The 144179-nt window shown below is 42.8% G+C and overlaps 3 protein-coding genes across 5 annotated transcripts; 1 reads left to right on the top strand and 2 right to left on the bottom strand.

Annotated features, from left to right (window-relative positions):
* Positions 1-6017: 6017 nt before the first annotated feature.
* znf622 (zinc finger protein 622) lies at positions 6018-17202 on the bottom strand. 2 transcript variants are annotated; one of them, XM_014139083.2, is made up of 8 exons: positions 17058-17202; positions 16395-16458; positions 15619-16200; positions 15146-15421; positions 13918-14080; positions 13552-13667; positions 7009-7152; positions 6018-6546 (listed from the first exon to the last, which is right to left on the bottom strand). In XM_014139083.2, exons 1-8 carry the CDS (start codon positions 17187-17189, stop codon positions 6413-6415), a joined length of 1611 nt encoding a protein of 536 aa, XP_013994558.1. In that variant the 5' UTR covers positions 17190-17202; the 3' UTR covers positions 6018-6412.
* A 15410-nt stretch (positions 17203-32612) lies between these two features.
* retreg1 (reticulophagy regulator 1) lies at positions 32613-109820 on the bottom strand. Of its 2 annotated transcripts, XM_014139110.2 has the most exons (9): positions 109601-109820; positions 108108-108226; positions 96839-96869; positions 45966-46092; positions 45146-45230; positions 39206-39328; positions 39039-39109; positions 36369-36492; positions 32613-36187 (listed from the first exon to the last, which is right to left on the bottom strand). In XM_014139110.2, the coding sequence occupies exons 1-9, from the start codon at positions 109723-109725 to the stop codon at positions 35661-35663; spliced, it is 1332 nt and encodes a 443-aa protein (XP_013994585.1). In that variant the 5' UTR covers positions 109726-109820; the 3' UTR covers positions 32613-35660. The 2 variants fall into 2 exon arrangements, with proteins under 2 accessions (XP_013994585.1, XP_013994587.1); XM_014139112.2 differs by lacking the exons at positions 96839-96869; positions 108108-108226; positions 109601-109820 and adding an exon at positions 64448-64708.
* Positions 109821-140774: 30954 nt separating this feature from the next.
* On the top strand, positions 140775-142931 carry rnf182 (ring finger protein 182). Its single transcript, XM_014139456.2, has one exon. It carries the CDS (start codon positions 141257-141259, stop codon positions 142115-142117), a length of 861 nt encoding a protein of 286 aa, XP_013994931.2. The 5' UTR covers positions 140775-141256; the 3' UTR covers positions 142118-142931.
* Positions 142932-144179: the final 1248 nt, after the last annotated feature.

The raw sequence follows: 144179 nt of genomic DNA on the forward strand, positions 1-144179 counted from the left end.
CTTTGTGAGACGTGGTGTGGGTGAACGGATGATCTCTGTATGTGTTTTTCCCACCGTAAAGCATAGATAAGGAGTTGTTATGGTGTGAGGGTGCTTTGCTGGTGACACTGTCTGTGATTTATTTAGAATTCAAGGCACACTTAACCAGCCTGGCTACCACAGGAGAGTGATGGAGTGTTGCATCAGATGACCAGGCCTCCACAATCCCCCGACCTCAACCAAATTGAGATGGTTTGGGGTGAGTCGGACCACAGAGTGAAGGAAAAGCAGCCAACAAGTGCTCAGCATATGTGGGAACTCCTTCAAGACTGTTGGAAAAGCATTCCAGGTGAAGCTGGTTGAGGGAATGCCAAGAGTGTGCAAAGCTGTCATCAAGGCAAAGGGTGACTATTTTGAAGAATCTCAAATTTAAAATATAACACTTTTTTGGTTACTACATAATTCCATATATGTTATTTCATAGTTTTGATGTCTTCACTATTATTCTACAATGTAGAAAATAGTAAAAATAAAGAAAAACCCTTGAGTGAATAGGGGGTTCTAAAACTTCTGACAGGTAGTGTATGTACACAATGGTTAAAAATTGAGAGATTAAGTCACCTCCGAGCCTACATATCCCTTGTGTATGTGCGTGTATTTTAGACTGTAAGACCCAGTGTCGGATGAAGTGTCTGGTTTTATGTGTTGATTTTGCTTACTTTAATATAAATATACTGCTCAAAAAAAATAAAGGGAACACTTAAACAACACATCCTAGATCTGAATGAAAGAAATAATCTTATTAAATACTTTTTTCTTTACATAGTTGAATGTGCTGACAACAAAATCAGACAAAAATAATCAATGGAAATCAAATTTATCAACCCTTGGAGGTCTGGATTTGGAGTCACACTCAAAATTAAAGTGGAAAACCACACTACAGGCTGATCCAACTTTGATGTAATGTCCTTAAAACAAGTCAAAATGAGGCTCAGTAGTGTGTGTGGCCTCCACGTGCCTGTATGACCTCCCTACAACGCCTGGGCATGCTCCTGATGAGGTGGCAGATGGTCTCCTGAGGGATCTCCTCCCAGACCTGGACTAAAGCATCTGCCAACTCCTGGACAGTCTGTGGTGCAATGTGGCGTTGGTGGATGGAGCGAGACATGACGTCCCAGATGTGCTCAATTGGATTCAGGTCTGGGGAACGGGCAGGCCAGTCCATAGCATCAATGCCTTCCTCTTGCAGGAACTGCTGACACACTCCAGCCACACGAGGTCTAGCATTGTCTTGCATTAGGAGGAACCCAGGGCCAACCGCACCAGCATATGGTCTCACAAGGGGTCTGAGGATCTCATCTCGGTACCTAATGGCAGTCAGGCTACCTCTGGCGAGCACATGGAGGGCTGTGCGGCCCCCCAAAGAAATGCCACCCCACACCATGACTGACCCACCGCCAAACCGGTCATGCTGGAGGATGTTGCAGGCAGCAAAACGTTCTCCACGGCGTCTCCAGACTCTGTCACGTCTGTCACGTGCTCAGTGTGAACCTGCTTTCATCGGTGAAGAGCACAGGGCGCCAGTGGCGAATTTGCCAATCTTGGTGTTCTCTGGCGAATGCCAAACGTCCTGCACGGTGTTGGGCTGTAAGCACAACCCCCACCTGTGGACGTCGGGCCCTCATACCACCCTCATGGAGTCTGTTTCTGACCGTTTGAGCAGACACATGCACATTTGTGGCCTGCTGGAGGTCATTTTGCAGGGCTCTGGCAGTGCTTCTCCTGCTCCTCCTTGCACAAAGGCGGAGGTAGCGGTCCTGCTGCTGGGTTGTTGCCCTCCTACGGCCTCCTCCACGTCTCCTGATGTACTGGCCTGTCTCCTGGTAGCACCTACATGCTCTGGACACTACGCTGACAGACACAGCAAACCTTCTTGCCACAGCTCGCATTGATGTGCCATCCTGGATGAGCTGCACTACCGGAGCCACTTGTGTGGGTTGTAGACTCCGTCTCATGCTACCACTAGAGTGAAAGCACCGCCAGCATTCAAAAGTGACCAAAACATCAGCCAGGAAGCATAGGAACTGAGAAGTGGTCTGTGGTCCCCACCTGTAGAACCACTCCTTTATTGGGGGTGTCTTGCTAATTGCCTATAATTTCCACCTGTTTTTATTCCATTTGCACAACAGCATGTGAAATTTATTGTCAATCAGTGTTGCTTCCTAAGTGGACAGTTTGATTTCACAGAAGTGTGATTGACTTGGAGTTACATTGTGTTGTTTAAGTGTTCCCTTTATTTTTTTGAGCAGTGTATTTTGATAGAACCTCTTTTGATAGAAGCTATAATCTAATGCTACCTTAACATTTTAGGATAATTATTACAGAGTGATAAAAGGGAATGTGAGAGAAATTGGTAAGTTTGTGTATCAAATCAATGCTACTTTTCTAATAACCAATTAGAAAGGTTCATGCAGGTGACTGACTGATCGTGTATGGAGGAATCCTTACTATCACTGATAAGGAACTTGGCAGTATGCCCAGAACATTGCTATGGGAACCGAGGTATCGTAGTTTCAATGTCTCAACTTGGAGAGAGGAGGCCTCATGAGGTATTGGTCAGTCACATACAGATGATGTATGTAAATCATGCAAATATGTCTGTGTAAGCAGTATATAAGAGAACTGAAGGGACCGCCCCAGCAGAGCTTCTGATTGACCTACACTTAGTGTGCAGAGTTTGTTGTAACCGCTCCAGCTTGCTGATAAAGAGTGATTCATTTAATATTCACTTCAGGTGTCCCTGGTGTTACATTTCCACAAGACAAATATGTCCCTGGTGTTACATTTCCACAAGACAAATACATTTTTCTCTAATTTTTCATATTAACATATTTTATAATTTTCTGGCCTCCTCATTTTAATTCAAGTACTTTTCAAGTACCAACTTGAGAAAATGTCAGATTTTCAAAGTATTCCAGTACTTGTCAGAGTGCCAAATTCAAGTACTTTAAGCACCATGTGTGAACCCTGTCTGTTGCAGGTTTTTTTACAAGGGCATTGCTGCGGCTAATGACTCTGGCTGTGTGTAGAAAGTAATCCACGTAGACTCTGTGCCACAAAATGAGTGACAAAACATAAAACCTGGCCAGATAATTTCAAGTCAAAGTCGAGTCCCGAGTCTTGAGGTTCCAAGTCCAAGTCATTTTATAAGTCGAGTCTCAAATAATTAAGTTGTGACTCGAGTTCACAACTCTGTTATGTGCAGAAGCATAGAAAAAGACAAGGTGGCGCAGAATATGGATGTGCAAATAGTTGGGCAGATGTGGACAATATGGATTTATATGGTACATAGGGAATTGGAGGTGAAAACTTGTATTGAAAAGGCAGCTGCATTCTTTCCACAACTCCACCAATCTGTCATAATTATGGCTAAACCAGTAAATAAAGGTTAAATATATATATATTTTTAAATAGTTAGCCCCACCTACTCTACAATTTATCTTCCTAAAATCTGATTTTAAACCTAACCACATTGCTAACCTTATGCCTAACCCTAACCCCCATAAAGTTTGTTTTTATACATTTTTACAATATAGCCAAAGTTTTGGCTGTGGTAACTAGTGACAACCTGCTTGTTGTTGCTTTCCACTTCACCATAATTGTTTTGGTCTCACATGCTGAGAGCTCATTGGCTATTGGCAGTAGTCCTTGACCAATCACGTCGTAGCACTGCTCATACTACAAAGACCGATCATTTTCTGACATAGGGTTCAATTCTCGGGCCGACTCTCTTCTCTGTATACATCAATGATGTCGCTCTTGCTGCTGGTGATTCTCTGATCCACCTCTACGCAGACGACACCATTCTGTATACTTCTGTCCCTTCTTTGGACACTGTGTTAACTAACCTCCAGACGAGCTTCAATGCCATACAACTCTCTTTCCGTGGCCTCCAACTGCTCTTAAATGCAAGTTAAACTAAATGCATGCTCTTCAACCAATCGCTGCCCGCACCTGCCCGCCCGTCCAGCATCAATACTCTGGACGGTTCTGACTTAGAATATGTGGACAACTACAAATACCTAGGTGTCTAGTTAGACTGTAAACTCTCCTTCCAGACTCACATTAAGCATCTCCAATCCAAAATTAAATCTAGAATCGACTTCCTATTTCGCAACAAAGCATCCTTCACTCATGCTGCCAAACATACCCTCGTAAAACTGACCATCCTACCGATCCTCGACGATGTCATTTACAAAATAGCCTCCAACACTCTACTCAACAAATTGGATGCAGTCTATCAGAATGCCATCCATTTTGTCACCAAAGCCCCATATACTACCCACCACTGCGACCTGTACGCTCTCGTTAGCTGGCCCTCGCTTCATATCGTCACCAAACCCACTGGCTCCAGGTCATCTACAAGTCTTTGCTAGGTAAAGCCCCACCTTATCTCAGCTCACTGGTCACCATAGCAGCACCCAGCCATAGCACACGCTCCAGCAGGTATATTTCACTGGTCACCCCCAAAGCCAATTCCTTTCCTTCCAGTTCTCTGCTGCCAATGACTGGAACAAACTGCAAAAATCACTGAAGCAGGAGACATATCTCCCTCACTAGCTTTAAGCACCAGCTGTCAGAGCAGCTCACAGATTACTGCACCTGTACATAGCCCATCTGTAAATAGCCCATTCAACTACCTCATCCCCATACTGTATTTATTTGTCTTGCTCCTTTGCACCCCCAGTATCTCTACTTGCATATTCATCTTCTGCACATCTACCGTTCCAGTGTTTAACTGTTAAATTGTAATTACTTCGCCACCATGGCCTACTTATTGCCTTACCTCATTTGCACACACTGTATATAGACTTTTTCTACTGTATGTTTGTTTATTCCATGTGTAACTGTGTTGTTTTATGTGTCAAACTGCTTTGCTTTACCTTGGCCAGGTCGCAGTTGTAAATGAGAACTTGTTCTCAACTAGCCTACCTGGTTAAATAAAGGTGAAATAAGAAATAAATAAATAAAAAATCTGCAGTCCTCATGCCTCCTTGCAGCATGCCTAAGGCACGTTCACGCAGATGAGCAGGGACCCTGGGAATCTTTCTTTTGGTGTTTTTCAGAGTCAGTAGAAAGGTCTCTTTAGTGTCCTAAATTTTCATAACTGTGACCTTAATTGCCTACTGTCTCTAAGCTGTTAGTGTCTTAACAAAAAAACTAAACAGGCTAATTTCGTTGTGAAAATACAATGTATTTGGTAATGTAACGTTGGATGATTCAAGAAAATTAGCCTATTTTGTTTATTTTCTAGGGCATCGGAATAACATTATACACTGAACAAAAATATAAAACGCAACAGGAAACAATTTCACGGAGTTACATTTTCAGCTTCCAAGAATTGTGTACAGATCCTTGCAACATTGTGCCATGCATTATGCTGAAACATGAGGTGATGGCAGAGGATGAATGGCACAGGATCGTGTCACGGTATCTTTGCATTCAAATTGCCATTGCTAAAATGTAACCGTGTTCGCTGTCTGTAGCTTATGCCTGCTCATACCATTATCTGACCACCAACATGGGGGGCTCTGTTCACAACATTGACATCAGCACGTCTGCGTTGTTGTACTGCCAAATTCTCTAAAATGACATTGGAGGCAGCTTATGGTAGAGAAATGAACATTAAATTCTCTCACAACTCATCACCAACAAGGATGTAAAGAAATTTGTGCACAAAATTTAAGAAATACATTTTTGTATATGGAACATAGCTGGGATCTTTTATTTCAGCACATGAAACCAACACTGTACATTGCATTTCTATTTTTGCTCTGTGTTCATTTCTCTACCATAAGCTGCCTCCAATGTCATTTTAGAGAATTTGGCAGTATAACAACGCAGACGTGCTGATGTCAATGTTTGCACAAATAAATACCCATAACCTCAATAACTCAATCCAAATGGGAATAAAATTGTCATATTTACCCATGGAATCAGTTAAATTTGGCAGATGTGAAACAAAAAGTAGAGAAAGATAACAATTCCTTAATGTTTATTACTCAACCTCAATTGTATTTTATAAACAATTACTTGCTGGAATTACAGCATGAATTAGACAGAAAATTATCCAAGTCAGAATTTCATGATGTGAAATATACAGCCATTTGTCAAAATACAAAACAGTAACTCAGTATTTTGTATATGACCTCGGATCATGAATAGAATATGACATATCCAGTAAATATTAACGGCTCTGAAAATAATTATGTCATGGTGAAGTCCTTTGCAATATGCAGCAGATATAACGAGCGCTGAATGTTTTCAACATCTTTGAACGGGGCAAAAGACGTTAGCCGTAAAAGGTTTAGGGACTATCCTGATATGAGAGTCAGGTATATGGGGATCTGACGCTGCATTCTCTCTCTAGGGACTAGAACATGACTTGGAGCCTGAAGTGGGTCTGTTTGTTAGAGTTGTTGCCCATGCCTATCTTCAGCATCCACCTTGACTTCATCTTCTGGACAAACTTCATGTCCTTCTGGTTCTGATGGAAAGAGTTTTTACCTAGACAGAAAGCAAGCAATGAATGAATGACCAAACCCGTTCACCAATTAATTGTATTAAGCTCTTTGCATGTTACTGCTGTGGTCACATGCTCCATACCGTCCTTGGTCAAACACCTTCAAAATAGTCACGTGGGAGATTAAAAATATCTTCCAGTTTTTTTTTCTTTTTCAAAATTGAGGTCTCAAAACCACATTGGTTTTCCATAAGGGTAGAACAAAAAGGTATACACTGAAGGTTTGAATGAGAGTTTAAATAAAGACTATTGGTTCATCTCTAAATCAAATTTAGTGAACTCAGGATTATCCCTAAATTAAACTCAATTAATGTATTGAGTGGCTTATTAATTTCTATATGCACGTGTTAAGTAACGTATGGGTTCACTCAAGTATAGAGCTCAGTAGTGAATGTGTAGGTGCAACCCTGCATGGATCATGGTTGATGTGTAGTGTTGACCCTTACCCATGTCTCCGCCCCAGCCCAGGGCCTTGTACTGCCTGAGTACCCGACCTACTGCGTTCCTGTTGTGGGCCAACGCCACAGTCCTGGGTGCGCCGAAACGCTGCTTGTAGTATCGCATCAGAGAGCGGTGGCCGATCTTAGCACCTGAGGAAAAACAGCGAGGTATGAAAATATGTATTAGTTGGAAGCGATGATTAGTTTAATATGGCGCGTTACTGCTTTGGCCTGCACATACACTGGCCCTTTGCGCATAAGATTGCAAACCTCTAGTCTAAAGGGAGTTGAGGACAGCCCATCATGGCTAATTCTAAAGAGATGTTAAGGTGTCCAAGACAAATGGCAGTTCATAATTGCGTACATTTGGTCAAATATCAGAAATCAAAATTTACAAGACATTCATTATACAGTGTTTCCTGAGTTTGAATAATTCATGACAATCTGTACACCGTACTATTTAGCAAGAGAATTGATCTATATTTTTCGTAGTTGTCCATTTACCACAAACCGATGCTGGCACTAAGACTGCACTCAACGAGTGGGTAGGGCCATAAGCAAAACAAGAAAATGCTCATCAAGGAGGTGGCACTCCTAGTTGCCGGTGATTTTAATGCAGGAAACTAATCACGGATTTCAAAGGGAAACCCAGCTGAGAGCTGCCCAGTGACGCGAGCCTACCAGACGAGCTAAAGGCAAGCAACACTGAACCATGCATAAGAGCACCAGTTGTTCCGGATGACTGTGTGAACACGGTCTCCGTAGCCGGTGAGTAAGAAATCTAAACAGGTTAACATTCACAAGGGAGCCGCAGGGCCAGACGGATTACCAGGCTGCGTACTGGAGCATGCTCTGACCAGCTGGCAAGTGTCTTCAGAGACATTTCCAACCTCTCCCCGACCCAGTCTGTAATACCTACGTTTCAAGCAGACCACCATAGGTTATCTGCACATCTGCAGTCCTCATGCCTCCTTGCAGCATGCCTAAGGCACGTTCACGCAGATGAGCAGGGACCCTGGGCATCTTTCTTTTGGTGTTTTTCAGAGTCAGTAGAAAGGCCTCTTTAGTGTCCTAAGTTATCATAACTGAGACCTTAATTGCCTACCGTCTGTAAGCTGTTAGTGTCTTAACGACCGTTCCACATGTGCATTAATTGTTCATTGAACAAGCATGGGAAACAGTGTTTAACCTCTAGGGTAGGGGGCAGTATTTTCACGGCCGGATAAAAAAAACGTACCCGATTTAATCTGGTTATTACTACTGCCCAGAAACTAGAATATGCATATAATTGTTTGATTTGGATAGAAAACACCCTAAAGTTTCTAAAAAACTGTTTGAATGGTGTCTGAGTATAACAGAACTCATATGGCAGGCCAAAACCTAAGAAGATTCTGTACAGGAAGTGCCCTCTCTGACCATTTCTTGGCCTTCTATACCCTCGAAAACAGAGGGTAACGTTGCTGTAACGTGACACTTTAAGGCTCCCATAGGCTCTCAGAAGGCACCAGAACCTTGAATGATGACTTTGCAGTCTCTGGCTGAAAAACAGTAGCGCATTTGGATAGTGGTCGATCTGAGAACAATGAGACGGGCGCACGCGTGCACGTGAAGAGTCCATTTTACATTTTCAGTCTTTGAACGAAAAAGACGTCTCCCGGTCGGAATATTATCGCTATTTTACGAGAAAAATCGCATAAAAATTTATTTTAAACAGCGTTTGACATGCTTCGAAGTACGGTAATGGAATATTTTGAATTTTTTGTCACGACATGCGTCCGCGCGTCACCCTTCGGATAGTGTCTTGAACGCAAGAACAAAACAGAGGATATTTGAACATAACTATGGATTATTTTGAACCAAAACAACATTGTGGATGAAGAAGTTCTGGGAGTGCATTCTGATGAAGAACAGCAAAGGTAATCCAATTTTTCTTATAGTAATTCTGAGTTTAGTGAACGCCAAACTTGGTGGGTGTCAAATTAGCTAGCCCGTGATGGCGAGCTATCTACTCAGAATATTGCAAAATGTGCTTTTGCCGAAAAGCTATTTTAAAATCTGACACCGCGATTGCATAAAGGAGTTCTGTATCTATAATTGTTAAAATAATTGTTTTTTGTGAACGTTTATCGTGAGTAATTTAGTAAATTCAGCGGAAGTTTTCGGTATGTTTGCTAGTTCTGAACGTCACATGCTAATGTAAAAAGCTGGTTTTTGATATAAATATGAACTTGATTGAACAAAACATGCATGTATTGTATAACAATGTCCTAGGAGTGTCATCTGATGAAGATCAAAAGGTTAGTGCTGCATTTAGCTGTGGTTTTGGTTTTTGTGACATTATATGCTAGCTTGAAAAATGGGTGTCTGATTATTTCTGGCTGGGTACTCTGCTGACATAATCTAATGTTTTGCTTTCGTTGTAAAGCCTTTTTGAAATCGGACAATGTGGTTAGATTAACGAGAGTCTTGTCTTTAAAATGCTGTAAAATAGTCATATGTTTGAGAAATTGAAGTAATAGCATTTCTAAGGTATTTGAATATCGCGCCACTCGATTCCACTGGCTGTTGACTAGGTGGGACGATTTCGTCCCACATACCCTAGAGAGGTTAAACCCTTCACAATTAAGATCTGTGAAGTTATTTGGATTTTTACGAATTATCTTTGAAAGACAGGGTCCTGAGTTTAGAAAGATTAACTTGGAGCAAAACATTAGGCAAATCTTGGAAAAGTACCGTAGAAAAGTAACTACACATAAGTCATCGCTGTCTGCTGATAGAATGCCCGTTCGTGAATTCTCATCCCAGCTTAGATGTGCAACTGAAGCACAAAATTAGCCTGATGCCGAGGAGAAATTACAATAAGCATTTTAGATCTGCATTTACAAACACAGCAAGATATTTGTTAATGCGTTAATTCTGTGTTAACGCGACTGCTAAATTTAACTTGCCGTCTAAGTTAAGTGGCTTAATTAATAAATTGACGGGGCATCAGTGTTACCTTTCTGCTGTGTTTGAGAAGTCAAAGTCCTTTGGTTGAGTTCTGTATAGCTGCAATCTTGGTGTTTTAAAAAAAATGTTATCTCCTCTGTTCTCAGCCCGTCTGCTCTTCCCCCATCTTTACCGAGAAGCACAGTTGCCCTAGCGACTCCAGACTCAACACATGCTGCTCCAGAGCCAGTACCATTTTTCCTTCAGACAAGCATGCATGAAAACTGTTCATTTGCAAGTCTCTCGTAAACATTCGGCGGTAAATTTCCAAACTCAACAAATGGCATTCAGCATCTCATACACACAATGCATTCAGACCCCTTGACTTTTTCCACATTGTTACAGCCTTATTCTAAAATGAATAAAATCCCCCTCAAGCTACACACAATAACCCATAATGAAGCAAAAACATGTTTAGAAATGTTTAAACATACATTTTTTTTTACTGAAATATCACATTTACATAAAGTATTCAGCCCCTTTACTCAGTACTTTGTTGAAGCACCTTTGGCAGCGCTTACAGCCTTGAGTGTTCTTGGGTATGATGCTACAAGCTTGGCACACTTGTAATCCCCTTCTCTGCAAATCCTCTCAAACTCTGTCGGGTTGGATTAGGAGCGTCATTGCACAGCTATTTTCAGGTTTTCAGAGATGTTCGATTGGGTTCAAGTCCGGGCTCTGGCTGGGCCACTCAAGGACATTGAGACTTGTCCTGAAGCCACTCCTGCGTTGTCTTGGCTGTGTGCTTAGGGTCGTTGTCCTGTTGACAGGTGAACCTACGTCCCAGTCTGGGGTCCTGAGCAGGTTATCAAAGATCTCTGTCCTTTGCTCCGTTAATCTTTCCCACAATTCTGACTAGTTTCCCAGTGAATAACGATGAAAAAAATACATTGCCACAGCATGATGCTGCCACCGCCATGCTCCACCGTAGAGATATGCCAGGTTTCATTCAGACGTGATGCTTGGCATTCAGGGCAAAGAGTTCAATCTTGGTTTCATCAGACCAGAGAATCTTGTTTTTTTATTGCCAGAGACTTTAGGTGTCTTGGCAAACTCCAAGCAAGCTGTCATGTGCCTTTTACTGAGGAGTGGCTTCTGTCTGGCCACATCACCATAAAGGCTTGATTGGTGGAGTGCTGCAGAGATGGGTGTCCTTCTGGAAGGTACTCCCACCTCCACAGAGAAACTCTGGAGCTCTTTCAGAGTGACCATCGGGTTCTTAGTCACCTCCCTGACCAATGCCCTTCTTCCCCAATTGCTCAGTTTGGCCAGGTGGCCAGCTCTAGGAAGGGTTTTGGTGGTTCCAAACATCTATATAAGAATGATGGATGCCACTATGTTCTTGGGGTCCTTCAATGCTGCAGACATTTTTTGGTACCCTTCCCCAGATCTGTGCCTCGACACAATCCTGTCTCAGAGCTCTATGGACCTGTCTGTGATTTTAGAAGTCAAGGCACACTTAACCAGCATGGCTACCACAGCATTTTGAGGCGATACGCCATCCCATCTGGTTTGCACTTAGTGGGACTATCATTTGTTTTTCAACAGGACAATGACCCAAAACACACCTCCAGGCTGTGTAAGGGCTTTTTGACCAAAAAGGAGAGCAATGGAGTGCTACATCAAATAACCCGACCTCAACCCAATTGAGATGGTTTGGGATGAGCTGGACCGCAGAGTGAAGGAAAAGCAGCCAACAAGTGCTCAGCATGTGGGAACTCCTTCAATACTGTTGGAAAAGTATTCCAGGTGAAGCTGGTTGAAAGAATGCCAAGAGCATACAAAGCTGTCATAAAGGCAAAGGGTGACTACTTAAAAAAAATACTCATCATAAACGTTGATAAAATATTAAACTGTCATTCAAAGAATTAGAGATGAACATCTTTATGCTAACGCTGTGAAAGATTTCAAAATAACTTTACTGGGAAAGAACACTGCAATATCTGAGTACTGCGCTCAGAAAAATACACTAGGCAATACAGATAGCTGCATTTGAGTCATCTAAAATATTAAATAGCATTATAAATATTCACTTACCTTTAATAATCATCAGAAGGCACTTCCAGGAATCCCAGGTCCACAATAAATGTTGTTTTGTTCGATAAACTCCATAATTAATGTCCAAATATCTCGTTGTTTGCGCGTTCAGTTCAGCTACTCCAAATGTAGGAAGTGCACCGAAAATAAAAGTTTAAAAAATAATCTATTTACGTTCGTTCAAACATGTCAAACGTTGTAAAGCATCAATCTTTAGGGCCTTTAGAACGTGAAACTTCAGTAATATTCCAACCGGACGGTTCCTGTGTCTTGAAAAACATTTTGGAACACAGGTCCCTTCTCACATGAACGCACGCCAATGAACTGATGGGTCTACAACTTCCCAGCCTTCTTGTTCGGTCTCTGTTCATCATAGACGCCTCAAACAACTTTCTAAAGACTGTTGACATCTAGTGGAAGCCTTAGGAACTGCAAAATGAACCCTAACTCACTGTGTGTTCTATTGGCAATGACTTGAAAGGACTACAAGCACCAGAATTCTCACTTCCTGGTTAGATTCTTCAGGTTTTTGCCTGCCATACGAGTTCTGTTATACTCACAGACATCATTCAAACAGTTTTAGACATCAGTGTTTTCTATCCAAATCTACTAATAATATGCATATTCCAGTTCCTGGGCCCGAGTAGTAGGCCGTTTAATTTGGGTACGTTTTTCATCCGGCCATGAAAATACTGCACCCTACCCTAGAGGTTAAATGAGTAGGTGTCCAAACCTTTGACTGAACTGTGTGTGTATAATATTATATACCCACACAGTGCATTCAGAAAGTATACAGACCCCTTAACTTTTTCCACATTTTGTTACATTACAGCCTTATTCTAAAATGGATTAAATGAAACATCTCATAATGGAAAAAATACATTTAGAAAATTTTAAATCTGAAATACCTTATTTAAATAAGCATTCAGACCTGTTGCTATAAGACTCAATTGAACTCCATTGATAGACCTTGAGATGTTTCTACAACTTGATTGGAGTCCACCTGTGGTATATTCAATTGATTGGACATGATTTGGAAAGGCACACACCTGTCTATATAAGGTCCTCTGGAGAGACCTCCCTATCCAGTCTGACCAAGCTTGAGAAGAAATGGGGGGGGGGCACACTCCACAAATACAGGTGTGCTTGTAGCGCGTTACCCAAGAAGACTCAAGGCTGTAATTGCTGCCAAAGGTGCTTCAACAAAGTACTGAGTAAAGGGTCTGAATACATGTGATATTTTATTAAAAAACTTTGTTTTGTCATGGGGTAGTTTTTGTAGATTGAAGGAAAAAGAGGATTTAAACCATTTTAGAATAAGGCCTTAATGTGACAAAATGTGGAGAAAGGAAAGTATTCAGACCCCTTGACCTAATGCACTGTATATAGCCAAGCTATCAATGCCCATTTAATCCTTGTGTTCATTTTTTTATTCTGCATTGATGGGAAGGGCCCGTCAGTAAGCATGTCACTGTTCGTCCACACCTGATGTTTACGAAGCATGTGAAAATAATTTGATTTCACCTGAGGGAAGGGTGAGCTCCAGCGTATCATCATCGTAGTCCATGTTCTTCCCGTCAGGCAACTCTTCATCCTCCATCTCAGCATCATCTCCCTCTTTCTGGTCAGGATAACTTGTCCTGCAAACAACATTTCACAAAATGACCGCTTGAGAAATTGCTAATATATAATTACAATCAAGATAAAATGTGATGGGCAGAAGACCCCCTTTCCTACTACGATGCATACTCGAATTGTGTGCTGGCTCTGATTTTTCTTCTTCATATTGTCCTTTCCAGCAACTACAGTGCTGTAACCAGGCAAGCACTTGGTTCTGCTCAGTAGTGTGAAAAAGGTTAGACTATAGGAGCCCTGGTATTTGACATCTACCTGAAGTCGTAGAAGTCGGCAAACTCCAGCGATGCGTCTCCGTCGGTGAAGAGCTTGCAGTGGCTTTTGTCAGTCATGTGGCCCTGTACTGCCTCAGTGGAGTAAAAGGAGCGGCCTTTCTCGTTACACCACAGACACACCTTACCAGCGCCCACTTTCTCTCCTGCAACACAAAGAAAGAACATGAGTATGTTTAAGATTTATGAGTGAGATTTCAATAGCAGAGAAATGATGCAAGACAGACTCCTCCGATTCAGGTTTAGATTGACCTAAATGTAAATGAAAAACATTTGGCAGACATTCTTATCCAGAGCAACTTACACTCAGTGCATTCAACTATGGTAGATAAAACAATCACGCCTGAAGCTTAACAATGAGGTAAGGTATGGCATAAACACCCGCCATACCTTACCTCATTGTTTACCTTCAGACGTATAAGTTACCAGACCCAGAGATGGCCAACTCTGGAGATCCCTTCAATCACCACAGAGTTAGGTATCTGCTTTTAGTTTTTTTGGACGTCATATGAAATGATCTCAAACGCCTTAGTTTGTGTAGTTGATGCCTCTAGGGCAATTCAGGGAGATGTTAGAGGGCCTTTTTACTGAAGAAAGCATTTGTTTCATACAATTGTGTTTGCTTTTCATGCATTGTGTAATTTATGTGTATATAGACATTTTTATTTTATTTAACTAGGCAAGTCAGTTAAGAATAAGATTTTATTTACAATGACAGCCTACCCTGGCCAAACCCGGGCGATGCTGGGCCAATTGTGCGCCGCCCTATGGGACTCCCAATCACAGCCGGACATGATACAGCATGTATAGTGTAATTGCTGTTTATTGATGTGTTCATGCAGGACTGATTCGCAAAAGAGTCAAGTGGTCTCAGCATGACTCCCTGGCTAAAAGAATAAATGAAAAAAATACAGTCAATAAAGACAACAGGTGTTCATTTTTTTGTTGCTAGGGGGTTCAACCAAGGTGCTCTTTGAAGACAAAGAATACGTGGTCAGAAAAACATTCAGTTTTACGTCTGAAAACCTGACGAGGTAAAACTCTAGACCCTAGCTACAGGTTATTTTCCCTAGGCAAGACATGATTATAGAAAAAGACATGCTTTCCAACCAAGGTGCATAAACCATCGAGCAAGCTAACGGTGTAAAGATATTCAGCCACTCTTGGTAGAACAATGGAGGACTTGATGACACTTATGGACTTCCACTCACCCAGGTAGCAAATTAGTCCCTTGAGGTTGATTAGAAATTCCAGGTCGGGCAGGAAGAAGCTGTGCACTTTTGTCATGTGAGCCAGGTTTTTGAGCAGTGAGTGAGAGTGGTGGGGGCAGAACAAACAGTCCGTGGGGGGGATGGCCCCTGGTAGAACGGCGGGGTGGGGGGAGGCCGAAGCAGCACCATCCCCTTCCTCGTGCTCCATGGTTTCATCAGCATCTTCCTCGAAGTCATCATCATCCATTTCATTGTCGCCATCCACGTCCTCCCACTCTTCTGAAATAAAGAAACTGACAATGGAGACAGACAGAGAAGACCCAAGACAACCACAGAAATGCTGACAAAAAGGAATGGCGTTTTGATATTACAATCATCTTCACAGAAGTCAACACATTCTTGGCCACCTCTTCAGGCAATCCAGACAGATCCTACACAAGTTAATTCAGGCCTACTTGAGTTAGACATCATACCTTCCTCTGCTGTGGCCAATTCCTCTCCCTCCATCTTCTTCGCTTGCCCCTCAAACCATTGCAGCCTGGGCGGTTTCTCCGGCTTGGCCTTATCCGCTGCTGGCACCTCCATTCCTGAGGCCTGGGCCTTTTCCGGATTGGGCCGTTGTGGCGGCTTTAGGGCCTGCTGCAGCGCTTCGTTCTTGGCATTGTGGTCCACCTTGCCGTCGTCCCCGAGGCCCTTCTCCAGGTTTTTTTCATTCATCATCTCCACTTTCTTCTGGGCTGCCAGCAAGGCCTGCTTCTCTGCCTGCTGGTGCTTGTGGGACTGCAGGTGGTTCTGGTAGGCATTGGAGCTGGAGAACTTCTTGTTGCACGTGGCACAGCCCTCGCTGACAGTGGCACCAGTCACCTGTTGTTCGGTGGCGGCCCGTTGCGCCAGCACACGCTCCTGGAAGTTCTCTGCAGTCACAGGGGGCATGTCGGCAACTTTGCGTTTCAGGTTGTAACGGTGCCAGTCGGTTTTGTAGTGGGCACGCTGGACCTCACCATCTGCGAAGGCCACACGACAGCTGATGCAGGTGTACGAGGACATGGTTGTGGCTAGAAAGATAAACAAGAAGATTAGCCGACAGTGGCTCCCCTATAGTTACTATTCTTCAAGAATCAATGGCTTTATATAATTTATTGAAATGACCATTGACCAACAGTAACTATTGCAGATGTGTACCATTGAAGGATATATATTCATCTTTTGGACTATACGAGGCTAACGTTACCTCTATATTTCCACTTACCATGAACTTTTGTGGGGGCAGGTTCGTCGTCGTAGTTAATGGGAATATTCATTCTAAAGTCAACCTGAGCACAAAAAAAGTATGTAGTTAGTCCCAAATGTAACCACTTTCACATTAAAGGTTTAACGTTAGCTACAGACCTGGCTACATGCAGTGGTAGCTTACTAGTTATGCTTCATGAGTACAAACGGCTATCACTGAATGAAAAAGTTGTTTTAATTATTATTGGTAGGATGAACAGGACTTTCTCAACCAGATATATCTCCCATGAAAAACAAAATCGCTGTAACGTTTAAATTACACCTTTCTAGCTGACTAGCTAGTTAACGTTACTGGTAGAGAAGGGCCCGTACGAATTTCACTGTTATTCCACACCTGTTTACGAAGCATGTGACAATTAAAATGTGATTTGCTACAGGTGACAATATTTTGATCCCGTCATGAAACATATTTTGACTAGGCAAGCGCAGCCAGCAAGGCACTGGCTTGGTAGAATTAGCGAAATATACGTGAGCAATGACGTGCTAATGCTAGGCTAATCGGTAGCTAGCTATTTGGCCACTAATTAACTAGATGTCTGAAACTTCAGTTAACTTCCAGCTAGAAAGGATATCACAAACAAACAATGTACACACTTGACAAATGAAATCACAGTTTTCTTACCAATTCAAAGCCCTCCTTGAAGAAAATGTGGAACGTAACTATGTGTTTATGCCAATGACTGCAAACTTGTCTTCCTCCACACGTGGGTTTCAGCGCCTCGTCACCGACACTAAAAAAGTATTTCCAGGTCATGGAATTTCGGACATTTTCAAAATAAAAGTAATCCACGAAACAGTAGAAAAGTTTCAATACCCTGTATTTATTCATGATAAATTAAACATAATGTCTAAACATTAACAATGATTCATATTTAAGTGACATTTGCATTACATTTGGGTTTTACAACATGTTCTCAGGTCAAATAAATGCCCCCAATGCAAATCCCTATATATGAAATATATTTTTATTTATTAACCTTTATTTAATTAGGCAAGTCAGTTAAGAACAAATTCTTCTTTATAATGACAGCCTACCCCAGCCAAACCCTAACCCGGATGACACTGGGCCAATTATGCACCGCCCTATGGGACTTCCAATCACAGCCGGTTGTGATACAGCCTGGAATTGGCGTCTGTAGTGAAGCCTCTAGGACTGAGATGCAGTGCCTTAGACTGCTGCGCCACTCGGGAGCCCCTGAATATAATGTATATTGGCTTATAGAGCAAAAACGATTGTAAGTGCACAGTAAAAGTATTGTAGGGAATACTCAGTAGGGTCTGTAGGATCCATATATGGTGTCATTTCATGGGGCACTGAATTAAACGGAGTGTTGCTGGTCTTTTACTGCGTACCTCCCATAGTCTGTTCTGGACTTGTAGACTGTGAAGAGACCGGCATGTCTTGTGGGGTGCATGGGTGTCCAAGCTGTGTGCCAGTAGTTTAGACAGACAGTGCATTCAACATGTCAATACCTCTCAAAAATACAAGTAGTGATGAAGTCAATCTCTCCTCCACTTTGAGCCAGGAGTGATGGAAATGCATATTATTAATGTTTGCTCTCTGTGTACATCCAAGGGCCAGTCGTGCTGCCCTGTTCTGAGACAATTTCAATTTTCCTAAGTCCCTCTTTGTGGCACCTGACCACAAGACTGAACAGTAGTCCAGGTGCGACAAAACTAGGGCCTGTAGGACCTGCCTTGTTGATAGTGCTGTTATGAAGGCATAGCAGTGCTTTATTATGGACAGACTTCTCCCCATCGTAACTACTGTTGTATCAATATGTTTTGACCATGACAGTAAAATCCAGGGTTACTCCAAGCCAGTGGCATATCATTATTAAAGATTGAAAAAAATGAAAGGGCCTAGACAGATGCCCTAGGGAATTCCTGATTCTACCTGAATTATGTTGGAGAGGCTTCCATTAAAGAACACCCTCTGTTTTCTCTTAGACATGTAACTCTTTATCCACAATATAGCAGGGGTATCAAGCCATTACACATATGTTTTTCCAGCAGCAGACTATGAGCAATAATGTCAAAAGCTGCACTGAAGTCTAACAAAACAGCTCCCACAATCTTTTTATCATCAATTTCTCTCAGCCATTTGTGTATGTGCTGTGCTTGTTGAATGTCTTTCCCTATAAGCGTGCTGCAAGTCTGTTGTCAGTTGGTGTGCCTGAACCCTCCAAAATTGGCCTCATCTGACAAAACACAATTTAGTGTATCCTAGCTTATTTTGACGTAAAACCTCTCCACTTACATTCTGCTCATCAGATTCAGTTTTCATAGAGCTTACGATTTCAAAGTCATGTATGGAATGGGGTTTTATTTCACACTAGGGTAAGCAAAAAAATGTGTTAAGGTGTTTTGTTTCTCCAGCTGAAATTCAATACAAAACTCGTCAATTCATTTATTTTTTGGGGATTAATATAACATGCAGGAATAAATGTAGGCATCACAATATAGACAGAGTAATAACCAGCAAGCTGTTCGACACAGCTCCCCTGAAAAACTGAACATATTTGGTTAGTAGAACCCCAACTGAGTATTTTCAACCCCAGTTTATTTGAGGCTGGTAGTAACGTTTTCTATTTATGAGTGTGGACTTGCAATGACTAAAATATGAAATTACATTAATATGCATTTGGGCCAACGCATTTTTGTTGTGCTGTGGAATTAGTGAATTTTGTCTCTTGTATAATAAATTCAATAAATGAGTTTATACTGAATGAAGTGTACATTTTTGCTAACTTAGTTATGTTTCAACATTCCCAATATCAGTTATTTTTTAAAGTCTTGGTTGCAATAGTTTATATTTTTTTCTAAGAGATTTTCAGTTGGATGTGCTATCTACAAGGTTTTCTATATCTTACTTATCATGTGAATATCCTTTTCTGACTCCAAATAGAATTCCCTCAAGATCGTCCAAGACATTTCGTGATATTAAACTTTTAAGTTGCATGTATTTGAAAATATCTACATTGGACAGTCCAAAATTTCTTTTTAATTCTGTCATGGAAATAAATATATTTCCTATTACATTGTCATTTACGGTTTCTATGCTTTTAGTTTTCCATGTAGACCAATTTATTGGTTCTTGTAGAATATATTATATTTTCTTCCATATTGTTATAGTGTTCTTAACTATGAAGTTGTCAATGTTCTTAGCTTTATCCTTTGAAAATAGACAGATGAAAATATTCTGGGGATGCGCATGCACATCTTCAAAATGTACCATTGTTCCTCTTTAGTGCATTTAATTAGATGTCGCAAGTAAAAGCAAGTTGATACAATTCCAAGTCTGGAAGATTAAAACCACCCTCAGACTTAGGAAGATGTAAAACGTTCCTTTTTATTCTATGAATTTTACTAGACCATATACATTTACATTTAAGTCATTTAGCAGACGCTCTTATCCAGAGCGACTTACAAATTGGTGCATTCACCTTATGATATCCAGTGGAACAACCACTTTACAATAGTGCATCTAAATCTTTTAAGGGGGGGGTAGAAGGATTACTTTATCCTATCCTAGGTATTCCTTAAAGAGGTGGGGTTTCAGGTGTCTCCGGAAGGTGGTGATTGACTCCGCTGTCCTGGCGTCGTGAGGGAGCTTGTTCCACCATTGGGGTGCCAGAGCAGCGAACAGTTTTGACTGGACTGAGCGGGAACTGTGCTTCCTCAGAGGTAGGGGGGCCAGCAGGCCAGAGGTGGATGAACGCAGTGCCCTTGTTTGGGTGTAGGGCCTGATCAGAGCCTGAAGGTATGGAGGTGCCGTTCCCTTCACAGCTCCGTAGGCAATCACCATGGTCTTGTAGCGGATGCGAGCTTCAACTGGAAGCCAGTGGAGAGAGCGGAGGAGCGGGGTGACGTGAGAGAACTTGGGAAGGTTGAACACCAGACGGGCTGCGGCGTTCTGGATGAGTTGTAGGGGTTTAATGGCACAGGCAGGGAGCCCAGCCAACAGCGAGTTGCAGTAATCCAGACGGGAGATGACAAGTGCCTGGATTAGGACCTGCGCCGCTTCCTGTGTGAGGCAGGGTCGTACTCTGCGAATGTTGTAGAGCATGAACCTACAGGATCGGGTCACCGCCTTGATGTTAGTGGAGAACGACAGGGTGTTGTCCAGGATCACGCCAAGGTTCTTAGCACTCTGGGAGGAGGACACAAGGGAGTTGTCAACCGTGATGGTGAGATCATGGAACGGGCAGTCCTTCCCTGGGAGGAAGAGCAGCTCCGTCTTGCCGAGGTTCAGCTTGAGCTGGTGATCCGTCATCCACACTGATATGTCTGACAGACATGCAGAGATGCGATTCGCCGCCTGGTTATCAGAAGGGGGAAAGGAGAAGATGAATTGTGTGTCGTCTGCATAGCAATGATAGGAGAGACCATGTGAGGATATGACAGAGCCAAGTGACTTGGTGTATAGCGAGAATAGGAGAGGGCCTAGAACAGAGCCCTGGGGGACACCAGTGGTGAGAGCGCATGGTGCGGAGACAGATTCTCGCCACGCCACCTGGTAGGAGCGACCTGTCAGGTAGGACGCAATCCAAGCGTGGGCCGCGCCGGAGATGCCCAACTCGGAGAGGGTGGAGAGGAGGATCTGATGGTTCACAGTATCAAAGGCAGCAGATAGGTCTAGAAGGATGAGAGCAGAGGAGAGAGAGTTAGCTTTAGCACTGCGGAGAGCCTCCGTGACACAGAGAAGAGCAGTCTCAGTTGAATGCCCAGTCTTGAAACCTGACTGATTAGGATCAAGAAGGTCATTCTGAGAGAGATAGCAGGAGAGCTGGCCAAGGACGGCACGTTCAAGAGTTTTGGAGAGAAAAGAAAGAAGGGATACTGGTCTGTAGTTGTTGACATCGGAGGAATCGAGTGTAGGTTTTTTTCAGAAGGGGTGCAACTCTCGCTCTCTTGAAGACGGAAGGGACGTAGCCAGCGGTCAAGGATGAGTTGATGAGCGAGGTGGGAGAAGGTCTCCGGAAATGGTCTGGAGAAGAGAGGAGGGGATAGGGTCAAGTGGGCAGGTTGTTGGGCGGCCGGCCGTCACAAGACGCGAGATTTCATCTGGAGAGAGAGGGGAGAAAGAGGTCAAAGCACAGGGTAGGGCAGTGTGAGCAGGACCAGCGGTGTCGTTTGACTTAGCAAACGAGGATCGGATATCGTCAACCTTCTTTTCAAAATGGTTGACGAAGTCATCCGCAGAGAGGGAGGAGGGGGGAGGGGGAGGAGGATTCAGGAGGGAGGAGAAGGTAGCAAAGAGCTTCCTAGGGTTAGAGGCAGATGCTTGGAATTTAGAGTGGTAGAAAGTGGCTTTAGCAGCAGAGACAGAAGAGGAGAATGTAGAGAGGAGGGAATGAAAGGATGCCAGGTCCGCAGGGAGGCGAGTTTTCCTCCATTTCCGCTCGGCTGCCCAGAGCCCTGTTCTGTGAGCTCGTAGTGAGTCGTCGAGCCACGGAGCAGGAGGAGAGGACCGAGCCGGCCTGGAGGATAGGGGACAGAGAAAATCAAAGGATGCAGAAAGGGAGGAGAGGAGGGTTGAGGAGGCAGAATCAGGAGATAGGTTGGAGAAGGTTTGAGCAGAGGGAAGAGATGATAGGATGGAAGAGGAGAGAGTAGCGGGAGAGAGAGAGCGAAGGTTGGGGCGGCGCAATACCATCCGAGTAGGGGCAGAGTGAGAAGTGTTGGATGAGAGCAAGAGGGAAAAGGATACAAGGTAGTGGTCGGAGATTTGGAGGGGAGTTGCAATGAGATTAGTGGAAGAACAGCATCTAGTAAAGATGAGGTCAAGCGTATTGCCTGCCTTGTGAGTAGGGGGGGAAGGTGAGAGGGTGAGGTCAAAAGAGGAGAGGAGTGGAAAGAAGGAGGCAGAGAGGAATGAGTCAAAGGTAGACGTGGGGAGGTTAAAGTCACCCAGAACTGTGAGAGGTGAGCCATCCTCAGGAAAGGAACTTATCAAGGCGTCAAGCTCATTGATGAACTCTCCAAGGGAACCTGGAGGGCGATAAATGATAAGGATGTTAAGCTTGAAAGGGCTGGTAACTGTGACAGCATGGAATTCAAATGAGGAGATAGACAGATGGGTCAGGGGAGAAAGAGAGAATGTCCACTTGGGAGAGATGAGGATTCCAGTGCCACCACCCCGCTGGCTCTATATAAAGTCTGTTATGACTGAGTACACTTTTTTAAAGATTGTCTTCGGTATTACCGAGAGTAAATATAAAAACTTTGGGAACCTTGCCATTCTGAAGTTTATTCTACCTATAAAATGTATGTGTCACGCCCTGACCTTAGAAAGTCTGTTTTATTCTCCTTTTGGTTAGGTCAGGGTGTGACTTGGGTGGGCAAATCTATGTTTATATTTCTTTGTTGGCCTAGTATGGTTCCCAATCAGAGGCAGCTGTTTATCGTTGTCTCTGACTGGGGATCATACTTAGACAACCCTTTTTCCCACCTGAGATTGTGGGATCTTGTTTTTGCATAGGTGCTGTGTAGCCTGCAGAACGTTAAGTTCGGTTTTGCATGTTCTTGTTATTAACGGAAATGATGTATGCCTACCACGCTGCACCTTGGTCTCATTCAAACGACGAGCGTAACAGTATGCTTTCATGTTGTTGCGTAATAGGATAGTTATCTTTATAAAGTTGTTTATTGTCACTTATTAAGCATCCTAAGTATTTTATATTTTTTGTGGTCGACTTAAAGGATTGCTGTAGACCATGAGTTATTATTTTTATTTTTCCTATTGGCATTATTTCGTTTTTTTCCACGTTAATTTCCACGAGTATTCTTAAAATATTTTTAGCAAGAGGGACATTGAGTTTTCAATATTGGTCAGGTATATCAGGAGATCATCTGCAAGTAAGTTTAGTTTATGTGCATGTTTACCTATACTAATACCTGTTACATTTGAGTCCTGTCTAATTCTTTCTGCAAGCGGTTCAATTGCCACTGAAAAAAGGAGGGGGGAGAGAGGACATCCCTGTCTTGTACACCTTTCTAAAGTAATCAGATGTATTATTTGTGTATATTTTTGCTTTAAATAATATGTTATTTCAATGTATTATTTCAGCTGGAAAGTTGAAAGCTTCCAAAGTTTTGAATAGAAAAGGCCATTCAAGACCTTTTAAAAGCCCTTTCGGCATCAACAGCCATTATTGATGAATCTATATCTTGTTTTTTAGCATATTAAACAAACATGTTCTTGTATTTGTAAGTGTCTATTTTTTATAAACCTTGTTTGATATGAATCAAGTCTGGTAAGCCTTTTGCCATTCTATTGCTTATGAACTTTGCTATCATTTTATTGTCACAATTTATTAAACTTATGGGTCTGTAATCAGCAGGGGACTGCTGATTATTGCTTCAGGGTTGTTGAGTCTCAGAAGGCTGTAGGATCAGTCCAACTGTTATTTAAAGGGGTATACACACATGGCATTATGGAAGTTTTATTTTCTGAGTTTTAATTAACTCTGATTCATATAGATTTTTATAGAACCTTTTAAAATTGGAAGTAATCACATTATTTCTAATTAAGGCATTTGTATCTTTATCTTTTAAAAATATAAGTGGTTTGACATGTATTAGTTTTGTGAGGTCTGTGAGATGTTTACCAGGTTTATTTGCCATTAAGTAGTATGCTTTATTTGAGTTTAACCTAGTTGTTGCCTCTCTTCAAAAGTAAAATATCATATTCCTACTTAAGTTCTGACATTTTATTATTTTCTGTACCTTGTAAAGATTTTTATGGACTTTTTCTAAGATTGTGATTTATTTTTCTTTAACTTACATTTCTGAGAGTTAACTTTTGCCGAGTATGAGATTATCATTCCCCTAATGTATGCCTTAAAAGCATTCCAAATTATATCTGGGGTCAGCTTTTCTCCTCAGTCTGTCTACATCTGTAATGGTTTTTATTTTTCTGTTTAAACAGTTGAGGTTGGAAGTTTACATACACCTTAGCCAACTACATTTAAATTAAGTTTTTCACAATTCCTGACATTTAATCCTAGTAAAAATTCCCTGTTTTAGGTCAGTTAGGATCACCACTTTATTTTAAGAATGTGAAATGTCAGAATAGTAGAGAAAATTATTTATTTCCCAGTGGGTCAGAAGATAACATACTCTCAATTAGTATTTGGTAGCATTGCCTTAAAATTGTTAAACTTGGGTCAGTTCTGCCCACAAATTTTCTATAGGTTTGAGGTCAGGGCTTTGTGATGGAGACTCCAATACCTTGACTTTTGTAACGGTCGTCGTACGTAGTGGACCAAGGCGCAGCGGGTCGAGTGCTCATAGTGACTTTTATTGAACACAAAATTAAACAAAACAAGAAAACGATCAAATGAACAGGATTGCAGGCTACACACACAGCTATGCAAACAACAACTTCCCACAAAGGGACAGGTGAAACAGCCTACCTAAGTATGACTCTCAATCAGCAACAACGATGTACGACAACGATGTTCCTGATTGAGAGCCATACCAGGCCAACACAAAGAAATACACAACATAGAAAACCATAGAAATACAAAACAAGAACATTACCCAAAAACCCCGAAACACATAAATCAAACACCCCTCTTACATAAATACATACCACATAAAACAAATACCCCTTGCCACGTCCTGACCAAACTACAATAACCAATAACCCCTTATACTGGTCAGGACGTGACAACTTTGTTGTCCTTAAGCCATTTTGCCACAACTTTGGAAGTATGCTTGGATTCATTGTCCATTTGGAAGACCCATTTGCGACCAAGCTTTAACTTCCTGACTGATGTCTTGAGATGTTGCTTCAATATAGCCACCTAATTTTCATGCCTCATGATGCCATCTATTTTGTGAAGTGCACCAGTCCCTCCTGAAGCGAAACACCCCACAACATGATGCTGCCACCCCCGTGCTTCACGGTTGGGATGGTGTTCTTTGGCTTGCATGCCTCCCCCTTTTTCCTCCAAACATAACGATGGTCATTATGGTCAAACAGTTCTATTTTTGTTTCATCAGACCAGAGGACTTTTCTCCAAAAAGTACGATCTTTGTCCCCATGTACAGTTGCAAACCATAGTCTGGCGTTTTTATGGCGGTTTCGGAGCAGTTGTCACAACCTCATCTGTTTCACCTGTCCTCGTTATTGTCTCCACCCCCGCCAGCTGTCGCTTGTTTTCCACAGTGTATTTACCCCTGTTTTTCCTGTCTCTCTGTGCCAGTTCATCTTGTATGTTTCCAAGTCAACCAGCAGTTTTCCCATTCTCCTGCTTTTTGCATTCTCCTTTTTCTAGTCCTTCGGTTTTGATCCTTACCTGTTTCTGGACTTTGTACCCACCTGCCTGACCATTCAGCCTGCCTTGACTACGAGCCTGTCTGCCACTCTGTACCTCCTGGACTCTGATCTGGTTTTGACCTTTTTGCCTGTCCACGACCATTCTCTTGCCTACTCCTTTGGATTAAGACTCCAGTCATCTGCCTCCTGTGTCTGCATCTGGGTCTCGCCTTGTGCCTTGATAGCAGTGGCTTCTTCCTTGCTGAGCGGCTTTTCAGGTTATGTCGATATAGGACTCGTTTTACTGTGGATATAGATACTTTTGTACCTGTTTCCTCCAGCATCTTCACAAGGTCCTTTGCTGTTGTTCTGGGATTGATTTGCACTTTTCACAGCAAAGTACGTTCATCTCTAGGGGACAGAACGCGTCTCCTTCCTGAGCGGTATGACGGCTGCGTGGTCCCATGGTGTTTATACTTGGGTACTATTGTTTGTACAGATGAATGTGGTACCTTCAGGCATTTGGAAATTGCTCCCAAGGATGAACCAGACTTGTGAAGGTCAACAATTTCTTTTCTGAGGTCTTGGCTAATTTCTTTTGATTTTCCCATGATGTCAAGCAAAGAGGCACTGCGTTTGAAGGTAGGCCTTGAAATACATCCACAGGTACACCTCCAATTGACTCAAATGAAGTCAATTAGCCTTTAGAAGCTTCTAAAGCCGTGACATAATTTTCCAATCTGTTTAAAGGCACAGTCAACTTAGTGTATGTTAACTTCTGACCCTGTCACGGTTGTCGTACGGATTAGACCAAAATGCAGCGGGTGTGTGTATACTCATCTTCTTTTTATTAGGCAGAAAGAAGGAAAAACCAAAACAAACACGTATACAAAAACAACGACGAAACAGTCCTGTAAGGCAACTAGGCTATACAAAGAACAACTACCCACAAATCCCATAGAAAAAAACACCCCTCTTAAATAAGACCTTCAATTAGAAGCAACGAAGAGCAGCTGCTTCCAATTGAAGGTCAACCCCATTAACTAAACATAGAAATAGAAAGACTAGAACTAACATAGAAATAAACTAACAAGAACATAGCCCAACAAACCCCGAACCACATAAAACAAACACCCCCTGCCACGTCCTGACCAAACTGCAATAACAAATAACGCCTTATACTGGTCAGGACGTGACAGACCCACTGGAATTGTGATACAGTGACTCATTAGTGAAACAATCTGTCCAACCTAAGTGTATGTAAACTTCCGACTTCAACTGTATAGTTAATACATTTCGGGTCTTGATGCACTCTGTTCATTCTCCATATTCTGCGCTAAGTGAATTTTCTGTTGGTGTAATTAATAATAATCCAATATCACTATGTCATGGAGTTTCTTAACCTAGTAAATTGTTGTGTCTTTTTTTAAATAAAAATGTAGTCAGTCCTTGAATAGGGTTTCTTACTTTGAGAAAAAAAGGAGTAGTCTTTTGTAGTTGAATCGTAATCTTTTTTTAATTGTACCTTTATTTAACTAGGCAAGTCAGTTAAGAACAAATTCTTATTTTCAATGACGGCCTAGGAACAGTGGGTTAACTGCCTTGTTCAGGGGTGGAACGACAGATTTGTACCTTTGGGGATTCAATCTTGCAATCTTTCGGTTACTAGTCCAACGCTCTAACCACTAGGCTACGCTGCCGCCCCACCTCTCCAGGTGTCCTGCAAATTATTTGTAGGGATTACATTTTTCAGCCTCTTTGGAGGCTCCTTAAATTTGTCCTTTTTTTGCTACGTCTGTCAATCTTATCGAATGTTTGATTTAGGTTGCCTACTAAAATAATAGTTCCTGTCTGGATTTGATCTACTATAGCTTGAATTCTATCTAAAACACCAGATTTGCCCCTGGTAGGATATACAATGAAAGCAATGTGTATTTTTCATCATGTAGGGTTCAAATCAACATTAGCAAATGGCCTTCTTGGTCCGTAGGTGGAAGCATAGGCCTCTCCAACCCAGAAGCTCCTCTTTAAATATTACATTTCTACTTTTTTGTTATGTAACTCTTGCAGGAAAACCACATTTGCTGTCAATCTCTTGAAGTGTTTATGAACCAAATGCTTTTTTCCCCCATCGTGGAGCCTGTGCACATTCCATGACATAACCGCGGGGGAGGGGTGCTGTACAATTTTTGTCCACAGGTGCGGGGCTAGACAAATATTTTTGCCCACGCTCGTGCTGCAGATGGATATATTCATTGGTCTGCTAATAAAGGCCCAGTGCAATATTTTTGTGCTTTATTTTGTTTTGTTTTATTAATATGTATTTTTGGATTCTGATTTTTCAGGATGTGCTACAGCACCCTCTGCACCCATACATCCCACGGCTATGACCCCACACATACTTTAAAGACGTCTCTGATGCCCTCCCAGTCATCCCGTCCCAATCCCTCAGAGCCACTCTCACCAATAACCATCATTGAATCTTAGTTGTAATGACAAAGGAATAATAATGACTCGACATCCTCTCCTAATCTGTCCAGAACTCTTATTCATCTTACAGAAGGTTTGCCCAAGCCAAACGCATTCCTCTCCTCCTCCTCCTCAGGTTTCTCCCCCCTTTACCCCACCTAAGCCTAGCTTTTCCCAACCTCTCATCCTTACCTACCCAAGCTTGTCCCAACCTCCCATCTTTTCCCACCCTTCCTACCTCTCGATCCCTCCATCGACTTACTCATCCATTCTCATTCATTCTCACCCAACATATACGCTATGCATCCACACACCCATTCTCTCCCACCCTCCCACACATATTCATATTCACCATCCCTCACTCTTCCCTGACACTCCCATTCAAAACCACACACACCTACATGCCCACAAACACACACATCCATAGAACAGTTATTGACATACATGCTATATTTCCCCCTTTGAATTGTCTTTTTAGTGTCTATGTAGCCCATTGGCATCGGCTACTTCTACTGTTACTTCATAGAGATGAACAGTTACTTGGGGAAAGTAGAGTATAGATTGTATTTGGGGAAGGGGGAAAGGATATTGTCTCAGGCATCCCTGTGTTGTATATAGCCTACTGCGCTCATCGTTTTTCTCAAAGTATCCTTCAACTGTAAAGGTTTGTGTAGCTTGATTACGTCTTCATCAGTGCTTGTGAATTCTATGCATTGCATTCCCTTCCATACCCACAGCACTGCCTGGAAGCGGAGCTGACTTGATCCCCCTTTCCTCCAGTGACTGTCTGAATGGAATGCATTCCTTGTGTCTCTCTTAGCCTAGCAGACAGGTCCTGTACGACTCAAATGGATCAGCTCTGTATTTTGATCTCCTTTCCCCCGTGCCCTCAATGTTTTTTTTTTGGCTGATAATTCCAGTTTGAAGATTACCATGCGTGGGTACAGTATTTAGCGTTCTTCTGTTTCAAGCCGATTCTATGGCATCGTTCCAGATGTTCATGTCAAGTTCCTCTATTAGTTTGGCCATGTAGCTGGAAAGGTTTCCTGTTTCCTCATCTTCCAGTAAGGACAATATTCTCATGTTTCGTCTCATTCTGTTTTCTTACTGGTCCAATTAATCTTCTAAAGTTTGCAGCTTTGTTTCCAAAAGGCACATTTTGTTGTCTTATTTATTCATGCGCACACCTGATTTGTGCGTGTCTGACACAATAGCCTTGACTATATTTTCGAGCTGATCTACTTTTGTAATAACAGATTGTAGCAGTTTGTTTGTTTTTGGTGTGCATTGAGAGCATTTTAGCTATGTTTTAACTCTTACTCCTCTTTGTGTCTCCAAGTTGCTCCTTGTCTTTTCCTTTGGGGGAAGCAATGGCTTGTTGGATTTGTCACCGTGCCGCTTTACTAACTGATATATTCGCTGTTGTACATAACTGATTCCTCACACTCTCCCAGTTGCTTGGGGACATGTTGATTTATTGATTTTAGAGGCTCGATTTAAACTTTTATCTGTTTTTTTACATATAACCACAGTTTTCTCAGAACAAAACGAAGCTACTCACACACCATGTGTTCTATCGGTACGTACATGCCCTCCGCATCCCCACCATAAATGGATTCTACAGACCCTACTGAATATTCCCTACAATACTTTTACTGTGGCCCATATGTAATGTATATACAGTGATTTGCATTGTGGCCAATTTCATGGGTGGAGAAAAAGTCCAGCAACACTCCGTATTATTCAGAGCCTGATGAAATGACACTATACATGGATTCTACAGACCCTAGTGAGTACTTCCCACCCCATATCGGCACAAATTATAATTTGTCCTATACAGTGCTATATTTGTACCACATAGTGTCAAGACACCACAGTAAAAGTCCAGCAACACTTCCTATGATCTAGCTTTTTGTTCAAACGCATCTGTTTTGTATTCTAGGGACTCTAGTGACTAGACTGGATCCTGGCTTTATCGACACACAATCAATAGTTTTTCCTGTTCAGTGCAATTTGTTTGTGCATTACAACAAAAATACAGTAAGACTTTCCTTAAACATTACATTTCAAAATTGCGTCCTTGAACAATAGCACCAGTAAATGAACAAGTATCATACAATCAAAATATATATATTTTAATTTATTTGAATTATATATGTATATAGATTTTTACCAATAGGCTATTATGTTCTTGACATTCAATTACTTCAGCTCCAACCATTTCTCAATGTGCTCCATTTTAAAGAATATTTTATCTTATATAAAGTATAGTCTTTCTTTCAGATTTTCCCCCATGTAGTTATAATTTTAATTTGTTACATAATTGTAACATTATGCAAAGCTACAAGAAAATACTGTTTTCATATCATACATTCAGCGTTTTACATGCTGACTTTTATTTTGAAGGCAAAATCCAAAAACCAGAGGTCTTCATGTGGATAGGAGCCAGGCTAGTGTTGCTTTCCATGACCCTAATCACGTGCATAGTGTTTTCTTCATGAACTTCAAACTCTGCTACTTCATGACATTTTAAAGCTCCTTTGCTAAAGTCAAAACTACACTGCCACCAAGTGGTTTAGTCGGGATATTGGTTGGGCATGTATGACAAAGTGAAAAGAAGCCTGTGTTAAAATCATCCTTTCTATTTGCAAACAATCTGTTAAGCAAGACAACACAGCAATTACTTAATTAAAAATTACAGGTTTGGGTCAATCCAATGCAACCCAACACAGAGTGAACCCTTCTGTATTTTCAAGCATTGTGGTGGCAGCATCATGTTATGGGTATGCTTGTTACTGGCAGGGGGTTTGTCAGGATAACAAAAAAAAATATGAAAGGCGCAAAGCCCAGGTAAAAAGTTAGACAGCCCGCGTCAGTCTTCTGAAAACCTAACCCTGTGATATAGTTTTATATTTCAGCGGTACAATTACGCAAATGTTAATGTCAAAGACACAACAGAATGGCTTTCCAAGAGGAGTTGAGTGTTCCTGAGTGGTCCAGTTTCAGTCCTGACCTTTGCTTGAAAATTGCTGTCCTTCAATGATTCCCAACCATTTTTACTGAGCAATTTGAGCAATGGATATATGTTGCACTAAGAGTTATTTTTAAAGTTGTTAGAATAGTATTCAAAACGATTCACAGCTGTAATGACTGCCAAAGGTGCTTCCACCAAGTATTAACTCAGGGGTGTCAAGACATTTTGTTTTTTGAAATTGTTACTAATTCAGAAAATGTTCTATACATTTTCTTTCACTTTGAAAATGTGAACTAGGTTGTGTAGATCTGTGGGGGAACATCAAATTAAATCCCTTTTTAGATTTCATTTTAAGGCATCAAAATGTGGACTATGGGGGGAGGGACTTGCACTAGGCACCGTGTAACGGTGGGAACCACACATGCAGAGATCATCCGTTCACCTACTCTGCGTCTCAAAGACACGGCGGTTGGAACCAAAAATCTAAAATTTGGCGCATCAGACCAAAGGACAGATTTCCACCAGTCTAATGTCCAGTCCATTGCACGTGTTTCTTGGCCCAAGCTTGTCTCTTCTTAATGTTGTCCTTTAGTAGTGGTTACTTTGCAGCACTTTGACCATGAAGGCCTGATTCACGCAGTCTCATCTGAACAGTTGATGTTGAGATGTGTCTGTTACTTGAACTCTGTGAAGCATTTATTTGGGCTGCAATCTGAGGTGCAGTTAACTTTAATGAACTTATCCTCTGTAGCAGAGGTAACTTTGGGTCTTCCTTTCCTGTGGTGGTCCTCATGAGAACCAGTTTCATCATAGTGGTTGATCGTTTTTGCGACTGCACTTGAAGAAACTTGCAAAGTTCTTAACATTTTCCAGATTGACTGACCTTCATGTCTTAAAGTAATAATGGACTGTCGTTTCGCTTTGCTTATTTGAGCTGTTCTTGACATAATATGGACTTCATATTTTACCAAATAGGGCTATATTCTGTATAGCACCCCTACCATGTCACAACACAACTGATTGGCTCAAACACATAAAGATAGAAAGAAATTCCACAAAATAACAAGGCACACCTGTTAATTGAAATACATTCCAGGTGACTACCTCATGAAGCTAGTTGAGAGAATGCCAAGAGTGTGCAAAGCTGTCAAGGCAAAGGGTGGCTACTTTGAAGAATCTTAAATATAAAATACATTTAGATTTGTATAACACTTGTTTGGTTACTACATGATTCCATATGTGTTATTTCATAGTTTTGATGTCTTCACTATTATTCTACAATGTAGAAAATAGTACAAATAAAAAAACCCTGGAATGAGTAGGTATGTCCAAACTTTTGACTGGTACTGTGTATGTATATGTTAAGCATTTCACTGTACTTGTGCATTTGACAAAACACAAATATAAGTTTATAGAAATGTGTGGCTTGTTCTGAGAATTCACACACACAGAGAAATCACAAGGTGTTACATTTTCACACTTTATTAATAATATTCTTGATCATTTACATATAACTACATTTTGCTTATGCTTCACTTCAGACAAATGACTAACACATCAGACAAGTAACTAACAACTCACACAAGTGTGTAAGATGATCTTTCTAATGTGAAGAAACTATTCAGTAGTTTAAAGAAGACACAGTTCAGTGGATTTGTCACTGTAAGGCAATCACACTGCGATGATTTGACATGATAGCGAACAGAACGCATAATAACTCATGGCTATTGTTAATCAATAAATGGCTTGTTTAAACTCCTGATTTATATGCTATATGTTCATACTACGTGGTGTAAAATGCATATATTTGTCTTGACAGTCATAGCATATATTTAGAAAAAGGCAGGCTATATGATGGAGAATCTCTCCGGTTAGTTTTTAATGGTTATTACACGTTGTCAATCTTGTTTTTAGCACAGGGGTTTATTATTGGCATAATCAATTAAGTGTTGCGCAATATGAAATATATTTTCCCCCAAGATGTACCTCCTACCCTTGTCAAGCTAGCCAAAAACGCAAACAAATGGACAATACAGCTACAAGTAGTTTGGAGAGTTACAAACGTACTATACTAATCAAGTTAAATGTTTTATCTGTCATTATATGTTTTCCACACACATAGCTACGTGTAGCCTACTTTGACACCGGGTCCCCACAATTTCCCACTCTCCCACGCCGAATAGCCTGAAGTCAAAGGGCTCTTCTCGCAGGCTCTATTTTCCTACATGGGAGCATTGTGAACCGTAGGTCGGGATTTTTGACCTGGTTACAGTTTTTCGGAATAACAAAACATCTGACGAAGTTGGATCTTTACATTGGGGGTCAATAGGAAATAATGTTTGTTTTCCCCAATTTGTGGGTGTGGTCAATTCCTTATGACGTATTGAGCTGTTAGCCCTTGAACTTTACTCAAGAAGGCGAACACTAACTTCAAACAAATTACACAGTAACTATGGCAACTTGCAGCTGCATATCCCCACCTAAACATTTTGGGGTGAATTTTCTAAATTACCCCTTCTCTTTGCGATCGACAGACAACCTCAATGTACCATGCAAGCTGTTATGGTGACTCTTTCATGTCCAATGAAAGAGATCTTACATTCTGTTTGCATGAAGTTTAAAACTGTCACTATGTGATTATGTCCCAAGTGCCTAGTTGCATTGTCAAATAATAAGGTACAAATAAAATGTGGAGCAACACTTTGTTTGAAGTGTAGAGAGCTATAACTCCTTTCTAATACTGCCACCTGACTGACATGGATTCTGTCATGACACTGACATCATAGTTTGTGACAACTGATGAAACATTCACAAGCAGAATGAATCAAGTGCTATTTCAATTCAATTACTTTGTCCTGACCAAGTCACCAGACATGGAAACATTGACAAGAAAAAAGTCAGGGCCCAATGAACTTATAAATGGTTTGTCACAAAATTACAGAGAAAGAGAAATTACAACATTCTTGTGTCAGTCATATGTCAACATCCCAGACAATGAACTTTAAAGGGATGTTCCACTCAAAATATAAGGTTGTATGTTAGATTTGAGAGGAATATCCCTTTAAGAAAAGTGTTACTGAACATCCGTTAAAAGTCAAAAGATTATCATGCATATTATCGTGAGATCTATTGCATGTCGGAAAATGTGAGTCCCTCACCTATATTATGGCTTCATGAACAATATACAAAATTAGAAAAATGAAAAAAATTATACAAAATATGTATACTATCACCCCATCGTTGCATGTTCCAGTTAACTACAGGATTTGTTACCTTATTTGTGCTTCAGTAAGAACCAATACGCACAAACAGTATGGGTTTCAACAATTGGTTCCATTTTTAGCACAGATGATTGTCATCGTTGTCGTAGGTCTGGTCGAATTAAGCTGTACTGTAGATTAATGGGTGATGGAGTTGAATGGGCCCAATCGGCCGGTGTATGAATCTTGAAACTGAAGGTTAAACCAAGGCCTCGTACCTTTTAAAGGGTTAATAAATGATGTTATGATCAACTGTAAGGTCTCCTCAGGGGACCTCTGTGTTGTGTGTGTGTGTGTGTGTGTGTGTGTGTTAACCTGTTTTGAGTGTTGTAACCTTCAGACACTATCAGAAGATGCATACATTGACTCCACCTGTCTGGATCCCACCTTGGTTATCTGGTTTTCTGAGAACACAAGGCTGCCACAGACCTGATGAAACCAGCCCCCTGTCAGAAGATGCTTACACTCGTTCACCTTGTCATGACCCTATACTTATGATGAAAGGTCAAGTTTCGGTCAAACCCACTTCTGAGTTTTTACTTGCTGATAAGATGGTTCCTGCTGTCGGGGGGGTGTTAGATTTATTAAAACGTTGTTGCCAGGGAAAGTTATGTAAGGGGGAATGGGGAGGCTATATAAGCTGCAGGATGTCTTAGACACCTTGCAGAACCTGGGGAGAACTATCATATACTGTACTCTGTACCAACTTCTGCCTACAACTGTATTACTAAAGGAGAATCATAATACTTAAACAAAGAGTCTGTTTCCTTTCTACTACCAATATATACGTTTGATAATTATATAGACCTGCTCATCTGTTGAAGAAATTGACCAACAAAACACAAATGTAGTCATTTTGGCAGCAAATCAGAAACACCACCACATTCCATTCCTACCCATAACTTTACCACAGGTTGATGATGTGAAAATTGTTAAATAAAAGTCACAATCTCACCACACTGACACAGCCCCCTGACAGCTCCACATCTCCAATCTCCATATAGCATCATGCTTGCTGAACGTGCTCTTTCTCTCGCTCTTGAACATATCGATCATATAATGCAGGAGTATTCATTATTAACTGGAAAAAGAATGCAACACCATATTGTTTCACCAAACCCCCACAGTCTCTGCACCCCTAACCTCCCCGCCCACCACCCCCCCAAACAGGGCCCCTCTCTGTCTCTCTGTGCCCTCTACCCTCTAACCCCCTACTAGACCTGCACCACATCCTCCTGACCCCCCCTGCTCTAATCAATGGCGGCCCAGGAGTTTTGAAAAGAAGCCACTGGAAGAAGACAAGGATTTTTTGGGCTCTTTGGCCGCCACTGCCGCGCTCGCCCCAAGGCCCAGTTCCCCTTCCAGCTGCTCCAGCTCGGACTGGTCCAGCAGCTCAAATTCCTCCACATCGCTGTCCGATGACGACTCCTCTGCCAGGTCCAGGGGCAGCAGTGTCATGGGGTTGGGGAACAGCAGGGACCTGGGGTGGGGGTCTGTGGGTATGATGGTACCGATGGCGGCCTCCAGCCTCTCCTGAATGACAGCGGTGGCGGCGGCTGCAATGACATCGCCTGCCATCTTGTGGACAAACTCCATGGCCTGGGTGGAAGGGTCCCCCTGGAGGGGGGGCTCGGACCCCCCTTTGGCTCTGCTGTGCTGGGGTTGGGGAGGCGGGGTGGGTAGGCCGATGCTCAGGTCGTCATCGTCGTCCCCATTGGTGCCGTTGTCCAAGGAGGGGAATTCCGGGAGGCCCCCTATGAATAGTTCTTCTCTGTCTAGGTCTGCAGGAAAATAAAAACAACCCATCATGTGAATTACAGTTACTTTGTATTATAGGGTGACATTTTGAGTTGACAAAAACGATCACACAATTGAAATACTTGTCACGGCACTTGATTGTAAATGTTTGGAATATTGCATATGTACTCACACTGGAATACACACACACACAGTAACACTCACCATCTGAGTTCTCAGTCTGGGGCGTATGTCCCTCAGACAGGTTAAATGTTCCGTTGTCTGTCCACGTCACATCAGAGGCCTCTGTATCCGATATAGACATCTCCTTACAAACTGTGGAGTCCAACTGTTGCAAGTAACAGTAACATTATTAGGACTCTACTTTTTTCTGGGTAATGTTCGGTAGAACAATTGTTTTTTGAAACAGAAAGTTACTTCCTGAACAGTCAAATAAGAATACATACAGTACAGTGGTTCGTCCTTTAAAAGTTGCAGCGTACTGCAGCACAGCTTGCGCGGTGCCGCAGAATTCTATGGCATGTTATTTTAGTGCCAACCACTGGTACCATTAATGCTAGTTAGTGCTAGTTTGACCACCAGAGGGCATCTTTGAGAAGCATTTGATAGCCTTCAATAGTGGCTGTACTAGAGAATTTAAAACTTTTTTTGTAAGGACATAGTATATAGGACTGATTTTAAGAAATTTTGCTTAATTAATTTGCTTAATATTATATTGTTTCTATTCCAATAAAAACAAAAAAAACCTCTGGGTTTCTGTTAGGATGAAACAGAAAATTTGGCGCTGTAGAACGTATTGGTCGGGAGTCCTCTACAGTACTTGGCTATTTAGCTAAAGAATCCCTGTGTCGTGTGGGAGACCGGGTTTCAATTCTCCGATGGGGAGGAAGGAGTAGGCTGTCCTTGTAAATAATAATTAGTTCTTAACTGACTTGCCTAGTTAAATAAAGGTTACACTAAGAGCATAACATTTCAACACCATAATTGTAGTCTAACCAATACCCAAATGGAGATCCAGTCAAAATAAAAATCTCATTGATTTATCAAGACCAGTCCCCATAATTGCCTCAGAGCAGCTTCAAATCCTATTGCTTCTAACTTCAATATGCTTTTTAAATAAATAAGACCTACACCACTTTTATCAGCACATTACTCAACACTAGTGAGACTCATGTTGCCTACGGTAGGCCTACAGTATATCGAAAAATATGATGTGACTCTCCACCAATAATTACATATAGGGGATTGGAGGATTCTAAATTAAAACCGAAAGCCGACTCATGGGTCTCCTAATGGCGGCTGGCATGGGTATCTGTAGAAACGCATTTTGCATTGCGATGTGGTGACTTAGACAGCTGCGCCACTGGGGAGGCCCCATCCACAAAGTATCAAAATAGAGAGAGGTGTTGGTAAAGGTATATTGTCTTGCTAATAGCCCATTATGGGCTATTATAATACTGTACAATGTGTCCAGGTCAGGTTAACCAAAACATTTCTTTATTAAAGACTATCAGAAAGAATGTTGGTACTTATTTATTTTGATCCAAAGCCATGAATGAGTGAGTCACTCAGCTTTATGTAGGTGCCGCTATATAACCGTGCCATCAACTTGATAATATTCAACGATATTTGAGGTTATTTCGTTATCAAAAAAATTAAAGTGAGCAATTTTAATCTGAATAAAGGCCAAAACGCTGGGCTAACTGTGCACCGCCCTATGGGACTCCCAATCACGGTCGGATTTAATACATAATAATAATAATACTTTTTGTTGTATTATTTGTTTAGTCTTTTCTGGTGGATTAAACTGAAATTGCAACCAATCACGGCCGGTTGTGACAAAGCCAACCTAACTCAGAAATAAATTTAACGATAGAATTCTCCCCTACCCTCCTAGGCAAGTCTATTGTCCAGCTAGCTGCTAATAGCCATAATGGTGCTGTACAACGTGACTGTGTGTGTTTGAAAGAGTGTTTTCCAGTAAGAAACAATTTGTGCATCTTCATTAGACAACTTTGTTCCAATATTTCTGTAATTCAGTGATATTCATTCCTATAGTAATTCGTTATTGATCCATAGCTAAATAAACATTGGCCTTTTGAAAGAGTATTTTTATCATTATTTTATTAACGAAAGCATAAAGATGCCATTATTAGTTACATTGTTTTCGTTTGAACGTGCAAACTGGCACTAAGAACAGCGGGAACGTTTCCCTAGTGTGCGCCATTATTAGTGCAATGCCCCATCCCGCGCCCCCTGCCCTTGTGCCTTGAACCTCGCGCTTTCAGTGAATACAGCTGGAGAACTGCAAGGCAATCCCATTGTATGCTACTCGGGAGCCATGACCAAGATGAACAATATATATTGTCCTGCTAATAACAGGGTTAATAATATAATAATGAATAATATATATATGCTGCTGATGGTCATTATATATATATATATATGTGAGAATATCCAAGGGGCTTATATATAATTATAATTATATAATATATAATTCTAAATTAATAATAATAATAATAGCTTTGTTTAAAAAAAGAACAATATTTTGGAGATTATCTCATTTTCAAATAATGTAAAATGAGTGAGAAAAAGACCATTCTTGAACATGGGGTGAGACATTGTTACTAATTTGTAAACAAAGCCAGTTTGTTATTTAGAATGATTTATTTAGAATGATTTGATTTGTTTTGACATCTGTGTTCTTATTGGACATGATCCGGTTGAACCTTCCCATTTCCAAAATGGTTCCTTCCTTCTTCCTCCCTTTACAACTAACCCCACTATTGCGAAACCCAGATATGGATCATGAGCATTGAATTTCAATGATTGTCAACAAATGTCTAATTAGATTACAGCAAAGGATGAACCAACCTTGGGGAAAAGGGAGGACAGATCGGCTTCAATACTCTCCCGGTCAGCTTGTGCCAGAAGGAGTCTCTTTTCTGAAACACAAAACACAGAATAAAACATCTGTGGATCTGTTATTATTGTGCGTGTGTGTGTGTGTGTGTGTGAGCGATCTTGGAGTCGTTAGTTACCATGATTCTCTCTGATTTTCTGAAGGAATCTTTCCAGTCCGAAGTCCAGCTTATGCAGAACTGGCTTCATCCACAACCCAAAGTCATGCGCTGACATCAGTGGCCACAGGAAAATGCCCAGCACTAATAATAGAGGGAGACGGGGGGGGGGTTGGAAGAATATGGGGGCGACATAGTTAACAGATGGGGGAGCTAGGGCTGTTACGGAGATCAGATTACCGCCACACTGGCGGTCACGAGTCATGATGGCAATCAAATTCCACGTGACCGCTTTATCACTGTTATTAGGCTTCTACCAGCTCTGATGGTCATTAGTAGCCTACAAAAACTTGCTCACTGCTTGGTACTCAACACTCTATTGTCCCTCTAATCACTTTGACATCAATGCAAATGGATCGAAAATCTAAACAAACACTTCATGAGAGCCCATGAGCTCATGCTGCGCAAGATTCCTGTAGGCTATGCAATTGCGTGAGAAAACAGAGTGATGGCCTCTATTAAAAAGAGGAGTATCCCATCAGCTATTTATAGGCTAGGCCAACTTTATTTATTTCTCACCTTTCCTAATATTAAGCACATTGCTTGTCTTTACAACAGGAGTATAGCCTACCTGGCTGGCATGAAAATGAACCATGGAAAAGTGTCCTTCATTCACTATTTAAGTGCATGATAATGGTCCATTCTAAATCAAAACTAATTTCACACACATTTTATTTAGTATATGTAAAGACAAGATTAAATCAAGGATAGTCTGATGGGTGACAATATTAGCCTTTCACTTGTGAATTATGTATTATCACTTGTGAATGATGCCCAGCTTGTGTGCAGTAAGGCAAAAAAACATATCCCTTTTTAAATTATTTTTTCATGTCGCCTGTTCCACAGGTCTATATGTTTTGATAAGGTTTGTTTCACAACTACAGTGGCCAAATAACTTCTTAAAATTAAGCACATTAATCAGCTTTACACCAGGTTTAGAGCCTAACTGGCATATATAAGCAGCATGTGAGTTTCAAGTTGGGGGAAGATAGTTTTCACCATAAAATCCACCTTTAAAATATAAACATTCCATGCATAAATGCATTTGCGGTCACTTTTGAGAATGGTGTTTTCCCGCTAATGGAACTTCGTGCTTATAGCCTACTGCCATGTGCTCATTGTTGCGCTTATAATGTTAAGAAATAACCTAATAGTTTATTTACATTTAAAGCTAAACGATCTGATCTGTCGTGTCAGCCTCATTGCTTAAAAACTTTTTTTGATGCTAGTTGTATTACTTTGGGTGTCACGTCCTGACCATTGAGTGCTCTTATTTTCTATGGTAGAGTAGGTCAGGGCGTGACTGGGGGGTTTATTCTAGTTTAATTTTTCTATGTTGGTTTCTAGTTTCTTTTTTCTATGTTGGGGTTTTTGTATGATTCCCAATTAGAGGCAGCTGGTCATTGTTGTCTCTAATTGGGGATCATATTTAAGTAGTTTTTCCCACCTGTGTTTGTGGGAGATTATTTTGAGTTAGTGCATGTTGCACCTCTGTCGTCACGGTTTGTTGTTTGTTATTAGTTTATTGTTTGTCTTGCGAAGTTTCACATTCAAATAAAAGATGTGGAACGATACTCACGCTGTGCCTCAGTCCGTTCCTACACACAAACGTGACAGAATCTCCCACCACCAAAGGACCAAGCAGTGTGCCCAGGAGTGGACATGGGAGGACATCCTGGACGGCAAAGGATCCTGGACGTGGGAGGAGATCCAGGCCAGATGGGATCGCCTCCCATGGGAACAGGTGGAAGCAGCGAGGGAGGACGTGACATTGGGATCTATCCCGTCCCACAACTGTCCCAGACCAGGTTTGGAATATATACTTCTTGCACAGAATAGGTCAACTTTTGTACTATGGGGGATAGTAGATTTATGTTCGTTAGGCCTACTCATCTTGTTGGCTGACGAAAAGAAAATGTGGACAGTTCTTCCAATATCTTCCATATGTGCCTCGGAATTGGATAAGGACATGCACCTGTGAGAAAGGCCCGATCACGTGACTGAGAGCCATTTGAGTGAGAGATGTTTTGAAGCATGCAGCCTGGAGAAGGGAATTATAATTATTATATTCAGCACAACGGCCACACAAAGGGGATGCCGCCGGGAAATTCCAGGCATTATCAAGTGCTTGTCAAATTGTGAATGAGAGACTAATTAGGTGTATACAGCCTTCGCAAGAAATAAAGCAGAGCTCAAGCCTTTCATGCAACTTTTTCCAAATCACCATTAGAGTCGCATCATGCAGCCTTAGAATGTATTAAAAATCAAAACAAAAACAGTCTAAGTCGGAAGTTTACATACACTTAGATTGGAGTCATTAAAACTCATTTTTCAACCACTCCACACATTTGTTGTTAACAAACTATAGATTTGGCAAGTCGGTTAGGACATCTACTTTGTGCATGACACAAGTCATTTTTACAACAATTGTTTACAGACATATTATTTCACTTATAATTCACTGTATCACAATTTCAGTGGGTCAGAAGTTTACAGTTGACTGTGCCTTTAAACAGCTCGGAAAATTCCAGAAAATGATGTCAACTTGAGAGCAGCAGGTGGACCAATACAATTCACAACCCAAACAGTCAGGAAGCGTACATGTATTTGCTCCAACAGTATTAAATAACTACATTTTTCAATTGACAAAGAAGGTTCTGATATGCTATTTGACATAATCTGAGTCAATTGGAGGTGTACCTGTGGATCGATTTCAAGGCATACCTTCAAACTCAGTGCCTCGTTGCTTGACATCATGGGAAAATCAAAAGAAATCAGCCAAGACCTCAGAAAAAATTGTTGACCACAAGTCTGGTTCATCCTTGGGAGAAATTTCCAAATGCCTGAAGGTACCACGTTCATCTGTACAAACAATAGTTCGCAAGTATAAACACCATGGGACCACGCAGCCGTCATACCGCTCAGGAACGAGACGCGTTCTGTCTCCTAAAGATGAACGTACTTTGGTGCGAAAAGTGCAAATCAATCCCAGAACAACAGCAAAGGACCTTATGAAAATGCTGGAGGAAACAGGTGCAAAAGTATCTATATCCACAGTAAAACGAGTCCTATATCGACATAACCTGAAAGGCCGCTCAGCAAGGAAGAAGCCACTGCTCCAGAACCGGCATAGAAAAGCCAGACTATGGTTTGCAACTGCACAGTGGGACAAAGATCGTACATTTTGGAGAAATGTCCTCTGGTCTGATGAAATAAAAATAGAACTGTTTGGCCATAATGACCATTGTTATGTTTGGAGGAAAAAGGGGGAGCCTTGCAAGCCGAAGAACACCATCCCAACCGTGAAGCACGGGGGTGGCAGCATCATGTTGCGGGGGTGCTTTGCTGTAGGAGAGACTGGTGCACTTCACAAAATAGATGGCATCATGAGGGAGGAAAATTATGTGGATATATTGAAGCAACATCTCAAGACATCAGTCAGGAAGTTAAGGCTTGGTCGCAAATGGGTCTTCCAAATGGACAATGACCCCAAGCATACTTCCAAAGTGTTGGCAAAATGGCTTAAGGACAACAAAGTCAAGGTATTGGAGTGTCCATCACAAAGTCCTAACCTCAACCCTATAGAACATTTGTGGGCAGAACTGAAAAAGCATGTGCGAGCAAGGAGGCCGACAAACCTGACTCAGTTACACCAGCTCTGTCAGGAGGAATCGGCCAAAATTCACCTAACTTATTGTGGGAAGCTTGTGGAAGGCTACCCGAAACGTTTGACCCAAGTTAAACAATTTAAAGGCAATGCTACCAAATATGAATTGAGTGTATGTAAACTTCTGACCAACAGGGAATGCGATGAAAGAAATAAAAGCTGAAATAAATCATTCTCTCTACTATTATTCGGACATTTCACATTCTTAAAATAAAGTGGTGATCCTAACTGACCTAAAACAGTGATTTATTTTTATTTTGAAAAACTGAGTTTAAATGTATTTGGCTAAGGTGTATGTAAACTTCTGACTTCAACTGTAGCCCAATGTTTGTATCACAACTAAAGTTACATAAATAACTCTAAATTAAGCATATAGGAGTAGCTGTTGTCTTTGTTAACTTCTCACCACAGAATAGCCGCATGTGTGCACTCCCTCAAATCGTTTGGAGAAAATATCCTTTCTATTTTATTCAGCTTTGTTCAATTAGATTATTCATACTATAAAATAAAATAAAATAATGCCATGGAATTCTTGTCTGCTAAATGAACTAGTGTAGCCCACAGCCACACAGCATAGGGGCGGCAGGGTAGCCTAGTGGTTAGAGCGTTAGACTAGTAACCGAAATGTTGCAAGTTCAAATCCCCAAGCTAACAAGGTACAAATCTGTCATTCTGCCTTTGAACAGGCAATTAACCCACTGTTCCTAGGCTGTCATTGAAAATAAGAATTTGCCTAGCTAAATAAAAGGTAAAAAAAATTGCCAGATCAGGACCTAACATAAAGACAACTCAGAGTATGATATTCTGTTCTTCTGAAATAGACTACATTTTCTTCATTTCATGCTTCTTTAGACCTGTCTAAAATAAATTATGGATTTATTGTGATGGTGTAGGCTATATTACATGGATTTATTAGACCTTTTAAAATGTAAATGTTCCAATGGTCTGCATCAGTGGCTTGTGGGCTATGCGTGGAAGACAGGAAATGGTAAATGTGTTTATGTTAATTAACGGTCAATTACCGTGAGACCGACAGTTATTTGCTTGACAATCACTGGCTGACGAAATTTCATGACCGCCACAGCCCTAGGAGGAGCCATTTACATGCATATATGTCACATGTAACAAGTGTGTGGAACTGCTGATGGTGGGAAATTAAACTGGCGCAATTGGAGGTGGCGTGAGACTGGCGGAAGGACTGCATTTCCGGGGATCCACAATACCATGTCAATCCTGGAAAATTCTGATACTGTAGGGGAAACTAGAACAGGAACATCCTTACACAACCCTTTGCCAAGGCAATTTGTACCATTCAATTCTTCGAAAGAGGCTAGTGTGAGAGCAAAACTACAAGATTATGTTATACTGTTTATGCATTGAATAGCTTTGATGAGTAATTTCTCATCAAATGTTTGTGTGAACTGAGAGGATCTTAAAAACCTACAGCTGGCATTCCATAGATAACATGTGGTGGGTGTAACCGAGATAGGGATAGCCTGGGGAAGTAGAACATAATTGATATTGTGTCTAATCATCCTTGCATCTGGGAAACGGCACCGGGTACAGATGACCACAGGATAAATCAAAATGTGGCTTATGGTGCCCCCCAATCTGCATGGGAGAGGTGGAACCAGCCATGACTAAGCATTCTTAGTGTATATAAGAAACAGCCTTGTCTGTAAAGTTAGACTCTCGGTCCAATACTCAAAGGTGTTGGGTCGACCAGCCTCATTATTGCAATAATTCATCAATATTGAAAAAAGATGATTGTTTGAAGAAAGGACAAAGTCTCTCTTACCTGATTAGATTATTCCACCACACTAGTGTGTATCCTCCGAGGTATTTAGAGAGCTGAATATTTCGTTTTAGTCATTAGTAAGGCCTTGGACAAAGCACTTCACTTGCATACTTCAAGTGAATGATGATCAGCAGTAATAAATTCATCCTTTGGTCATTAAAATAGTTAATCAATATAATTTGATGAAGCAAAGATACTGCATGTCAAATGTTAACCACCATAGTTCAGGTTAGAATTGGAGGAGGACAATGTATTGGATGTCAACTTCTTCCTAAAGCTGGGTTCACCAGTTGTAACATTCCGCTATAAAGACATTTCATAATCTCAACTAAAGCAATGATACATCAGTTTGAATCAACACATTCTCCAGATTATTTTGTGCCTTGCATATTGGCTAGTTGTCCAAAGATACGGTAGGATGATCCCAACAACTTACCTAAAACATATAAGATGAGAACACCTGGAATGTAGCGTCCTAAGACAGCCAAAAAGGTGCACAAACTGCAGACCAGCAAGCAAAACTAAGATGGGGAAGAAGGAAAGAGAGCAACATTTATTAGGTTGAAACCAGGGCCGGCTCTAGCTTTTTGGGGGCCCTAAGCAAGATTTGGTCCCCCCCCCACCTCATGGCAAAACATTTTAGTGGCCCGATCTTCACGGTGGAGAGAAAAACGTATGTGTTAAAGTTAATTTCCTGCAATTCTACACATTTTGCCATGGGGCGTAGAGAACATGATACAGTTTTAAAGTTAAAAGTTATTCTACAAATTTTGTCATGGGGCAAAGATAACAAATGTACACTTTTACAGCTAATTTCCTGCAATTCTACACATTTTGAAATGACTTATGCCGTGTTAATATGATATCTGAGTAAGAATGACTAACAAAATCAATGTGGGTCCCCTGGAGGTTGGGGCCCTTGGGCACGTGCCCTGCCTGCCAGGTCAGTGTTTGGCCATGATTACTACAAGTTTAGATAGCTCGCTAAAAATTGTTAGCTGACATGGCTAATTGAGTGACTGTCAGTGACTGATACAACAAGATAAAAACATTGCTGCAAGGATGAGGAGAGAAGGGACTCAAGTTATATAATTGATTTAGAACTTCACATACAATGCAGGAGTCGTGCTGCATCTAAAATAATTAAAGTCAACTGAGTGTATCAATCATACTTTTCAATTTGGATTAAAGGCAAATACTGAATATCCAGTGATATAAAATAATGCATCAGGCATTACAAACCACATTTGCCTCACCTTGCCTGGATTCTGCTGCTTGAAGGAGGAGGTCTCCTGCAGAAAGAGCTTGAAGCTTGTCCAGGAGTCTGTGACCTGTAGCCCAGCTCCAGATCTGCTGTCCTGGTCCGCATCAATGATCTCCCAGCTAGAGTCAGAGAGAATTAGAATTATCCATCACTGGTGACCACAAGCACAGCCCCTTTCCTCCTGCTAACAAGGTTGTAAAACCATCCTGTGACTTCCCTGGTTAAAAAAAGGATGAGTAAAATAACATAAAAAAAGCCAAATCTGGTATCAGGAGTTTTGTAGCATGTCAATACCATATATTATATCTGTTGTTGGCACAGTCATAGAAATGCATCAAACCAACATCACAGAAGTTGAATCAGTAGTATGTGGGTCATATGAGCACCCCTTCTAGAAACAAGTTGTAAAGGGAAGGTAAGCACCCCAACATGAGAACTGTATCCTACTCCATTTGGGCTATCTGTAGATCATCACATGCTCTGGTATATACTATAAGGTATGGGCGGCAAGTAACTTAGCTGTTAAGAGCGTTGCGCCAGTAACAAAAAGGTCACTGGTTTGAATCCCCGAGCTGACGACGTGGGGGAAAAAAACAGTTGATGTGCCCTTGAGCAAGGCACTTAACCCTAATTGCTACTGTAAGTCACTTTGGATAAGAGCGTCTGCTAAATGACTAAAATGTACATGTCATCAGAGGTGACTTTATAGGCCCTACAGTCACATGCTTTACTGCTACGACATGCCAGGATATAGAGCTGGGGGCCTTGGGATCTGTCAGAATATAACTGGTGGACAGCGTTGCCTCGCAGAAACAGACAGTAACTAGGGTAACCCCCAATGGTTCCAGCTCAACTCAACATAAATAGCAGGCTAGCAGGCCAATTTGGAATACGTTTCAGGGTAAATCACCATGAGATGTAGTCTAAATCGGCCTTTGCTGCTATTTATGTTGCTGAGCTGTAACCCTTGTAACCCTAGTTCGAGCTGAAGCCATAGTTCATGTTTGTTTTTCTGACTCTCTGTCTGTTCAAAAATACAATCAATCTCACTAAAATTTGTGATTGTGATTTAATTTGTAACTTTTCTTCAACAATGTGTGACTAGTAATGCATTGCTCAGTTTACTTAGTGGCAATCAACAGTTGAAACAATAATACAGTGTTTTCCCCACTCCTGTTTCGGTAAAAAGCTGAGGGATGGAGCTTGAGAAATGTAACCACTCTCAAATTCATAGACAGAGCTATGGATGCAATGACTAACCATCCATATAAAATGTACAGTTTTAATCATGTTTTGAAGCTATATAGTGTTTGTTTACATTTATTTTGTTAACAAACAGAGTAAAACAAGCTAAAACAATGTTCTGATGGGGTACGACAGTTGAACTAAGCTCATGAGGCATTTATATGTTATATTCTTCAAGAATCAATGGGTACATATCATACATTTTTAAGTCCAAAAATGGGCTGATTACCCCTTTAACTTTAGTCAAATAATCGCCACCTTATAACACACATTGCTGAAGAATATACACAAATTGCTGTAGTTGTTACCGGAAATGAGCCGTTAACATTCTAGCTGCTCTGTAAATTAGTTTGGTTCAGTGCCTAGAGGGTTGAATACATCAGTGAAGGTAAAGGTGAGTTTTGCTTTGATGTGTAACAAAATGAATAATGTTTGAGTAGAGAGAGTTGGAGAAGGGGATGAGCAGTAGAGCAAACTTATCTGTTAGTTTATTTCGCATAAAAACATAGGGAAGTAAGTAGGGCTGTTGTGGTGACAGTATTACTGCCACACCGGCAGTCACGAGTCATGAAGGCAGTCAAATTCCACGATAATTAGACTTCTCCAAGCTCTGATGCTGCTGATGGTCATTAGTAGCCTACAAAATTTGCTAAATCTAATCAAACACTTCATGAGAGTCCATGAACTCATGTTGCGCAACAATTCTACAGGAGTTACAATTGTGGGAGAAAACGAGGATCCCATCAGCTTTCTATAGGCTAGGCCTACTATATTTATTTCTCAACTTTCCTAATATTAAACACATTGCTTATCTTTACAACAAGAGACAGTAACTAGGGTAGCCTACCTGACTAGCATGAAAAGCATCCTCCATTAGCTATTTAAGTGCATAGATGACATGTCTTTTTTTCCCATTGCCCGTTTCGATACAGGTGCATGATAATGGTCCATTCTAAATCAAAACAAATTTCACACATATATTATTTAGTATATGTAAAGACAAGATAAATAAATAATAGTCTGATGGGTGACAATATTAGCTTATCACTTGTGAATTATATATTATCACTTGTGAATGATGCCCAGCGTAAGAAACAATGCCTTTTTTTGAGACTTTTTCTAATCATAGCACACCTCATGTAGCCTAGCCCATAGGCCTATATGTTTTAATAAAGTGGCCAAATATCTTCTTAAAATTAAGCAAATTCATCCGCTTTACAAGGGGTATAGAGCCCTGGCATATAAACTCACACACTGCTTATAAGGTTTTCACCATAAAAATGCACCTTCATAATAAAAGTATTACATGCATGATTGCATTTGCGGTCACTTTTGATAATGGTGTTTTCTGCTAATGGAACATTCGCGCTTATAGCATATTTGTCACAGCTGTCTGAAGAATGGGATCAAAGCGCAGCGTGTGTATCGTTCCACATTTTATTTTCACTGTGAAACTATGCAAGATATACAAATCAACTAAAAAACTAAAACAACAAACCGTGACGAAGAGGTGCAACATACACTAACTCAAAAACAATCTTCCACAAAACCAGGTGGGAAAAACAAATACTTAAGTATGATCTCCAATTAGAGACAACGATGAGCAGCTGCCTCTAATTGGAGATCATCCCAAAAAACGACAACATAGAAATACAAAAACTAGAACATAACAACAGAAAATTTAAACTAGAAAAAACCCCTGTCATGCCCAGACCTACTCTACCATAGAAAATAACATCTTTCTATGGTCAGGACATGACAATATTACCATGTGTGCATTGCTGCACTTATAATGTGTAGAAATTGCCTAATAGGTCATCAACATTTTAAGCTAAACGTTCTGATCTGCTGTGTCAGCCACATTGCATAAAAAAAGGGTTTTGATGCTAGTGGTTGTATTAATTTGGGATCTATCGCATCCCACAACTGTCCCAGACTATGTTTGGAATATTTATTTCTCGCACAGAATAGAATGGGTCGACTTTTGTACTATGGGGAATTGTAGATTGACATAGGCTAGTGGTTTCGTTGTTCGTTAGGCCTACTCATCATGTTGGTTGACGATGTGGAATGTGGAACGTTCTTCCAATATCTTCAATATGCACCTCGGAATTGGATAAGGACGCGCGCAAATTGCGTCCCCGATGTGTCTGTCTTCACTTGTAGCCTGCAAGAAAGACCCGATTTACATGATGGAGAGCCATGTGAGTGAGAAATGCTTCGGATTGCAGAGCACACTCAGGGAGAAGGGCACAACGCAGCACTCCAGGCCTCAAAAGGCAGGAATTCTTTTAGGGTGCATTACGGCCACAAAGGGGATGCCGCCGTGAAATTCGAGGCATTATCAAGTGCTTGTCAAATTGTGAATGAGAGGCTATTGGAGTGTGTACAGCCTGCGCAAAAAAACTAAGCAGAGCTCATGCCTTTCAAGTGACTTTTTTCAAATCATCATTAGAGTCACATCATGCAACCTTACAATGTATTAAAAATCAAAACATATAGCCCAACGTTTGTAGAACAACGAAAAGTTACATTAGTAACTCTAAATTAAGGATATAGGAGTACCTATTTATTTGTTAACCACTCAACACAGAATAGCCGCATGTGTGCACTCCCTCAAATCGTTTGGAGAACATATTTATATTTTATTCAGCTTTGTCCAATTGTATTTTTCATACTATAAAATAATGCCACGGAATTATAAGAAAATATTGTCTGCTAAATTAACTACTGTAGCCCACAGCCATTTGGCATAGCCACATCAGGACAACTCAGAGTATGCTATTATTTTCTTCTGAAATAGACTACATTTTCTTCATATCATGCTTCTTTAAACCTGTCTAAAATAAATAATGGATTTATTGTGAAGGTGTAGGCTATATTACATGGACTTACAAGACTTTTTAAAATGGCTTGTAGGCTATGTGTAGAAGCCAGGAGATGCTAAATGTGTTTATGTTAATTAATGGTCAATTACTGTGAGACCGACAGTTCTTTGCTTGACAATGACCGGCTGATGAAATTTTGTGACCGCCACAGCCCTAGAAGTAAGTCTTCAGCACACCTACCCTTTAGCTAACTTGTGGGATACAGTAAATTTTGGCATGACACTGGTATTGGCATGCACCACTGATCCTGCACTGTACATAGTCAGCATACACACTGAAGGTACTCTCTAGTGATACCACAATAATCTACTGGTGCATAAGGACAGTGACAAAGGGACTATATCTGTGGGTCAACTTTCAACAGGGTCAGTGTTGGACAGCTAGAATCGGGGGGTGTCAGAAGGGGGCTTATCGGATTAAATAACAATGGCAAAATGTTAAAGTGTTGGCGGAGGCCACATGTCTTGTGAAAGCAGCTGTCCTGGACACTGGTGGTGTGAAATCACTTACAGTCACCATCAAGATCTGGTTGCGTCCCAGAACAGGCACATTCTCTTTTGACAGGTCGTCATTGTAAATAAGAATTTGTTCTTAATGCACTTACGTGTATAAATAAAAGGTGATTTGTTAAAAATAAATCATTCTCGCCACTTAACACTGCTTTGAGGCTCCCGCCTTAATTTAAAGTGGGTAGACTTAAACCAGAAAGGGCCATAAACATAGCAAAGAGGCAATAGTGGCGAAAAGCATCAAATGCAGATGACTTAAAGGGAAACTTTAATTAGACACATTTTATAAACTGTAAGTCACATGAATAAATGTGTTATGATCCGTATCAGAAAGTATTCACACCCCTTGACTTTTTGCACATTTTGTTGTGTTACAGCCTGAATTTCAAATGGATTAAATTGATATTGACTGGCCTACACACAATACCCAATGATGTCAAAGTGGAATTATTTTTTTCGAAATGTTTATAAATGTATTAAAAGGAAAATCTGAAATGTCTTCATTCAATAAGTATTAAAGTATGTGGACACCTGCTCGTCGAACATCTCATTCCAAAATCATGGGCATTAATATGAAGTTGGTTCCCCCTTTGCTGCTACAACCACCTCCACTCTTCTGGGAAGGCTTTCCACTAGATGTTGGAACATTGCTGCTGGGACTTGCTTCCGTTCAGCCGCAAGAGCATTAGTATGGTCAGGCACTGATGTTGGGCGATTAGGCCTGGCTCGCAGTAGGCATTCCAATTCATTCCAAAGGTGTTCGCTGGGGTTGAGGTCAAGGCTCTGTGCAGGCCAGTCAAGTTCTTCCACACCGATCTCGACAAACCATTTCTGTATGGACCTCATTTTTTTCCACTGGAGTTTTGTCATGCTGAAACAGGAAACAGCCTTCCTCAAACTGTTGCCACAAAGTTGGAAGCACAGAATCGTCTAGAACAGTGGTTCCCAACCTTTTTTGGGTTCTGTACTACTAAAACACTTTGACCTGCCTGAAGTACCCCCTCATGCATTTCCGACCGGTGTGATTCCTAGATTTGCTGTAAATTTGACAAAAAGGTGGTTTACGCACCCAGTCAAGTTTGGCAGACTTGTTTTCAGTGTCAGGGAAGTAGGAGTTGAACTCACTGTTGAGTTTGGATAAATGTGAGCTTACTATTTGCACTATTGTCAACATCACCTGTTAAAAGAGGTGTCAAGCTGCTGAAAACAACTTACTTCCCCATCTTCACATTTCCTCTCCCAGAGTTAGATCTTCTTCATGAATCCACACACTTTGTCATACATCTTTAGGATGTGTGTGTCTACCTTGCAGAGTTCGATTCAGGTTGTTCAGTTTGCTCAACACATCAGCAAGATTGGCAAGGCAGGCTCTCCAGTCTGTGTCCTCAAACACATCCACAAGGGGGTGTGTAATGCTCAGACAGAAAATCACTTAGTTCGGCACACAGCTCAAAAAGCCTCTAGCATTTCCCTCTGGATAGCCAACGGACATCGGTGTGAAGCCGTAGCTGCTTGTGCTCAGTCCCACTGTCATTACAGAGCCTTTCAAACAATCGGTGATTCAGAAGCCTGGACTTGATAACGTGAATCACTTTCACTGCGTCATTCAAAACATCATGTAACTCAGTACTCATTCTCTTGCTAGCCAATGCCTCTCTGTGAATGATACAGTGGGATTTATCTTTATTTGGGTAATTCATAATTTCACTCTCCCAGACATTGATGCAGCACGATCCATGAATACAGGATTTCCAATCCAGATTGTGCTCTGAGAAAAAGCTGTCAATAACGTGAAACACATTCTCACCTGAAGTTCTCCCCGTTAGCTTCTTGCAGAACAGAATGTGCTCATTAATTTACGAAATGTCTTTGTATTGCACAAACGCAATCAACTGGGCTTCCCCACTGACATCAGTTGATTCGTCCAACTGCAGAGAAAATGGACCGGAATTATGATAGTTTTTTCACCAATTGATAAATAATATCAACGCCCATGTCATCGACACTACGGCACACCATGTTATTTGACAATGGTACAGCCTTCAGCTCATCAGCATCATAGCTTCTGTGAGGATAACAGCAGCAGGCAGTCTAGCGCGTGGAGCAAAGGATCACGTGCACTTGGCACGAGCAGAGGATCAAACATTGAGCCAAGAGGCCAGGTAGACAGAGCATTGCTCACACCCCAAAACTAAAGTAAAAAACTAGGCCTATAAAATATGAAATAACTAGAGATTTCTCACCAGTGACCTCAGTAAATGTTTTTCTGCCTATTCAAATTTAATTAAATATATTTTTTGTGGGGTAATACTCTTCCCTTTTTTTTCCCTTCACATTTTTGAAAATCTTCCCACCTGGGGACTGCCCACGTACCCCTAGGGGTACCCGTACCCCCGGTTGGGAAACACTGGTCTAGAATGTGATTGTATGCTGTAAAGTTAAGATTTCCCTTCACTGGAACTAAGGGGCCTAACCCGAACCATGAAAAACAGCCCCAGACCAATATTCCTCCTCCACCAAACTTTACAGTTGGCACTATGCATTGGGGCAGGCAGTGTTCTCCTGGCATCCGCCAAACCCAGATTAGCCAGATGGTGTCAATTAGCAAGATGGCGCCAACAGAGATGGTCGCCTCGCTTCGAGTCCTTAGGAAATTATGCAGTATTTTGTTTTTTTTATGTATTATTTCTTTGTTAGCCAAGAAAATCTTAAGTGTTATTACGTACAGCCGGGAAGAACTATTGGATATAAGAGTGACGTCAACTTACAGGAATACGACTTTCCCGAAGCGGATCCTTTGTTGAGACCATCACCCAGGATATTGGATCTAATCCCAGAGGCTGACCCAAAACAACGTCGCCGCAGAAGGGGTAGATGGAGCGGCCTCCTGGGAAGACTTCGGACTATACCCACCACTTCTGAGTATATTACTCGCCAATGTCCAGTCTCTAGACAACAAGATGGATGAAATTAGGGCAAGGGTTGCCTTCCAGAGAGACATCAGAGATTGTAACATTCTCTGCTTCACGGAAACATGGCTCTCTCGGTATATGTTGTCAGAGTCGGTACAGCCACCGAGTTTCTTCATGCGTCGCACCGACAAAATTAAACATCTCTCTGGGAAGAAGAAGGGCGGGGGTGTATGCTTCACGATTAACGACTCATGGTGTAATCATAACAACATACAGGAACTCAAGTCCTTTTGTTCACCTGACCTAGAATTCCTTACAATGAAATGCACATTATCTCCCAAGAGAATTCTCTTCGAGTATATCCCCCCCAAGCAGATACCACGATGGCCCTCAAGGAACTTCACTCTATGTAAACTGGAAACCATATATCCTAAGGCTGCATTTATTGTAGCTGGGGATTTTAACAAAGCTAATTTGAGAACAAGGCTACCTAAATTCATTCAGCACATTGACTGTAGCACGAGCGCGGGCAATACACTGGACCACTGCTACTCTAACTTCCGCGATGCATACAAGGCCCTCCCCCGCCCTCCCTTCGGCAAATCCGATCACGACTCCATTTTGCTCCTACGGTCCTACAGAAAACTCAAACAGGATGTACCCGTGACTAGAACAATTCAACACTGGTCTGACCAATCGGAATCTACACTTCAAGATTGTTTTGATCACGCAGACTGGGAAATGTTCCGGGAAGCCTCAGAGAATAACATTGAATTATATGCTAACTCGGTGAGTTATAAGGAAGTGCATTGGAGATGTTGTACCCACTGTAACCATTATAACCTACCCTAACCAGAAACCGTGGATAGATGGCGGCATTCGCGCAAAACTGAAAACGCGAAGCACCGCATTCAACCATGGAAAGATGACTAGGAATATAAACAGCATAGTTATTCCCTCCCAAGTCAATCAAACAAGCGAAATGTTGGTATAGGGACAAAGTGGAGTCGCAATTCTATGGCTCAGACACGAGACATATGTGGCAGGGTCTACAGGCAATTACGGACTACAAAAGAAAAACCAGCCACGTCACGGACACCGTCTTGCTTCCAGACAAACTAAAACACATTCTTTGCCCACTTTGAGGATAATACAGTGCCACCGACGCGGCCCGCTACCAAGGACTGCGTGCTCCCCCTGTCCTTCTCTGTGGCCGATGTGAGTAAGACATTTAAATGTGTTAAGCCTCGCAGGGCTGCTGGCCCAGACGGCATCCCTAGCCGCGTCTTCAGAACATGCACAGACCAGCTGGCTGGTGTGTTTACAGACATATTCAATCGCTCCCTATCCCAGTCTGCTGTCCCTACGTGCTTCAAGATGTCCACCATTGTTCCTGTGCTCAAGAAGGCAAAGATAACTGAACAAAATGACTATCGCCCCGTAGCACTCACTTCTGTCATCATAAAGTGCTTTGAGAGACTAGTCAAGGATCATATCACCTCCACGATACCTGCCACTCTAGACCCACTTCAGTTTGCATACCGCCACAACAGGTCCACAGACGATGCAATCGCCATCACGCTGCACACTGCCCTATCCCATCTGGACAAGAGGAATACCTTTGTAAGTATGCTGTTCATTGACTACAGGTCAGCATTTAACACCATAGTAACCTCCAAGCTCATCATTAAGCTTGAGGCCCTGGGTCCCAACCCCGCCCTGTGCAATTTGGTCCTGGACTTTCTGACGGGCCGCCCCCAGGTGGTGAAGGTAGGAAACAAAATCTCCCCTTCGCTGATCCTCAACACTGGGGCCCCATAAGGGTGCGTCCTCAGCCCCCTCCTGTACTCCCTGTTCACCCCTGATGGCACGGCCATGCACGCCTCCAACTCAATCATCAAGTTTGCAGACGTCACAACAGTAGCGGGCTTGATTACCAACAACGACGAGACAGGGAGGAGGTGAGGGCACTCCGAGTGTGGTGTCAGGAAAACAACCTCTCACTCAACGTCAACAAAGGAGATGATCGTGGACTTCAGGAAACAGCAGAGGGAGTACCCCCCAATCCACATCACGGGAAAGTAGTGGAGAAGGTGGAAAGTTTTAAGTTGCTCGGCGTACACATCACGGACAAACTGAAATGGTCCACCCACACAGGAGGCTGAATAAATTTGGCTTGTCACCTAAAACCCTCACAAACTTTTACAGATCCACAATTGAGAGCATCCTGTCGGGCTGTATCACCGCCTGGTACGGCAACTGCACTGCCCTCAACCGCAAGGCTCTCCAGGGGGTGGTGCGGTCTGCACAACGCATCACCGGGGGCAAACTACCTGCTCTCCAGGACATATTACTGCACTGTCGGAACTAGAAGCAGAAGCATTTCGCTGCACTTGCATTAACATCTGCTAACCATGTGTATGTGACCAATAAAATTAGATTCGATTTTTGTAGTGTGATTCATCACTCCAGCGAATGCGTTTCCACTGCTCCAGAGTCCAATGGGGGTGAGCTCTACACCACTACAGCCAACACTTGGCATTGCACCTGGTGATCTTAGGCTTTTGTGCGGCTACTCCACCATGGAAACCCATTTCATGAAGCTCCCGACGAACAGTTCTTGTGCTGACGTTGCTTCCAGAGGCAGTTTGGAACTCGGTACCGAGTGTTGCAACTGAGGACAGACAATTTGTACGCGTTAGGCGCTTCAGCACTCGGCAGTCCCGTTCTGTGAACTTGTGTGGCCTATCACTTCCCGGCTGAGCCGTTGTTGCTCCTATACATTTCCGCTTCAGAAAAACAGCACTTACAGTTGACCGGAGCAGCTCTAGCAAGGCAGAAAGTTTTACAAACTGACTTGTTGGAAAGGTGGCATCATATGATGGTGCCATGTTGAAAGTCAATGAGCTCTTCAGTAAAGCCAGTGTTTGTGTATGGAGATTACATGGCTGTGTGCGTGATTTTATACACTTGTCTGCAAAAGGTGTGGCTGAAATAGCCAAATCCACTAATTTGAAGGTATGTCCATATACTTTTGTATATACCTCTAGCTGTCATAGTAAACTGAGGATGGATCAACTACATTGTAGTTACTCCACAATACTAACCTAAATGACAGAAAAGAAGCTTGTAAAGTAATACTGCAAAAATAATGTGTCAAAGCAATTCAGTTTTTGTCCTGCATAGTGTCATGTTTGCAGCAAATACAATAACTGAGTACCACTACATATTTTCAAGCATAGTGGTGGCTGCATTATGTTATGGGCATGCTGATAATCGTTAAGGACTGGGGAGTTTTAAAGGATAAAGAAACAGAGCTAAGCACAGGCAAAATCCTAGCGGAAAACCTGGTTTAGTTTGCTTTCCACCCAACACTGGGAGATGAATTCACCTTTCAGCAGGACAATAACCCAAAACACAGGGCCAAATCTACCCCTGGAGTTGCTTACCAAGAAGACAATGAATGTTCCCGAGTGGCCGAGTAACAGTTTGGACTTAAATCTACAGTGCATTTGGAAAGTATTCAGACCCCCTTGACTTTTTACACATTGTTACTAAAGCAGTATTCTAAAATTGATTAAATTGTTATTTTTTTCCTCATCAATAACCCATAATGACCAAGCAAAAAACAGGTTTAGAAATGGTTGCAAATTTATTAACAAAAAGGAAATATTACATTTACATAAGTATTCAGACCATTTACTCAGTAATTTGTTGAAGCACCTTTGGCAGCGATTACAGCTTCAAATCTTCTTGGGTATGATGCTGCCAACACCATGCTTCACCGTAGAGATGGTGCCAGGTTTCCTCCAGACGTGACGTTTGGCATTCAGGCCAAATAGTTCAAACTTGGTTTCATCAGACCAGAGAATCTTGTTTCTCATGGACTGAGAGTTCTTCAGGTGCCTTTTGACAAACTCCAAGCGGGCTGAGGAGTGGCTTCCGTCTGGCCACTTTACCATAAAGGCCTGATTGGTGGTGTGCTGCAGAGTTGGTTGTCCTTCTGGAAGGTTCTCCCATCTCCACAGAGGAACTCCGGAGCTCAGAGTAACCAGGTCACCTCCTTGACCAAGACCCTTCTCCCCCGATTGCTCAGTTTGGCCAGCTCCAGGAAGAGTCTTGGTGGTTCCATACATCTTCCATTTAAGAATGGTGGAGGCCACTGTGTTCTTGGGGACCTCCACTGCTGCAGAAATATTTTAGTACCCTTCCCCAGATCTGTGACTCGACACAATCCTGTCTCAGCGCTCTACCGACAATTATTTCGACCTCATGGCTTGGTTTTTGCTCTGACAAGCACTGTCAACTGTGGGACCTTATATAGAGAGGTGTGTGCCTTTCCAAATCATGTCCAATCAATTGAATTTACCACAGGTGGACTCCAATCAAGTTGTAGAAACATCTCAAGGATGATCAATAGAAACAGGATGCACCTGAGCTCAATTTTGAGTCTCATAGCAAAAGGACTGAATACTTATCAAAATAATGTATTTCTGTTTAGTTTTTTATTGCAAAAATATAAAAAATGTGTTTTCGCCTTGTCTTCATGGGGTATTGTGTGAAGATTGATTAGGAATAAAATGTATTTAATCAATTTTACAATGAGGCTGTAACTTAAGAAATGTGGAAAAAGGGAAGGGGTCTGAATTCTTCCAGAATGCACTGTACTTGAAAATCTATGGCAAGACCTGGAAATGGTTGTCTAGCAATTATCATCAGCTTGAAGAATTTTCAAAAGAATAATGAGCAAATGTTGCACAATCCAGTGGTGGAAAGCTCTTAGTGACAAAATTCACAGCTGTAATCGCTGCCAAAGGTGATTCTATTACGTATTGACTCAGGGGGTTGAATAGTTATGTAATGAAGATACTTTGGTGTATGTGGACACCCCTTCAAATGAGTGGATTCAGCTATTTCAGCCACACCCATTGCTGACAGTTGTATAACATTTATCACACAGTCATGCAATCTCCATAAACAAACATTGGCAGTAGAATGGCCTAACTGAAGAGCAGAGTAACTTTCAATGTGGCACCGTCATTGAATGCCACCTTTCTAACAAGTCAGTTCTTTACATTTCTGCCCTGCTAGAGCTTCCCCGGTCAACTGTAAGTGCTGTTATTGTGAAGTGGAAACATCTAGAGGTAGGCCACATAAGCTCACAGAACGGGACCACCGAGTGCTGAAGCGTGTAATGCATAAAAATTGTCTGTCTCTCGGTTCCAACACTCACTACCGAGTTCCAAACTGCCTCTGGAAGCAACGTCAGCACAATAACTGTCTGATGGAAGCTTCAGGAAATGGGTTTCCAAGGCTGAGCAGTCGCAAACAAGCCTAAGATCCCCATGAACAATGCCAAGAATCGGCTGGAGTGGTGTAAAGTTCGCCACCATTGGACTCTGGAGCAGTGGAAACGCATTCCCCTGAGTGATAAACTTCACCGTCTGACAGTCCGAGGGACGAATCTGGGTTTGGTGGATGCCAGGAGAACGCTACCTGTCCCAATGCATAGTGTCAACTGTAAAGTTTGGTGGAGGAGGAATAATGGTCTGGGGCTGTTTTTCATGGCTCGGGCTAGGCCCCTTAGTTCCAGTGAAGGGAAATCTTAACATTACAGCATACAACGCTCACCCAGAGGTGGCGCTCCTAGTAGTCGGGGACTTTAATGCAGGGAAAATTAAATCCGTTTTAATTAGTTATCCATGTGGTGCCAGGATAACAACCTCGAGAGCATCCTGACTGGTTGCATCACTGCCTGCTATGGCAACTTCTCAGCCTTCGACCGCAAGGCACTACAGAGGGTAGCGTGTAAGGCCGAATACATCACTGGGGCCAAGCTTCCTGCCATCCAGGACCTCTATATCAGGCTGTGTCAGAGGAAGGCCCTAAAATTGTCAAAGACTCCAGCCACCCTAGTCATAGACTGTTCTCTCTGCTACCGCACGGCAAGCTGTACCGGAGCGCCAAGTCTAGGTTAAAAAGGCTTCTTAACAGCTTCTACCCCCAAGCCATAAGACTCCTGAACATCTAATCAAATGGCTACCCAGACTATTTGCACCCCCCTTTGTTTATGCTGCTGCTACTCTCTGTATATTATCCATGCATTGTTACTTTAACTCTACCTACATGTATATATTACCTCAATTACCTCGACTAACCTGTGCCCCCGCACATTGACTCTGTACCGGTACCCCCTGTATATAGCCTCGCTACTGTTATTTTACTGCTGCTCTTTAATTATTATTTTTTACTTATCTATTTTTTACTTAACACTTATTTTTCTTAAAACTGCATTGTTGTTTAAGGGCTTGTAAGTAAGCATTTCACTGTAAGGTGTTGTATTCGGCGCATGTGACAAACTTTGTATTTCTCTTCCACTTTGACATTATGTAACCGATGTGAAATGGCTAGCGGAGGTGTGCACTAATAGCGTTTCAATCGGGTGACGTCACTCGCTCTGAGACCTGAAGTAGTTGTTCCCCTTGCTCTGAAAGGGCCGTGGCTTTTGTGGCGCGATGGGTAACGATGCTTCGTGGGGTGTCAGTTGTTGATGTGCGCAGAGAGTCCCTGGTTCAAGCCCAGGTTGGGGCGAGGAGAGGGACGGAAGCTATACTGTTACAATTACATAGTATTTTGTGTAGATCGTTGACAAAAAAAATTACAATTAAATCCTTTTTAGTCCCACTTTGTAACACAACCACATTTTGAAAAAGTCAAAGGGTGTGAATACTTTCTGAAGGCACTGTATATCTGTTTGGGTTTACCAGGATTTGCATGGCGTACTCTCATGAATGGTCTCTCCATCTCTCAAGGTGTCCTTGCTCAAGGAGTAGGATAGTGGATAGGCAATAGGTACTAAAGTGCTATGACCCCAAGAACCCTAACACCGTGCCCTTAAACACTAATTGCGTTGACAGATGCAGTTACTGAACACTTCCTAACTCTTTACAAATCTCCACCACTTTAATCTGACATTTTCTAATGACAGGAAAGTAGGTCGAGCTTTACGAGCCGCTCGTAATGAAATACCCCATGTGACCCTGGAAAGCCTGACAACTGTATCACAATTTATTAGCTTCAAGGCAATTCCAAGGCATAGAGCAGGTGAAAAATGTGAGATGAAACTACATTACCCAGCATGCCTTTCAGAAAATCTCTCTTTGTTTGTCGTGGGAGCGTTTGTCAGATGATGGAGAATTGGCATCGCTGGACCTCAGCTCTCAAGGAAAAGGCTTGGCTTTCAAAGCCAGCGCAACACAGGATTCCTTGGCAGGCTGCGGACATCTATTAACTGAAGTTCATTTGAGCGGTGCCCTTTCCCAGCTCGTTACCCTCTCTCACAAACCCACCTTCCACCCCCACACAGCTGTCCCTTTCCCATTTGTTTTGGTTGCTGAGATTTTTCAAATATCCACCTTAATGCACCCCTTTGCCTGCTTCCCCCTTAAGCTCCATTCTAGGGCTGGGTGGTATACTATATTTTACAATATACCACTATTGATGCACGGACCGGTTTGAGTTTTTACATTACCTTCTATAACGGTATTTGAATGTTTGAATTGTTACATTTTATACGCCGTGTGTAATAGTTTTATAGTTTACATCGCAACTTGAGTCATCCCTCTCTGCTCTCTCTCTCTCTCTCTCCACGCCGCTTTCCACACAGACCTAGTCCCACCCCCTGTCACTCAAGGAGCGCATTAGTTGTTGCTCAACCAAGAGACACTTGCGTTCAGTCTGCATGGTCAATGCAGCACATGCAACAATGTTGATGACAACGATGGTGTTTTCACTTTGCTTCTTAATATAAAACCACTAACGTTCTAGCGGTCTATAATTACACTATTAGTTTGTGTTTCTTACATCTGAAAAACGGCTAGTTTGTCTTTTAGTCAGTTGGGCCTAAATCGTGTTAGCCGCTAATGCTAATCGCTGGTTAGCTGGCAGCTAGCTAGCTAATAAATGTACTGAGTCAGAGCAAACGTAGCTAGCTATCCAGCCTGATAATACCAGTGATGGTGTAGATATAAATCAGTATGTTGTTTGTACAACAGTATCTTCTAAATCAAAGAGGAATACGCGAAGCATCATTGTGTTAGCTACATGAAGAAGCTAAGATAAAGAATATAGGGTCCACTAGGAAACGCTTAACACTTTGGTTCTTACCCTGTCACAATAACTTCTGGCATTTTCCTTCATTGTCATGGCAAACAGCACTGTATTCAAAGTGCCCACTATTATAAATATTTATTATATCTATTTCCATTCTATTTCCATGATTCCAACAGTTCACCCAAGTGTTTTGATCTAAATCGCAATTGCAACATTTGGTAAAAAAATAAGGCCTTGCCCATATCATGCAGCCCTATGTGGCAGTGTGGAAATGACCTCAAATGAGTGGAGGAAATACAGAAATTTTGAAAAAGTATAGTGATATTATATTTTGGCCATATCGCCCAGCCTTACTCCAGACCCCTCTCACTCATCATTTATATTTTAGTCATTTAGCAGACGCTCTTATCCAGAGCGACTTACAGTAGTGAATACATACATTAAATGCATTTTTTTCCCTATTTTTTTTGTACTGGCCCCCCATGGGAATCGAACCCACAACCCTGGTGTTGCACACACCATGCTCTACAAACTGAGCCTGGAAAAGAGCAACAGGCCAGGGTAGGGTATCTCCTGAACTCCAGCCCCCCACCAAATTTACGCCCATGTCTGACATATACCTCTGTCAAGAAAGGTCAGATTGCTATTCGCCTCTCACATTCCAGGCACGTGCTTCCCAGGGAGACAGGTTTCCAGGGAAACCGTGACGGGCGCACATGTGACAGCATGACTGAACGCCTGTCTGTGAGGCAATGAATCCTGAAAAAGATTTCACAATTTCCTGTAAAACTGCCCTGCTCCTTAGAACTGCTTAAGTACAATGCCCTGGTATGGGATGTGGTCTACTGGTAAATACTTTTGTCAAGCGTTCTGGTACTGGGCAAATTCCTTTTGGGAAAACACTCCTAAGGGAAACCCAAGGGAGAAAGACTGGTTCCAAGCTAACACCCAGAAGACATTGTCAAAACATTGGTAAACTCGAAGGGTACAATGCGCCGCTCACTAGGCAATACCCTCTGTATAACAGTATCCAGCTTTTGTACTGTAATGCAGTGATAGGGGCATTGTATCTTCCTTGGTAGACCAAAAGGGACAGACCAAACTAAACTTCTGTGGGACAGTGCTATTGACTGTCATGGGTAAACCCCTTCAGGGGAAAGTCCTAGAAAATCCTGGCACTCCATTCAACATGGAGCGCAACATTTAAAAGACTTCAGATCACACAGGGTTGAGCCAGTGTGATCTCTCAGAGCCTATAAAAGCTCTTAATGTCATGTCCTTGTACCTCAGTATCTTTCATCCACTGCTACTAAATTACATTTGATCTATCTACCTTTGTCTGCCTTTGGTATCCTACACTTTGGTATCCAACCCAGTGAATGATGACTGGAAGATTATAACCCTGACTATGCTAATACTTCATGATTCTACGTGATTACTGCAACCTTAATCTTGAATGTAACCACAGTATTTCTTGAGTTAATTGACATTATGCCATACATACTCCTGATATGAAATACCTTTTGTACTTCACTCAGGCTTCTGTAAAATGAGTCCTTTCCTCTCTTTAACGGCATCCAAACCTAACAGTAGACACATTGCTCTGTTATTCCCAACTCATCTGGGAAAACCATGGGGATCATTCCATGACAACAATCCTATGGAGAGACCAGAGGGGCACCCAAAGCAGTTGTTAGGCAGACACGTCATTTCAACCTATTGGTAATCTCTAAAACAACATAGGGAGCTACATGTCTGAGCCTCTAATGAGTCCAGTGACGGCGCCTTAAAAATTATATTTAACAAACATCCAAACAATGTGAGGAATGGCGGCCAAAAAATCCAGAGCATCCACATATTTCCGAGGGATATACAGAGGGAGTCAAAATGTTTACCAGTCTGTGTGTGTGTACAAGAGAACACTCCAGACGCAACACTCCAGATGCAACTTATATCTTTATGCCAAAGGCCCTCCGCAAGAACTTTTTGGGGGTTTGTTGTCAATCTGATAAATTATATTGGCTGCTATTCAAAACCCCAAGGCAAAGTCTTGACCAGTTCACTTAAACCTCCATTTCAAAAGAGTCATCATGCACGTCTAAACCAGATAGAGCCCAAATTACTATTTGAGTCTTATAGCAGACACTCTTATCCAGAGCGACTTAGAGTAGTGAGTGCATATATTTTTGTCATATTTAATACTGGTCCCCCGTGGGAATCAAACCAACAACCCTGGCGCTGCATGCGCCACGCTCTACCAACTGAGCCACACAGCACCCATGTGGCTCTGTTGATATCACTGATATCGTGACATTTTATGCAACAATGGTGACACCTTTCCAAGTGAACACAAGCTGTTTTCTTTCTGTTACAGAGCTTAAGTGTATTTGAATCCAAGTTTATTGGCCTAGCCATGTTGGGTTTTAAGTTGAGAAAACTAGAGTGAATTGTATACCTATAACTCTTAGCAATATGGATACCATAATCCTGTCGCTTATACTTGAGGGAAAACTTAAGGCATGCCACCCAATATAATCACAACCAACTATGTAACATGAGGAGTGTAGCACCTTATCTAGAAGACTGTTTTTTTTAAATCACTGACATACAGTGCCTTCAGAAAGTAGTAATAGCACAACAATATATGGAATAAGTCAAGTGGTGTGAATACTTTCTTAAGGCACCATGAACAGAAAGCTGTAACCGTATTCAAAACTTCTTTTAACCGTTTGTTAGACTGTCAGTGTCTCTCACTTTCTCTTATTACACACTCAAAAGATGTCAAAACAAACAGACATACTCATGTACCTCATTCCTGCCCCACGATCTTCAGGAGACATCTTAGGAGCCCTAGTTTGGTTCTGTTACGATATTAAGGTAGTCCGGAGAAGATGTGGTTTTGGATATAAGTACTTGTCTGTCACAGCAAAGCTCTACAAATTGTTCAGGTCAAGTCAAGACACAGTTGACGTGCCACACGGCGCGAGACCAGCTAGTGTTTATCTTCAATGAAGCCTGAGCTTGACTATTTCAACCAGGCCCATCTAAAAATAACACAAGTCACACAGCATTCCATCAGGCAACTATCAAGAGGACAGAGAGGTTGGGGCAGGGTGGTGGGTGGGGGGTGGGGTATGAATACACCAGTGACAGAGTGGGAGCTGCCCCCCTATGTCAGTGTCACTGCCCCCCTCTGTAAAGTTGGGGGGGCACAATCTGTTTATCAGATATCTTTGAGTGTGTGTGGTTTTTTTGTGTGAGTGTGTGTGTATGTGGGAGGGGGGTGTATCTGTTTCAGAAGTAGAAAGCAAGCACATGTCATTGTTGTCTTTGTCAAATGTTGACGCCATATCCGGTGTAAACTACTCAGAAGTTGCGCAAATGCTAGCTCTCCCCTGCTAACAACAGTTCAGTTACAGTCTTTATTTAGCCGTAGCAGAGTAAACATAATGTTGCAAAGTTATGCAAACATGATAATGAATGTTTAGGTAGTTTTGGCCTTTTTTTATAATGTTAAGGATATTTTAAGTTGAGGAGCATTGATGGGGCTAAGTTCTGTGACTAACTGTAATCAGTTACGTTAGCAGCTACATTTTTGTAATCAGATTACAGATACTTTTGAACAACTAGATTACTTCTAGGATTACTTTTAAATTCAGAAAGGATGTTTGCGAAAAAATCGTTGACACCTTTCTGTTTTCCCAATGACATTCAAATCAGCATTGAAAAAAGGTTTAAGTTTGTTCTGCCTGAGCTAGAGACCACTTTTTTCAGAGACCACTTTTATGACACACCCAAGTGCGTTTGATGGATCACGTAAAAAGGGAAAAGAGCATGAAGTGGCTTTTGTAGGCCACAGTCCAAGCAATGTATTCTAATGGTGCGACTGCTGTCGGCATCAAAAGATTATCCAACTTGAATAAACGCTAAAATGGAAAGACGTTTTAACATATATTTATTTAATTTTTTATATCAATAAGTGCACCTCCCTGACCGAGACCTTTCTCCCCCGATTGCTCAGTTTGGCTGGGCGGACAGTTCTAGGAAGAGTCTTGTTGGTTCCAAACCATTTAAGAATGATGGGGCCACTGTGTTCTTGGGAACTTTCAATGCTGCAGAAATGTTTTGGTACCCTTCCCCAGATCTGTGCCTTGACACAATCCTGTCTTCCTCTCGACCTCATGGATTGGTTTTTGCTCTGACATACACTGTCAACAGAGGGACCTTATATAGACAGGTGTGTGCCTTTCCAAATCATGTCCAATCAACTGAATTTACCACAAGTGGACTCCAATCAAGTTGTAGAAACATCTCAAGGATGACCAAGCAGGATGCACCTGAGCTCAATTTTGAGTTTCATAGCAAAGGGTCTGAATACTTATGTAAACATTTTATTTTTAGATTTGAAAACATTTCTAAAAACCTGTTTTCGCTTTGTCATTATGGAGTCAGGAAAAACATTTATTTATTCCATTTTAGAATAAGGCTGTAATGTAACAAAATGTGTAAAAAGTCATGGGGTCTGAATACTTTCCGAATGCACTGTATGTTTCCCTACGACTTGTGCAATATCGGTAGAATCTTATTCAAAATGATTCACAGCTGTAATGGCTGCCAGAAGTTGAGTGGAGTGGAGTAGGTTGTGTAGATCGGTAGGGAAGAAACGCAATGTAATCCCTTTTTAGATTTAATTTTATGGCAGCAAAATGTGAAGACTGTGCAAGGTGTGTGTTCTGCTCCCACTGACAGGAAGACGTGATACTTCTTTGACATTCAAGGCACTTGAAGCTGATAGGTTTTCAGTGTTAATAATGATAAATATATGCTAATATATCCAGAATTAGCCAATTATTGATATAAAAAAGTACATTATCAATATCAAAAATTCTAATTCATGATATAGAAATTGAATTAGTGAAAATGTATTTATCTATATCAATTATTCAAATGTTGATATCAAGGACTACTTTTGATATTTGAATTATTGATAACAATAATATTTTTTTATCTAAAAATTTGATTATTCATATCGATAATGAATTGCGTTATATAAAAAATGAATTATTGACATCAATAATTCTAATATTTGATATAAACAGAGTCCTTGATATCAAAATTTGAAGAATTGATATTTGATATCCACACTTTGATATCTGCATAGCGATAACAACAGTTCAAATTTTTTATATAATACATTGAATTATAATAATAATTATAAAAAATGTGTTTCTCCATTTAATTCTATGGGGAATTATTGATATAAAAATGCAATTATCAAATATCAAAATATCCACGATGGAAAGCCGTTTCCATAGTGGATAACATATTTTCATATAATTTGTAATATCGATAAATAATTTTGGGATTTAAAATGTGAATGATTGATAACGAAAATGTAATTATTGATATAAAACATTTAATTATTAATATAAATAAATCAATTAATATATATTAAAACAGTTTTTTATAGTGGTGTAGCCTACGGGTGGGGATCTAATTTATTATTGATATCTACATAGTGCATTGAGGTGAATCACACTGCTGCTCTTTGCGCCTACAATAGATGTAATTCTATTGGTCATATAAATGTTTGTCTTCTAATGCCGCTTAAGGTGAAAGTAATCTAAAAGTAACTGAACGTAATCAGACTACGTTACTGAGTTTGGGTAATTCAAAAGTTACATTACTGATTACAATTTTGGACAGGTAACTAGTAACTGTTAATGGATTACATTTATATACACTGCTCAAAAAAATAAAGGGAACACTTAAACAACACAATGTAACTCCAAGTCAATCACACCTCTGTGAAATCAAACTGTCCACTTAGGAAGCAACACTGATTGACAATACATTTCGCATGCTGTTGTGCAAATGGAATAGACAACAGGTGGAAATTATAGGCTATTAGCAAGACACCCCCAATAAAGGAGTGGTTCTGCAGGTGGGGACCACAGACCACTTCTCAGTTCCTATGCTTCCTAGCTGATGTTTTGGTCACTTTTGAATGCTGGCGGTGCTTTCACTCTAGTGGTAGCATGAGACGGAGTCTACAACCCACACAAGTGGCTCAGGTAGTGCAGCTCATCCAGGATGGCACATCAATGCGAGCTGTGGCAAGAAGGTTTGCTGTGTCTGTCAGCGTAGTGTCCAGAGCATGGAGGCGCTACCAGGAGACAGGCCAGTACATCAGGAGACGTGGAGGAGGCCGTAGGAGGGCAACAACCCAGCAGCAGGACCGCTACCTCCACCTTTGTGCAAGGAGGAGCAGGAGAAGCACTGCCAGAGACCTGCAAAATGACCTCCAGCAGGCCACAAATGTGCATGTGTCTGCTCAAACGGTCAGAAACAGACTCCATGAGGGTGGTATGAGGGCCCGACATCCACAGGTGGGGGTTGTGCTTACAGCCCAACACCGTGCAGGACGTTTGGCATTTGCCAGAGAACACCAAGATTGGCAAATTCGCCACTGGCACCCTGTGCTCTTCACAGATGAAAGCAGGTTCACACTGAGCACGTGACAGACGTGACAGAGTCTGGAGACGCCGTGGAGAACGTTCTGCTGCCTGCAACATCCTCCAGCATGACTGGTTTGGCGGTGGGTCAGTCATGGTGTGTGGTGGCATTTCTTTGGGGGGCCGCACAGCCCTCCATGTGCTCGCCAGAGGTAGCCTGACTGCCATTAGGTACCGAGATGAGATCCTCAGACCCCTTGTGAGACCATATGCTGGTGCGGTTGGCCCTGGGTTCCTCCTAATGCAAGACAATGCTAGACCTCATGTGGCTGGAGTGTGTCAGCAGTTCCTGCAAGAGGAAGGCATTGATGCTATGGACTGGCCCACCCGTTCCCCAGACCTGAATCCAATTGAGCACATCTGGGACATGATGTCTCGCTCCATCCACCAACGCCACGTTGCACCACAGACTGTCCAGGAGTTGGCGGATGCTTTAGCCCAGGTCTGGGAGGAGATCCCTCAGGAGACCATCCGCCACCTCATCAGGAGCATGCCCAGGCGTTGTAGGGAGGTCATACAGGCACGTGGAGGCCACACACACTACTGAGCCTCATTTTGACTTGTTTTAAGGACATTACATCAAAGTTGGATCAGCCTGTAGTGTGGTTTTCCACTTTCATTTTGAGTGTGACTCCAAATCCAGACCTCCATGGGTTGATAAATTGGATTTCCATTGATTCTTTTTGTGTGATTTTGTTGTCAGCACATTCAACTATGTAAAGAAAAAAGTATTTAATAGGATTATTTCTTTCATAAAGATCTAGGATGTGTTGTTTAAGTGTTCCCTTTATTTTTTTGAGCAGTATAGTAACCTACCCAACCCTGATTGTGTTGTATTGTATTTATGGCACAATTTATGCTACATTTCACCATGTTTTAACTACGAAATAAAACATATTAGACAAACATGGTAACAGAAAAAATGTATAGTTTCATCCACTTTTATAACATCAACCATTTATTATAGATTTCTTTATCCAAATGACTTATGCAAATCATTTGACTGTGACGAAACACTCATGACTAGTATTTTTGGTCCAATGACAGGTTTCCTTCAGAAGCACACGCCCTGCTAGTCTTCTGACCTGAATGGCTGCTTGTAGGGTTCAAAGTAACTGCTGTCTTAGGATCAGTTCCTGTAACACAGAATCAAACAAACTCTCTCTGTTTCTCTCTGTCACACACACACACACACACACACACACACACACACACACACACACACACACACACTGCATGCCATATCAGATTTCACAACCCCACAAACATCACAGTTGTCGTGGGAACAAACAACACGTGTGTCCAATCTCAAAGCAGATTTATGGTCGAAGCACGAAGCGTAACAGGTGTTATGATTCAATCACATAATATAACACATCCAAGTCATATTCCTTGACAGCAATAGCTCGCTATAGATAACTTTTCGTTATGACTCAGATCCAGTTTTACATGTTGATTTGAATTGAAGATTTAAATTGTTGACGTAAATGGGTGATTTGAAATGTTGTGTATACACACAAAGACTGACAAAAATAGGTGTTGAGAAATATTGCGTAAACACTATTCAATGGGTGATTTCAAATACGTGTGTGTGCAGAGAAAAGGATGTAAATAGGACCATTAAGAAACATCATATCAAATGTTATTTGTCACATGCTTCGTAAAAAACAGGTGTAGACTAACAAAGAAATGCATGCTTGTTTGTGTTTGTCTAAGGTAAAGCTGTGAAAGCGTGGGTGTTTCTGGGAGTGGAGGTATTTTTGTCTCTTTCCTCGGCACGTGCAGCCCATGGATCAGGGTTACGTAATCTCTGGCCTGTGTCGTCATTTCGACAGCTGCTCTGACTTCAGAACGATAGCATTCCTCAACACACCAGCATGCCAGCAGCCATGAACCCAAAACAGTAATATTTAGAATTTTTTCAACTGATATCTATCAAAGTTACATAATACTCATAGAATGTTAATTAATGTGCGTTTTGTCCTACATTTAAACGTTTTATTCCAACCCCCGTCCACCCAGCAGTAGGCCTTTTGCTTCTTGGTAGGCCGTCATTGTAAATCAGAATTTGTTCTTAACTGACTTGCCTAGTTAAATGAAAGTAAAATAAATAAAAAATAAAAATTGTTGTATGACAATCAGGGTTGGAATCAATTCCAATCATTTTGCAGACACTATTATCCAGAGCGACATACAGTAGTGAGTGCATATGTTTTCATATTGGTCCCCCATGGGAATTGAATCGACAACCCTAAGCACCGTTCTCTACCAATTGAGCCACACTTGTCCACAACCCTAAATTCAAATAAAATTCTTGAATTCACTTATGAAGTGGATATCTTACGTGGAATTCAATTCGATTTGCAACAATCTTCTAGTTATTGAACTGGAATAAATATTGGAATTGTAAAAAAATATATATATATTTGGAATTCAATTCATATCATAATTCATATCATAATGGGTTTAGTATCAAAATAAATTTCAGGATTTGTTGTATAGCTGGGCTGTCTGAACACTCACATGATCAGCCCGATAGCCATAACGAATTGAATGGGAATTGGAATTTGTGGAATTGTTAGGGATAATATTGAATTATCCACATTCTTTTTTTAAATTGAACTAACATAGGAATTGAGAAGAATTTAATTAACTCTGAATTACATCATTGACATGGAATTTGAATTGAATTGATGGAATTTACATGGATAGGAATTTTATTTGTGTCAGGGATTCCTAGGAGTGGTGGTTGGAGTCAGGCGCAGAGAGCAGAGGGTAAGTATAACGTCTTTATTTCTCCGGCACAAAACGGTCACGCCAAAAACAGAGGGCGCGTCACAAAGTAGACCAGCCCAAAAACACAGGTCAAAACAGTCCGGAGAGAAATAAGGCGCCAGCCAGCACATCCAACAACAAACAGAGAAATAATCCCGCACAAACCTGGGCAGGCCTAACAGGCTTAAATAAACACAAATCAAGAAACAAAACAGGGAACAGGTGCAACCAATAAGACCGAACAAGCAGAAAAGGAAAAAGGGATCAGCGGCGGCTAGTAGACCGGCGACGACGACCGCCGAGCGCCGCCCGAACAGGCAGGGGAGCCACCTCGGTGGGATTCGTGACAATTTGTGGAATTGACCTCATAAATGTCATGGTCTGAACATGGAAAATTAAGAGGGGTATGTGTGTGCGTGCGTGTGTGTGTTGTATGCTTTTTCCTATGTATTCAAAACTACTTACACTATACTGAACAAAAATATTTACGAAACATGTAAATTGTTGGTCACCTGTTTCATGAGCTGAAATAAAAGTTCACAGAAATTGAACAAAAATATTTACGCAACATGTAAAGTGTTGGTCCCCTGTTTCATGAGCTGAAATAAAAGGTCCCAGAAATGTTCCATATGCACATAAAATATTATTTCTCGCAAATGTTGTGCACAAATTTGTTACATCCCTGTTAGTGAGCATTTCTCATTTGCCAAGATAATCCATTTACCTGGCAGGTGTGGCATGTCAAGAAGCTTATTAAACAGCATGATCATTATACAGGTGCACCTTGTGCTGGGGACAATAAAAGGCCACTCTAAAATGTGCAATTCTAACACACTACACAATGCCACAGATGTCTCAAGTTTTGAGGGCGCAAGCAATTGGCATGTTGACTGCAGGAATGTCCACCAGAGCTGTTGCCAAAGAATTTAATGTTAATTTCTCTACCATAAGCCAACAGCATTTTAGAGAATTTGGCAGTAAGTCCAATAGGCCTCAGAAGCGCAGACCACGTGTAATCATGCCAGTCCAGTACCTCCACATCCGGCTTCTTCACCTGCTGAGATGAGCCACCCGGACAGCTGATGAAACTGTGGGTTTGCACAACCAAATAATTTATACACAAACTGTCAGAAACCGTGTCAGGGAAGCTCATCTGCATGCTCGTCGTCCTCACCAGGATCTTGACCTGACTGCAGTTCGGCGTTGTAACCGACTTCAGTGGGAAAATGATCACCTTCAATGGCTATTGGCACGCTGGAGAAGTGTGTTCTTCACAGATTAATCCCGGTTTCAACGGTACTGGGCAGATGGCCAACAGCGTGTATGGGCGAGCGGTTTGCTGATGTCAACGTTGTGAACAGAGTGCCCCATGGTGGCGGTGGGATTATCGTATTGGCAGGCATAAGCTATGGACACGAACACAATTGCATTTTATCGATGGCAATTTGAATGCACAGAGAAACTGTGACGAGATCCTAAGACCCATTGTCGTGCCATTCATCCACCGCCATCACCTTATGTTTCAGCATGATAATGCATGGCCCCATGTCGTAAGGGTCTGTACACAATTCTGGAAGGTGAAAATGTCCCAGTTCTTCCATGGCCTGCATACTCAGACACGTCATCCATTGATCATATTTGGGATGCTCTGGATCGACGAGTATGACAGCGTGTTCCAGTTCCCACCAATATCCAGCAACTTCGCACAGCCATTGAGGAGTGGGATAACATTCCACAGGCCACAATCAACAGCCTGATCAACTCTCTCCAAAGGAGATGTGTCGCACTGCATGAGGCAAATGGTGGTCACACCAGATACTGACTGGTTTTCTAATCCACGCCCCTACCTTTAAAACATTTATTATTTTTTTTTATTTTTTTATCTGTGACCAACAGATGCATATGTATATTCCCTGTCATGGGAAATCCATAAATTAGGGCCTAATGAATTTATTTCAATTGACTGATTTCCTTATATGAACAGTAACTCAGTAAAATATTTGACATTTTTACATGTTGCGTTTAGATTTTTGTTCACTGAACATAGAATTACTATTGTATTTTAGTGAGCCCATTTGGATGAGACATAAAGAAAAAACATTATCAGGTTCCTATCATTCTATGAAGTACTACTCTGCAAGGAGTGGGCTATTTTAGTGGCTTTTTTACATGCTCCCTCAAGTCTCCAATATCTTAGTACCTGGAAGTCCTTGAGCATAGAGTCTTGTGATCAATACAGGCAAAGCTGATTGGCAGCAACTATTTGGATGGAGGAGGGAAGTAAGCAGGGCTACTGATAAACAGCACCTTGCTACAAAGTAATTTGGTGGTGTAAAAACGTGCAGTAAGAGCTGCCCCAGAACCAGTATTGTGTTCTGTGTCCTAATGGTTGATGTTAGGTACAGCTGATTCTAGAGAAAACCTTAGAGACTACTTGGACCACTTTAGTAGAAGTAGTAAATTAGGAGATGAAGAGGGTTAAACCAAGGCCTCATACCTCTTAAAGGGTTAATAAATTGTGTTTTGATAAACTGTAAGGTGTCCTCTTCAAGAGACCTCTGTGTGTGTGTTAAAACCTGTTTTGAGTGTTGTGCCCTTCAGATACTATCAGAAGACGGAAACCATCTACAGTACGTTCATACTCCTCCTGTCTGGGCCCCACCTGGCTATCTGAGGTTCTGCGAATACGATTGGTTTTCTGACAACTCAAGGCTACCGCAGGCCTGAAGAAAACAACCACCTGTCAGAAGATGCTTGGACTCGTTCACCTTGTTATGACTCTATACTGATGAAAGGTCAAGTTTCGGTCAAACCCACTTCTGAGCTTTTAATTGCTGATAAGATGGTTGCTGCTGTCAGGGGGAGGTTAGATTTATTAAAATGTTGTTGCCAGGGAAACTCACGCGAGGAGGACTGGGAGAGGCTATATGAGTTACAGGATGTCTTAGACATTTTGCAGAACCTGGGGAGAGCTATTATATAACTTCTGCCTACAATTGTATTACTAAAGGAGTATTTTAATACTTAAAGAGTCTGTGTTTCCTTTCCATTACTAATGTATGTTTGATAATTATATAGACCTAATCATCTGTTGAAGAAATTGACCAACAGAGATTTAGTCATAGGGGTGTAAACAGTATTGCTTCCATCCCTGGTCTTGAACCAGGGACACTCTGAACACATTAACACATGTCACCTATGAATAAGCATTAGCAGTCACGTCACAAAAGCTGCAACCTTTGCACAGCAAGGGAAACAACTACTTCAAGGTCTCAGAGCACGTGACGTCACTGAAATGCCAATTCTTATCAACTGAGCCTAACTTGATCACCCAGCTACATTATTTGCTTCATTACCAGACAATAAATGGGGCACTCGCCCGAGCCTGATGATCCTGTGTTTGCGTATGAATCCTGCAAATGTTACCCCCAAGATTCAAGGGGTAACATTTGTCCTTTTCTTCTACGCAACTAGCACACCCCTAACTAGCTAGCCATTTCAGATCAGCTACAGGGGCAAGAGGAGGTGGAAGGGTGCTGAGATTAAGGTCACCATATAGAGCAGTGTTTCCTAATCCTCTTCCTACATGGGGATCTAAAGGATGTGCATGTTTTTGTTGCAGCCCTGCAGTAATGCTCCTGATTCAACTAATCATCAAGCTTTTGGTTAGCTGAGTCCAAAGGATATAATAATGTGCTTGGCTCCAACAATGGCGGTTCTAGCTTGTATGGCTCCCTGGACGAACCCCCCCTTCAGCGCCTGCCTAGCTCATAAACTAGAATCAGGGCGCCCACTCCGACAAGGTTAATTGACCCACAGTCCCACACGGTGACATGATATCATTGACGTGACATACAAAGGAGCGATAGAAAACCGATCGCGAAAATGTCACCATTCCGATTTCGCCCCTAGTCGCCCTGGGCGACTGCCCATGTCGCCTATACCTAAATCCGCCACTAGGCTACAATATACACAGTACCTGTCAAAAGTTTGGACACACCTACTCATTCAAGGGTTTTCCTTTATTTTGATTATTATTTGTATTTGTGAACATTTCAAAACTAGGAAATAACACATGGAATTATGTAGTAACCAAAAAAGTGTTAAACAAATCAAAATATATGTTATATTTTAGATTCTTCAAAGTAGAAGGAAAAAGGAACCCGCACACTGCTCTTGATAGTATCACTGATCTTTAATAAGCTTTACGTATCGGCCTCACGGCCTTCGTCAGTGCTTTTGTGAGTTTTTTTTAATTAGCACCCTTAAGTAGACCTAGCCTCACCCACATCCGTTCCACGCATCGAAAGAGGTTGGAGGTGAAGAAAAAACAAATAAGTGCTACCAAATATAACAATATGCATTTTATAAATATTTGAATAAAGTGTGTACGTAAAACGTATTAAAACTTCTTATGGGCAGGTGGGAGGCTAGCGTTCCACCTGGCCAACATCCGGTGAAATTGCAGAGCGCCAAATTCAAAATACAGAAATAGACAAATTAAACATTCATAAAAATACAAGTGTTATATATCGGATTAAAGATTAACTTCTTGTTAATCCAGCCGCTGTGTCAGATTTAAAAAATACTTTACGGCGAATGCATACCATGCGATTATCTGAAGACGGCGCCCCGCTTACAAAAGCATCCAAACATTTTACAACCAAGTAAAGGAATTACAAAAGTCAGAAATAGTGATAAAATGAATCACTTAGCTTTGATGATCTTCATATGGTTGCAGTCACAAGAGTCCCTGTTACACAATAAATGTTCGTTTTGTTTGATAAAGTCCCTCTATGACCCAAAAACTCAGTTTTGTTGGCGCATTTTGTTCGGTAATCCACTGGCTCAAAGGTGGTCACGACATACAGACGAATACATCCTAATAACCGGTAAAGTTCGTCAAAACATGTCAAACAATGTTTATAATTAATCCTCAGGTTGTCTATTGTCTAAATAATCAATAATATTTAAACCGGACAATAGCGTCGTCAATAGAAAGGAAAAACAACGAACGGTGCGCAATCGGTCACACACGCCAAACAGCTCTGGTTCATTCTATAGTCCACTGAAGGAATGGTCTCATTCTTCCTGATTTTTCAGAATACAAGCCTGAAACAATGTCTAAAGACTGTTGACATCTAGTGGAAGCCATAGGAACTGCAATCTGGGTCCTAAGCATTTACATACTGTAAAGGCATTCAATAGAAAAGTACCCACATCAAAAATATACTCACAGACATTATTTTAACAGTTTTGTAAACTTTAGAGTGTTTTCTGCCCAATACCACCAATTATATGCATATCCTAGGGCCTGAGTAACAGGCAGTTTACATTGGGTTTACTGCCTCCTACCCAAGAGAGTTTAAACACGTAAAACCATGAGGACATAGACCCCTACACCGCTGTCTGGACACCAAGTTCGGCATTCTTTACCCAGCTGTACTGAAGATCACTACTCCCTCCGGCGAGCAGAAGACATTCTTAGACCCAAAAAAGGCCAAAGAATACATTGTCGTGCACCTACATCCACAGGACAGGCGACATAATACTAACTAGCCATTGTGGGCACATACTCTGACCCTGCACTAGACGTGCTAACACGACCAGGGACCAACTAGTGAATTCATATCTTGATTAGAAACGTGCCTCCACCCTGCTGCAAAAATAATGACAATTATTCATCCAGTCACCAGTTATTGTCACAGGGGTCGTAAAAGGGAGACCAAGACGCAGCGTGGATAGTGCTCATTTTCAATGTTTTAATGATGACACTTGACAAAATAACAAAACCGACCAACACAGTCCCGTCAGGTACAAAGACTATAACGGAAAACAACTACCCACAACCCCCAAAGGAAAACAGGCTGCCTAAGTATGGCTTCCAATCAGAGACAACGAAAGACACCTGCCTCTGATTGGAAACCATACCCGGCCAAAACATGGAAAACAAAACATAGAAATAGAATACTAGAAAAACCCACATAGAAACAGAAAACCCAAAATACATCCAAAACAAACCCCCTGCCACGCCCTGACCATACTTCTATGGCAAATTACCTCTTTCACTGGTCAGGACGTGACAGTACCCCCCCCCCCCCCTCGAAGGTGCAGACCCTGACTGTACCCAAACAAAAACCCAACAAAAACAACCTCAAACACAAAGGGAGGGAAGGGGAGGTGACAAACGTCTATGGTGGCTCATGCGCTACACCCAGACCCCTCCTCTGCCTCCGATCCTCCAGCAACGGAGGTGGCTCCGGATCATGGCGTAACCCCCGTTCCGCCCGCAGATCCCTCCGCTTCTGTAACCCTGGCCTGTGGATCATTATCGGAGGAATCGGACTGTAGATCCTTACCGGAAGCTCTGTACTGTAGACCACCGCTGGAGGATCTGGGCTGCAGGCCGTCGCTGGAGGCTCCGGACTGGAGAGCGTCTCTGTAGGTTCCGGACCGGGGACCTTCGCTGCAGGCCCGTGCCATGGATCATCACTACTGGTTCCGCGCCATGGATCACCACTGGAGGCTTTGTGCCATGGATCATCCCTACAGGCTCCGGGCCATGGATCATCACTGGAGGCTTTGTGCCATGGATCATCCCTACAGGCTCCGGGCCATGGATCATCACTGGAGGCTTTGTGCCATGGATTAACCCTACAGGCTCCGGGCCAAGGATCATCACTGGAGGCTTCATGCCATGGATTATCGTTGGAGGCTTCGGACCATTGATCATCACTGGAGGCTTCCTACGGGGAGCTGGAACCGGTCTCACCAGACTGGGGAGACGCACTGAGGACTGCGTGCTCAAAGCAGGCACCGGCCGTACTGGGCTATTGAGGCATACTGGAGGAAGAGTGCGAGGAGCAGGCACAGGACGTACTGGGCTATGGTGGCGCACTGTAGGGAGAGTGCGCGGAGCAGGCACAGGGTACACTGGGCCTTGGAGGCGCACTGGAGGTCTGGCGCTTAGGGCTGGCACAACCCGTCCTGGCTCAATCTTAACCATAGCCCAGCAAGGGCGGGAAGCTGGAATAGGCCGCACTGGGTTGAGCTGGTGAACTGAGGTTACAGTGCGTAGAGCTGGCGCAGGATAACCTGGGCCGAGGAGACGCACCGGAGACCAGACACGTTGAACCGGTGCACTTCTCCCTGGCTGCCGGCCAACTCTAGCACGGCAACGGTGAGGAAGTTTACACCGAGCGCACCGGGCTGTGAGTGCGCATGGGTGACACCGTGTGCACCTCCACATAACACGGTGCTTCTACCGTCACTCGCTCCCCACGGTAAGCACGGGGAGTTGGCTCAGGTCTTAACCTCGCCTTCGCCAATCTCTCCTAGTGCCCCCCCCAATACATTTTGGGGCGCTGCCTCTCGGCCTCTTCTTGCCTGCCTAGCCGCTCCTCCCAGTATCGTCATTCCGCCTTCGCTGCCTCTATCTTCCACTGCGGACGGCGATACTCCCCAGGGCTTGTCCAGGGTCCTGGCCCATCTAAGATCTCCTCCCAGGTCCACTCCTCTGAACCATACTGCTGGGTCCTGCTCTTCCTCCTCGAGAATGCACGCTGCTTGATCCGTTGGTGGTGGGTAGTTCTGTCACAGGGGTCGTAAAAGGGAGACCAAGACGCAGCGTGGATAGTGATCATTTTCAATGTTTTAATGATGACACTTGACAAAATAACAAAACCGACCAACACAGTCCCGTCAGGTACAAAGACTATAACGGAAAACAACTACCCACAACCCCCAAAGGAAAACAGGCTGCCTAAGTATGGCTTCCAATCAGAGACAACGGTATGTATAGGGTGACATGTTCTCACAAGGACAATATAGTTTGAATAATATTTTATTTACAGTACATGGCACAATTAGTTTTTGCCAACTAGCTGCGGCTGTACAGCTACGGTGCTAGGTGGCGTGGTAATAATTAGCCTAGTCGCTAGCCTTAGGTAGCGACTCTTTTTCCATGCCTTAATAAGATACCCTACTAACATACTGTGAGCATGCTTAATACATACAAGTTTAACCTCCCAAAGGACCATGTGTATTATTATTTACTATTTGACTGGTTGGTCAGGGCACACCGCCCTGGTGGCGGCTGGCATGGGTTTGCAGGTTGTATAGCCGAGCGAACACTGCAGGACGTGTATTAACTACAGTCAGTCATTTTTCGGTGTTCTGGCTTGTTAGGATGTTCAGCAGGGGGTTACATTTATACACATTTTGTTTTCCTATTTACTTATTTAATTAAATGTTTTTAGAGTACGTGTGTGTGTGTGTGTCTGTATGTATATATGTATATATGTGTATATATATATATACACTGCTCCAAAAAATAAAGGGAACACCTAAACAACACATCCTAGATCTGAATGTAAGAAATAATCTTATTAAATACTTTTTTCTTTACATAGTTGAATGTGCTGACAACAAAATCACACAAAAATAATCTATGGAAATCCAATTTATCAACCCATGGAGGTCTGGATTTGGAGTCACACTCAAAATTAACCTGTTGGGGCTAGGGGGCAGTATTTTCACGGCTGGAAAAAAAACGTACCCGATTTAATCTGGTTACTAATCCTACCCAGTAACTAGAATATGCATATACTTATTATATATGGATAGAAAACACCCTAAAGTTTCTAAAACTGTTTGAATGGTGTCTGTGAGTATAACAGAACTCATTTGGCAGGCAAAACCCTGAGACATTTTCTGACAGGAAGTGGATACCTGATGTGTTGAATTACCTTTAAGCCTATGCCATTGAAACACACAGGGGTTGATTAATGTTTTGGCACTTCCTATTGCTTCCACTAGATGTCACCAGCCTTTACAAAGTGTTTTGAGTCTTTTACTGTGAGATCTGACCGAACAAGAGCCATGGAACGGTGATGGCCGATTAGACTCTGGCGCGAGTTCATGTTGGGTACCCTCGTTCCAATACGTTATAAAAGAGAATGCATTCGTCCACCTTGAATATTATTCATGTTCTGGTTAAAAAGGCCCTAATGATTTAAGCTATACAACGTTTGACATGTTTGAACGAACGTAAGATATATTTTTTCCCCTCGTTCATGAAGTGAAGTCCGGCGGGCTTAGATCATGTGCTAACAAGACGGAGATTTTTGGACATAAATGATGAGCTTTTTTGAACAAAACTACATTCGTTATGGACCTGTGATACCTGGAAGTGACATCTGATGAAGAGAATCAAAGGTAATGGATTATTTACATAGTATTTTCGATTTTAGATCTCCCCAACATGGCGGCTAGTCTGTATCGCAACGCGTATTTTTCTGGGCGCAGTGCTCAGATTATTGCAAAGTGTGATTTCCCAGTAAGGTTATTTTTAAATCTGGCAAGTTGATTGCGTTCAAGAGATGTAAATCTATAATTCTTTAAATGACAATATAATATTTTACCAATGTTTTCTAATTTTAATTATTTAATTTGTGGTGCTGACTTGACTGCCGGTTATTGGAGGGAAACGATTTCCTCAACATCAATGCCATAGTAAAACGCTGTTTTTGGATATAAATATGAACTTGATAGAACTAAAAATGCATGCATTGTCTAACATAATGTCCTAGGAGTGTCATCTGATGGAGATTGTAAAAGGTTAGTGCATCATTTTAGCTGGTTTTATGGTTTTGGTGTCCCTGTCTTTGAATTGACAAAACATTACACACAGCTATTGTCAATGTACTCTCCTAACATAATCTAACTTTATGCTTTCGCCGTAAAACCTTTTTGAAATCGGACGACGTGGTTAGATTAAGGAGATGTTTATCTTTCAAAGGGTGTAAGATAGTTGTATGTTTGAAAAATTTGAATTTTGACATTTATTTGGTTTCAAATTTGCCGCTCTTGAAATGCACCTGCTGTTGATGGAGTGCACCACGGGGGGGACGCTAGCGTCCCACCTAGCCCATAGAGGTTAAAGTGGAAAACCACACTACAGCCTGATCCAACTTTGATGTAATGTCCTTAAAACAAGTCAAAATGAGGCTCAGTAGTGTGTGTGGCCTCCACGTGCCTGTATGACCTCCCTACAACGCCTGGGCATGCTCCTGATGAGGTGGCGGATGGTCTCCTGAGGGATCTCCTCCCAGACCTGGACTAAAGCATCCGCCAACTCCTGGACAATCTGTGGTGCAACGTGGCGTTGGTGGATGGAGCGAGACATGATGTCCCAGATGTGCTCAATTGGATTCAGGTCTGGGGAACGGTCGGGCCAGTCCATAGCATCAATGCCTTCCTCTTGCAGGAACTGCTGACACACTCCAGCCAAATGAGGTCTAGCATTGTCTTGCATTAGGAGGAATCCAGGACCAACCGCACCAGCATATGGTCTCACAAGGGGTCTGAGGATCTCATCTCGGTACCCAATGGCAGTCAGGCTACCTCTGGCGAGCACATGGAGGGCTGTGCGGCCCCCCAAAGAAATGACACCCCACACCATGACTGACCCACCGCCAAACCGGTCATGCTGGAGGATGTTGCAGGCAGCAGAACGTTCTCCACGGCGTCTCCAGACTCTGTCACGTCTGTCACATGCTCAGTGTGAACCTGCTTTCATCTGTGAAGAGCACAGGGCGCCAGTGGCGAATTTACCAATCTTGGTGTTCTCTGGCAAATGCCAAACGTCCTGCACGGTGTTGGGCTGTAAGCACAACCCCACCTGTGGACGTCGGGCCCTCATACCACCCTCATGGAGTCCGTTTGAGCAGACACATGCACATTTGTGGCCAGCTGGAGGTCATTTTGCAGGGCTCTGGCAGTGCTCCTCCTGCTCCTCCTTGCACAAAGGTGGAGGTAGCAGTCCTGCTGCTGGGTTGTTGCCCTCCTACGGCCTCCTCCACGTCTCCTGATGTACTGGCCTGTCTCCTGGTAGCGCCTCCATGCTCTGGACACTACGCTGACAGACACAGCAAACCTTCTTGCCACAGCTCGCATTGATGTGCCATCCTGGATGAGCTGCACTACCTGAGCCACTTGTGTGGGTTGTAGACTCCGTCTCATGCTACCACTAGAGTGAAAGCACCGCCAGCATTCAAAAGTGACCAAAACATCAGCCAGGAAGCATAGGAACTGAGAAGCGGTCTGTGGTATCCACCTGCAGAACCACTCCTTTATTGGGGGTGTCTTGCTTATTGCCAATAATTTCCACCTGTTGTCTATTCCATTTGCACAACAGCATGTGAAATGTATTGTCAATCAGTGTTGCTTCCTAAGTGGACAGTTTGATTTCACAGAAGTGTGATTGACTTGGAGTTACATTGTGTTGTTTAAGTGTTCCCTTTATTTTTTTGAGCAGTATATATATATATATATATATATTGTGTAGCAAAGAAGGGGGTCGATTGATAAATGGCAGATATGTGAGGGCAGAACTAATAAACGGGCTCTGCCCGATCACTAAAATGGCCACCCCGATCAGAACTACAGATCACAAAATGGCCGACTTGCCAAAACTACAATTCCCAGAAGCAAGGGGAACCCTCAGAAGGTGGAGCCGACCCACAGATAAAAGGTCAAGAAAAACCAGGAAGAGAGAGAGAGGGCGGGAAGGATCTATGAACCATAGAGAAAGAGACAATCTACATTGGCTGGATTTACCGTGTACGAGCTGGACTGTTTTGGACTTACCTGTTGGCGTTTAGACCTGGACCTACCGAGAACCAGATTTGTGTACCGAACCCTGCTATCCTTGACCTTACCTGCGGCCTGGGTGGACCAGGACAGCGAAACAAACACACAGGTACTGTCATGTTCGAAAGAACTTTCATTCTGGGCTGACTTTGGTGACAGTTTCCCACTTAATTTGTGACAAACGCTCCTAACTTTGAAGAGGTTTGCCACAATATATATATGTGTGTGTGTGTGTGTGTGTGTGTGTGTGTGTGTGTGTGTGTGTGTGTGTGTGTGTGTGTGTGTGTGTGTGTGTGTGTGTGTGTGTGTGAGAATGTATATGTACACTACCGTTCAAACGTTTGGGGTCACTTAGAAAGAAAAGCACATTTTTTTGTCCATTCAAATAACATCACATTGATCAGAAATACAGTGTAGACACTGTTAATGTTGTAAATGACTATTGTAGCTGCAAACGGCTGATTTTATTATGATTTTTTTTTTTTTTTTAATGGAATATCTACATAGGCGTACAGAGGCCCAATATCAGCAACCCTCACCTCTGTGTTCCAATGGCACATTGTGTTAGCTAATCCTAGTTTGTCATTTTAAATGGCTAATTGATCATTAGAAAACCCTTTTGCAATTATTTTAGCACAGTTGAAAACTGTTGTCCCTTATTAAAGAAGCAATAAAACTGGCCACCTTTAGACTAGTTGAGTATCTGGGGGCATCAACATTTGTGGGTTCGATTACAGGCTCAAAATGGCCTACTCCCTTCACAGAACAGCGCAAACTGGCTCTAACCAGAATAGAAAGAGGAGTAGGAGGCCCCGGTGCACAACTGAGCAAGAGGACAAGTACATTAGAGTGTCTAGTTTGTGAAACAGATGCCTCACAAGTCCTCAACTGGCAGCTTCATTAAATAGTACCTGCAAAACACCAGTCTCAACGTCAACAGTGAAGAGGCGACTCCGGATACTGGCCTTCTAGGCAGAGTTCCTCTGTCCTGTGTCTGTGTTCTTTTGCCCATCTCAATCTTTTCTTTTTATTGGCCAGTCTGAGATATGGCTTTTTCTTTGCAACTCTGCATAGAAGGCCAGCATCCCGGAGTCACCTCTTCTCTGTTGACGTTGAGACTGGTGTTTTGCGGGTACTCTATAATGAAGCTGCCATGTTGAGGACATGTGAGGCATCTGTTTCTCAGTAGAGCCCTGGATAGAGCTCTACCGTGGTGACTTGACCCACTACTACTATCCTGTAGTGCCTTTAAAAAATACATATCAACTCACATTGATGTCTTTTTACAGATCAACTGCACCCCTGACGTGTCTCACTCCACTGTGTGGGAGTCGTTAAAAGCATATCTAAGGTGCCAAATTATTTCATACACAGCGTATGACAACAAACAAGCTATCTCAACTCATTCTAGATGTGGACAACAGATATGCCTCTTCTTCGACTCCTGAACTCTAGAGAGACTGCTACACCAATCGGAATTTGACAATCTTTCCACCGAACAAATGGAGCATCTCTCTTGATGCTGAAAAGGCTTTTGACCGGGTTGAGTGGGAATATCTATTTACAGAACTAGAGAGATTTGGGTTTAGTCATTCCTTCCTGGATTACGATTTTGTACTCGTCCCCAGTGGCTTCTGTTCGCACCAACAACATTACCTCCAGCTACTTTCCTCTCCACAGGGGGGCCAGGCAGGGTTGCTGTTTATCCCCTTTCCTATTTGATATGGCTATTGAGCCTCTTGCTATCGCACAGCGAGCGGAGGAGAGGATTAATGGAATATTAAAGGGCAACATAACTCACAAGGTGTCCTTATATGCAGATAATCTTATTTTATGCATCCCTAACCCTGTGGAGTCTATACCCTATCTCTTGGACATGCTACAAGGTTTTGGGACATTCTCTGGTTATAAGTTAAACCTAACAAAAAGTGTCCTCCTTCACGTTTCCACTCGAGCCTACTAAGTGTCCAGTCGAGAGGTGCTTAGATCTTAACCCTTATCTGAAGGGCACAATCTCCAGATTATACGACATAATACAGAACATTAATCCGCCTTCCTTAGCAAATACAAAATCTGCATAGGAGCCAGCCATGGGTGTTGAGCTACCCGATGATATATGGCAACAAAGCATTTTGCGTATCCACTGTTGGATTCGGGGTTAAACTTCAAACATTGTTATACTCAGAAGTATAGGAACATTGGTTACAAAAGAGACATGAGGGGTGCCATAATGGAGCTTGGGTGAAGGGGAGAAACCATTGAAGGCTCATATCACTTAGTTCCCTGCTTAGCAAGAATGATGCGATGTTTAGCGATAAGGAGGAGACTCCACCCAATGTGGGGTATGAATACCACCACGGGGGAAGCCATGTCTGTGTCTGAATTACAGCTGTATCGACCCTTTGGAAAGAATTAAACTTGGTTCAGCTTCTCTAGTGTCCGTGAGTTATTTACTCAACATTAGAACCTAATAGGCTGACCACGCCGCTCGCGTCGCGTGCAAAATCATTTTAGAAATCTATGTTATTCAATTATTGCACCCACACTTCTCGTGTGCACCAACGAGCGTCTGCGTTGCCAAGGGCTAAAATAGAAAATAGTTATATTTTCTGATGCTAGCAAGTGCAAGCTAACAAGCAAAATTGCCACAAATGTTCAATGCTTTTCGACCTGTCCCCAAATTAATACACTGCTCAAAAAAATAAAGGGAACACTTAAACAACACAATGTAACTCCAAGTCAATCACACTTCTGTGAAATCAAACTGTCCACTTAGGAAGCAACACTGATTGACAATAAATTTCACATGCTGTTGTGCAAATGGAATAAAAACAGGTGGAAATTATAGGCAATTAGCAAGACACCCCCAATAAAGGAGTGGTTCTACAGGTGGGGACCACAGACCACTTCTCAGTTCCTATGCTTCGTGGCTGATGTTTTGGTCACTTTTGAATGCTGGTGGTGATTTCACTCTAGTGGTAGCATGAGACGGAGTCTACAACCCACACAAGTGGCTCAGGTAGTGCAGCTCATCCAGGATGGCACATCAATGCGAGCTGTAGCAAGAAGGTTTGCTGTGTCTGTCAGCGTAGTGTCCAGAGCATGGAGGCGCTACCAGGAGACAGGCCAGTACATCAGGAGATGTGGAGGAGGCCGTAGGAGGGCAACAACCCAGCAGCAGGACCGCTACCTCCGCCTTTGTGCAAGGAGGAGCAGGAGAAGCACTGCCAGAGCCCTGCAAAATGACCTCCAGCAGGCCACAAATGTGCATGTGTCTGCTCAAACGGTCAGAAACAGACTCCATGAGGGTGGTATGAGGGCCCGACATCCACAGGTGGGGGTTGTGCTTACAGCCGAACACCGTGCAGGACGTTTGGCATTTGCCAGAGAACACCAAGATTGGCAAATTCGCCACTGGCACCCTGTGCTCTTCACAGATGAAAGCAGGTTCACACTGAGCACGTGACAGACGTGACAGAGTCTGGAGACGCCGTGGAGAACGTTTTGCTGCCTGCAACATCCTCCAGCATGACCGGTTTGGCGGTGGGTCAGTCATGGTGTGGGGTGGCATTTCTTTGGGGGGCCGCACAGCCCTCCATGTGCTTGCCAGAGGTAGCCTGACTGCCATTAGGTACCGAGATGAGATCCTCAGACCCCTTGTGAGACCATATGCTGGTGCGGTTGGCCCTGGGTTCCTCCTAATGCAAGACAATGCTAGACCTCATGTGGCTGGAGTGTGTCAGCAGTTTCTGCAAGAGGAAGGCATTGATGCTATGGACTGGCCCGCCCGTTCCCCAGACCTGAATCCAATTGAGCACATCTGGGACATCATGTCTCGCTCCATCCACCAACGCCACGTTGCACCACAGACTGTCCAGGAGTTGGCGGATGCTTTAGCCCAGGTCTGGGAGGAGATCCCTCAGGAGACCATCCGCCACCTCATCAGGAGCATGCCCAGGCGTTGTAGGGAGGTCATACAGGCACGTGGAGGCCACACACACTACTGAGCCTCATTTTGACTTGTTTTAAGGACATTACATCAAAGTTGGATCAGCCTGTAGTGTGGTTTTCCACTTTCATTTTGAGTGTGACTCCAAATCCAGACCTCCATGGGTTGATAAATTGGATTTCCATTGATTATTTTTGTGTGATTTTTGTTGTCCGCACATTCAACTATGTAAAGAAAAAAGTTTTTAATAAGATTATTTCTTTCATTCAGATCTAGGATGTGTTGTTTAAGTGTTACCTTTATTTTTTGAGCAGTATATAATTGGTTCAGTTTGTTTTGATATTTTAACCTGCGTGTCGTGATCGTGTTTGGTGAGGGGGGACAAAATAAATGTATGCACAATGGCACACGATGGCGCACGCGCGCAGCCGGTTTGGGTTCCGTTTAACACCACACATCATCATTTTGCATAAGGTATGGGTTTACACTCCATTGTGTCCTCCTCCCAGAGTGCTAAGAACCTTGGCGTGACCCTGGACAACACCCTGTCGTTCTCTACTAACATCAAGGCGGTGACCCGATCCTGTAGGTTCATGCTCTACAACATTCGCAGAGTACGACCCTGCTTCACACAGGAAGCGGCGCAGGTCCTAATCCAGGCACTTGTCATCTCCTGTCTGGATTACTGCAACTCGCTGTTGGCTGGGCTCCCTGCCTGTGCCATTAAACCCCTACAACTCATCCAGAACGCCGCAGCCCATCTGGTGTTCAACCTTCCCAAGTTCTCTCACGTCACCCCGCTCCTCCGCTCTCTCCACTGGCTTCCTGTTGAAGCTCGCATCCGCTACAAGACCATGGTGCTTGCATACGGAGCTGTGAGGGGAACGGCACCTCCGTACCTTCAGGCTCTGATCAGGCCCTACACCCAAACAAGGGCACTGCGTTCATCCACCTCTGGCCTGCTCGCCTCCCTACCTCTGAGGAAGCACAGTTCCCGCTCAGCCCAGTCAAAACTGTTCGCTGCTCTGGCACCCCAATGGTGGAACAAGCTCCCTCACGACGCCAGGACAGCGGAGTCAATCACCACCTTCCGGAGACACCTGAAACCCCACCTCTTTAAGGAATACCTAGGATAGGATAAAGTAATCCTTCTACCCCCCCCCCTAAAAGATTTAGATGCACTATTGTAAAGTGGTTGTTCCACTGGATATCATAAGGTGAATCCACCAATTTGTAAGTCGCTCTGGATAAGAGCGTCTGCTAAATGACTTAAATGTAAAATGTAAATGTATTCAGTTTAAGTTTTTGCACCATCCCCATTACTCAAATGACAGATTGGCAAAAATATACCCAAATGTTGACCCCAAGTGTTTGAGATGCCACCAGAGTCCAGAAACTGTGGGACACATGTTTTGGTCATGCCAATCTTTGAGTGGCCTCTGGGACCCCATTTTTGAGGCATTCTCACATATGTGTAATACAACTGTTAGCCCCAACCCGGTCACTGTCATTTTTGGGGTACTTCCCCTAGACCAGAATGCTACCACGCATCAGGCAAATGCGAAAGCATTTTTATTGAACTTTTTTTCCCATTGTTTTTGTTTCTATGACTGTTTGTTTCTATTTGTTTCTTTCGTAGGGGAGGGAGGGAGAGGGGATGGATGGATGTATCGGTGGGTGGGAAAATGAGGGGTTGGGGTTGTACTATCTGAAAATCTAAAATAAAGTTTAAAAAACTCTAACGGTCATTCTGGAAATCAGACTTTTTAAATCTAGACTAGAGCAAATCTGAGACTATTTTAAACCATGTCTGAGAAATGCCATTTCAGTTAGTCAAGTTTAATAATGCAATTAAGAATATGATTAGGCTTAATCTGTGTCTGTGAAACCGCCCCTCAGTGTATATCATACTAAATGAAGGGAGCAGATTGAGGAACCAAATCCTACGAATTGCCTTGAGACCAGGTTGATCACACAGACAACAATATTATTTTCCTTCTCCTACTCCTCTCCATCCCAGCCCCCAGCTGTCAGCGGCCATTCTGACCCGGCTAATCTCCAACTAAGCCCCGCCAGACCCGGAGCCCGCTTTACAATTACCCACAACGCAACTTTGTCTGACGGACAGCGGCAGATGACACCAACACAATCATCTCAACAGCTAAATGTCAGACAGGAGATAGAGGCTTGGCGGCCCAGCAGCCCACCATTATGAGGCGATTCTGGAATACCAACAAGGCAAAGCATCATAGGTATCTATTATGATATCTGGCTTGTCCCATTCACTGCAATTGAGGGCTTCGGTCTCTAAATGCATCTTTGTGCAAATTTACGTGATGCTGCAGGCCAAGTTGTCCCATTTATTTACATAGTCAATGAACAACCGTCTAGTTTTGCGGTTAGGGAAACCAATTTTTTATGTAAAATGTATTTTTACCCCCTTTTTTCTCCACAATTTCATGATTACGATCTTGTCTCATTGCTGCAACTCCCCAACGGGCTCGGGAGAGGTGAAGATCGAGTCATGCATCCTTCGAAACATGACCCGCCAAACTATGCTTCTTAACACCCGCTCGCTTAACCCGGAAGCCAGCTGCACCAACGTGTCGGAGGAAACACCATTCAACTGACCACCGAAGTCATCCTGCATTGCCCGGCCCGCCACAAGAAGTCGCTAGAGCGCGATGAGCCAAGAGTGGGGATATCCAACCGTTGGAATTTTTGATAAGCTGCAACCTACAGGGTTGCCAAGGTTGGGAAGACTAAGATATGAGACTACCTATAGCAGGGTGCACGCAGCCTCCTCTGAACAGTTGATGTTGAGATGTGTCTGTTACTTGAACTCTGTGAAGCAATTATTTGGGCTGCAATTTCTGAGGCTGGTAACTCTAATGAACTTATCCTCTGCAGCAGAGGTAAATCTGGGTCTTTCCTGTGGCAGTCCTCATGAGAGCCAGTTTCATCATAGCGCTTGATGGTTTTTGCGATTGCACTTGAAGAAACTTTCAGAGTTCTTACATTTTCCATATTGACTGACCTTCATGTCTTAAAGTAATGATGGATTGTCATTTCTCTTTATTTATTTGAGCTGTTCTTGCCATATGGACTTGGTCTTTTGCCAAATAGGGCTATATTCTGTATACCACCCCTACCTTGTCACAACACAACTGATTGGCTCAAACGCATTAATGAAAGAAATTCCACAAATGAACTTTTAACCAAGGCACACCTGTTAGTTGAAATGCAATCCAAGTGACTACCTCATGAAGCTGATTGAGAGAATGCCAAGAGTGTGCAAAGCTGTCATCAAGGCAAAGGGTGGCTACCTTGAAGAATCTCAAATATACAGTTGAAGTCGGAAGTTTGAAGAATCTCAAATAGAAAATATATTTTTATTTGTTTAACACATTTTTGGTTACTACATGATTCCATGTGTGTTATGTCATAGTGTTGATGTCTTCACAACTATTCTACAATGTAGAAAATAGTAAAAATAAAGAAAAACCCTGGAATGAGTAGGTGTGTCCAAACTTTGGACTGGTACTGTATATCTTTCTATCCTGTATGACCTATATGGTTGACTGAGATATCAAGAAAGAAAGCAGAGATCATGGACAGACCTCTTCCCATTTTAGTAACCATTGAGTCTATAAGTTTTGACTATGATAGCTTGCCATCTATGGTGATACCCAGCAGTTCAGTCTCTTCAACTTGTTATTTGTCCCAAAAATTATGCTTTTAGTTTGCGATATTTAGCACCAGCCTATTGCTAGTTACCCGTTCTAAAACTACCTAGAGCTCTATGTTAATGGTGTCAGTTATTTATTTACTGCTGCAGCCAATGTGTATACTGTTGAGTTGTCAGAGTACATGCACACACAGGCTTTAGTCAAGGTCATTGGACAGTCAATAGTAAACACAGAAAACAATAATGGTCCAACTACACTCAACTGAATTTGCATTACTGCGGCTTCCATTAAAGAAACCCCAAAACTCACAGACCAGGCAAGGAGGGCATATATCAGATTGCTCCACAGCGGAGATTGGAGAATGTGTCCATAGGACCACTTTAAGCCGTACACTCCACAGAGCTGGGCTTTACGGAAGAGTGGCCAGAAAAAAAGCCATTGCTTAAAGAAAAAAATAAGCAAACACGTTTGGTCTTCGCCAAAAGGCATGTGGGAGACTCCCCAAACATATGGAAGAAGGTACTCTGGTCAGATGAGACTAAAATGTAGCTTTTTGGCTATCAAGGAAAACGCTATGTCTGGCGCAAACCCAACACCTCTCATCACCCCGAGAACACCATCCCCACAGTGAAGCATGGTGGTGGCAGCATCATGCTGTGGGAATATTTTTCATCGGTAGGGACTTGGAAACTGGCCAGAATTGAAGGGATGATGGATGGTGCTAAATACAGGGAAATTCTTGAGGGAAACCTGTTTCAGTCCTCCAGAGATTTGAGACTGGGACAGAGGTTCACCTTCCAGCAGGACAATGACCCTAAGCATACTGCTAAAGCAACACTCAAGTGGTTTAAGGGGAAACATTTAAATGTCTTGGAATGGCCTAGTCAAAGCCCAGACCTCAATCCAATTGAGAATCTGTGGTATGACTTAAAGATTGCTGTACACCAGCGGAACCCATCCAATTTGAAGGAGCTGGAGCAGTTTGCCTTGAAGAATGGGCAAAAATCCCAGTGGCTAGATGTGCCAAGCTTATAGAGACATACCCCAAGAGACTTGCAGCTGTAATTGCTGCAAAAGGTGGTTCTACAAAGTATTGACTTTGTTTGTTTCACAGTAAAACATATGTTGCATCTTCAGAGTGGTAGGCATGTTGTGTAAATCAAATGATTCAAACCCCCCAAAAATCTATTTTAATTCCAGGTTGTAAGGCAACAAAATAGGAAAAATGCCACGGGGGTGAATACTTTCACAAGCCACTGTATATCACATTTCAGGTAAGACCCAAATGCAGACTGTGTTGAAGTAACAATGTTTATTGCAACAGGGGCAGGCAAACGACAGGTCAAGGCAGGCAGGGGTTGATAATCCAGAGTAATGGGGCAAAGGTCAGGCAGGCTCAGGGTGGGTAGAAAAGGTCAAAACAGGAAGAATCAATAGACAGGAACAGATGGAAAAATGCTGGTAAGGCTTGACAAAACAAAACCAACTGGCAACAGACAAACACAAGTATAAATCCACAGGGGATAATGTGGAAAATGGGCGACACCTAGAGGGAGGTGGAGACAATTACAACGACAGGTGAAAGATCAGGGCGTGACAAAACTGTCCATTCATTTGTATTTATTAAGGATCCCCAATTTCAGCCTTATGTTATGATCAATGATATCAAAGGCTGCACTGAAGTCTAACAAAACAGCTCGTAACTTCTTATTATCAATTTCTTTCAGCCAATCATCAGTCTGAGCATGTTGCATGCCCTTCCCTATAAGCATGCTCATGTTAATTTGTTTTATGTAAAATAACTTTGTATTTGGTCTAATGTGATAATTTCCAAAAGTTTGCTAACAGGCTGATTGGTCTGCTGTTTGAATTATTAAAATGTGCTTTGCTATTATTGAGCAGCAGAATGACCTTTGCCTCCCACCAGGCCTCAGGGCACACTCCGTCGTCTAGGCTTAGATTGAAGATGTGGCAAATAGGAGTCGCAATGTATTCCGTTACCAACCTCAGTAATTTACCATCCAGGTTGTCGGTTCCGGGTGATTTGTCCTCATTCATAGATATCAATCATTTTTCACCTCTCCAAACTAACTTTGCAGAATTCAAATCTACAGTGCTTGTCTTTCATTATTTGGTCCATTATGCATGAATACGAAGGCTCAGCATTTGTTGTTTGCATGTCATGCCTAAATTTGCTAATCTTGTCAACAAAAACGTTTTTAAAGTGGTTGGCAATATCAAAGTGGTTTGTTTTGAATGAGCCATCAGCCTCAATGAAGGATGGAGCTGAATTAGCTAATTTAAGATACTCCAGAGCTTTTTACCATCATTCTGTATATAATTTATCTTTGTTCCATAGTATAGTTTCTTATTTTAGTTATGTGATTTTGTTTGCCAATCTGCTGTGTTGCCAGACTTATTGTCTGTTGCAAAGAAAAAGCCATATCTCAGACTGGCCAATAAAAAGAAAAGATTAAGATGGGCAAAAGAACATAGCCACTGGACAGAGGAACTCTGCCTAGAAGACCAGCATCCCGGAGTTGCCTCTTCACTGTTGACGCTGAGACTGGTGTTTTGTGGGTACCATTTAATGAAGCTGCCAGTTGAGGACTTGTGAGGCGTCTGTTTCTCAAACTAGACACTCGAATATACTTGCCCTCTTGCTCAGTTGTTGTCGTTTTATTCTGGTTAGAGCCAGTTTGCGCTGTTCTGTGAAGGGAGTAGTACACAGCGTTGTACCAGATCTTCTGGCCATTTTGAGCCTGTAATCGAACCCACAAATGTTGATGCTCCAGATACCACAACTAGTCTAAAGAAGGCCAGTTTTATCGATGCTTTAATCAATACAACAGTTTTCAGCTGTGCTAACAATTCTAAAAGTGTTTTCTAATGATCAATTAGCCTTTTAAACTGATAAACTTGGATTAGCTAACACAATGTGCCATTGGAACACAGGAGTGATGGTTGCTCATAATGGTCCTCTGTACTCCTATGTAAATATTCCATTCAAAATCAGACGTTTCCAGCTACAATAGTCATTTACAACATTAACAATGTCTACACTGTATTTCTGATCAATTTGATGTTATTTTAATGGACAAAAAACAAATATCTGGATTGGCATTGGATGTCATGTCCAAGGCCTGGTGATTGGATATTAGTCCTCTGATCAGATTAGCTGACAGTAAACTTCATGTTATAGTGATATCACATGATGGATGCCAGGAATCTAATACAGAGAAAACTGTTAGTAACAACTAACCAGCTCAGAGAGACAAAAATGAGTAAAAGTACAGAGAACCTCAATCTCCAAGTTGCTCCTCCTGTTCCTCAAGCAAATTGTGAGACTGGCTTCTTGATATACCACACATGTTAGGTGGATGGAATTATCTTGGCAAAGGAGAAATGCTCACTAACAGGGATGTAAACAAATGTGTGCACAAAATGTGAGAGAAATAAGCTTTTTGTGCATATGGAAGATTTCTGGGATCTTTTATTTCAGCTCATGAAACATGGGACCAACACTTTACATGTTGCGTTTATATTTTTCATCAGTATAGATTACATTTGGGACTCACAACCTGGATTCGGTCTTATGTAGCAAAATGTGAAGTGGATAAAAGTAGAGACTCAGAGCTACAAAATGGTAAATCATACACTGTATTTTTGAAGGACAATGGGAAAGTAATTCTGCTTTGAAAGTTGATAAACTTGTGAACTCACTTTTTAGAAAATGGCCTTTGAATGTTTTGGTATCTAGTGAAGAGCTATTCTTTGTCTACACCCAATCAGCATCGTTCACACCCTCTTAAGCTTTAGCCCCACCCATCTTGTTTCGCTCTCGGAGCGTTCAAAGCGCACACTTGACCAATGATTTGTTTACTTCTGGATAACATGAAAACAGCTTAACCAGCTCTGCTGGCAACAATTTCATTACGCTTTTTTGACAACGTTTAGTGACAGTACACTTTAGAGTAAGACATGTAGCTAGCTAACTAGGTAAACAATGAACCTAGCTAGGTAAACAATGTGTAAGATCACACATGTCACGTAATGTTAGCTAACGAGCCAGCCAGCTAACTTTACCTAGTTAAACAACAATGAACATAGTGCCAAATCATGTTGTGACTACCCTGCATGAATCTGCTGGGAGCTAACCAACCAGGTTCAATGTTAGCTTGCTAACATTAGGCTGTAACTAGCAAAGTAAACGGTTCTGGGATATGAAAAATAACGTCATACACTTAACGTTTGCTAGGGAGCCAGCCAGCTAACGTTTGATAGCTAGCTAGCTAACAGTACACTTTAGCTTGAAATTAAAATAATAAATAATAATCAAAATAATAAACATGTAATATCTGAAAATGTAGCTAGCTATCTTACAAGTATACATCATGCAGGATGGACGCGTCTCCCTGTCACGGATGCCATGCCACAGTTTCCCTTAGTTTGAAGATGTAATCCGGAGACAGGTGTTTTCTCCATCTCTTTAGCTATCATACTCTAATTCCACTGATTTCATAACTCGATCCTCCAGAAAGCAGAGAGCAACACTTATGCAGCTCCACTACACTATACATTTTTTTTTAAAGTGACGTTCGACAGGATTACCAACACAGACTGACCAGCTCAAATAGACAGAAGCCTTCTATATGGCAGACCAATCCGAACTCTTCTCTCGGCATGTCTAGCCCACTCATTATCTCAGCCAATCATGGCTAGTGGAAGGTTGCTGCCTTTTTCTGTGGCTTAACCAACAAGGCTCGTAATTTAACAATTGTAATAATATCTACAGATGGCAAACAAGTTTGTTATTAAGGCACATGAAAGTTCACAAGTTCCAGAAGGCATTTCTGCCCAAAAAAAATGCAATTTTATCAAAATTACAAATAAACGTTAAAATGGCTCTGCTGTGAAGTAGTGATTTGCGACATACGCCTAGTTTCCTGAAACGGGTCACATTTAAAATGTTTAACAGCTTGACCAATAGCATTTATATAAATAGTGAAAAGAAGAGGTCCTAACTAACTGCCTCCCACGAAGCATTAACAGTTTAGCTTCTGTCCCTCTCCTTGCCCCTACGTGGGCTCAAACCAGGGACCCTCTGCACACAACAACTGCCAAATAGCATGATCAGCAGTATCAAATGCTTTTGACAGGTCCACAAACAAGGTAGCACAATTATGCTAAAGCATTGACAATATCATAAACAACTAATGTGGTTGCTGTAATAGTGTTGTGCCCTGGCCTAAACCCAGATTTATTTATATTCAAAATACCATGCTCAGATAAAAAAAAAAGAGAAAAGTTGCTTATTTACCAAAGATTCGAGAATCTTGGCTAGACATGGAAGCCTCATAATTATCAGCTCCCATTCTGTCAGCGCATAAAAATGCTTTGCCAGGAAAAATATGCACACTCCTTTCATGATACATTACCATCTTATTGCCTATTAAAAGCTGAGCTTCCTACTTTACTCATAACATTACTGTACTTTACTTTAGTTTAAAAATAGCCAAAAAAAACTTGTTTCGCTCGTCTGAATTTCCTTGCTCAGCTAGTGCAGGTTGGCATTTATTGGGATGACTCATGTACAAGAGGCAGCTCTGCAGGGTACTCACTAGCTGGTACAGCTACACAGTCAAAATGTTAAACTTAACCCTGACCTTAACCCTAACCTTGACCACACTGCTAACCTTATGCCTCACCCTAACCTTAAATTAAGACCAAGCAAATGTTTGTTTTCATACATTTTTACTATATAACCAATTTTGACTTTGCCGCTGGCCCATCTAGTGGAAATCGCTCAGCTCTGCCTCCAGGACAAGCTTCATCCCAATAAATGTCAACCTGCTCCATGCAGCTAGTAGGAAAGTGGGGAAAGTTGTGTGCTCACAATTAGTAAGGATAGACCGAGGTAGTTGTTACATATTTTGTATTTTTATCTATTATTTAGAGACCAGTTTGGGTTAGTAATAACGTTTTCTGCATTCTGAACGTCTAAAGAATCTATATGTTCTTCTGAAATATGAATACAGAAATACTGGGAATTTTGAACTCTTATTATGGTGGCAATTTGAAACAATTACAATCATGGTCTAGAATTGGACTAGCTTTAGGTGGTCTCAAACGCAACACTGTCAGGTGCTTTGTCTCACAGCTGAGCAAATATAGTGGGATGCGGACACACACAGGTAACATTAAAAGGAATACTTCAGGATTTTGGCAATGAGGCCCTTCATCTACTTCCCCAGAGTCAAACGAACTTGTGGATACCATGTTTATGTCTCTGTGTCCAGTATGAAGGAAGTAGTTTTGTGAGCCAATGCTAACTAGCGTTAGCACATTTAATGGAAGCCCATAGACTTCCAGTCATTGCACTAACGCTAGTCAGCAATTGCGCTAGCGCTGGTTAGCAATTTCCTTCAAACCGCATGCAGAGACATAAAAATGGTATCCATGAGTTCATCTGACTCCGGGGAAGTAGAGCAAGTATCCCTTTAAGGGGAGTATTCAATACAAGCCATATTGTGAGCTCTCTCTCTCTCACACACACACATACAAGCGCATACACATATTACACAAAAACAATGTGTTGATAATACAACGGAGCTCCTACCTTCCAGTCATACTGCGCCATAAGTGGGCCCCTATAAGTGAGAGAACAGACATTTTATTGTTCAACATTTTCTGTCCAATAGGCTGCCAATGTTCTCCTGACATGCTTCATAAAACCAACCGAACAAACATAACCTACCCAATCCATTCAGACCTCGAGGTTGAAAGTTGAGCTTGAGAACAAAGGCAGATGCAACAAGGGAGAGATTGCTCATGTTGAATCAAAAATCAACCCCCAGACCATACCCCTTACAGCACAATTCATCTTATTCACAATGAAGGCCATTGTTCACTGACCAACGTAAATGTTTTACTGTTCAAACAGGGTAGGGAGTGAACTGCTCCATTTAAACCAATACAAAAACCATCCTTAAGTGTGATCTGTAGATAAAACACAGTTGAATAAAATAATGTAATTAGTTTATGATACTCAAAAGAACATTACTAGTGCTGACACAACTGTTTATCATCTACCCGTTCGAGCCGTCCTACAGTAGAACGCTCAGCTGTGAAAAAGGTTTAATACCCATATTGCTTCTATCTTTCCTGACCTTTTCAGAACTACAGGATTGGCTAGGGAGTATGGTTAAGGGGTCCATTTGGGATTCAGATTGCAAAGCAGCCCAGAGTGAGACACAGTCACTTCCATTTCTTGGTGGCAGTATATGTATTTATTAAGGATCCCCATCAGCTGCTGCCAAGGCAGCAGCTACTCTTCCTGGGGTCCAGCAACATTAAGGTAGGTATATACCATTTAAAATATTACATGACATTACATTTCATAACACTTTTCACAACACATTAAGTGTGTTCCCTCAGGCCAACACTCTACTCCCACATATCTACAATACAAAATCCATGTGAATGTGTGTGTAGAGTGCGTGTCTTATCATGTGTATGTGTGCCTGTGTGTGTGTGTGTCTCATCACAGTCCCCGCATTTCCATAAGGTATATTTTTAAATCAGATTTTACTGCTTGCATCAGTTACCTGATGTTTAATAGAGCTCCATGTAGTCATGGCTCTATGTAGTACTGTGCGCCTCCCATTCTCTGCTCTGGATTTGGGGATTGTGAAGAGACCTCTGGTGGCATGTTTTGTGGGGAATGGGTGTCCGAGCTGTGTGCTAGTAGTTTAAAAACAGACACCTCGGTGCATTCAGCATGTCAACACTTCTTACAAAAACAAGTAGTGATGAAGTCAATCTCTCTTCTCCTTTGTGCCATGAGAGATTGACATGCATATTATTAATGTTAGCTCTTCGTGTACATTTAAGGGCCACCCGTGCTGCCCTGTTCTGAGCCAAATGTAATTTTCCTAAGTCCCTCTTTGTGCACCTGACCACACGACTGGACAGTAGTGCGACAAAACTAGAGCCTTTAGGACCTGCCTTGTTGATAGTGTTGTTAAGGCAGAGTAACGCTTTATTATGGACAGACTTTCCACATCTTAGCTAGTAGTTACATCAACATGTTTTGACCATGACCGTTTACAATCCAGGGTTACTCCAAGCAGATTAGTCACCTCAACTTGCTCAATTTCCATATTATTCATTACAATATTAAGTTGAGGTTTGGGGATTAGTGAATGATTTGTCGCAAATACAATGCTTTCAGTTGTATAAATATTTAGGACTAACTTATTTATTTCCACCCATTCTGAGACTGACTGCAGCTCATGTTAAGTGTTGCAGTAATTTCACTGGCTTTAGAAGCTGACGTGTAAAGTGTTGAGTCACCCGCATACATAGACACTTTACTCAAAGCCAGTGGCATGTCATTAGTAAAAATGGAACAAAGTAAGGGGCCTAGACAGCTGCCCTGGGGAATTCCTGATTCTACCTGGATTATGTTGGAGAGGCTTCCATTAAAGAACATCCTCTGTGTTCTGTTAGACAGGTAACTCTTTATCCACAATATAGCAGGGGTGTAAAGCCATAACACATATGTTTTTCCAGCAGCAGACTATGATCGATAATGTCAAAAGCCACAATGAAGTCCAATAAAACAGCTCCCACAATATTTTTAGCATACATTGCTCTCAGTCAATCAGTCATTTGTGTAAGTGCCGTGCATGTTGAATGTCCTTCCCTATAAGCGTGCTGAAAGTCTGTTGTCAATTTGTTTACTGTAAAATAGCATTGTATCTGGTCAAACACCATTTTTTGGAAATGTTTACTAAGGGTTGGTAATAGGCTGATTGGTCAGCTATTTGAGCCAGTAAAGGAATTCAGGATTACAGCCAGGAATTCAAAATTATAATGCTTGTCTTTCATAAGTTGGTCAGTTATACTTGGATGTGTAGTGTCGGCATTTGTTGCTGGCATGTCATGCCTAAATTTGCTAATCTTGCAGATTTAAAAATATATTAAAATAGTTGGCAATATCAGTGGGGGTTGTGATAAATGAGCCATCTGATTCAATGAATTATAGAGCGGAGTTTGCCTTTTTGCCCAAAATGTCATTTAAGGTGCTCCAAAGCTTTTTACTATCATTCTTTATATAATTTCTTTGTTTCATAGTATAGTTTCTTCTTTTTATTCAGTTTAGTCACATGATTTCTCAATTTGCAGTACGTCTGCCAATAGGTTGTGCAGCCAGACATATTTGCCATTCCTTTTGCCTCATCCCTCTAAACCATACCGTTTTTTAGTACCTCATCAATCCACAGGGATTTAACAGTTTTTACAGTAATTTCCTTAATGGGTGCATGCTTATTAGTAACTGGAACAAGCAATTTCATAAATGTGTCAAGTGCAGCATCTGGTTGCTCCTCATTACACACCACAGACAAGCAAATATTCTTTACATTATCAACATAGAAATCACAACAAAATGTATTGTATGACCTCTTATACACTATATTAGGCCCAGCTTTTGGAACTTTGGTTTTCCTAGATATAGCTACTTTATTGTGACTACAGCCAATGGATTTAGACACTGCATTAAAGCAGATTTCTGCAGCATTAGAAAAGATGTTATCAATTCATGAGTGGCGCAGCGGTCTAAGGCACTACATCTCAGTGATAGAGGCGTCACTACAGGCCCTGGTTCAATTACAGGCTGTATCACAACCGGCCGTGATTGGGAGTCCCATAGGGCGGCGCACAATTGGCCCAGCGTCGTCCAGGTTAGGGTTTGGCAGGAGTAGGCTGTCATTGCAAATAAGAATTTGTTCTTAACTGACTTGCCTAGTTAAATAAAACATTCAAAAAAATTTGATGACTTCATTCCTGTACTGTTTGTAAATACCCTGGTAGGTTGACTGATAACATGAACCAGGTTGCAGGCACTGGTTGTTTGAAGCTTTCTCTTTAGTGGGCAGCTTGATGAAAGCCAGTCAATTTTAAGGCCACCCAGAAAATATATCACATACATTACCAAGCATTTCACACATATTATCCAGATACTGACTGTTAGCACTTGGTGGTCTATAGCAGCTTCCCACAAGAATGGGCTTTAGGTGAGGCAGGTGAACCTGCAACCATATTTCTATTTAAAATGTATTTAAAATGAGATCCGCTCTAAGCTTTACAGGAATGTGTCTCTGAATATAGACCGCTACACCGCCCCCATGGGCATTTCTGTCATTTCTGTAGATGTTATAACCATGTATTGTACCGGGCTTATAGGTAGTCAATAGGGAAATATAATTCAAGAACGTCACATGGTGTAACAAGGGGCTTGTTTTGGACAAGGGGCTTACAGTGTAGGGTGAAGTTGCCCCTAGATGCTGATCTTCTGCCAGTTTAGCATTTTTCCAACTAATGATTAAGGTTAGGATTGGGGTAGAGGAAACTAATCCTAGATCTGTACCTTGGGGAAACTTCACCCCGGAGCAGGAGCTTATTGCTTTTGTTATTATTCCCAGCAGGAACTGGGGTTTTGCAACTTAAAAAAACAGGCAGCTTGAAACAAGGCACGGTGATGTTCATTATGCACCCAAACAGCAAAAAACTGGCTGAAACAGAGACTACCTGGACAACAAAAAAAAACATTTTGGTTTCCACCAATGAACATAGCCCAGAACTACCATTTCATTACTTGGATTTGGATTGATATACATACAGTAACAGTCAAAAGTTTAGACACACCTACTCATTCCAGGGTTTTTCTTTATTTTTACTATTTTCTACGTTGTAGAATAATAGTGAAGACATAAAAACTATGAAATAACACATATGGAATCATGTAGTGACAAAATAAGGGTTAAAATACAGTTGAAGTCAGAAGTTTACATACACTTAGGTTGGAGTCATTAATACTCAATTTTCAACGACTCCACACATTTCTTGTTAACAAACTATAGTTTTGGCAAGTTGGTTAGGACATCTACTTTGTGCATGACACAAGTAATTTTTCCAACAGTTGTTTATAGACAGATTATTTCACTTATGATTCACTGTATCACAATTCCAGTGGGTCAGAAGTTTACATACACGAAGTTGACTGTGCCTTTAAACAGCTTGGAATATTCCAGAAAATAATGTCATGGCTTTGGAAGCTTCTGATAGGCTAATTGACATATTTTTAGTCAATTGGAGGTGTACCTGTGGATGTATTTCAAGGCCTACCTTCAAACTCAGTGCCTCTTTGCTTGACATCATGGGAAAATCAAAAGAAATCAGCCAAGACCTCATCCTTGGGAGCAATTTCCAAACGCCTGAAGGTACCACATTCATCTGTACAAACAATTGTACGCAAGTATAAACACCATGGGACCACGCAGCCGTCCTACCGCTCAGGAAGGAGACGCGTTCTGTCTCCGAGAGATGAGCATACTTTGGTGCAAAAAGTGCAAATCAATCCCAGAACAGCAAAGGATCTTGTGAAGATACTGGAGGAAACAGGTACAAAAGTATCTATATCCACAGTAAAACGAGTCCTATATCGACATAACCTGAAAGGCCACTCAGCAAGGAAGAAGCCACTGCTCCAAAACCGCCATTAAAAAAAAGAAAGACTACGGTTTGCAACTGCACATGGGGACAAAGATCGTACTTTTTGGAGAAATGTCCTCTGGTCTGATGAAACAAAAATAGAACTGTTTAGCCATAATGACCATCGCTAAGTTTGGAGGAAAAAGGGTTAAGCTTGCAAGCCGAAGAACATCATCCCAACCGTGAAGCACGGGGGTGGCAGCATCATGTTGTGGGGGTGCTTTGCTGCAGGAGAGACTGGTGCACTTCACAAAATAGATGGCTTCACGAGGAAGGAAAATTATGTGGATATACTGAAGCAACATCAAGACATCAGTCGGGAAGTTAAAGCTTGGTCACAAATGGGTCTTCCAAATAAACAATGACCCCAAGCATACTTCCAATGTTGTGGCAAAATGGCTTAAGGACAACAAAGTCAAGGTATTGGAGTGGCCATCACAAAGCCCTGACCTCAATCCTATAGAACATTTGTGGGCAGAATTGAAAAATTGTGTGCGAGCAAGGAGGCCTAGAAAACCTGACTCAGTTACACCAGCTCTGTCAGGAGGAATGGGCCAAAATTCACCCAACTTATTGTGGGAAGGCTACCCGAAACATTTGACCCAAGTTAAACAATTTAAAGGCAATGCTACCAAATACTAATTAAGTGTATATGTAAACTTCTGCCAAACTCTGAATGTGATGAAAGAAATCAATTATTCTCTCTACTATTATTCTGACATTTCACATTCTTAAAATAAAGTTTTGATCCTAACTGACCTAAGACTGGGAATTTTTACTAGGTTTAAATGTCAGGAATTAGGGAAAACTGAGTTTAAATGTATTTGGCTAAGGTGTATGTAAACTTACGACTTCAACTGTATATTGTATATTTGAGATTCTTCAAAGTAGCCACCCTTTGCCTTGATGACAGCTTTGCACACTCTTGGCATTCTCTCAATCAGCTTCATGATATAGTCACTTGGAATACATTTAAATTAACATGTGTGCTTTCTTAAGTGATTTAAAAAAATGTCTTTCCTTCTTAATGCTTTTGAGCCAATCAGTTGTGTTGTGACAGATGATAGGGCTATTTGGTAAAAGACCAAGTCCACATTATGGCAAGAACAGCTCAAATAAGCAAAGAGAAACGACAGTCCGTCATCACATTAAGACATGATGTCACGCCCTGACCTTAGAGATCCTTTTATGTCTCTATTTTGGTTGGTCAGCACGTGAGTTGGGGTGGGCATTCTATGTCCTTTTTTCTATGTTTGGTATTTCTTTGTTTCAGCCGGGTATTACATTTTTACATTTTAGTCATTTAGCTGATGCTCTTATCCAGAGCGACTTACAGTAGTGAATGCATACATTTCAATTCATTTCATACATTTTTTTTTTCCGTACTGGGTATGGCTCTCAATCAGGGACAGCTGTATATCGTTGTTGCCGATTCGGAGCCATACTTAGGCAGCCTGTTTTCCTTTGGGTTGTGTGGGTGGTTATTTTCTGTTTAGTCATTTGTTACCTGACAGAACTGTTTGGCTGTTGTCTTTTGTTTATTTGTAAAGTGTTTTCTTTTTCCATTAAATTACAAAGATGAGCACTAACCACACTGCGCCTTGGTCTACTCCATTCAACAGCCGTTACACATGAAGGTCAGTCAATCCGGAACATTTCAATAACTTTGAAAGTTTCTTCAAGTACAGTCGCAAAAACCATCAAGTGCCATGATGAAAATGCCTCTCATGAAAAGTAAGACCCAGAGTTACGTCTGCTGCAGAAGCTACGTTCATTAGAGTTAACTGCACCTCAGATTGCAGCTCAAATAAATGCTACAGAGTTCAAGTAACAGACTCATCTCAACATCAACTGTTCAGAGGAGACTGTGTGAATCATGCCTTCATGTCTTCATGTGGCAACCACAGCATTCTGCAGGGATAAGCCATCCCATCTAGTTTGCGCTTAGTGGGACTATCATTTGTTTTTCAACAGGACATTGACCCAAAACACACCTCCAGGCTGTGTAAGGGCTATTTGACCAAGGAGAGTGATGGAGCTGCATCAAATAACCCGACCTCAACCCAATTGAGATGGTTTGGGATGAGTCGGACCGCAGAGTGAAGGAAAAACACCCAACAAGTGCTCAGCATGTGTGGGAACTCCTTCAAGACCGTTGAAAAGCATTCCAGGTGAAGCTGGTTGAGAGAATGCCAAGCATGTGCAAAGCTGTCAAGGCAAAGGATGACTACTTTGAAGAATATAAAATACATTTTGATTTGTTTAAAACTTTTTTGCTTATTACATGATTCCATATGTGATATTTCATAGTGTTGATGTCTTCACTATTATTCTACAATGTAGAAAATAAAATAAAAAATACCTTGATTGTGTAATGAACACGAGGGGAGACAGAGTGCTGGTTTCAAGCGCAGGGTGCAGCAGGTGTTTATTGAAAAGGACCACAGGAGGAGGCAGGTAGCTGGGTGCATGGGCAGGCAGAAGGTCATACACAGGGGGTCCAAAAGGGAAACAGTACAGGCAGGAAAAAGGCTAGTAAGGTAGTCCGGGAGATCAGGCAATAGATAGGCTAAAGTACAGGCATGGAATAGGCAAAAGGCGTGGTTAGTGAGGCAGGCAAAAGCTATCATACACGGGAGGAGAAAATCACGGGAAAAACAGAGTTCCGAAAGACGTGTCACAAAACAAACAATACCTCGCAGTGATGGGGTGCAAAGAACTGAACTAAATAGTGTGTGATAATGACATACAGGTGTGTGAACAGGTGATAGGGATCTGGAAAGTGAACTGCGATCAGGCAGATCTACGTGTTTGAGGGTGTGAGTTAGAAGCAGACGTTACAGAGTGTGTCCAAACTTTTGACTGGTACTGTATATACAATGCCTTAGGAAAGTATTCGGACCCCTTGACTTTTTCCACATTTTGGTACGTTACAACCTTATTCTAAAATGGATTACATTTTTTTTAAGTATTCAGACCCTTTGCTATGAGACTCGAAATTGAGCTCAGGTGCATCCTGTTTCCATTGATCATCCTTGAGATATTTTTACTTGATTGGAGTCCACTTGTGGTAAATTCAATTGATTGGACATGATTTGGAAAGGCACACACCTGTCTATTTAAGGTCCCACAGTTGACAGTGCATGTCAGAGCAAAAACCAAGCCATGGGGCATACCGAAATTGGATACATTGAAAACGCAGGTCCAATGAGGAAGAAACGTAGCTAGCTAGCTAGCATTGATTTGTTTTTGCAGTGATATTTTTTGGGTTCTGATGACTTAACGTTATGAGTGACGAACATGAATTTCTCTGGTCCCTACAGTCAAATCAAATTGTATTGGTCACATACACGTGTTTAGCAGATGTTATTGCCGGTGTAGCGAAATGCTTGTGTTTCTAGCACCAACAGTGCAGTAATATCTAACAATATCTAACAATTCTACAACAATACACACAAATATAAGTAAAGGAATGGAATTAAGAATATATAAATATGGACGAGCAATGTCAGAGCAGTGTAGAATAGAATATAATACACTATATACATATGAGATGAGTAATGCAAAATATGTAAACATTATTAAAGTGACTAGTGTTCCATTATTAAAGTGGGCAGTGATTTCAAGTTTGTATATAGGCAGCAGCCTCTAATGTGCTAGTGATGGCTATTTAACAGTGTGATGGCATTGAGATAGAAGCTGTTTTTCATTCTCTCGGTCCCAGCTTTGATGCATCTGTACTGACCTTGCTTTCTGGATGATAACGGGGTGAACAGGCAGTGGCTCAGGTGGTTGTTGTCTGTTGTCCTTGATTATCTTCTTGGCCTTCCTGTGACATTGGGTACTGTAGGTGTCCTGTAGGGCAGGTAGTTTGCCCCCGGTGATGCGTTAGGCAGACCACACCACCCTCTGGAGACCCTGCGGTTGCGGGCGGCGCTGTTGCCGTACCAGGCAGTGATACAGCCCGACAGGATGCTCTCAATTGTGCATCTGTAAAAGTTTGTGAGGGTTTTAGGTGCCAAGCCAAATTTCTTTAGCCTCTTGAGGCTGAAGAGGCGCTGTTGTGCCTTCTTCACCACACTGTTTGTGTGGGTGGACCATTTCAGTTTGTCAGTGATGTGTACGCCGAGGAACTTGAAGCTTTCCACTTTCTCCACTGCGGTCCCGTCGATGTGGATAGGGGGGTGCTCCCTCTGCTGTTTCCTGAAGTCCACGATCAGCTCCTTTGTTTTGTTGACATTGAGTGAGAGATTGTTTTCCTGGCACCACACTCACAGAGCCCTCACCTCCTCCCTGTAGGCTGTCTCATCCTTGTTTGTAATCAAGCCTACTACTGTTGTGTCGTCTGTACAGGAGGGGGCTGAGTACACACCAATGTGGGGGCCCCAGTGTTGAGGATCAGTGAAGTGGAGGTGTTGTTTTCTACCTTCGCCACCTGGGGGCGGCCCGTCCGGAAGTCCAGTACCCAATTGCACAGGGCAGGGTTCAGACCCATGGCCTCGAGCTTAATGATGAGCTTGGAGGGTACTATGGTGTTGAGTGCTGAGCTATAGTCAATGAACAGCATTCTTACATAGGTATTCCTCTTGTCCAGATGGAATAGGGCAGTGTGCAGTGTGATGGCTATTGCATCGTCTGTGGATTTATCGCCTGTGGTAAGCAAATTGAAGTGGGTCTAGGGTGTCGGGTAAGGTAGAGGTGATATGATCCTTGACTAGTCTCTCAAAGCACTTCATGATGACAGAAGTGAGTGCTATGGGGCGACAGTCAATTAGTTCAGTTACCAATGCTTTCTTGGGTACAGGAACAATGGTGGCCATCTTGAAGCATGTGGGGACAGCAGACGGGGATAGGGAGAGATTGAATATGTCTGTAAACACTCCAGCCAGCTGGTCTGAGGACGCATGCTCTGAGGATGCAGCTAGCGAAGGTTAACACGCTTTAATGTCTTACTCACGTCAGCCATGGAGAAGGAGAACCCACAGTCCTTAGTAGCTGTGTTATCCTCAAAGCGGGCAAAGAAGGTGTTTAGCTTGTCTGGCAGCAAGACCTCGGTGTCCGCGACCTGGCTGGTTTTCCCTTTGTAGTCCGTGATTGTCTGTAGACCCTGCCACATACGTCTCGTGTCTGAGCCATTGAATTGCGACTCCACTTTGTCTCTATACTGACATTTTGCCTGTTTGATTGCCTTATGGAGGGAATAACTACACTGTTTGTATTTGGCCATATTCCCAGTCACCTTACCATGATTAAATGCGGTGGTTCGCGCTCAGTTTTGCGCGAATGCTGCCATCTATCCACGGTTTCTGGTTAGGGTAGGTTTTAATAGTCACAGTGGGTACATCCTGATAAACTCAGTCACCATATCAGTGAATTCGTCAATGTTAATTCGTCAACGCTACCCGGAACATATCTTAGTCCGCGTGATCAAAACAATCTTGAAGCGTGGATCTGACGCAAGTTGCGCTATGCTGTCAAATACTCCCACGTTTCTAGTTTGACCAGCTGTTTTCAGCAACTGATATTTTTTAATTAGCTTGTCATATTGGCAGGTTTTCTAGCAAAAAAATATTTACCTAGCTTCTAGTCTAGTGTTTGATATGCAACGCGATTTCCTCGTAATGAACAGTGTCGAGTGTCCTGATGAAAAGGCAAACTTTTCTAGCTATGCCAGGCAAAATTGGGCATTATCAGCTCATTGTTATGGATGTATCCAAGTAAATGTAAATAGAAAACAGCTACTTGCTTTTATTTTGGCTGCAGAGGTCGTGACTGTGTTAGCCGTAGCTAGCTGGCTAGCTAGCAAGCAAGGGATGAACGACTGGGTCGCATCCATAAATATCGAACTAATTGAACGAACAACTGGGTCGTGTCTCTAGCAACCAAAAGAATGGAAACCATGAATTTGCTTATAAAAAAGAAAATATAAACCAAAAAAAAATATTTATATCGCTAAATGTGTGCTTCATATATTTTTGGGGGCAGCTGTGGTATAAGCGGGATAAACGCCTCCATTCTGTATATTACCAGCAGGTAACCTAGCAGTTAATAGCATTGGACCAGTAACTGAAAGGTTGCTGGTTTGAATCCAAGCCGACTAGGTGAAAAATCTATCAATGTGCCCGTGAACAAGGCACTTAACCCTAATTGCTCCTGTAAGTCGCTCTGGATAAATGACTAAACATTTAAACAAACAAACGCCGATGTTCTGTACATTACCTTGGAAAAATGAACTCTGCAAACGGATTCTGCGCTGCGTTGTCCATTATTTCCAAGGTAATGTACAGAACATCGGCGTTTATCCCTTATATATTGAGTGATGCACTACATACCTTTAGAGAAAGAGACACATCTGGAGAGAGCCACATCTTTAACAAGCAGCACTGTCACCATCAGAACCAAGGAAAGGGCAAGAAGACAGTACGCTCTATAGGAACTGAGGGCCACAAACCTAGAGGATCAGAAATAAACAATGTCATCATGGGTCATTATCTGTCTTTTATCTCTCATCCTGATGCCATGTTGTGAGCTTGCACTGTACATGGAGAAGAATTAAACAAATCAGTAAGGATTGCAGCTAACTAACTAAATAACCAAGTCACAAAATTAAACAGACAAACATATTGAGAAGTGATTCATTGTCTAAACCTGATGTTGGACTGAGCGAGAGAAATGCATTACACATTATCATCACCCTTACGAAAAAAGATTGCAGTCAGAGTGCAGCATAACTGCAGTACACTGCAGTATAACTGTAGTTAAATGGCAGAATAACTGCACTATGTGGAAAATACTGCGTCCAAAATAACACCGTTTTTTTTACTGCAGTAATTTTGGAATGTAACTGCAATTACTGCATCCAAAATACCACAGTTGACTGCAGTTATTTCACTTTTACAGCAGTTTCAAAACTGCAATCTTTTTTTGTAAGGGCAATATGCATTCAATACCAGTCAATGTCCTTCACTGTAAAACCATGACTATGGAAACCTCTCTTTTACTTTCTCTCTTCTGTTCCCATTTTCTAGTCATAACATGCCTTGTTTTTGTGTTGTTGACATTGAGTTAAACTTGCTTGGCCAAGGTAATAGCACAGCTATAATCTTTACACGTTCATAATCCAGGCAACAGCCTACTGTGAGGAAGAAAACAAAACAGGACTTGAGCATTTGCATTATTGCATAAAATGTCCTGCAGACATAATTAATGTCAGAATAATTTATAAGTGGGAAAGGACAGTTGCTTATTAAATTCTTAACTATAGGCACGCACGTGCACGCGCACACACACAGAGTGGATCCTGTTGTTGTTCCCACTCCCTATCCAACACAAATGATGAATTTGTCATTATACACAGCCAGGACATTTTTATTTTACCTTTTATTTAACTACTCAAGTCAGTTAAGAACAAAATCTTATTTACACTGACGTCCTACCGACGGCCAAACCCTGACGACGCTGGGCCAATTGTGCGACGCCCAATGGGACGACTCCCAATCACGGCCGGTTGTGATACAGCCTGGAATTGAACCAGGGTCTGTAGTGACGCGTCTAGCACTGAGATGCAATGCCTTATACCGCTGCGCCACTCGAGAGTCATGATATTGCATCATATTGCAATTGCATTCAATATGCACTCACTCCAAATCAAATATCTTATTTGTAAATCATGATACCGTAGGCTATAATATACACAACATTTCACCACAATTCGAATTTTATAGATATGCTATAATAATAGAGGAGAACAATTGTAAAAGCACTCAATGGTTTCAATAGGTTGTTTTCAACGAAGGACACATCATTTCCACTACGTCATGCTTACCAGTACACAGCAGTGGTGGCAGCAAAGAGTGTCGTGGTCCTAAAAGGTTTATTCCAGTTGATCACGTTTGAAATGCGACAGTCCACTATAGCAGCCTGCTCTTCCTCGTGCCCAGCCGCCGCCATCGTCCCACCTGAGTGTCTAGCCCTGGCCAGACTCACCGCTGCAGCCTCCGGCCCCGCCACTATGGCAGCATCCTCGAATCCGTGTCGATTCTGACGTGGGAGAGGCTACATGGACACGCCTGGTGCCCAAAGGGATGACGTATGTCGCGCATCTGAGTCGAGTGTGGAGACTAATGTATTCGGTTCAGTCAAGTCGTTCTGATAAACCCTTCCCATATAGTTTATGCTGGTTAGCTGACAACAACATCAGCACAGTGCTACTTAAAATAAAGTGATGTTCATTTGGATGGAAGTAACTGTATTAGATTTGGTCACCATCTCAAATTTGTACCATCTGACGTGGTTTTTATTTCCAGTAGGATAGTAGCCTACATGATACATAACTTCTAATATTGGTAGAAACCATCTGAATGTCACCTAGCCCAAGATGTACTGACAAGGAGCCTAACGTTACTCCCTAAGGTCCAAGGACCTTACATGTTATTTCCAGAGGTAGATTGATCTGGCAGCCAAAACAGCCAAATACTCAATTTTTACCTTAATCGATTCTTAATTGCTAAATCACATCAAAATAATTTCACATATGCAAAATATACACTTACTTTCCCCATTAGGAGTGCGTGGGTAAAATCACTGGGGATGACAAACCAGAAAAAAATAGCCAAATTACAAGCTACTGTATGTGTTATAATAATTGTGTTGTTTGCTCTATAAATCCTGTTAGTGCATATGCCTTGCCACCTTGACATGTAGGACTAAGGCAGAGACAATAAGAAGACACAGTGGCAGAATAAATTCAACCACGCCTTTGTTTCATAAAAAAACAGGAGAGCAACATCTGTTTGGTGGAGTCCACAAAGCATTTTGTGTGTAACAAACAGTTACATGACCTACAGCATGGTCAAGCAAGTTCATGTTTTCAACATTTTCGGACTACTAAATAACTATTGATTTAGAACCACGGGGTTAGCGCAAGTCGCAAAGAAAACAGGAGCTGCCTCCACCATTCCAGCGTCATTTCAATTTACCTATGCTTAGTCTAATACAGTGACAACTAAAAGAAACCAAAACAATTTAGTCCAGTCAACGTAAGCTAAATATGATGTGGCTGTCCATGGTACTGATTTGTGTGTGTGTGTGTGTGTGTGTGTGTGTGTGCGTGTGTGTTGCAAATAGAAAAAAAACATGCTGACTCACCCTAGAGCAACGCAGTGGCGGTTCTAGACCATTTCAACTGGGGGGGCCAAGCTGGGGCCAGTTGTACTGTTAGAGGGGCCAGTTACATTAGACGTTATTGTTGTCATATCGTTTTCTTCACTGCATTGCAGGCATTAGCAGGCAAAACACCATGTTTATAATCATCATCATTGCCACTGTCTAATAACGGATGTAAAAAAAAAGAACGATAGCAAAAATGAATTATGTAAAAATTATTTCAAACTCCACATTTAGGGGGGCCACAAGGGGGTCCAAAATTGTTGTCACAATGTTTAAACACAGAGACAAAGATAAATATTTTTTTTTGTTTTTACTTTTTTTCTTAGTCAATTATTTTGGGGAAGCCATCCATGAATACATAGCTTTATCACAGTTGCAGCCGACAGTATTTTTTAGTGACAACAGGTTTCTGGAGGCCTTCTTACATCACACACACAGGTGTTCGGAGCATGCTAGATAGCTAATTGGCACAGGTGGGCCATATGTCTTCCGTCTGTCTTCTGTAAAGGAGATGCCTTTGTCCAGTGACTCTTATGTGTAATGTAATGGAACTGTGATATAGTCTACACTGCTAAATGGGGAGAGTTTGCACCACAAGTCGACAACACAACAACACAGGGCTGTCATGTCTACTCCCGCTCCCCCTCTCCGGCACTCAACGTTGGCGGTCTACTAAAACTGGTCCTGGCAACCCATCTTTATGCATACCTGCGTCTCATCAGTCACACCTGGACTTCATTACTCCCTGATTACTTACCCTTTATTTAGCCCTCTTTTGTTTTCAGTTATCAGGTAGTATTGGTTATGTTTCCTTGTCTGATGTTTCTCTTGTATTGTATCGTTCTGTGTCTATTATTAAACTCACTAATGAACCTGCTTCCTGACTCCCTGTATTGATGTTACAGAATTCTACCTCAACAAATGGAAGCAGCAGTTAATAGGACATCTCCCAGATGGTCAGCGAACAGGGACACCTACTTCGCCAACACCACGACCAGCTGGCACAACTGGGGATGGCTATTGATGAAAGCCTCCGTGTTCTTCAACGTCTCGACATTCCCAGTTTGGTGTCCCCTCCAACAAGTGGAGGATTCTCTACCACAAGTCGAGTCAGCACTCCAGCCCATCCCCCAATAGTCCGCCCAGGTCAGCGATGCCCGTTTGTCCCTCCCGGACAAATATGGCAGGTCTCCATCCAAATGCCATGACTTCCTACTCCAGTGCCCCCTCTATTTTACTCATCAGATGGGAGCCTCCACCACCAAGAGGTCCAAAGGTTGCCACGGTTATTTCCCTGCTGGCCAGACGGGCGTTGGAGTGGGCTACGGCTGCCTGGGAGACAGGAGAGGAGGAGCTGGGTTCCTATGAGGGGTTCATGGCTCTGTTCAGGGGGGCCGTTGACCATCCACCGGAGGGGAGAGAGGGGGATGAGCGCCTCCTCCAACTACGGCAGGATGGCCAGACCACTGCGGCGTATCCCCTCACCTTTCGGACAGTAGCAGCATCCAGCGGATGGAATGAGCCGGTGCTCTGCATCCTATTCAGAAGAGGATTTTGCGAAGAGGTCCAGATGGAGTTGGCGTGCCGAGACGACAATCTAACCTTGGACACACTAATTGCGATTGCCATCCGTCTGGATAACCTTCCTTGGGAGCGTCGGCAGCCCCATCGCCTCTCTCCCTCCTGAGTCAGAGCCTGAACCCATGGAGTTAGGGGCCACACACCTCCCCAGGGCTGAGCAACGCCGTTGGAGACAATTGGAGCTCTGTCCCTTTTGTGGCCAGGAGGTGCACTAGCTTCAACGGTGTTCGGTACGTCCCAACCCGAAATCTAAGAGAGCAGAGTAACGGCCCTGTGATCACCCGCCTCTTGGGTTAGGCGTGAGTAATCCATCATCACTTTCCGCCAAACCTTATTTAGTAACGATTTCACAAGCTGGCTGTCCCTCGTCTATTGTTTCTACAGCTCTAGTGAATTCCAGTGTCATGGGGGATTTTATTGACCAGGCCCTTGCCTCCTCCCTGCACATAACCTCATACCCACTCTCTTCTCCGTTTCCAGTCCAAGCGTTATGCGACCATTGGTATCCGGCACTATTACACACGTCACAGCTCTTGCTCAACAAACAATGTTCTGTGTCATCACAATGTTTGAATATATTTCAACAAAACGATTTTGTGGTAAGTCTATTACATTTTTGGAACTTTTTAAAAAGTTGTAGATATATTCCAATGAAGTTTTTTTTAAATATACAAGTAGGTAAATAATCCACTTGTTTAGAGAGAAAAATGTCGATAATTGTTTTAGTAAAGTAGTAATATGTTGGAGTGTGTTGGTATGGTTATGAATGTGTTTCTACCTGTCATTAAGACAATAAGTAGCTAGTTAGCATAAGCTGCTAGCAACCTTACTACCAGATCGTCTGAGGTAAAATACATTAAAAAGATAACGTAAGTTAATTGCAGTTGTAAATGTTTCAACTATTGACTGATAGCTTTACAGTTACTGTTACTATATAGCATTTTAGATATTTTACATAGCATTTTATGTCATACTGCTGGATAGCTAGCTACGTTTGTAAGAGGGAGCTTTTCAATTGGCATCTCTCCCCCTGTTTTCAGTCACAGGTGGGGACTGGATTAGGTATGAGCAGTGCTGGAGGTGGGCTCATGATTTGTCCTCCAATTTTACTGGGGATAGCTTTATTTGTGGCCTATCTTCAAATTAGAATTGTGTAATGGCAGAGCATAAGAGAGTTGCCACATCAATGTTACACTGAGCTAGTTAGTTAAGTTATTGTTATTAAATGTTATATTCCAATGTTATTAGTTATATTATATTCTAATGAATATATTTTTTAATGAATTAAAAACAACTAATGAAAACCTTTTGCTCCTGAATGTCATTTAAAGACTGCTGGAATTTAAAATCTTGCATTATTCAAATAATATTTAGTGCAGTTGTACATAATGAAAAAGGAACAAAAAAAGAAAATTAATGTGCAGATGATTTAAAAAGAGGGAGTTAACATCAAATCTCCTCATAGTGCAGATATTAATGGTGACATGTGCAATACCATTATTACCCATATTTTATTAAAATAAGACAACTAGATTTAGCTTTTAAGTATTACTTACTAAAGAATTTCTAAATAAAACTGATTGAATGGATTTTAACAAACGTGTGAAACCTTATGCCTGTCACGACACCGACGGATGGTAGCGCCCCTCCTCGGCCGGGCGGAGCTCGGCGGTCGTCGTCGCCGGCCTACTAGCTGCCATCGATCCTTTTTTGTTTCACTTTCTGTTGGTTAGGTCTAGGTAGGCACGCACCTGTTTTGGGTTAGTCATTAGTAGGGGGGGGGGGGTTATTTAGTTTAGCGTAGGATGTCTGTGTTTGTGCGTGATTGTGTTTCTTGTCCGGTTTATGTGCTTGAGGAACGTGTGCTGGTTTTCCTCTGCCTGTGGTTGGTTTCGTTGTGTACACCACCGCAGAAGCATTTAAGGGCTGCATCCCTATATTTTTGGCGACCACATCCATTTTTCTTGAATAAAGAAGTGTGGTCAAGAATTCTCTGTCTCCTGCGCCTGACTCTACCTCTCCTGCTTTTTGAGCCAGATCGTGACAGAAATCATGCACCAAACTTGATGGAGTCAGCAGGAGCTTCAGTGCCAACCCTGTCCATGGAGGAAAGAGTTGACCAACACTCCACCCTGCTCCACCGTCTGGGGAACGCCATGGATCAGGTGTTGGCGCGCATGGAGAGCTGGGACCGAAGCGCTCTCGGCCCCCTGAACGCGGCAGGTCAACAGCCTGCGCCCCCACCAGCACCCACAGCACCCAGTACCAGTGGGGTGAAACTCGCTCCCCCCAGGGAGTACAATGGGACGGCCGCTGGGTGTAAGGGCTTCTTACTCCAGTTGGAGTTATACCTGGCGACCGTTCGTCCCTCTCCCTCGGGGGAGGAGAGCGTCAGCGTCCTCGTCTCCTGTCTCACGGGTAAGGCCCTGGAATGGGCAAACGCCGTGTGGGACAGTCCGGACTCAGCCAGGGACAACTACCCAGAGTTCACCCGCCGCTTTCGGGCAGTATTCGATCATCCCCCGGAGGGGAGAGCGGCGGGTGAGCGGCTGTTTCACCTGAGGCAGGAGACGAGGAGCGCGCAGGATTTTGCTCTCGAGTTCCGGACCCTGGCCGCGGGAGCAGGGTGGAATGAGAGGGCCCTTATAGATCACTACCATTGTAGTTTGAGGGAGGACGTCCGCCGGGAATTAGCCTGTCGGGACACGACCATCACCCTGGACCAACTGGTGGATCTCTCCATCCGACTGGACAATCTGCTGGCCGCCCGCGGACGTCCGACCCGTGCCTGCTCATTCCACCCTCCAGCCCTCCTGCTCCCACGCCTATGGAGATAGGGGGGGCAGCAGCCAGGAAGACTGGAGGGGGAGTTCGCTCCTGCACCTCATGTGGTCGCAGAGGGCACACTGTGGACCGGTGCTGGAGAGACTCACCTGGGAGTCCAGAAGGCAGGCAGAGCGCTCCTTTGACACATCAGGTGAGTCGGCACCAGCCTCACCCAGAGCCCCCTGTCCGTCACATGTATGTGTCAGTGTCTTTTCCTTGTTTCTCCCCTCACTCCCGGTTTAAGGCGCTAGTCGATTCAGGCGCGGCGGGGAGTTTTATGGACCGTGGGGTCGCGGCTAAGTTAGGGATTCCCCTGGTCCAGTTGGACCAACCCTTCCCCGTGCACGCCCTAGACAGTCGACCACTAGGGTCAGGGCTGGTCAGGGAGTTCACTGTGCCACTGGTCATGGTAATGCGGGGGGGTCATGAGGAGCGGATTAGTCTTTTCCTCATTGATTCCCCAGCGTTTCCAGTGGTTCTAGGATTCCCTGGCTAGCCACTCACAACCCTAAGATTTCGTGGGTACAGAGGGCTCTTAAGGGGTGGTCAAATGAGTGCTCGGGAAGGTGCATAGGAGTTTCCATCGGTGCGACTACGGTGGAGAGTCCAGACCAAGTCTCCACCGTGCACATTCCCTCAGAGTATGCCGATTTGGCTATCGCCTTCAGTAAAACGAAGGCGACCCAATTACCACCTCATCGACGAGGAGACTGTGCGATAAACCTCCAGGTGGGCGCTGCACTTCCTCGTAGTCACGTTTATCCCCTGTCTCAGGAGGAAACAGCGGCTATGGAAACATACGTCACTGAGTCTTTGAGGCAGGGATACATTCGGCCATCTAACTCACCCGTCTCCTCGAGCTTCTTTTTGTGAAGAAGAAGGAGGGAGGTCTGCGCCCGTGCATTGACTATAGAGGTCTAAATGCCATCACAGTGGGTTTCAGTTACCCACTACCTCTCATCGCCTCGGCGATAGAGTCATTTCACGGGGCGCGCTTCTTCACGAAATTGGATCTCAGGAGTGCATATAATCTGGTGCGTATCCGAGGAGGGGACGAGTGGAAAACTGCATTTAGTACCACATCTGGCCATTATGAGTACCTCGTCATGCCGTATGGGTTAAAGAATGCTCCCGCAGTCTTCCAATCCTTTGTGGACGAGATTCTCCGGGACCTGCTCGGTCAGGGTGTAGTGGTGTACATCGATGATATTCTGGTCTACTCCGCTACACGCGCCGAGCATGTGTCTCTGGTGCGTAAAGTGCTTGGGCGACTGGTGGAGCATGACCTATACGTCAAGGCTGAGAAATGTGAGTTTTCCAAACCAGCCGTCTCTTTGTTGGGGTATCGCATTTCCACATCAGGGGTAGTGATGGAATGTGACCGCATCTCAGCCGTGCGTAATTGGCCGACTCCCACCACGGTGAAGGAGGTGCAGCGGTTTTTGGGATTTGCCCATTACTACCGGAGGTTTATCCGGGGCTTTGGGCAGGTGGCGGCTCCCATTACCTCACTGATGAAGGGGGGCCCGGTGCGGTTGTGGTGGTCCGCGGAGGCGGACAGGGCCTTTAGTCGTCTGAAGGTTTTGTTCACCGACGCTCCGGTGCTGGCGCACCCGGACCCCTCTTTGCCCTTCATAGTGGAGGTGGACGCGTCCGAGGCTGGGGTAGGAGCCGTGCTGTCCCATCGCTCGGGCGCCCCCCCCAAGCTCCGCCCCTGCGCCTTCTTCTCTAGGAAGTTGAGTCCGGCGGAGCGTAACTATGATGTGGGGGACAGGGAGTTGTTGGCTGTGGTCAGAACCCTGAAGGTGTGGAGACATTGGCTTGAGGGGGCGCGGTTTTTTAAATAAGCATCAACCAGTGGGTCTTGCAATGGGTATACAAAGATGGCCAGTTTACAGAGGAGTATAGAGTGCATTGATGTGTCCTATAAGGAGCATTGGTGGCAAATCTGATGGCCGAATGGTAAAGAACATCTAGCCGCTCGAGAGCACTGTCGTGTCTTTGGCATCATTAAAACTGAAGACTTATTTATCAAATAACTCTGTAATTATTATTACGCGATTAAACTGATTAATCATGTAACTGTAATTAACTAGGAAGTCGGGGGAAACAAGGAAAATATTCAGATTAAAGTTATAATTTTCCTAATATAACTTTCAGATATTTTAATATCTGATCAATTAGTCTTCGAATTAATGAATTATTATTTACCTCACGTTAGTCTCATTCCAAACGTCGTAAATTGTTGGTTATCTGCACGAACCCAGTCTTCACTATGAGTCATCCATACATCAATTGTCTTAAAATCATTTATTTACTAACTAGGTAATTCACAGAAATGCATAACAAACAGTAGATATGGTTACAAGGAAATGATAGGAGAATGTGCTCTAGTGGGCTAAACCGATATGGCGGCTTGTTAGACAAAAGGGGAGTGGGGTCAGCTGAGAAGGCACTACAGAGTTGATAATTATAACAATTGAAATGCTAATCCTTTGCACATGACCGCTCACTCATTCGGGAATAATTGCAATCAATATATATATTTACGCTCAGTGTGTCGTGGGGATCTCTGTTGAAAAGTTAATTTCTGTTGGAGAGTTTGTCCGCGCTCTCTCTCTGTCATAGTTAGATGGATAGTTCAGAGTGACATTCATTGATGTCGTTATAGAATAGATGTTTCGGCGGTTGTCGGACTTCGCGTTCAATGATACCGAATTCCTAGCTGCAGACTAGTAATTAATATCAAAGACTTGTTCTTATTCTGTCGGTATCAATAGTCTAAGAGTTTAACCACGTGGTATGGTTAAAAGATTCAGCCATCTACTCAAACCTTAGCCTGTTTAGGATAGGGGGCAGTATTGACACGGCTGGATAAAAAACATACCCGATTTAATCTGGTTACCACTCCTACCCAGTAACTAGAATATGCATATACTTATTACATATGGATAGAAAACACCCTAAATTTTCTAAAACTGTTTGAATGGTGTCTGTGAGTATAACAGAACTCAAATGGCAGGTCAAAACCTGAGAGATTCCTTTACAGGAAGTGGCCTGTCTGACCATTTCTTGAACTTCTTTTCCATCTCTATCATTTACTAAGGATCTCTGCTCTAACGTGACACTTCCCACGTCGTCCATAGGCGCTCAGAGCCCGGGAAAAAACAGAATGTCGTCATTCCAGCCCCAGGCTGAAACACATTATCGCTTTTCTCAAGTGGCCGATCAAGGGACACTGGGCTTATGCGCGTGACCCCGACCGCCCCCGTCTTTGGGATTTTTTCCTCTGTTTGCCGAAAAGGAGATTCCCTGTCGGAATATTATCGCTTTTCTACGAGAAAAATGTCATAAAAATTGATTTTAAACAGCGGTTGACATGCTTCGAAGTACGGTAATGGAATACTTAGAATTTTATTGTCACGAATTGCGCCATGCGCGTGACACTTCTTTACTATTTCGGATAGTGTCTGGAACGCATCGAACAAAACGCCGCTATTCGGATATAACGATGGATTATTTTGGACCAAACCAACATTTGTTATTGAAGTAGCAGTCCTGGGTGTGCATTCTGACGAAGACAACAAAAGGTAATCAAACTTTTATAATAGTAAATATGATTATGGTGAGTGCTAAACTTGCCGGGTGTCTAAATAGCGAGCCCGTGATGCCTGGGCTATGTACTTAGAATATTGCAAAATGTGCTTTCACCAAAAAGCTATTTTAAAATCGGACATATCGAGTGCATAGAGGAGGTCTGTATCTATAATTCTTAAAATAATTGTTATGCTTTTTGTGAACGTTTATTGTGAGTAATTTAGTAAAATGTTAGCGAATTCCCCGGAAGTTTGCGGGGCGTATGCTAGTTCTGAACGTCACATGCTAATGTAAAAAGCTGGTTTTTGATATAAATATGAACTTGATTGAACAAAATATGCATGTATTGTATAACATAATGTCCTAGGGTTGTCATCTGATGAAGATCATCAAAGGTGAGTGCTGCATTTAGCTGTCTTCTGGGTTTTGGTGACATTATATGCTGGCTTGAAAAATGGGTGTCTGATTATTTCTGGCTTGGTACTCTGCTGACATAATCTAATGTTTTGCTTTCGTTGTAAAGCCTTTTTGAAATCGGACAGTGTGGTTAGATTAACGAGAGTCTTGTCTTTAAATGGCTGTAAAATAGTCATATGTTTGAGAAATTGAAGTAATAGGATTTTTAAGGTTTTGAAAATCGCGCCACAGGCTGGCAGTGGCTGTTACGTAGGTGGGACGAATTCGTCCCGCCTAGCCTAGAGACGTTAGCTTATAGTCAGGTTTATGGTCTCTACTCAAACCTTGGCCCTCTCGTGGTAAACTGGTCTGCAACCTTTAGCCATCTCGTAATTGAGGTATGCTCGGTCTCCTCTCAAACCTTGGCCCTCTCGTTATCGAGGTAAGCTGGTCTGGTGATAGAAAACCTAGGTGGGGGTTTTATTCGGGACATAGAAAAAGGCTGTCTCATGACGCCAGGTCCTGTCTGTGCCCCTGGGGGCGTGCCAATGACTTAGTGAAACTTTAAACAGAAATACAACTCTCTCACATTAACATCATTACATAGCATCCCATCATCTCACAAATATCTTCATCCTTATTCATTCATTTTATACAACCATTAGATGTAAGCCTCATAACTGAGACTCTTCTATTAACATGGTTATGGTAATGTGGCGGTATTGTCTCTCATGAGTTTCAATTTTTTTTACCAAATGGACCAGTTCGTAGCTGGATTCTTCACCGATCTTTTATACCTTCTCCAGAACCTGAATATTGTTTGGTTGTCAAGTTCTGTGAGGTGGAAGAAATTCCTTTGTTCTCTCTATGAAAACTCACTCTCTCTTATACTCTGGCCATGAGGAGAGGGTCTCCTCCAGGAATTTACGACCTCTCTTACAGAGCCTGGTGTAAGGAGTATAGAGAGGGACAGGGGGATGGTGCTCGCTGTACCCAAAGAGGGCAACGTCATGACAGCACCCTTACCTGCCGATCTATAAATTCTGTCTCTGTAATCTAGCATGGGTAGGATGGTCATCTGAATCAGGGTTAGTTTGGCAGCTGGGGTGAAAGAGGAGCGGTTGCGATAGAGGAAACCAAGTCTAGATGTAACTTTAGCCTGCAGCTTTGATATGTGCTGAGAGAAGGACAGTGTACCGTCTAGCCATACTCCCAAGTACTTGTATGAGGTGACTACCTCAAGCTCTAAACCCTCAGAAGTAGTAATCACACCTGTGGGGAGAGGGGCATTCTTCTTACCAAACCACATTACCTTTGTTTTGGTGTTCAGAACAAGGTTAAGGACAGAGAAAGCTTGTTGGACACTAAGAAAGCTTTGTTGTAGAGCGTTTAACACAAAATCTGGGGACAGGCCAGTTGAGTATAAGACTGTATCATCTGCATATAAATGAATGAGAGAGCTTCCTACTACCTGAGCTATGTTGTTGATGTAAATTGAGAAGAGTGTGGGGCTTAGGATCGAGCCTTGGGGTACACCCTTGGTGACAGGCAGAGGCTGAGACAGCAGATGTTCTGACTTTATACACTGCACTCTTTGAGAGAGGTAGTTAGCAAACCAGGCCAAAGACCCCTCAGAGACACCAATACTCCTTAGCTGGCCCACAAGAATGGAATGGTCTACCGTATCAAAAGCTTTGGCCTAGTCAAAGAATCAAGGGCAATGGTGACATCACTGAGGACCTTTAACCTGTTTAGGATAGGGGGCAGTATTTTCACGGCCAGATAAAAAACGTACCCGATTTAATCTGGTTATTACAGGCTGTAAAACAGTGATCACTAAGGTCATTACAGAAAACACCAGACTGATACCTATCAGGATTATTTGTGAGGATAACATCGAGGAGAGTAGCCTTTTCTCGGTGTTTGGAGTCATACCTTGGTAATATTCTAAGAACGATTTAGGGAGTCCCATTGCTTAGGACTTGTCCCAGTTTAGGTCACCTAGCAGGACAAATTCAGACGTAGTGTAAGGGGCCAGGAGAGAGCTTAGGGCAGGTAGGGTACAGGCCGGTGCTGATGGAGGACGATAACACCCAGCAACAGTCAACAAAGAGCTATTTGAACGTTTCATGCTTAAAACCAGCAAATCAAATTGCTTGGGGACAGACTTGGTGGAGCACTGAAGGAGCACTGAAGGTGATCCTTGGTAAAGATTGCCACTCTCCAACCTTTGGAAGATCTGTCTTGCCGAAAAAGTTTATAACCAGAAAGGTTAACATCATTATTCAAAACACTCTTCCTTAACCACATCTCAGTAATGACCAACACATCTGAATTGGAGCTGTGAACCCACACTTTCAATTGATCCATTTTAGGTAATCAGCTTCTAGTGTTAACGGGCAGAAAACCCAGGCTTTTACAAGAGCAGAAATCAGTGAAGCAGATATCAAAGCACAAGTCAGAATTGGGGCTAGTAACAGTAGATGGGCCAGGGTGTACATGCACATTACTAGATATCATCAGCAGTAATACAATCAAGGTAAGGCAGAGGAAAGGGAAAGCTCTGCAGTGTTGATTTATGACATTTGAATGTGCATTAGATGGCAACAAGATCATATTGTACAGCAATTTCATCAGCTAACATGAATACAAAGCCGGCGAGAGGTGGTTAGAATTGGATGGGAGGCCAAGAGTCCGAGTAACCAATAGAGAGTCAGAGTCCCGAGTGTGGGGACTTACATGGTCTGTCCCACGGTTGGGTAAACAAGAAAGTTCATAGTCCACAAAGCATGCAGGAGTCATGAGGCAAATAGCCAAATGTGACCTGTTTCAGGTAACTAGGCATATGTTGCAAGTCATGACTTCACAGGAGAGCCATTTGAACGTAAAACTTTTTTTTAAATCAAAATGCGTTTTTTGGCAGAAATGCCTTCTCGGAGATGTGAACTTTCAGGTGCTTTAATAACAAACTTTTATGCCATCTGTAAATATGAATAAAGTTGTTAAATTACCAGCTTAGTTGGTTTAGCCAAGGAAAAAGTCAGGAACCTTCCCGCTAGCCATGATTGGCTGAGATAATGAGTGGTCTGGACATGCCGAGAGATGAGTTTCAGATTGGTCTGCCATGTTGCATCTTTTGTCTATAAAGTGAGCTGCTCGTTATGTGTTGATAATCCTTTCTACTGCAGTTTGTTCGAAAGATATAACATTAGTCATGGAGAACTGCAAATATGTTGCGACTGCTCTCAATAACATTGCTGCCATGAATTTATCAGGCGCTATCGATAAAGGTCAGTGGGAAAAAGTTGTGATGGACTACTTTCTAGAGGACGATCATGGCATGCTGACTCTGACTCTGAAAATGAATCAGACTATGAGGAAATCCCTGACTTCTTCATTGAAGAAGACATTGTAGAGTCTTGTGATGACAGTGATGGGGAAGAAACTGTGATCAACAGTGTTGCTGTCACGGAAGAAGTTGACTACATTTTGAAATCAGTGGAATGTCTGGTAGAAGCAGAGTATGATAAGGAGATGAATAGAATTCTGGCGTATGATTGTAAATGCATATGGAGTCGAAAAGAGAACACAGAAGGCTGTTGCATAAAACACATCTCCGGATTACATCTTCAAACTAAGGGCAACCATGGCATCCGTGACAGAGAGGGAGAAAGATGTGATGATTCTTATGACATGGCTGGCTTGCTTGCTAACATTGAACCTATTTGGTTAACTTTAGCTAGCTATGACAATCGGTATGTCTTGCTAGTAGTCTATGGATTGGGATTATAATTCATGGTTTAGCTAGCCAGCTAACGTTAACGTTACATGTCCAAACAAAAGACCCCAGGTTAAAGCTTGCTGTTAGCTAGCTACCGTTAGCTGAGGCTAGATTGCTGGCTTGCTAGCTAACACTAATTTACATGTATGAACAGTGTGTAATGTTAGTGATGTTTTCTCAGAATGCCATTTCACCTTGCTAGTTATAGCCTAATGTTGGCTAGCTAACTAGCTAACATTAAACCTATTTGGTTAACTTTAGCTAGCTATGACAATCGCTTTGTATTGCTAGTAATCTATGGATTGGGATTATAATTCATGGTTTAGCTGGTTAGCTAGCTAGCTACATGTCTAAACAAAAGACCCCAAGTTAAAGCTTGCTGTTAGCTAGCTAATGTTAGCTGACATTAGATGGCTGGCTAGCTAGCTAACATTACTTGTATGAACTGTGTGTAGTGATGTTATCTCAGAATGCCATTTCGCATTTATTGTATAATAATGCTAAAACATGTGTATTTGGAATTTGTCTTTCAGCATCAGTACAGCACACCTGACTCTCCTCCACCAGTCATACAAAGAGAATGGTCTAATGCCTCCCATCAAAAAGAGAGGTGGCCCAAGCAAGCACAGGTTACACCTGAAGCATGAGGACTTGCAGCGAGTGGTGAACTTCATCAATAACTACGCAGAGGATAATGCAATAGTATTACCAGGATGCCACCCAGGAAAAAAAACACTTTAGTGGAAAGCTGCTGCCATCCCATGTGACAAAAGCAGCAGTGAGGTGTTTCTACAAGGAATCGATGACAACACTTGGTATGTAAAGCATTAATATGTTTTGATTATTTAATTGACCTCTAACATGATTGGCACTACTTTTGTTGATCTCACATTTTTCTGTATTTTCCAGAGGTATGTGTAGTCGGGCTGTCTTCCTTCAGGAATTTGTAGAGAAAATTGCTGCCCCACATCTCAAGCACTAAGCTCAGGACAGACCTGTGCTGGCAGTGCCAGAGGAACAACTATCAGGTCTTCAGATCTGCCAATCTGACAGAAGTTGTTAAATCAGCCAAGTTGAAGAAGCAAGAACAGAATCTCCTGCGTGTTCAGAGTGAGCTGTCTGTCTACCAGAAGATGGTTGCTGACTGCAAGACCACCTGTCAAGACCTGCAGTTGTCTCTGGGGGCCCCTACTGAACCAGCAAGCAAAGACATCAGGATGCATTACAGCTTTGATTTTGCTCAACAAGTAAGCAACATTTCCTCCTTTACACTGATTAAGGACATAGATGGATAGATAGATATACACTCAAATAAATATATATATATATATATATAACTCAGCAAAAAAAAGAAATGTCCTTTCATTGTTAACTGCGTTTATTTTCAGCAAACTGAACATGGGTAAATATTTATATGAACATAACAAGATTCAACAACTGAGACATAAACTGAACAAGTTCCACAGACATGTGACTAACAGAAATTGAATAATGTGTCCCTGAACAAATGGGGGGTCAAAATCAAAAGTAACAGTCAGTATCTGGTGTGGCCACCAGCTGCATTAAGTACTGCAGTGCATCTCCTCCTCATGGACTGCACCAAATTATCCAGTTATTGCTGTGAGATGTTACCCCACTCTTCCACAAAGGCACCTGCAAGTTCCTGGACATTTCTGGGGGGAATGGCCCTTGCCCTCACCCTCCGATCCAACAGGTCCCAGATGTGCTCAATGGGATTGAGATCTGGGCTCTTCACTTGCTATGGCAGGACACTGACATTCCTGTCTTGCAGGAAATTGCGCACAGAACAAGCAGTATAGCTGGTGGCATTGTCATGCTGGAAGGTCATGTCAGGATAAGCCTACAGGAAGGGTACCACATGTGGGAGGAGGATGTCTTCCTGTAACGCACAGCATTGAGAATGCCAGCAATGACAACAAGCTCAGTCCGATGATGCTATGACACACCGCCCCAGACCATGACGGACCCTCCACCTCCAAATCGATCCCACTCCAGAGTACAGGCCATGGTGTAGCGCTCATTCCTTCAACGATAAACACAAATCCAACCATCATCCCTGGTGAGACAAAACCGCGACTCGTCAGTGAAGATCACTTTTTGACAGTCCTGTCTGATCCAGCAACGGTGGGATTGTGCCCATAGGCGACTTGTTGCCAGTGATGTCTGGTGAGGACCTGCCTTACAACAGGCCTACAAGCCCTCAGTCCAGCATCTCTCAGCCTATTGAGGACAGTCTGATCACTGATGGAGGGATTGTGCGTTCCTGGTGTAACTCGGGCAGTTGTTGTTGCCATCCTGTACCTGTCCCGAAAGTGTGATGTTCGGATGTACCAATCCTGTGCAGGCGTTGTTACACGTGGTCTGCCACTGCGAGGACAATCAGCTGTCCGTACTGTCTCCCTGTAGTGCTGTCTTAGGCATCTCACAGTACGGCCATTGCAATTTATTGCCCTGGCCACATCTGCAGTCCTCATGCCTCCTTGCAGCGTGCCTAAGGCACATTCACGCAGATGAGCAGGGACCATGGGTGTCTTTCTTTTGACGTTTTTCATTGTCAGTAGAAAGGCCTTTTTAGTGTCCTAAGTTTTCATTACTGTGACCTTAATTGCTTACCGCCTGTAAGCTGTTAGTGTCTTAACGATCGTTCCACAGGCGCATTGTCACGTCCTGGCCAGTATAAGGGTTAATTGTTATTGTAGTTTGGCCGGACGTGGCAGAGGGCACTGTTTGAGATTCATGCATTCTATGTTTAGTCTAGGTAGTCTGTTTCTATGTTGAGTTAATTGGGGTGGAGTTCCAATTGAAGGCAGCTGTGTGGTGTTGCCTTTGATTGGAAGTCCTATATTAGTTGGGTGTGTTTGTCTGTGTGTTTGTGGGAGATTGTTCTGAGTTTAGCCTTGTGCCTTGCCAGACTGTTTGTTGATCGTTCGTTCTCTTTTTTTGTTATTTTTGGTGTTCATTTTGGAATTTATTAAAAGTCAAGATGAGCATACATATACCTGCGGCATTTTGGTCCTCCTTAACCAACGACGACCGTGACAAAATCTCCCACCAAACCAGGACCAAGCAGCAGAGGAACGAGGAGGAAGGATGGACATGGGCCGAGTTAAGAAGGAGCGTTTCCAGGGCGATGGAAGAGTTTAGGAAATTCGAGAGGCAGCCCCAATAATTTTTTTGGGGGGGGCACAAGGGCAGTTTTGCGGGGCAAGAATGGAGCCCCAGGCCAGCTCCCCGCACTAGCCTGGAGGTACGTGTTCCCAGTCTGGTACGTCCAGTACCAGCACCACGCACCAGGCTTCAAGTGCGTCATCCCAGTCCGACGTCACCAGGGCTGCCCGTCAGTCAAGAGTCGCCAGAGCTGCCCGTCAGTCAGGAGTCGCCAGAGCTGCCCGTCAGTCAGGAGTCGCCAGAGCTGCCCGTCAGTCAGGAGTCGCCAGAGCTGCCCGTCAGTCAGGAGTCGCCAGAGCTGCCCGTCAGTCAGGAGTCGCCAGAGCTGCCCGTCAGTCAGGAGTCGCCAGAGCTGCCCGTCAGTCAGGAGTCGCCAGAGCTGCCCGTCAGTCAGGAGTCGCCAGAGCTGCCCGTCAGTCAGGAGTCGCCAGAGCTGCCCGTCAGTCAGGAGTCGCCAGAGCTGCCCGTCAGTCAGGAGTCGCCAGAGCTGCCCGTCAGTCAGGAGTCGCCAGAGCTGCCCGTCAGTCAGGAGTCGCCAGAGCTGCCCGTCAGTCAGGAGTCGCCAGAGCCGCCCGTCAGTCAGGAGCCGCCAGAGCCACCCACTAGTCAGGAGATGCCGGAGTGGCCAGACTGCCCGGAGATGCCGGAGTGGCCAGACTGCCCGGAGATGCCGGAGTGGCCAGACTGCCTTCCGGGTCTGCCGGAGTGGCCCGACTGCCTTCCGGGTCTGCCGGAGTGGCCCGACTGCCTTCCGGGTCTGCCGGAGTGGCCCGACTGTCCTCCGGCCCAGCCAGAGTGGCCCGTCTACCCGGAGCTGCCGGGGTGGGTCGTCTGCCCGGAACTGCCAGAACCAGAGCCACCTCCAGATATAGGTGGGTTGGGGAGGGGGGGTGTAGCACAGTTGACGGCAGCCACCCTCCCTTCCCTCCCTTTAGTTAGGGGGATTTTTTGTTGTTGTTTGGGGTTTTTGTTATTTTTGAGGTGCTTCCGGGGTTAGCACCTTTAGGGGGGGGTACTGTCACGTCCTGGCCAGTATAAGGGTTAATTGTTATTGTAGTTTGGTCAGGACGTGGCAGAGGGTATTTGTTTTATGTGGTTCAGGGTGGTGTTTTTGTAGTAAGGGCATTTGATTTAGTATTCCGGGGTTTTTTGGGCACTGTTTGAGATTCATGCATTCTATGTTTAGTCTAGGTAGTCTGTTTCTATGTTGAGTTAATTGGGGTGGACTTCCAATTGAAGGCAGCTATGTGGTGTTGCCTTTGATTGGAAGTCCTATATGAGTTGGGTGTGTTTGTCTGTGTGAGTTTAGCCTTGTGCCTTGCCAGACTGTTTGTTGATCGTTCGTTCTCTTTTTTTGTTATTTTTGGTGTTCATTTTGGAATTTATTAAAAGTCAAGATTAGCATACATATACCTGCGGCATTTTGGTCCTCCTTAACCAACGACGACCGTGACACGCATGTTCATTAATTGTTTATGGTTCATTGAACAAGCATGGGAAACAGTGTTTAAACCCTTTACAATGAAGATCTGTGAAGTTATTTGTATTTTTACGAATGATCTTTGAAAGACAGGGTCCTGAAAAAGGGACGTTTCTTTTTTTGCTGAGTTTATATGGAAGGCAGGTAAATACCTTTCACTGAGCTGTGTAAAGACTGACAGCGGTGAGACAGTTAATTGTAATTTATCTTAATGTTCTTTTGTTGTTTGCAGGTGCACTATCCTTCTGACCCTATGCAGCAATGTCTCATCTACTTTTTAACTCCTCGCAAGTGTGGCTTGTTTGGTGTCTGCTGTTAAGGAATACCACAACAAGTCTACTTGATTGATGAAGGCATGTCATCCAGCAAAGGCAGCAGCACAGTCATCAACTACATGCACCATTTCTTTACCAACTACGGAGTTGGGGAAACACGTGTGGGCCTGAATTGTGATAACTGCAGTGGCCAAAACAAGGCCCTTTCTCAAAAGTGAGTTTACAAGCATATCAACTTTCAAAGCAGAGTTACTTTCCCATTGTTCCTCAAAAATGCAGAGTATGATAGACAATTTTGTAGCTCTGAGTCTTTACTTTTATCCAATGTAAAAAACACATTTTCAAATTTTGCTACATAAGACCGATTTGAGCCGGTCGATCACAAATAGCAAAATGCACAACAAAAAATATATAACGACTTGCGGCTAGCCATTGTAAGTTCAGAGTCACTCGCCCCAACAATGCGTGTGTGCTGGAGGCGAGCGAAAGCTTGGGAGAAAGGGGGGAGTGTGGAGGGGGTACCTGTACCAGACAGGGGGAGACAGACCAGGGCAGATGGTGAACAGATCGCCAGGTGGAATCCAAGCAGCAGTGCAGCAGGCATCGGGAGTAGGTGTCACACCCACTTGGGAGAAGCGTTTATTTCTGGAGGCAGATTTATTGTAAAAAATGCCAGTGGATGATCTTTGAACAGCGGGAGAGGGCTTCAAAGGCCTCTGGATTTGGTTGGGGTAGACTGTGAGAGACTCTTGCCATTTGTTGGGCTCAAAGGCTTCGACACCTTTCACTTCACACCTCCGTACTAATTGAAGTTGTATCTGGTCTGTCTCAGTTCCAGGTTGGACGGTGTCCTCAGGTCTCTGCTGTTTGTTTGGCACGCTCTGTATAGCTCTGTATAGCTTGTGGATGATCTTACAAAATGGCGCCGGAAGAAATGGCAGCAGTTTTACGGGCGCCCAAACAATTGTGCTATTATGTGTTTTTTTCGCGTTATTTTTACTTATTTTGTACATAATGTTTCTGCAACCGTATCTTACGGCAAAAAAGAGCTTCTGGATATCAGGACAGCGATCACTCCCCTCGGATTAGACAAAGGTTTTTTCTTCAACAAGCAAGACACACAAGACATTCTCCAAACACCCAACAGGGCCAACATCCCTGTTATTTGCAAGATGAAGCGAAGCAGGTACAGAGGACAAAGAGCCGGATGCCTGGTCAGGACCCTGAAAAGGCGAGTGGGAAAGCTACCTTTACCGTCAATACTACTCACCAACGTGCAATCATTAGACAATAAACTAGACGAGGTACGATCACGAATATCCGACCAACGGGACATCAAAAACTCTAATATCCTATGTTTCACGGAATCATGGCTGAATGACGACATGGATATTCAGCTAGCGGAATACACGCTGCACCGGCAAGATAGAACAGCACACTCCGGTAAGACGAGGGGGGGCGGTCTGTGCATATTTGTAAACAACAGCTGATGCACGAAATCTAAGGTAACCTGATTTTGCTTGCCTGAAGTAGAGTATATTGTGATAAATTGCAGGCTACAGTAATTGCCTAGAGAGTTTTCAGCTATACTTTTTGTGGCTGTTTATTTACCACCACAGACAGATGCTGGCACTAAGACCTCACTCAGTCAGCTGTATAAGGATATAAGCAAACAGGAAACCACTCACCCAGAGGTCGCGCTCCTAGTGGCCAGAGACTTTAATGCAGGGAAACTTAAATCAGTTCTACCAAATTTCCATCAACATGTTAAATGTGCAACCAGAGGGAAAAAAATTCTAGATCACCTGTACTCCACACACAGAGACGCGTACAAAGCTTTCCCTCGCCCTCCATTTGCTAAATCCGACCACAACTCTATCCTCCTGATTCCTGCTTACAAGCAAAAATTAAAGCAGGAAGCACCAGTGACTCGGTCTATAAAAAAGTGATCAGATGAAGCAGATGCTAAACAACAGGACTGTTTTGCTATCACAGACTGGAACATGTTCCGGGATTCTTCCGATGGCATTGAGGAGTACACCACATCAGTCACTGGCTTTATCAATAAGTGCATCGAGGACGTCGCCCCCACAGTGACTGTACGTACATACCCCAACCAGAAGCCATGGATTACAAGCAACATTCGCACTGATCTAAAGGGTAGAGCTGCTGCTTTCAAGGTGCGGGACTCTAACCCGGAAGCTTACAAGAAATCCTGCTATGCCCTCCGATGAACCATCAAACAGGAAAAGCGTCAATATAGGGCTAAGATTGAATCATACTACACCGGCTCTGACGCTCGTCTTATGTGGCATGGCTTGCAAACTATTACAGACTACAAAGGGAAGCACAGCCGCGAGCTGCCCAATGACATGAGCCTACCAGACGAGCTAAATCACTTCTATGCTCGCTTCGAGGCAAGCAACACTGAGGCATGCATGAGAGAGCTGTTCCGGACAACTGTGTGATCACGCTCTCCGTAGCTGAAGTGAGTAAGACCTTTAAACAGGTCAACATACACAAGGTTGCTGGGCCAAACGGATTACTAGCACGTGTGCTCCGGGCATGTGCTGACCAACTGGCAGGTGTCTTTACTGACATTTTCAACATGTCCCTGAACAAGTCTGTAATACCAACATGTTTCAAGCAGACCACCATAGTCCCTGTGCCCAAGAACACAAAGGCAACCTGCCTAAATGACTACAGACCCGTAGCACTCACGTCCATAGCCATGAAGTGCTTTGAAAGTTTGGTAATGGCTCACATCAACACCATTATCCCAGAAATGCTAGACCCACTCCAATTTGCATACCGCCCGAACAGATCCACAGATGATGCAATCTCTATTGCACTCCACACTGCCCTTTCCCACCTGGACAAAAGGAACACTTATGTGAGAATGCTATTCATTGACTACAGCTCAGCGTTCAACACCATAGTACCCTCAAAGCTCATCACTAAGCTAAGGATCCTGGGACTAAACACCTCCCTCTGCAACTGGATCCTGGACTTCCTGCCGCCCCAAGGTGGTGAGGGTAGGTAGCAACACATCTGCCACGCTGATCCTCAACACTGGAGCGCCCCAGGGGTGCGTGCTCAGTCCCCTCCTGTACTCCCTGTTCACCCACGACTGCATGGCCAGGAACGACTCCAACACCATCATTAAGTTTGCAGACAAGACAGCCTAGAGGGAGGAAGTCAGAGACCTGGCCGGGTGGTGCCAGAATAACAACCTATCCCTCAACGTAACCAAGACTAAGGAGATGATTGTGGACTACAGGAAAAGGAGGACCGAGCATGCCCCCATTCTCATTGACGGGGCTGTAGTGGAGTAGGTTGAGAGCTTCAAGTTCCTTGGTGTCCACATCAACAACAAACTAGAATGGTCCAAACACACCAAGACAGTCGTGAAGAGGGCATGACAAAGCCTATTCCCCCTCAGGAAACTAAAAAGATTTAGCATGGGTCCTGAGATCCTCAAAAGGTTCTACAGCTGCAACATCGAGAGCATCCTGACTGGTTGCATCACTGCCTGGTACTGCAATTTCTCGGCCTCTGACCGCAAGGCACTACAGAGGGTAGTGCGTACAGCCCAGTACATCACTGGGGCTAAGCTGCCTGCCATCCAGGACCTCTACACCAGGCGGTGTCAGAGGAAGGCCCTAAGAAATTGTCAAAGACCCCAGCCACCCCTGTCATAGACTGTTCTCTCTACTACAGCAAGCGGTGCCGGAGTGCCAAGTCTATGACAAAAAGGCTTCTCAACCGTTTTTACCCCCAAGCCATAAGATTCCTGAACAGGTAATAAAATGGCTACCCGGACTATTTGCATGGTGTGCCCCCCCCCCCCAACCCCTCTTTTTGCGCTGCTGCTACTCTCTGTTTATCATATATGCATAGTCACTTTAACTATACATCTATGTACATACTACCTCAATTGGGCCGACCAACCAGTGCTCCCGCACATTGGCTAACCGGGCTATCTGCATTGTGTCCCACCCATCACCCCCAACCCCTCTTTTACGCTACTGCTACTCTCTGTTCATCATATATGCATAGTCACTTTAACCATATCTACATGTACATACTACCTCAATCAGCCTGACTAACCGGTGTCTGTATGTAGCCTCGCTACTTTTATAGCCTCGCTACTGTATATAGCCTGTTTTTTTGCTGTTGTTTTATTTCTTTACCTACCTATTGTTCACCTAATACCTTTTTTACACTATTGGTTAGAGCCTGTAAGTAAGCATTTCACAGTAAGGTTGTTGTATTCGGCGCACGTGACAAATAAACTTTGATTTGATTTGGAAAAAGGAATCCTTTGTAGTAGTAATCCTTCCAGGTCATTTTGTCCAAAATAAGGTTGTAGGCTTTACAATACATTATACACAATAAACACAAAGTCACAAGATTCCCGTTTGATTTAAATCGGTACTGATGCCGGTAAAAAAAAGGCTCTCTTGATCTTGCGAGGTAGACCTGTAGATCTAGGAATTAGAATAATAGTAATTTAATAGGATCTGTACGGGTAGACCCCTGTGTCTCAGTTCTGATGGCAATATCTAGAACTCTATTTGAAAAGAGTATGTTTTGATAAGAAGAGATTATTCACAATTCATTGTTGATGAAATGAAAGATTAAGTACACGAAAAGAGACCAGTCGTCAAACTGTGGTGGGTCATTTAATATTTTACTGGGACAGGGTGAAGACTTACCACAGGGTGGCGCTGAAGCTGCACAATATGACTTTCTCACTACAGTATTGAAGCCCCAATCCTTTTATTTTGTCCAATTCTAAAATCAGACAAATCAGCCCCTACTCCACAGCACTTCTTGTAGATTGAAAAGTATTTGATAGGAAGAAGCAATATTGTATTAGCTCCACATTTCCCAGACATATTGCTTATACCTATCCAATTTTAAAAAAATCTAACATTACACATGGGACGTGTTGGTAGGGTCTAGGGAGGGACTATGGGTAAATTTGGTGTTAGACAACTCTTGTTCTTAACAGTGTTGTGAGTCCTAAGCAAACAGACCTATTTTAAGCAATTTATGTACATTATTAAAACCTACTTAAATTAGTCAATATTTATGTACACCTGTCGCCGGTTGCGATACATTAGAAATCATGCCATGGACTGTGTGTGTGTGTGCAGAGATAGGCAGTATTTAATGTATTTGAAAGTCTTTTAGAAGATCATCCGTTATTTGTGACAAAATACATTTTTTAAAGCGGTTCAAGATTTTGTGGCCCCGTATCACCCCAAATTTGCTGCATTGGTATTAGAAGTGTTATGTCACTATTTTGCATTGGTGGATGAGTGGAGGAGCTTGAAAGAAAGTAGAAGTACAAGGATGTAGTTCTAGAGTGAGGATAATGCAGTGAATTTGTTCCAAAAGGGAGGGGTGAACAGGGAAAGTGAGTCCTGTTTCTCAACTTCTAACAAACACGATTGCACCTCAATCTGCACCTCTGGTTATGTCTCACTCATGGTAATGCACAGTATCTAAATTCCGACACCATTGCAGCAAATATTGAGTAATAGGGGGCCACAGAGACTAACACTATGAACTGTGACAATTGTCTGGGGCTGGGCTATTGGTACTGTTCATAGCGTGTTAACCAAGTGTCACAGGTTGTTTTACAACAGTTTTCAGCTGTGCTAACATATTTGCAAAAGGGTTTTCTAATGATCAATTAGCCTTTGAAATGATAAACTTGGATTAGCTAACCCAACGTGGCATTGGAACACAGGAGTGATAGTTGCTGATAATGGGCCTCTGTACACCTATGTAGACATTCCATACAAAATCAGCCATTTCCAGCTACAATAGTCATTTACAACATTAACAATGTCTATACTGTATTTCTGATCAATTTGATGTTATTTGATGGACAAAAATTGTGCTTTTCTTTAAAAAACAAGGACATTTCTAAGTGACCCCAAACTTTTGAATGGTAATGTGTATATATGAGTAAATATATACAGTTGAAGTCGGAAGTTTACATACACCTTAGCCAAATACATATAAACTCAGTTTTTCACAATTCCTGACATTTAATCCAAGTAAAAATTCCCTGATTTAGGACAGTTAGGATCACCACTTTATTTTAAGAATGTGAAATGTCTGAATAATAGTAGAGAGAATGATTTATTTCAGCTTTTATTTCTTTCATCACATTCCCAGTGGGTCAGAAGTTTACAAACACTCAATTAGTATTTGGTAGCATTGCCTTTAAATTGTTTAACTTGGGTCAAACGTTTCGGGTAGCCTTCCACAACCTTCCCACAATAAGTTGTGTTACTTTTAATTTAATTTTTTACTTTAGTTTATTTATTAAATATTTTCTTAACTCTATTTCTTGAACTGCATTGTTGGTTAAGGGCTTGTAAGTAAGCATTTCATGGTAAGGTCTACACCTGTTGTATTCGGCGCATGTGACAAATACAATTTGATTTGATTTGTATTTTTTACATTTTATTTAACCTTTTTTTTTGACAGGGAGCAAATGCTGAGACAAAGGTCTCTTTTCCAGATGAGACCTGTATAGCACCACAATACAAAATCAAAATACAACAAACACATTCAACTGCACATTCATATACACATTAAAATACACATTATTGTGCACTACAAGACACAAAAAGCAAAACACAATCATAAAAAACAGACAATTCTCCAGTAAAAAGGTCCCCTAACAACCGTCTGAAATCGCTTAGAGGCACCACTTCCTCCAATTTTAAAGTGTGTTGTAGATCATTCCACTGTTAAAGGTGCAAGGACAATACAGGCTGATTAGGGGTTTGATAACTTTTTATTTAAAATCTTAACAGTGTAGTCAGTAAGTCAGGAGTTTGCGGAGCAGGATTTACTTGACATGATGTGATCTACTTGACTTCAAAGAGGTCCAACCAATCAGTGACGAGTAATAAAACTGTCTCTGTGATAAACCGAAGGGCGCTATGAGAAACAGCATCTAAGGGTTTAAGAGTAGAGACAGCTGCACTTTGAAAAATTGTATCACCATAATCAAGAACAGGTAGAAAGGTTGACTGCACAATTTGCTTCCTGCTGACTAGAGAGAGACAAGATATGTTTTCGTAAAAAGTAAAAGCTCAGTCATATGTTTTTTAAACAAAAAATCATTGTCAATCCAAATACCTAGGCATTTTTATGCAAGAACCATCCAATAAGGTAAGATGTAATCCATCTGAGACAATCTTACGAGAACTTGAAAACAACATGTATTTTTCCCATATTAAGTATGAGTTTTAAATCAGTAAGGGCTTCCGGCACAACTGCAAAATCGGAATGTAGCCTTGTCACAGCCAGGGTCAGCGGTGGGGGCAATTGCGTGCATAATAGTATCATCCACATATAGATGAAATGTAAACATATGAACAGATTGACCTATAGCATTTATATTGTCACACTCTGTCCTTGTGCTTGTCTCCACCCCCTCCAGGTGTCGCCCATCTTCCCCATTATCCCCTGGGTACTTATACCTGTGTTCTCTGTCTATTGCATGATGGCTCACCTCTCACAGTTCTGGGTGACTTTAACCTCCCCACGTCTACCTTTGACTCATTCCTCTCTGCCTCCTTCTTTCCACTCCTCTCCTCTTTTGACCTCACCCTCTCACCTTCCCCCCCTACTCACAAGGCAGGCAATACGCTTGACCTCATCTTTACTAGATGCTGTTCTTCCACTAATCTCATTGCAACTCCCCTCCAAATCTCCGACCACTACCTTGTATCCTTTTCCCTCTTGCTCTCATCCAACACTTATCACTCTGCCCCTACTCGGATGGTATTGCGCCGTCCCAACCTTCGCTCTCTCTCTCCCGCTACTCTCTCCTCTTCCATCCTATCATCTCTTCCCTCTGCTCAAACCTTCTCCAACCTATCTCCTGATTCTGCCTCCTCAATCCTCCTCTCCTCCCTTTCTGCATCCTTTGATTTTCTCTGTCCCCTATCCTCCAGGCCGGCTCGGTCCTCCCCTCCTGCTCCGTGGCTCGACGACACACTACGAGCTCACAGAACAGGGCTCCGGGCAGCCGAGCGGAAATGGAGGAAAACTCGCCTCCCTGCGGACCTGGCATCCTTTCACTCCCTCCTCTCTACATTCTCCTCTTCTGTCTCTGCTGCTAAAGCCACTTTCTACCACTCTAAATTCCAAGCATCTGCCTCTAACCCTAGGAAGCTCTTTGCTACCTTCTCCTCCCTCCTGAATCCTCCTCCCCTCCCCCCCTCCCTCTCTGCGGATGACTTCGTCAACCATTTTGAAAAGAAGGTTGACGATATCCGATCCTCGTTTGCTAAGTCAAACGACACCGCTGGTCCTGCTCACAATGCCCTACCCAGTGCTTTGACCTCTTTCTCCCCTCTCTCTCCAGATGAAATCTCGCGTCTTGTGACGGCCGGCCGCCCAACAACCTGCCCACTTGACCCTATCCCCTCCTCTCTTCTCCAGACCATTTCCGTAGACCTTCTCCCCTACCTCACCTCGCTCATCAACTCATCCTTGACCGCTGGCTACGTCCCTTCCGTCTTCAAGAGAGCGAGAGTTGCACCCCTTCTGAAAAAACCTACACTCGATCCCTCCGATGTCAACAACTACAGACCAGTATCCCTTCTTTCTTTTCTCTCCAAAACTCTTGAACGTGCCGTCCTTGGCCAGCTCTCCTGCTATCTCTCTCAGAATGACCTTCTTGATCCTAATCAGTCAGGTTTCAAGACTGGGCATTCAACTGAGACTGCTCTTCTCTGTGTCACGGAGGCTCTCCGCAGTGCTAAAGCTAACTCTCTCTCCTCTGCTCTCATCCTTCTAGACCTATCTGCTGCCTTTGATACTGTGAACCATCAGATCCTCCTCTCCACCCTCTCCGAGTTGGGCATCTCCGGCGCGGCCCACGCTTGGATTGCATCCTACCTGACAGGTCGCTCCTACCAGGTGGCGTGGCGAGAATCTGTCTCTGCACCATGCGCTCTCACCACTGGTGTCCAGGGCTCTGTTCTAGGCCTCTCCTATTCTCGCTATAAAATATTGGCTCTGTATTCAATGTCTCTCCTATATTGCTATGCACGAAACAATTAATTTTTTTCTCTGCATGTCTGTCAGAAAAGTGTGGATGACGGACACCACCTCAAGCTGAACTCGGCAGACGAGTGGGAAGGACTGCCCGTTCCATGACTCGCCATCATGGTTGACAACCCTGTATCTCCTCCAGAGTGCTAAGAATTACTTATAATAACGGTACGTTATTGGCGATGTCACACAAGCGGCGCAGGTCCTAATCCAGGCACTTGTCATCTCCCGTCTGGATTACTGCAACTCGCTGTTGGCTGGGCTCCCTGCCTGTGCCATTAAACCCCTACAACTCATCCAGAACGCCGCAGCCCGTCTGGTGTTCAACCTTCCCAAGTTCTCTCACGTCACCCCGCTCCTCCGCTCTCTCCACTGGCTTCCAGTTGAAGCTCGCATCCGCTTACAAGACCATGGTGATTGCCTACGGAGCTGTGAAGGGAACGGCACCTCCATACCTTCAGGCTCTGATCAGGCCCCACACCCAAACAAGGGCACTGCGTTCATCCACCTCTGGCCTGCTGGCCCCCCTACCTCTGAGGAAGCACAGTTCCCGCTCAGCCCAGTCAAAACTGTTCGCTGCTCTGGCACCCCAATGGTGGAACAAGCTCCCTCACGACGCCAGGACAGCGGAGTCAATCACCACCTTCCGGAGACACCTGAAACCCCACCTCTTTAAGGAATACCTAGGATAGGATAAAGTAATCCTTCTAACCCCCCCCCTTAAAAGATTTAGATGCACTATTGTAAAGTGGTTGTTCCACTGGATATCATATAACGCACCAATTTGTAAGTCGCTCTGGATAAGAGCGTCTGCTAAATGACTTAAATGTAAATGTATTGCCAGTTCGTCTTGTTTGTTCAAGTCAACCAGCGTTTGTCTCAGCTCCTGCTTTTCTCCAGTCTCTTTTTCTCGTCCTCTTGGTTTTGACCCTTGTCTGTCTTGACCCTGAGCCTGCCTGCCGTCCTGTGCCTTTGCCTCTACTCTGAATTACCGACCTCTGCCTGACCCTGGGCCTGCCTGATGTCCTGTACCTTGGTCCCACTACTCTGGATTATCGACCCCTGCCTGCCTTGACCTGTCGTTTGCCTGCCCCAGATGTTGCAATACACATTGCTACTTCAACAGTCTGCACTTGGTAGAGCACGGTGTTTGCAACGCCAGGGTTATGGGTTCGATTCCCACGGGGGACCAGTACGGAGAATTTTTTTAATGAAATGTATGCATTCACTACTGTAAGTCGCTCTGGATAAGAGCGTCTGCTAAATGACTAAAATGTAAAAATGTAAATGTATACATATTGAAAAGAACATGTCCGAGTATCGACCCCTGCAGAACACCTTTATGTACTTCAAGAAATGCGGACTTAACCCCATCAATCACTATGGCCTGAGTTCTGTCACTAAGATAACCATGAACAGGCGTCAGAGCTCACACCTATCAAGGACAACTTATTCAAAAAATATATTTTTTTTTATTTAACCAGGTAGGCCAGTTGAGAACCAGTTCTCATTTACAACTGCGACCTGGCCAAGATAAAGCAAAGCAGTGCGACAAAAACACAGAGTTACACATGGGATAAACAAACATACAGTCAATAACACAATAGAAAGTCTGTATACAGTGTGTGCAAATGAAGTACGGAGGTAAAGCAATAAATAGGCCATAGTGGCGAAGTAATTACAATTTAGCAATTGACGCTGGAGTGATAGATGTGCAGATGAGGATGTGCAAGTAGAAATACTGGTGTGTAAAAGAGCAGAAAAAACAAAAATGGGGATGAGGTAGGTAGTTGGATGGGGTATTTACAGACGGGCTGTGTACAGCTGCAGCGATCGGTAAGCTGCTCTGACAGCTGATGCTTGAAGTTAGTGAGGGAGATATAAGATATAAATTCAGTGATTTTTGCAATTCGTTCCAGTCATTGGCAGCAGAGAACTGGAAGGAAAGGCGGCCAAGAGGTGTTGGCTTTAGGGATGACCAGTGAGATATACCTGCTGGAGCGTGTGCTACGGGTGGGTGTTGCTATGTCACCATAGCAACACCCAATACAATAGCATGATCAACAGTATCAAAAGCTTTTGACAGGTTCACAAACCTAAAGCATTGACAAGATCATTAACAACTAAAGTGGTTGCTGTAATTGTCACATTCTTCTTCGTCTGATAACGAGAAATCATTGTCGGACCAATACGCAGCGGGGAAATGTGCACTCATCTTTTTATTAAATGGACAAGAAGGTGAACCAAAACAACACGTACACAAAAAAAACACAACGACTAATAACAGGCCGGTAAGGCACAAAGCTATACACAGCACAATCTCCCACAAAAAACTAAAACAAACACATACCTATATATAGGACTCTCATTCAGAAGCAACTAGAAAACACCTGACTCCAATTGAGGGTTCAACCCCCAATTACCTAAACATAGAAATACAAATAACTAGACTGAACATAGAAATACATAAACATAGAACAGTGCCCAAAACCCGGAATACTAAATGAAACACCCTACAACTAACACCACCAGCCCGAACCACATAAAACAAATACCCCCTGCCACGTCCTGACCAAACTACAATAACAAATAACCCCTATTATTGGCCAGGACGTGACAGTAATAGTACTATGCCCAGGTCTAAACCCTAATGGGTTTACATTCAAAATGCATTTCTCAGATAAAAAAGTTGTACATTTACCAAGGATTCAAAACTCTGAGATAGACAAAAAAAGCCTTGAAAGGGGGCAATACTTACTAAGATCCCTACTATCCCTGCTCTTATGGAGTGGCAGCACAAGAGCTGATTTCCATATTTGTAGAATATTTCCTGATAACAATGTTAGATAAAAAATGTGGGTTATTGAGCCAACAATGCTAGGTGTTGCACACTTAAGCATACTGGGATCCAATTGGTCAGCCCCTGTGGATGTCTTGTTGTCTACTGCTAGAAAAGCATCCAGGACTTATTTTACTGTAAATAACCTAAAAGAAATTCTTTGACTATCTTTTCTCTTATCATTCAGCAAGTTTCCCCTTTCAGCATCCAGACCAACATCGTTGTGATTAGGCATAGAAGTTATTTCAAATAGAGCACAAGAGCACAGTTTACTGCCAAATCACTATCCCCAACAATGACATGCTCCATTTTCACTCCCAATCACAGAAGTCTTTACTGGCCCATAAGTCTTCACCTCCTCCATGTTATCTTCACTTCAAGAAAAATGATCATCAACATTGAGTTGATCAGTACATCCTGTCATCTCCTTCAGACCGAAAACTCTTTGGAAGATTCTTCATGACACACACACACACACACACACACACACACACACACACACACACACACAGACACCATAAACAGACACCATTAACAGACAGAGTACCAGAAAACGAAAGGGAACCCACCACTAATTGGATTGAATTTAAACTGGCAACAAAAGGCTGGCCTCGAAAATTCCAGCCCTGGTTTGTACAGGCCCTGCTTTGTTGTTCATTGCCCCTGTTTTTTCTGTTCTAATGCTGTGTTAACACAAATCTTTTTTTTTCAATGATGGCCTCTCCCCTCCATCTCTCTCTCGCTCTCTTTCTCTCTCTCTGTGGTGCATGAAAGGCTTTTGGCCCTGCATGACGCGTAGTTAGGCCTACCCCAAACTGCACCGAGGCGAGTACCACGGAGGCTAGAACGCGCTAGGCTTCCCATACACACACCCACACCCACACATACACACACCCCAGGAGCTGCACAGACAACCAGGATGACCCTGAAATCTCCTCCGGAGCGGAGCGTTGCTACTGTCGTCGCCATAGGAAGGCTGCTGCTGCCTCTCGCCATGTCTTCCAACGCTGAATTTCACCAAAAGCTTTGGACTGTCATCTTCCTCCGTTGATCCTGTGGGGAGCTGAGACAGACAGAGTTGAGAAAGAAAGAAAGAAAGAAAGAAAGAAAGAAAGAAAGAAAGAAAGAAAGAAAGAAAGAAAGAAAGAAAGAAAGAAAGAAAGAAAGAAAGAAAGAAAGAAAGAAAGAAAGAAAGAAAGAAAGAAAGAAAGAAAGAAAGAAAGAAAGAAAGAAAGAAAGAAAAAGAAATTAGGATGATGGGGAAGTTACGGAATATGGAGGAAGAGGGGATAGTGGAGGGCTTCAGCACGGAGGAGCTGGAGTGCATGATCTGTTACTGCCCATATAGCCTGGGCAGCCGGCGCCCTAAGGTCCTCGAGTGCTGTCACCGCCTGTGTGCCAAGTGCCTGGCCAAGATCTTAGACCTGGGCGAGTCGCCACCCAATGCTGTGGTGTGTCCGTTTTGCCGGTTCGTCACTAGTTTCACGGGCGAGGCGGTGGGCAACCTGCCAGATGACTGCAACTTGGTGGCAGCGCTGGCCCTCCAGACCCGGAACCAGAGGAACTTGCACTACCACACTGAGGGCCCCACCGAGCTACTGCTCAGCCCCAGGCACCTAAGCTCGCTCATGGGCAACCCTCCCAGCGGCTCCCCATCCTCCTCCACTACCACTACTACCACCACCACCACCTACTCCTCCATCCGCGGCTCACCCAACTACATGGTCATCACCATCATGGAACCGCCTCCATCCCCTCAGGACCACCACCCCTACCAACTTCACTCCCACCCCCCTGGAGTGGCCACCATCCAGGGTAGGGATTACCACTCCTCCAGTCTGGACTCCATGGCCTCCATCACCCAGAGGTGGGCGGTGTGGAACTGTGCTGCCCGGGCATTGGTGTGGGTGTTGGGGCTCCTCTACTTCAGCTCCTTGCCCATGGGGGTCTACCTGCTCATCATGCAGAAGACCACCCTGGGGGTCCTTCTGGTAAGCCTGGTCCCGGCAAGCCTCGTCATGATCATGGTTTACGGCTTCTGCCAGTGCCTCTGTCACGAGTTCTGGGACCTTATGCCCCATAGCAGCCAAAGAACGATCATCCGAGGAGGTTAAGAACGGGTTGCAGAAATGTTACATTTTTCCGAATGAGATCGTTACTACTGACAATGGAAGTTGGCATCCTGGATACCATAGAATATTTCATTTTTTATTTTATTTTATTTTTTACTCAGGCTCAAATGACTTGGCGGATTGTAAATGGGAAGAGAGCAGGTACAAGAGATGTACAGTTTAGATCAATGTTAAGTTTTGGTATTTTCAGTTCTAGTCATTCATTTAGATTATGTAATTTGTGTACTGTGTAAACAAAACGGTCCACCAAATATCCAACTATACTTAAATAAGAAGTCGCAGTAAGTATCGGGTATGCTTTCGCAATCAGAAAAATGATGAAGCATTCTTTTTTTCATTTTGAGGTATTAACAATATAACTATCTGGCCATAATTGGCACAGTAGAAATGTATACATTTGTATTGAAAGTACTTAGTGGGAGGAACAAATGCTAAGCTTTGGCAAGTCAGTGTAAATAATAATTTGTTATAAAGGACGTGAATAATGTGGAGGACACCAAGAATATGAGTCATAATATAACCGCCACCATAAATGTATGTACTATCATCATCATTCTGGTGTATCTGACAATAAACATCATAAAAAAAAAAAATGTATGTTAATGAAAATTGTTTCTCAAATGTAAAGTTAATTTGGCATATCACCTTCAGAATGTTTACGGGATAATCCACAATTCATACAGGGGAGTAAATAGATGCTTCTTATTCAGAATTGGGTGCAGAAATGCAAATGACAAATTGACCATGGCAGTCAAGGGTTGTGATCATTACAGCACGCAACAGATTTTTTTTTTAATTGAACACAACAGGTCTTATTCATTAGGGCACACAAGGAGCAAAAAATGTTTTGCAACGGGAACACAAAAACAAGTGTTTCTTATTGGACAAGTCCAGAAAGTTCCTCCTTGTTTCAGTCAGTTTTCTTCCAGTTGGGGCCAAATGAACACAGACCAGGTGTTATGAATAACCCCTTTGTTTTAATAATCTCAATATCTTAATGAGATGTTTGCATATATCTAAGGACAAGTGCAAAATGGAGATGTGGATTAGCTATGCTATTAATTAACAAAACTAGTTTCAGATAGATGTACTTTTTGGAATGATTTTGTAACAGGAAAGACTATCTATACCCAGCAAGAAATGTTACTGATGTTATTGCATTTTCTCAAATAGCATAACAGATGTAATCCTTTATACGCATTACATTGCCAGGCTTTCTTCTTTTGTAGTCCTAACGTACAGTTGGGGGAATTCAAAAGTTAACCTGTAGGGGAGTGGAGTAAATTGAGACATTTACATTCAGCATAATTCCGTCAAGAGAAGAATAATTTTCATTCTAACAAAGATATCTACATATACTGAACAAAAATATGAACGCAACATGTAAAGTGTTGGTCCCTTGTTTCATGAGCTAAAATAAAATATTAACAAGAATCACAAAAAGCTTATTTCTCTGTAATTTTGTGCACAAATTTGTTTACATCCCTGTTATTGAGCATTTCTCCTTTGCCAAGATAATCCATCCACCTAAAAGGAGGCGGATATGGTAAAGAAATTAACATTAAATTCTCTGGCAACAGCTCTGGTGGACATTCCTGCAGTCAACATGCCAATTGCACACTTCCTCAAAACTTGAGACATCTGTGGCATTGTGCTGTGTGACAAAAAGGCACATTTTAGAGTGTCCTTTTATTGTCCGCCAGCACAAGATGCACCTGTGTAATGATCATGCTGTTTAATCATGTTCTTGATATGCCACACTGTCTGGTGGATGGATTATCTTGCCGAGGAGAAATGCTCACTAACAGGGATGTAAACAAATGTATGCAATTAATTTTTTGAGAAATAAGCTTTTTGTGCGTATGGAAAATTCCTGGGCTCTTTTATTTCAGCTCATGAAACATGGGACCAACACCTTACATGTTGCGTAAATATTTTTGTTCAGTGTACATTTTAAAGTTATCTAAACACTTAGTTTAGAAAATCTACATAAATTCAGCAATTGCGTCATATTTCGTCTCAGGAAAGCTCATCTGCATGCTCG

This window comes from Salmo salar, chromosome ssa14 (assembly GCF_905237065.1).
Source record: "Salmo salar chromosome ssa14, Ssal_v3.1, whole genome shotgun sequence".
Taxonomy (NCBI): domain Eukaryota; kingdom Metazoa; phylum Chordata; class Actinopteri; order Salmoniformes; family Salmonidae; genus Salmo; species Salmo salar.

What these genes read in the sequence shown, in the direction of transcription:
- znf622 (XM_014139083.2), bottom strand. Translation starts at nt 17,189, where the DNA reads ATGACCTGGAAATACTTTTTTAGTGTCGGTGACGAGGCGCTGAAACCC. An exon ending in TCAAGGAGGGCTTTGAATTG is followed by an intron (nt 16,459 to 17,057) that starts GTAAGAAAACTG and finishes TTTTGTGCTCAG; the next exon opens with GTTGACTTTAGAATGAATAT. An exon ending in ATTGGCCACAGCAGAGGAAG is followed by an intron (nt 15,422 to 15,618) that starts GTATGATGTCTA and finishes TTATTTCAGAAG; the next exon opens with AGTGGGAGGACGTGGATGGC.
- retreg1 (XM_014139110.2), bottom strand. Translation starts at nt 109,725, where the DNA reads ATGGCGGCGGCTGGGCACGAGGAAGAGCAGGCTGCTATAGTGGACTGT. An exon ending in GCCACCACTGCTGTGTACTG is followed by an intron (nt 108,227 to 109,600) that starts GTAAGCATGACG and finishes CTGATCCTCTAG; the next exon opens with GTTTGTGGCCCTCAGTTCCT. An exon ending in ATGTGTCTCTTTCTCTAAAG is followed by an intron (nt 96,870 to 108,107) that starts GTATGTAGTGCA and finishes TCTCACTTATAG; the next exon opens with GGGCCCACTTATGGCGCAGT.
- rnf182 (XM_014139456.2), top strand. Translation starts at nt 141,257, where the DNA reads ATGATGGGGAAGTTACGGAATATGGAGGAAGAGGGGATAGTGGAGGGC.